This window comes from Taurulus bubalis (assembly GCF_910589615.1).
Source record: "Taurulus bubalis genome assembly, chromosome: 5".
Classification (NCBI taxonomy): Eukaryota; Metazoa; Chordata; class Actinopteri; order Perciformes; family Cottidae; genus Taurulus; species Taurulus bubalis.
In genome coordinates, this window is record NC_136593.1 from 5,412,427 (window position 1) to 5,534,322 (window position 121,896).

Sequence of the window (121,896 nt, forward strand, 5' to 3'; positions counted from 1 at the left end):
GTGCTCCGGGTGTCGTCCTCCTGTCAGCGACAAATATTAATATAGTATAAAATATTCAACCACAGCTGTGTGCTGGTCTTTCAGAGTCTGACTCACCAGGTGTGAACCAGGTCCTCATGTTTCTGCAGCGCTCTGAATCTGCGTGTTTACGACTCAAGTGTTTGCAACGTCTAACCTCAGCTGACATGACGTAGCCTCAAAGTGCTCAGAAAGATAGGAACAGATTTTAAATGAGGCGCTCAGTGTTGAATTGGCCAGTTTAAAGCTTGGGTTGTTCATCTTGTTAAGCAGGAGTAGTCTAGATATTAAAAGAATCCATCAGTGTTGCCGACTGCTCATCAGTGAAAGTAGCTCGCAGCGTTAGCTCCAAATCCGTCCCTTCAGGCTCCAAAGCCACTCCTCCAAAGTTGTCATGATAAACGTGAAAAACAAACATGGCGATTGTTGCTCACAGCTCTTGACAAGCAGCTTGTGGAAAACTCCATACATGTTGTGAGTGACTGTGTGAAGTGAACTCAGTGTCCCAGTTCATTTTCAATTGCAGTGCGTGTGAGTGACATCAGCGGACAGGAAGTAAACATGGACCCAAGCTGTTGCCACACAGACAATGGGAGAAAATAAAAGACTATTTTGCACTTTAAAGCATGCAAACATGTTTTAGAAGAAACAATAAATTCAAGTATGAGCTGGAAAATGAGCCCGATATGTCTCCTCTGAGAGGTGAGTTGGGCTCAAACAGGTGAGCGTACCTCGCCCACATGGCCGTAGGATATGTGTCTGGTCTCGGCTCAGCGTTCTAACACACATCTCGTTTTATCTCAAACGTGAGTGTGAGCTGGTTTAGTCTGTATTTAAAGCACTGGATCAATACGCTCGAGGATATCGTGGCGTTGAATCACCCCGAAGCTTAAACGGTCTCTTAAAACTCCCAGTGTTCCACACATTCAAGATGCCCTGAAGCGAAACACACACACACGCACACACACACACACACACACACACACGCAAACAGAGAGGCCACCAGAGCAGATGGCAGGTCTACACACAGGAAGTGGATTTAAAGCTGTAACACACACACCTCACTCAGGTGGAGATCAAAACTTAGGCATCACAGCAGCACAGGTGATAATCCTGAAAGTGAGGATAGTGTGGAAGAAAACATGTGTGTGTCGCTGTGTGTGCGTGTGTGTGTGTGTGTGTCTGTCTGTGTGTGTGTGTGTGTTGTTCTCAGTATGTGTGTGTTCTCATGGCGGGCCGTAGTTGAGTCAGACACTTGGCCTCTGATTTCATCACGTCGGTTATGAAAGAGACAGTCAAGTTTAACACACACACACACACACACACACACACACACACACACACACACACACACACACACACACACACACAGTGTTCATCATCCTCTGTTTCTTCAATATTTCATCATGTGGCGTAAAAACACACTACCATGTGGAGATAACCTGCTGTGTGTGTGTGTGTGTGTGCGCGTGCGTGCGTGCGCGTGTGTGTGTGTATGTGCGTGCAGTTGTGTGTGTGTGTGTAACCAGGTCAGTTAGGCTCTCCACCTGTCGTTTGGAATCTGTTCAATCAGAGCAGAGCTGACTACACACACACACACACACACACACACACACACACACACACACACACACAGTACATCTACATAACGAAGATGACCTCATTTCCTGTAGAGCAGCAGGCGTCTGTCTGTACTTCCTGCTGCAGATTAGTGTCTCACGTGTCTCATGTGAAGACTCATCCACTGACTGACAGTGGAAACACACACAGTACACACTCTGTGTACAAACTACTTGTGGAGGGTTACTTCATATAATCACATGTAGGTAAACAGTTTAATTATGTACCCAAGTACATTTACTCAAGTACTGCACAAGTACAATTATTGACACTTACTTTATCCAATCTATGCAACTTTGTACTTCTACTCCACATTTTAGAGGCAAGTGTTCTACTTTTTACAATCTGATAACATGAGTTACCTTACAGATTCAGATCAGTAATGAAGAATATAATTGAAAAATAAACTATGATGTATTATAAATAAAGATTCAATTAAAATTATAATCCTGCAATATAATATAAATAATTATGAAATGGATCATACGGCATCAGGCTTTTAGCACATTTTGATGATACTTTATGATATATATATATATATATATATATATATATATATAGATAGATAGATAGATATACAGATAGATAGATGATAGATGGATGCATACAAATATTAAGTCAATTTAAGAAAATTAAAAATGAAGTTAAGCAAAATAAATAATGAGGAAAATGCAAAAATTAAAAGTATTTATAAAAATACTACTTAAATATATGTCAACAGTTCACTGTAAGATGAGGATGTTCATTTAGAGCAATCTTGTATGAAATATTACATTTGTGTCCGTATTTTCATACGTTTATATGATTTACGATACCTCACATGAGCAATATTTTATATCATTCTGCATAATATAAAGGTATAATCTGAAAGAGCAGATTCCCCAAATGAGAAGTCAGGAGATCATGTAAGTGGACACGAGGTCACTCACCTGGGTGAGACAGGTGAGGGAAACACAGTTGAGAAAAAGGCACAACGTGTCACACGTGTCTGAATGCTGAACAAACTCTGGCGAACAGGTTAAGGTCAAAGGTCAGCAGCTGGCTGCAGCTCTGCAGGTCACCTGTTCAAGTTTTACAAACAAACACGGCCGTGATTGGTCTATTTCTGTCTGAGGAAGACCTCCCATCTACTGCATAGAATACTACTGTATTACTACTGCTGTATTATACCACTACTACTGTATTATAATACTATTTCTGTCTGAGGAAGACCTCCCATCTACTGCATAGAATACTACTGTATTACTACTGCTGTATTATACTACTACTACTGCATTATAATACTATTTCTGTCGGAGGAAGACCTCACATGTACTGCATATAATACTACTGTATTACTACTGCTGTATTATACTACTACTACTGTATTATAATATTATTTCTGTCGGAGGAAGACCTCACATCTACTGCATATAATACTACTGTATTATACTACTACTACTACTGTATTATAATACTACTACTGTCAGAGGAAAACCTCACATCTACTGCATAGAATACTACTACTGTATTATACTACTACTGTATTACTATTGCTGTATTAAACTACTACTACTACTACTACTACTACTACTACTACTACTACTGTATTATACTACTACTGTATTACTATTGCTGTATTAAACTACTACTACTACTACTACTACTACTACTGTATTATACTACTACTACTACTGTATTATACTACTATTACTGTCAGAGGGAAACCTCACATCTACTGCATAGAATACTACTACTGTATTATACTACTACTGTATTACTATTGCTGTATTAAACTACTACTACTACTACTACTACTACTACTACTACTACTGTATTATACTACTACTACTACTGTATTATACTACTATTACTGTCAGAGGGAAACCTCACATCTACTGCATATAATACTACTACTGTATTATAATACTACTACTGCATTACAATACTATTACTGTCAAGAGGGAAACAGCACATATAGTATATATAATACTACTACTGTATTATAATACTACTACTGTCAGAGGAAAACCTCATATCTACTGCATATAATACTACTACTGTATTATATTACTATTACTCTCAGAGGAAACCTTCACATCTACTGCATATACTACTACTACTGTATGATAATACTATTACTGTCAAAGGAAAACTTATTATAATACCTTAATTTCACGTATTACTGTTTTAGTCTCTTGCCTACTGTTGTGTTATGGTTGATCGTTTAATGAAGGATTCTGGGTAATACACAGGAAAGTCAAGGTAACTTTATTTGTACGTCACCTCTCGAACACAAAGGCATTTTGAAAGTGCAAAGCAAATGCACCAAAAGACTTATTTTTGAAGGCACTACATCAAAGTTTGTGATTTTGTGCTTTTAATCTTTACACCAGGAGCGTATAATGTAATAATATATGATGTAATCATCTTCCATACATATAAAACAGGGCAGCTGTTGTTTAAGATGAAATCTCTGACTGTTGCAGCTGCTGACATCATCACCGTGCTGCCTCTATGATATTTTAAATATATATCCTCCTCCCTTTTTCAGACCGTTGCCAACATAACTTCTTTAACAACTTGCTACTGGAATACTTGTTATTGGTACACATTCTCTCACAGAACATGTTTTGGTAGTAGCTGTCCTCCAAAATGTTGACTGTGACTCAGGTTGAATGAATGTGGACACTGATAATATTCCTCATTCTCCTAACAAGTAAATACATACGATGCGTTGCAAGCAGAAACTTCACCGTCTGTATCTTCACAACCAAACGGTGTTAACTTGTACTCATTGTGTAATGTAAGCTACCAGCAGTGGAAACAAGTATATCAAGTATGCAAGTACAATGTTTAGGTACTTCACTTTGTGTGTGTGCAACTTTACACTCCTATTCCACTAAAGAAGGATTGTACATGTTTACTCCCTTAAATATATTTGGTACATTGAGTTACTTTGGAGATTCAGATCAAAGTAAACTAATATAAATAACATATAAATTATGATGAAACTTCAACATTAAAGAGATGCACTAATGCTTAAAGCTGAATGCATAATGATATCATACACATTATGTATCATAGCACATTTACTGTTGGTACTTTAAGTATATTTATCTAAATAATAAGTTTACTTTTACCTGAGATCATTTTAAATTGTCCACACTTTATTTATTTATTTCTATTTATTGTTATATTGCTTCTTTTTTGGTATATATAGAAAAGTAAGAGGGCCCTTCCTCTGCATCGTCAACATAAAGACTCATAATGAAACCGCTCCGCTGAGTCTCGTGTCTGTTTTCTGACGACTGATCGGCTCAGGATTGCACCATCTAAGCTCCGCCCCCCGCGGGATGAAACAACGTAACCAGACCAACGAACCAAACGGACCCGGAGTCAGCCAGAGTCCTTCAGTCCGCCGGAAAGTTCTGGAGACGAGCGGGGTCGCAGCAGACCAGAGTCCGGAGGGTCCGACTGGATCTAAAACCACAGAGACACTCGGGATTGTATTTTATTTTGAACTCGGACGGACGGACGGAAGGACTCGGGTCGACTCGGCTTTGTTCGCTTCAGCTCCGGATATACATAAAAAAAAAAAAAAAATAGTTTCATTTTTAGTTTTTATGAGAAAAACAAAACAAAAACTGTTTGGTTTTTTTATTCTTCAGTTTTTCACGATCGGAGTTTCATCTCATTCAGACTGAAGAAGAAGAAACTGAAGTAACAGCTGACTGACGACACGTTGCGCAACCGAGACAATAATAATACGACGAGACAAAGACGTCATCCCCAGTGTTCCCAGTATCAGAGCTGCTGGTTCCAGTCGAGGGAAAACCTTTTGTGTTTTTTTTTTTTTTTTTAATGTCTTCGACAACTTCTGGTCCACAGACAGACGATCTGCTCCACGCCGACTGTACTGGGTTTCTGCTGAGTCTACTGGTTTCCTGTTGACCTGCAGTCCGAACCAGTCCGTCTGTCTGAAGCGCAAAAGGTAAGAAACCGACCTGAGATCAGAGGTGGGAGAAGTGCTCAGATCATTTAACTGTACAAGTAGCAGCAATGAATTATACACATATTTAATTATAAGCAAAGGCCGTTAATTTAAGTTGAATAAAACAACCTTTAAAGTATTTTTAAAAGTAGAACCAGCACTCAATATGCATAATGACCTCTTTCAGAGTGTTCCATTCATATTTATAGATTACTTTTACTGATGCATTAGCCAATACATCGCACCATTAAAAGGTGGAGCCCACTTTAACTATTTATTATAGTTATTTGGTAGTTTCATCTGGAGAAATGATCATATAAGTTAATCTTTTATTGTTAAATCTTTATCTAACGTGAACACAGCGGTCAGTTTAAATGAGGAGAAGCTGTTGGCTACATGAGTAGAACATGGGAGTACACGAGTAAAGTACAAATACCTGAGAATTGTATTTGAGTACAGTACTTAACACCACGGCCTGAGAGCCGATGGCAGTCCAGTAGAATCTTACTGGACTCTACTGGGACCAGTTAATGAAACTCAGAATGGTTTTCATCATTCTGAGAGGATGAGTGTGCTCAGCTGTCATGGAGATGGGTCTGTTGACACAAGAACTCAGGAGCCTTTTTTTTTTTTTTTTTTTACGGTTTTGACCTTTACAAAAAATAAAAAAAAACACTTTTTGTCCATGGTGGCAAACTGTAAGGATTCAGTTGAAAGTTCTGTCATGTCATGACAGATATTCAGATTCAAGGATTGAGAGCAATAAATATATAAATATAAGTGACTTATGATCGTTTGTGACGAGCCAGCTGGTCCAATCATGTTCATCAGGCACCAACAAAGACGACCAACAGCGGCAGGAAAAATACAGTTGACTTTATAATATTATAGTGTAAAATAAGTTAAAATGTGGAAGAAGAAAAGCTTTGTGTATGAAAGTGAGTTTTAGTGTTGAAAAAGTCAATTCATCAATAAAGTCAATCAACAGTAAAATTATCAGCAACAATGTTGATAATTGAATAGCAGCTTAAATTATTTCTGCAATTATTGTTTCAAATATTGAAAATGATGGCTTCTCAAATGTGAGAATTGGGGGTTCTTTGTCATTTTCGGGCTATTGCTCTGAGAGAACAAGACATTTGAAGGCATCACCTTGGATTTGACCGAACACTTTTCACTATTTTCTAACGTTGTACAGATCAAACGATTTAGTAATTAAACTGTGGAAATAATTAGCAGATTAATCAATACTGAGTTTGTAAAGATGTCAGAGGGCAGGTTTTCCTCGTCGAAACTACGAGAGTTCAGATTCGTCTCAGTTTTAAAGTTGAGCGACGGGACGGAGACGTGTGGAGAAATGTGACGTATTTGTTTCAGTAAAAACATTTTTTTCCACATCTCCTCTTCCGGACAGAGATGATGACAAGAGTGAAACTTCTTCCGTCAGTTGAGTCAGATACAAGAATAAGTAGACTAGTAGAGACCAGTGCATTCACATGAAGAGCCAAAGGGAAACTGGAATATGTTGGTGAATCATGTGGACGATTCAAGAGAAGAAGAGCCGCCCACTTGGTCTAAATGTTGTAGTTTTTTTTTTTTTTTGGTCACAAATTCCTTGTTCAACTTTATTTTTTTCCAACATCAAGTCGTGTAGAATATGGAAAGTAAACTCGTCTTTTCAGGAAGACGGGCGACAGAAACGTTCACAGAAAGTAGAGATCAAGTAGAATCTAGTGAGGTCTGTGTGCTTTTGGTCGTTTAATATAAACAGTCTGATCTGCGGTTGTGAAAGTGCAACCGATGAGATGACACATCAAACAGCACAGATTCAGGGTGTGTGTGTGTGTGTGTGTGTCAGGGGATGACGTTGCCGCGGTGATGCTATGACTCAGGGTGTCAGTGAAAGCAGCGTTGGCCAACAGCAGGTTGCCACACAGCGTCACCACGGCGACCACAGGCTCTGAAAAACTTTATAGAACAACACATACTCTCTCACAGTAAATGTGTGTGTGTGTGTGTGTGTGTGTGTGTGTGTGTGCGCGTGTGTGTGTGCGTGTGTTGACTGTATTTAAAGCCTGTTTAAACTATAAACTGTTGTGCTCTGATGCAACGATCTGAAAGCTGAAGCGTCTGTCAGCTTTCAGGAAGTTGCATCATGAAGCCTATAGACACGTTAGCATGTGAGCAGCAGAGACACGTTAGCATGTCAGCTGCAGAGACACGTTAGCATGTGAGCAGCAGAGACACGTTAGCATGTCAGCTGCAGAGACACGTTAGCATGTGAGCTGCAGAGACACGTTAGCATGTCAGCTGCAGAGACATGTTAGCATGTAAACAAGTCGTTTAAATTCACTCGTGGCGTATCTACTGATGTATTTTAAACTGTCGAACAAAATAGTATCAATAAAGCGGTAAACTGTAAGGAATCTGATGATGTCACTCCTCTCCTCCAATCACAGATGAGCATGGGCATGACCGCAGCTCGCTCTCAGCTGTGTCTGAAGAGGCTATTGGACGAGCCCCAGGACATCGTGAAATGTAAAGTAGCTCGTCTGGAGCCGAGCTCTCTCCCCACCGGCCTGTCGCACTGCCTCAGGCCCAGAAGCCCCGCCCCCAAGTCCAACGAGGGCCAATCCCCATCCAGAGTCGGATCGTACTTCCTGTTTGAACGATGCGAGGGGGAGAAGAGTTACAGAGCCGAGCACGCACAAACAAAGGAGCAATACACCTGCCAGGTAGAGTTACCCTTACTCATACTGCAACAACACCACCACTACTATTTATACTGCAAAAATACTGCTCATACCTTTAAAAATACCACATATACTGCCAACAATACAGCCGCAAATACTGCAAAATTCTTCTATATTGTGATGCTGAATTCAATTTCTATTTAAAGTGCAAAATACTACAAAAGTATCTTAAAATACTACAAAAGCTTCTTAAAATACTACCTAAGTATCTTAAAAAACTACAAAAGCCTCTTAAAATAATACATAAGTACCTTAAAATACTACAAAAGCTTCTGAAAATACATATATTGCTAGTAATATTACTAATACTGCTAAAAATACTACACTACTTGAAAATATTTATATTCTTGATCCTGAAAATAATACCGTGGTTGTTAGAAATACGACGTATACTTCCGATACTGGTAATATTGTTAATACTCGAGATATTGCTCAAATACATACCATAACCATGTTTCCACGGTTACAGGTGCTTCCTCTCCGCGGTTACCAAGAGCGGTTGGCGGCCTACGCCCGCATCGGTCACCACAACAACGTCTGCGGCCTGCTGGACGTGGTGATTGGCCGGGACAGCGTGTACGTCTTCCTTCCCGGTCACCACGGCGACATGCACGCCTACGTGCGCAGCAGGAAGCGCCTCGGCGAGGAGGAGGCGGGGCTTCTGTTCGCCCAGATGCTGAACGCCGTGATGCACTGCCATCGCCACGGCGTCGTGCTCCGAGACCTGAAGCTCCGCAGGTTCGTCTTCCTCGACAAGTACAGGTGAGACCTAGAAGTACTCTGATAGTACCACTTAGTACTACTTATACTGCTTATTATACACACAAGTGAGACCGACAGACAGGAAGTACCAATGATACTGCTAAAAACTACTCATACTTCTACAATTACGGATACTGACGACCCTAACCTTACTAATACTACCACTGAAAAAAATACTTCATAAAACTGCGAATACTACTGAACATAATACTACTACTAATATAAATCCTGATACTGCATAGCATACTTGAAATAATTCTGCCAATTATTCTTCCGATAATGCTAAAATACTACCACTAGTAATACTCCTAATTACTATGGATGCTACCAACACTGATAATACTACTGCTTACATCTGTAGTATTAGCAGTATTAGTGGTAGCGGCAGTATAATTAGAAGTATCAGCAAAGTACAGATGAAACCTTAAAGAAAGAAATACTACTAGTAATGCCTCCAACACTACTTTGAACACCAGTGCTACAGATACTGATGCATTGTGGGTCTTTCTCTCTGCAGGACGCGTCTCGCTCTGCTCGGCCTGGACGACTGCGTCCTCCTGCACGGTGACCACGACGACGACTCTCTGACGGACAGGCACGGCTGCCCCGCCTACGTGAGCCCCGAGCTGCTGACCAACGGGAGCCGGTCATACTCGGGCCGCGCCGCGGACGTCTGGAGCGCGGGCGTGTCCCTGTACACCATGCTGATTGGACGGTACCCGTTTCAGGACACGCAGCCCGCCGCGCTGTTCGCCAAGATCCGCCGCGGCGCCTTCAGCGTGCCGGATTGGCTGTCGCCGCGAGCCAAGTGTCTGATCGGCTGCATGCTGAGGAAGTCTCCCGCGGAGAGGCTGACGGCGGAGGAGCTGCTGATGCACCCGTGGCTGAGCGGGCGCCGCGCGCCGCATCACACCACGAACAAGACGCACCACGGCGCGCACAAAACACTACCGAGCCGACGGGAGGAGAACGAGCAGGTGGTGCCGACGTGGACCGAGAAACACTAACACGCGTCGGTGCCTCTATACTTGTGAGGACCCACATTGATGCATTTCATCCCTTTAGCCTCACTACACTTCACCTCAACCGGATTCTTTAACAGGAAGACAGTCTGAAAATGCCCCCAGTGTTAAGACGGTTACTTAAACCAGTGGTTCTCAACCTTTTTTCAGTGATGCACCCCCAGTAAAATAGTTTTTCAGCCAAGTACCTCCTAACCAGCGCCAAGCATTCTTCGTCGAAAAAAAAAGATGTAAAACACAGCGCTGTGCCATCAGTGTCTGATATAATATATACAATTCAGTTCATGACACTTACACTTATATTTTATTGAATATGTATTAATTAACTATTTTTAAAGGATTTTTGAATGGATGTTACTTTTACATATATATATTTTTTAACTCACGTACCCCCTGGAGTGCCTACAGTAACGTACCCCCATTTGAGAACCACTTATACGATGAGTACACATGTTCTTCCACGACGATGACGAGACGGCATTAAACGGCATTAAACTCTCACTGTGACTAGATACCAACATGCAATATTGTTGATATTTTCTTTTTCAATGCAGCAAAGTAAACAATGACAAAAACTGGCCATCGAAAAAAGAAATGAAACAAAAAAACGACACTAAAACACTAAAATGTCAACAGTTTTCTTACGACGAATTTAACAAAATGGTTAAAAGATACAATTAAAATGCTCAAACTTAGTCAACTAAAACCAACAGGATGAGGTTCACTAATAGCTGACAAAATGAACACTAGTCCTCACAACTTATCAACAACTCAAATTGGTCCTCGCAAAGATAGACACACACACACACACACACACACACACACACACACACTACGTAGACAGTCTGATCCTGGATTACTTGACCGGACATTCAGGTGCCTTCCTCTCGCTGCGTCTCAATTCAAGCTTCGCCAAATTCACAACAGAGTCACCAGTTCCACCAGAACCAAACGGTGGGTTCAGGTGCTGTTCGACGGCTCGTAAAGTGGAGAACTTCCCAGTTTCCCTTCAACACTGTTACATCCCAGTGTTAAACTACAGACTCATTGATAACATCCTGCAGGGGAGATTTGACTGAACCACTTCAACACCAGCAGACATGATCGTTGCTGAAGACTGAACACACCGTTGGTTTTAAAGTGGACTTTGAAGGAGGCTAAATGATGCAGAATAAATAAAAGATGTTTCACAAACTCTTCTGGTCCCGAACCGTTTTTGTTTTCAATATTTTTTTACTAGCGTTAATTCCCCACTGTATTTTGAGCCTCCATCACCAAACAGGACACACAGTCAGTATAAAGTATCTCACTGTGTGGAAACAGTGTCTGAAGCATTTACAGGTTTGGCAACGGTGTGAAACCGTCTCTCCTCCAATCAGACGACACTTAAGGTGCAAGATCTGAGATCGAGAGCATTTGAAGCCTCTCAACGGCTCTCGAAACGTCAACGGTGCCGACAGAGCCAACGGTTTTCACCCAAGGGTGGGTGCTACGATTCTGCAACTACGCAGTGCACACGGCTAACTAGCGTAGCATGCTGACATGCACTACCGGCCACGTAAACAAAGCAAGGAGAAGATAACGACACACGCAGGGGGAGAGCGACTTCATCGTCTGCTCAGGTAGACATCACTCCACTCGATCCGAGCTCCTTTAACCAACAACGTACTTTCTGATTGGAGAAATGAGAAGATTTCAGCAGCAGGTGAGACAGCGGGCAGGAGTTCATCTCACGGGTTTTGCAACATTACACTGTCAGGTGTGCAGAGATTTTTTTTAATAATAATAAAATCTCCATATTACTAAACTACGACTGCAATGCTACTAGGAATGATCGTCATAACGTCTGAATTAAATACAAAGTAAAGAAATAAATCATTACATGCTCCTCAAGTAGACGGCGATGCTCGTGGTCATTATGTGTATGGCCACTCCAGTAGAACAATCACAACATTAACTTCTAGAAATCAGTCAACTCCCGTGCAAATAAAACCTGACTAACTGCTTAGCGGCAAGAAGTAGTCGAACAAAACGTCTGCAGCGTGAAAAAAAAAAAAAGGAAAAGTTTTGACGTGGTAGTTTTTGTGCAGGTGAAACACAACATATACAAATTGTACAATTGTGAGCTTTCACGGTAGTGGTGGCAGATTGATAACATGTATGGGGTCCAGACCTAGCATCAGTATATTAAATAAAGGTGTGAACCAGAGAAGTTTTAGAAGCCGATGGACCAGAGCGCAGACGGAAAGAAACCACATGAACTTTTGCTCACCTTTACGTTTTATTGTTAGATCGCATCAGACAGCAGAATGAATCCTGTGACTTCGTCATTTCAGTCACACTTCTGACTTTTTCTCTCATCCTTCATTTCTCTCCAACATCCACTTCAGTCTTTGCGCCGTCCTCGTCTCGGCCTGAAATATCCAAATCAGTCAATAAACTGTCCATCGCCTCTGCTCGCTGTTGGAATCGGCCAATCAGGAGCCAGTATCCGTGTCCATGTCATCGGTGTCGTCGCCCTCCGAGCGGCAGATCTCCTCCAGCGCCAGCTCTGCCAGACAGGAAACAGGAAGCGGAAAACACATGAGTCTGTTTACATCTGGGTGGTCAGAAAGTATGAGGACATCTGAACATTTCCTGTTACGGGTGGACGTTATTTCTAAGTGTCGCACTGGTTTGTCTCCTGCTGTTTCATGTTCAGATCATGGCAACTACTTTTGTAAAGTCATGGAGCTCCAGAGATCCAGCAAGAGTTACCAAAATGAGAAAAACACACCCTAATAGATCCCAATACAAAAAGAAAGAAACCAGGATAACTTACAGCAGCAACACACCGATACTGACCCGATTAGGTGGATCAGCCACGACGTGACCGACACACACATTAAATACAGTTGTAATGTCATAATAAATTATGTGTTTCTGGATCAGTTACATCCGATCAGTCATGGCGGGCCAGAGCATCCTCTGGTTACGGCGCATATAAATCATTTCATGAGCTCTACGCATAAACGGATTATGAATTTGTCTCCGTTTGTCAGACAGATTGTCTAATCATGCAGAGTGGCAACTGTCAGCTTGTTCACTCTTCACTCCGTGTTCTACTGTAGATATATATCTATAGATATATGAATGAATGAATAAATATATATGAATGAATATATACTAAATTTGGTGTCGAGTAGCAGCAATTTAAAGACAGAACAGCCGGGATGAAAGATATATACAATAACAATACTAATAAAATAATAAATAAAATAGAAATATCTGGGATGAAAGAAAAGCACAGTATCAATTTAGTAATTCAATTAAACTTAAACAGTAGAAGTGCAAAAGTGCAAGTATGTATGCATGTGTATATTTAGTGTGTGAGGTGTAAATAAACAATCAATAACAAACAATAGGAGAGTGCAAAAATGCAAGTTATGTATGTAATATGTGAAGTGTGGATAAACATAAACATGTACAGTGATTAATCAGTCATAGGATCTATATGTCATGCATATATATATATATATTTATATATATATATATTTATATATATATATATATATATATATATATATATATATATATATGAGAAAGAAGTAGTTTAGAGTGGAAATAGTTTGATAACAAAAATCTTCAGAGGACACAACAAAGGTCATCTAGCAACTAAGATGACCACCAGGTGACACATTTCAGGATCGGCCTAATTTAGCTGAGGTGTTAATAATAGATTGATCACAACGTATAGTCGCTTCATGATAATCAGAGCCTTGTGTCAACTTGGGAGGAAGGGGATAAAGAAAGAGAAAATAAAAAGCTGCAAAAGGCTTTTGCAAGTTGAGAAAAATTCAATAGCTGAAAATATTCACTGAAGGGTTTTGAGTAGAAACTCATCGCGGAATCAGAACCGCACACGACACTAAGCTAAAGTTACTTTCATAATCACCAGCATCGTCTTTCCCAACATGAAAGTTGGATATAAGTGTTAACGTCCGTACAAAAGGTCCCTTTGAACGAGTCTCCTGTAAATTAGCAGAACAAATCACCGGTCAACCGGCCAAGAATTGCAGCTGTCACAGATTGTTACTACAGTTTAACAGCGTGAAAAAAGCTCAGTGCTGGTGATGATATCTGACTGCTGCAAGAGCCCGGCAGGAGAGACGTAACCAAATGAGACGAGCTACACAAATGTGGGATTTACATATTACTTTAACGAGAGAAAAGGCTGCAGGGTCACGATGGTTGAAATGAAAACCTGCAGACTGCTGGCTGTCCACAAGGCAGGACTGTTTGGGGAACATTTAAAAAACTTGTTTAACTTGTGTGAGGGTCTATATGCATGCAAGTGCGGGTTTGTGTCTGTACCCTCGCTCTCGCTCAGCTCGGGGATCTTCCTCAGCGTGTCCCGGACAGCAGGGATCAGCTGGTCGTACATGTGCAGCAGCGGCCGGCAGTTCTCCGAGAAGCTGCCGTGGTGCAGCAGCAGCCAGTGCAGCAGCAGCAGACACTCCCTGAGCAGAGACGCCGCCGGGCCGCGCCACCACGGCGCCGGGCGGGCGTGGCACTTCTGCGAGGGCGGGGCCAGGCCTGAAGGGGGAAAAACAAAACAAAAAGCACCTCTTACTGGTAATGCATGATTTTAGAGAGAGTGTGTTGGGTGTGATGAACGGTTCTAGGGCCTTGTGTTTTTAAATCTGATGAGACTGACCTGATGAGTCTGTCGGATCCTGAGAACCACGAAGATCCAACCACTGACGATGGAAAACAATCACCACGGTTTGAATCAACTGGGAGAGAACGAGGTCGGGTAAGAGGCTTGTGCAGAAAGGTGCAGTGCAAAGTTTAGTGTCACCAGATGAAGCTTTACCTCAGTGTAACACTGGCAGCTGCTGTGCTGGCTGGAGGTCCAGCTCTCTGCTCTCTGCGTCAGCAGTCTGCTGAGCAAACGGACCACCTGAGACACAAAGACAACAATGGGCCCAAAATAGAAGTACCGTAAAGTCTCATAAAAGCCGTGTCCAAACACAAGCTGTGGCCGGCACAAACAAACCAAGGCACAGGCTTTGTAAAGCTCGGAGGGGTGAAATCTATACGGTTTCCAAAGATACATTCAATATAATGTACAAACCTTTTCATTGTTTCTGTGTGTCATCTTCATTTACTCTTAACCAGTAACAGATAGACTGATATTTACACGTCTGAACACAATCTCACATGTGTACCTTTTATTATAACCACAATTATTCAAATAGCCCTAGTGGTTGCAGAGAAACACCCTTTTTAGTTTGCGTATGCAATTTTCGAGGAAAGGGCCTAAAAATACATCTATATCTCCTTCAGAAGGAAGTGTGTGTGTGTGTGTGTGTGTGTGTGTGTGTTTTGTTAATTCAGTGACTCCAGTGACGAAGGTTCATGTTTAAAGCTTTACTTCTGTCCAACAACAACAACTGGCTACATTACATCAGTTCCTCTAGAACAACACTGAACTTGCGCATGCGCACTAAAGTGAATACTTAACGTGTGTGTGTGTGTGTGTGTGTGTGTGTGTGTGTGTGTGTGTGTTTTACCTGCAGGTCCAGCAGAATCCAGTCTGTGTGTGTTGCCCGGTTGTCTGGTCTGGTTCTAATGAACTGGAACAACTTCAGGAAAATACACGGATCTAAAGAAAACATCAATACAAATAAAACAATCATGTGGGGCTGAAACCTAAACGATGGAGGGATGAACTTGAAGCAACATCACAGGAGAGGTTATGACTGTATTTCGGATAACTCACCGTGCTGAGAGCAGAGCTGCTGAGCCAGAGTCTGGTGGTCGGACATGGACGTGAGGACAGACACGCTCCCCGAAACCGTCCGCAACCTGCAGTCTGCTGACAAACACGCACACACCACCTGCAACACACACTGCAACCTGAGAGAAACGCAGGCGTGTCAACAGTGGAGACTAGTAAATCACTAGTGAACGTCGATTCATCATTTTCTTTTTTCCTGCAGTAAAAAAAATAAACGTCTAAAGTGGATTATTTTTGTTCCTTTACCGTTGGTCGGACTGAAGAATTCATAATTCAGCAGTTATTTATATTTCACGAACTTCACTTGTCGTCATTGGTTTTTGTTTTTATCCAACAGTTAATGAATCAAACCATCTGCCTCGCAGTCCACCATTGGACAGTCTGAAGAGACGCAATGCATTGTGGGTCGTTTGAGTACGAACTCACGTCTCGTACTCAGAAATTCTTGCTAAGCTAGTGGACATAAAATCCACATACTCTGCAGTCGGAACACACAACAGACTCAATTTGATGTCACGAATGGTTTGTTAGTGCGACATTTAAAACAGCCTCTTCGGCTTCTATTCATCGTACATTTTTGTGCACATGATTTATGACAAAATGAATGTATAACACAATTTGGTAACACTTTACTTTAAACCTCAGACAAACGTGCAATTTTCAAATTTGTTGCTTTCAGACAAAGCAACTGACTCTTGACTGCTGTTGCTGGATATAGCGCCCGTCTACAGCGTGTGCGTCTACCTTTCGGCATGTGTGTGTGTGTGTGTGTGTGTGTGTGTGTGTGTGTGCGTGTGCGTCTACCTGTCGGTGTGTGTGTGTGGCGTCCTCTCGATGAGGACACACAGAGTCTTCATGGCATCGAGGACCAGCTCCTCATTCTCCGAACCAACGCCGCCGCCACCAAGCCCCGCTTCACACAGCCGCAACACTGACTGCAGCAAGGCATTCTGGGAGCACAGACCTGCAGCAGAGTGTTCAGTCTGAGAGCAAAGGGAGGAGTTCATGAAATTATTTGAGGGGAATTTACAGTGACAAATGTTAATCAAAATAACAATCTTAAATCTCATGGACAAACAATATGTAGTTTCATATCACAAAGTTGATATTTCAAAGTCGCCTCTCACTAATTAAATAAAAATTAAGAAATATACAGCGAGTCCATCAGTGTGTTTGTTTTTGTACCTTAACGTCTGTAACTCTGCTCCGATTCTCCTTCGACAGCACAGCTTCCACCACCTGGGAGAGAAAATGAAGAAGTGATGTCAACTGTCAAATGAAATGTAAACAAGGAAAGACACACAAAGGCCGCGATCCGGCTTCACCAACCGTAGTTGGGAAGATGCCAATTAGTGCTGTAGGTCTACTTTAGGTTTCGGTTGAGTTGTTTTCATTCATTTAAACTGCAGTATTCAGTGTTAGGTAACGCATGGTTCATAGTCTGTGTTGAACTAACGTTTATAGTCATTAAGTGGGAAATAAGTGGAAGTAATGGAGTTGACGTGATGTCCCGCTGATTTAAAATGTCTTTACATCAGGATGAAACCTTGAGATGTGCCATCTGGTTTGTACGCTTTGTGCCATCACCTCGTCACTGTGTGCCACCAACAGGTAGAGGAGCCTCAGAGCAGCCAAACCAGTGTCCTCGACGCTGAAACCAGTCAAACCAGCCTCATCCAGTCTAGCGGCACCGCCTGCTGGGAGCGAGCCGCCGGCGGTAGAGTTTGAACCGCCGCTGCCAGCGGAGACGGAGCGCAGGGAGTCCAGAGCCTGACAGAGTCGAGACAGGTGAAGCTCCAAAAGCGGGAGGAAGAGGACAGCGCCGGGACACGAGCTACACACACAGGAAATAATTTAGATAGATGAACGTTAGTTAACCAAATCACACTAAACATCTGTGTCAGTGGTTCTTTAACTTTTATGAGGATTATTGCTAACTTTTCCAGTTTTAATGTGTATATAAAAATGCAGATTAACAAATCCTGTGGCATCATTGGTCTGTCCATAAAACACTATTGTTTTGCCACGTGGTCTTTTTCAGTGCCGCAGTTACATAACTTGGCCACAAGAGGGCTCTGCTGTCCACAGAACCGTGTTGTGTTCCGGATTATTCAGTGAGCAGCAAATATCAAAGTTAGTGAAGGTTCAACAGATCGTAGCGTCTCACTCTACCTTTTGTTTCGGCCGCTGGCTTCAGCTGCTGGTCGGTTCTGACTCAGCATGTTGAGTCCAGTCACAGCCAGACTCTGGAGAGGACTCAGCGTCGCTCTGGCAGCTGCACCTTCACCCCCACTGACACCGACAGCAGCGTCAGAGTGGAGCAGAAAACCTGCAGACTTGCTGAAACCACAACATTCAACACAACACACAAAACACCACGTTAGTTATATTATTCTTTTCAAACCGCTCAGCTCCTTCGTGGTTGGGCTGCAATGGGAACTAGTAGCACTACATCCACCACGGCTAATACTGTTGAGCTCACAGTCAGTCCTACTGTTCAAATCAATGTGTGTTACTCAGGTCCATCTGTTATCTAAAGAAATCATTTTTTCAAAATATTTACGTTTTGGTGGATTCGGCGCCCCCATGTGGTGACCGAGATGAAGTGGCTGCATTAAGTGACCAACATGGCGCTTCTAAGGTAGAGCAGGTGTTGACGTGATCGTAACACAATGACATTTGATTAAAAGTCTCAATGCAAGATTTACAAAGGAGCTCTGGTGTGTTGACCCCGATTGAGTGACTCTGACATCCATTTCTATTAAGTTACATCTGCAAACACCTTCCCTCAAACTGCGACAGCACCGCATTATACACATTATATTACTCTCCATCACCGCGTTGTCATGGTTACAGCGCCGGGTGTTTACCTGGACGTCAGGTGGATGTCACTCAGACTCATAGAGAGCAGGTGAGACAGGCCGAGGCTGCTGGGAGACAACGGCTGCTGCAGCACCAAGCCCAGCAGGACGCCACCTGGATGACAACAAAGAACGCACACGCACACACACGCACACACACACGCACACACACACACACAGTTGTCGATTAGAAAAGTAATGGACAAAATCCTTGCAGCAGAGGCCGAGATATTTCGAGTTTCAGCCCCTCGTATGGTCCAAGCGCCAAAAACTGGATCTTACATTTCCCATGATGCAGCTGGATACTGTCTCTCATTAGCCTCTCCTGTCTGGTAAATGCCCTCTTCTTTTAAAGTCTCAAACCCAACTCAAGACAACCCTGATGACACCGCTCAGACATCGTGGAGAAACCCGTAGGTACGCTTTAACCTCCTCTACGTTATCAGCAGAGGAAGTTATGTACAAACACTTTATTGAGATATTAGAATGGTTTCATATATTTCTGTGACAATTTAAACTCTTTCTGCAGATGAAAGAGAGACATTTTAATTCTACAGTTGTTCTCTGTTCAGCCTGATAAACTGATCCAGTGTCAGTCCCTGATTCAGAGGGTTGTGATACCAATATTTAGCTAAATTAACTGATTGACGGTGGGTTGTGATTGATAGGTTTGTCAAATAAATAACAATTAACTCACAGGTGGGCTTCTATGGAGCAGCAACAGTTTACTCATGTGTTTAATATTGGCAAACATTGAAATCCTGTACACTTAATGTAATGTACTTAAATGATAAATAAACAAACTATTTAAAATGTGTGTGTTGTTAAAGTACACCTGACAGAAAGATATTTGAATTGTATTCATTTCCATTCATTCTTATGAAGCAGCTCTGCAGACTGACCTCGGTGCTGCAGGTGTGCGGGTCTGACGGACAGGAAGGGGTCCGGTCGAGACACTTCCTGTTTGTCACCGGATCTGCTGACGGACCCGCCTCTCTCTGCTGCAACACACACACACAAAAAACACACCCATCACTCAACATTTGGTCCTCAACGCGCCGGTTTCACCGCCACCTGCGTCACGTGACCCACCGTCTCTCCGCATCGTCGCTCTGGAGGGAACGTGAGCTCCAAACGTCTCCTTGGTGATGAAGCCATTTCCTGTCGGAGAGGACGAGCCGCTCCCATGATGCAGTTGGGCGAGACAACCGAGCACTTTAGGACTGTGAGAAGACAGAAAGATTAGAGACGAGCGGATGACAATCAATCTGACTCGGTGCGATAAATTCATTTTAAACACAAACTGGTCGAACTGGTCGGTTGTGGAGTGACAGCTGCAACTGTTGCTCTTCAATTTGACCTTTGACACCATACTGAATATTTACTTTTGGTCGTCTCTATATATAGTGGATGGACAATATGTATTTTTTTAACCAATATGATTTCCGATACTTTCACAATTTTGTATTTTAAAAAGAATAAAACGCAATAAAAACGTAATAATAATAATATAATTTACCAGACTGATGTACATTGTGCATCCCTAATTATCTTGGATTTATCTACTATGGATTATCTACTATGTAACTGAACGTGACATTAATACATGTTGTTTTGGCCAACACAGAGATACCCAAACAATGATATAAAACAGAGAAAAACTAAACATTTCATTGATTATCAAAACTGCTGTTGGTAATATTGACGACCACTGACCTGCTTCTAGGCAGCGGAGAGGCCGTCTTGGTTTTGTCTGAACTGTGAAGTTTGGTCTTCATCTCATTGATCTCTGCTTCTTTAAACTGCAGCTCTGACAGCAAAGACTGAACCTGAACATAAAGAACATGTCATTGTTGTGTTATTCTGAGTATTATATGTACTCCACGTGTTTGTGTGTGTGTGTGTGTTTCAGCTCCTCACCTTTTTGTTGAGCTCCTTCTCCTTGTCGCTCTGCTCTCTCTGTTTCTGGGTCTCCAGCAGGATCTGGTTCTGCCTCTGGGTCTCCTTCTCCTGGTGAGCTCCTTTCAGAGAGTCCCTCAGGACCCGGATCTCCCCGCTCTTCAACACGATCTCCTCCTCCACCTCCTTCAGCTAATAACGCACACATTCACCAGGACATGTGTATATTTATAGAGTCTGTTCTCAGCTGGTACGAGGCACTGACTACATTAGATATTGAACCACATTGATATCTAAATAGCATCTGTTTGGATGGGTTCACACGACAAGTGCACATTCATTGATGTAAATATGTCATGAGTTAGCTAAAAAGCTACTTTTCATTTATAGCCCGTGGGACAATTATAGGGTTTTAAAGATATATGAACAAAATTAGGATAGAATATAACACCCGGCTTTAGTATATTGTACATCTCCTGTTTCTTTTATTATTCATGACAAAGTGTAGTGTTAGTTTTGTGGCACTCGGTGATTTAAAAACCGCACCAAGTCATTGTTATTTTCAAGTTTTTCTAATTTCTAATCTTCTCACTTTGCGTTGCAACTGCTTCACAGCAAGTTCCCTTGATATAAATAAAGTTTCATCTTATCTCAACAAAAAAATCAAGTAACGGAAAACTAAGAAATGACAATTCATTCATATAATATAATCTATAATCTTGCGTGCAAATGCCTTGTTATTGCGCTCTTCTGTGATGTGTAGATTTGTTCACCGCCCTGATCTTGTTCCTGTTGGATGTTTGATAAAAAGTTGTATAAAGTGAGAAGCGAGTGATTCTCACCTTCCTCTTGAGCTCCGCATGCTGAGCCTCCAGCAGACCGTGTGAGTCTTCTCTGTCCGACCCAAACCGCTGCTGCCTGTTACCTGAACACACAACACAGCTGAGCTTTGTCAACACGTTCAACACAAAAAAGCAGAAATGTGTACAAGTTCCCCAGTTGTGTCGTTTACTGTAACGGCACACAGCGACTGATCCCTCAATATGTTTCTCTTATTTCTTATTCTGCAAGCTTTTCTTTTAGATCCTGTCGTATTTTCTTTACATTTATGGATTCAGACACATCTTGACTGTGCTTGTGTTGCATTTACACATCACTTCACATTGATGCAACAGAGTTGTTACTCCAACCAAGTTCTGACATTATTTTGTCTTTATGAGGGCGCTCTTGTCGTGTCTTTTCTTATTCTGTATTCCTTCTCATTAGAAACTGTTAAAATGTGCATGTTTCAAACCCAAATGTTATCTTGGTCACATACAGAAGAAGAGGCCCAACATTGTTATTTTCTTAATGTAATGAAGAAGATATTTAATAGGATCAGATTAGATAGATTTCACAGTTTAATTATTTTTGAACAACTGCGTGTGTTTTCACATGATTGTTTAAACCACATTTGATGCAAAAAAAAAAATTAAACTATAGTGGAAGAATAAATAATAATAAGTAATCTTATACTCTCATGGCTTATTTTCACTTCTTCTTCTACAACATCAACAATCTTTTCTTTAACAACAAATAATCAGCAGGAATTTAAAAGACAAAAAATAATGCAGTTAAAGTCTCAGCGATCAGTTCTCTGAACTCACCGAGAGGCTCTCTGCTCGGCGTCCCAGCATTCCCTCTGTTGCTGCTGAACCCGACCGCGTTCTCGCTGCTCTGATTGGTTGAGGCTCTGCTCACAGATTTGCTCTGCCCTGCTGACTGCGGCCAGTTGGACCCGTGGGCCGACTCCATCGGTTTGGGTCCTGGTTTCGTCCCAAACCCAGGTGCAGGTGCCGCAACCGCGGTGATGGCCTGCGAGGCAATGGTGTCAATCTCATCCAAGTCGTCCTGGGTGAAGTCGTCGTCGTCTCCAAACGGGTCGTTGAAGGCCACCGCCGTCACTACATCCTGGTTCAGGCCTCGAAGGCGCTTGGTGGGGGGGAAGTTCATGCTGTGGGTGACGAAGAGGAAAGAGACAAGCAAGTCAATTATAAACAAGCTATAAACACGTGTTGGTTTAGCATCAGTCAGTATGGATCATATCATATTGGACGAGACAGAGTAGGAAATCAGTTAAAGTTGTGGCTAAAAATTGGGTCAGTATCCACAGAGCCACTCAAGAGTATAATTTTGATATGGAGTCAAAGTTATAAGAACACTAATGTATGATAAGAGGACAAAAACATTCGTCTGTCACAATACACACACATTAACGTGACAATTATATACGATGTTGACACGAAACACATCTATTTAAAAAATGTGTATATTGTGCGTGGATGCACAATACAATAATTCAGCTTTTTTTGAAAGACCAACACTGGTAAAGAAAACAGAAAGATTAAGATGCTTCCAAATGTATAATCTTGTCAGTCCAGTTTTAAGGAAATGTCTCATTTGGAGTGATTCACATAAAAACACACCATGGCTCCTCCACAGATTGTCACTCATTCATAATGTTAAACTTTGTTCACCACAATTAGGAAAGCTACTCTCAACAAAACTCCTTAGTTCTACTTTCTGCTTACACGTTTGACTAAATAAATGAACTGAATCCGGTGGATACTGCCTTGAAGGAAGGAACTCACTCTGAAGAGGAGTTTAGTAAATAAATATAAAGAAAGGTAGACAACTTGTCGTTTACAGGGGTTGGTGTAGTGTTACAACAGCGTTGTGGTACACAAAACCAAGTGACTGGACTTAGACTTCTAAACTAGCCAGTAACTAGTTCACTAACTAGCTGTCAGGTGTCTGGTGTCTGTGGACTCGCTGTGTTACCTTGTCTCCCGGTGTTGTCTCCTGTTAGCCGTTAGCTAAAAAGATAACTACCTGTATTTCCAATTACAAGTTGGCCGACTAAGATAATACAGCTCACTACGTCAGAACAATAATTAACTGTCAGGTTACACGTCATGAATAAAGCGTGAGAGGTGTTGCTGCCTCAGCACCAAATAAAACGGTGAGAAAGGTTAAACAGTGTTGAGCTGCGAACAGCATGAAGTTCAGGATAAAAATTCCCCCTCCTCCCGCTACGTTGCCACCGGCAATCTGACCAATCACAGCACTGCTCTGGCAGGCGGACCAATCACAGCACTGCTGTGACCGACGGACCAATCACAGGCATGATGGCGACCATGCCCTGGCCTGGTTGCTGTACATGGTCCTGTTAGAGACAAACTGTACTAAACGCGCATGGGAAAATAAATCCTGTCTGTTTATCTGTGTGTGTTTATGTAAATGTCTACATACATATAATTATATATATATGTGCATATATGTATATATATATATATATATATATATATATATATTTAATACACATACATAAGTATACATACATGTATATATATATACATAAATACATAAATACACATACATACATTATATATATATATACACACAGACACATACATAATGCGCCGTGCCAGCGGCTGCCTGTCGCAGTAGCTGCCTGCATGTTTTTAATTTTATTATCTTTTTTCCACTTTTTCTCTCTTCTTCTTTTTCTTTTATTTCACGTTTGGTTTAAATTATGCTTATTTTATTTTATTTTGTATATATCTTTCATCCCTGTTGCTTCTTTATATATTTTGTCTTTTATCTTGTGTGTTTGTATGTATCTTCAAGTTGTAAGGCGCTACTACGACTATACATTTCCCCCTGGGGATTAATAAGGTATATATCTATGTATCTATCTATCTATATGCATACATACATATATACTTATACACACATACACACATACATATACACACATAAATATATAGACATATACATACATATACACATACATATATAGACATATACACATACATATATAGACATATACACACATATAAACACACACACACACACTCAAACACACACACACACACACACATATATATATATATATATATATATATATATATATATATATTCATATAGACATATATTCATTACGTACATACATTTATTAACATACCAGTTTGTTGCCAAGAATTCAACTTGGTATTTTGATGAATAACAATAAACGTAAGAGAAAATAAAAGATTAAGAAAAGCAAGCTGTCAAGAAACATACATACAATTGAAAATATTTAACAAAATATGCACACTATATTTGTTTTATAATGAAAGAGCTGTGCAGTTTTGTGCAGGTATGTGCACACATATTGACCAAAGAATGTGCAATAGTTCACAGTAGGAAGTGTGTATGTGCAACGTACAGATCCAAGCCAGCTAACAAAACCCACCTGATAACATCTCTAAAGCCCACTACACTTTATATGTTTGTAATAATCAAGTGTAAAACACAAGGCTGTGGTTTTACGGTTATATGCGGGACTATTCCTTGGCCAGATGCAGTACCTTCTTGGGGTCTCAGCTGGTTGCCTGGCAATGTCACATGGATGATAAAACTCCATGTGACCGCATTATTTCTAGCCCACTATGTGTTTTTACTCCATAGCAACATGGTCACACACTACAGCCACAAAGCACCCTTAATGGCTGGGTTTTGTGAATTAATTGTTCCCTCATAGCGGCCACACTTTTCCTCCACGCGTTATTCTGCAGGCGGATGTGATCATGAATCACTGTGCGCATGCTATCCACATATAGAAGCTTCTTGTGGCTTCTCAGCAACAGCAAGTGTGCCTTTCCATTTTTAGACACAGACAGGTCTGTGTGTCGCAGCTGAGGCTCTACAGTGTGTGTGTGTGTGTAACACTGACACATGCCCACTCTCACTCTCTCTCTCTCTCTCTCTTTCCGCCTCCGTACTTCAGTACAGAAATGGCAAAGCTCAGCGACAGGCATCCAGATGCACCCATCATCATCATCATCTTCATCATCAGCAGCAGCAAGACACACACACGATCATCCCGAACATCTGCAGCATCACCGGTATCACCAGCATCACGTAGGTCTCCTCTGCACAGATTCAGCACTTCATGTCTTCAAAAGATAATTCATTTAATAAGCAAAGTGACACTCACACACACACACACACACACACACAGACATAGACGCACGCACACACACACATTTGGCAGGCGAGCAGGTTGCCATAACAACCAAACAGTCAAAGCAGGTTCACTGAGTGAATCAGAAGAAAGGAAGCCTACATACGTGTGTGTGTGTGTGTGTGTGTGTGTGTGTGTGTGTGTGTGTTCCTGCAGAGCTCTCATATTGCTGATTCTGTCCATTATGGCTTTGAGGCTTTCCTCTCCTGCAGAGTCCTCTCATGGGTCGCTGTAGTTGTCCAATCAGAGTGCGAGCTGTGTTCAAATTAGGATGGACAGAATGTCCCTTATGATGTGATATTCATAGATAGATATAAACCGTTCTCAATTGGGAGTCACCAAGTTCATAAACGACAAGTTTAACTCGAGTCTAAACTTCCTAGAATAGCGTGCTTCAGGAATGAGTTCGAATGAGGAACATTTTTGCCTTTCTGGCTCCCTCATCTCAAAGTCAATGTTTTTTTTTGAGAATAGGCTTTTGGTTAAATGCCTGAAATACGGTCTGGGGTTAACGCAAGCTTAAGGGATTTTAATAGTTTCTTCTAAAATATGAAAGTAGAAAAAAGTAAAAAAAAAACCTTCTTGTGAATTGTATTAAAGTGTATTAAAAAAGGCGGGTCCTAACAAATGACTAAATGAGACGACAAAACGTCACCACACCGACTAGTTCGCCTTCACAGTCTCGTTGTGTGCTCTCATGCCAATGTAGTTTCCTTAGAGTCTAACGTTAGCTTTTCACTTCTACCAATTGTAATCACAAATCATCATTTGTGAAGATTATCATGCTGGACAAAACATGTAAGGGTCAAAACGTGTGTTTTCCACAGCGAGCGTCCATACACTCAGTCTCTAACTGACTTATTCATGCAGCAGATTCATTTAGAATGAGGCCCATGCATTAAGGTTTTAAGTATTTAAATGCGTCACATAAATGTCGACCATGAAGGGAAAATGCTTGAGCGTCCTGCATCACACCATCATGGAGCATAAGGGTGTCCTGTATGAAAAAAAAGAAGGTATGTCGGCTTTGAACGTTCCAGCATATTGCACAATAAAACATGCATTTTACTGCAGCATTTATGAACAACAACATTACAGATGATATTGAGCTAGTTAGTATTATTAGACATTCATTGCTCATGGGACTCAACCTTTAAAAATCAGTGATGTGTTAAGTGCTTTGGACGCAGTTATTAACAGCTGCTAGAATCCCTATATGAACCACCATATGCTCAATGCTCGCTGAGCTCAAGGCCCAGAATTTTAAACCTTTTTTCCCAAGTGAAATGGAAAGAAAGTCAGAAAACTTCAGACTTTGTTTGTTTTATTACTATTCTAATAGGTGGCTTTAGTTTCTGTGCAGGCTACTTCAACTCTAGTTTCTTGGTCCACACGGGGTCTCGCGGTCCTCTGGTCCCTTCCAGTTTGGGTCCCTCTCTTTATTCGGTTAATCAGTTTGTGCAGACTCAAATCCTCTACAATGTGTGACCCAATCTTAAGCAGAGCGCCTCCAGTACACGCGGCGGACTACATATCCCAGAACACCTTGAGCAGCACCTGCTGGAGAATCCTGGATGAATAGCTCGAAGATGGATGGTTGGATGGTGTGTTTCCTCTGTTACTGTGTGTATCGCTGCAGTACAGGCTCCCTCCTGTACATGTTGAGGCTTCGTGAGGCGTTTCAGCCAGAAAGGAAGACACCCAGAGGGAGACCGCTGCCTCTGATTGGCTAATGACCCCGAACAGGCCGCCAATCAGACACCTTCCTCGCCGTGTGACTGCGTGTGTTTCCCCTCTCCGTCCCTGAACACACTGTGTCAGCCTGCGCATATTTTTCTATGTTTGCAGAGCTGCATGCATGCATAATTGTGCGTGCGTGTGTGCAGGATGCTAAAAGCAGCGGGAGCTGTGAAGGAGGGGGAGGGGCGAGGACAGAGGCGCTGAAGAAGCAGATGAAAAAAGGAAGAAAGACGGATACGTAGAAGAGGAGAGGAGAGGAGGAGGATAGTGAGGAGGGGTCAGATGCTGAGGAGAGAGTGATAGTGAGAGATAGACGGAGAGAGTGAGGAAGAGGAGGAGGAGGAGGAGGAGGAGACGATCTGCTGGAGGAAGCAGCAGCATCGTCGATTTTAACAGGAACCAAGGCGGCTGTCCTCTGTTGCCGTGACGATGGGCTGCTGGCTCTCTGGACCGTGGATGAGTGACCAAACGGTGAGCGTCCAAAGATCGGCCTCGATGTCACAAACGATGCCGTGTGTGTTTTATCACGTCTCATTTGAAGAAGATGGAACTGAGCTCTGCGAGGCGCTTTGAGGGGTGTGTGTCCGAGAGGGAGAGTGTGTGTGTGTGTGTGTGTGTGTGTTTGGATACAAAATGGCATAATTTCATGATTTCTGCTGGACTCTGCATTCGTGGATAATGAACCTAATTTATGTGCCTTTCAATCTAAGACAGTTTTTAGTGAATATGTAGAATTGTCATGTTGTGTGCAAGACTGTGGTTCACATTCGTCATCTCCATCTGCTGAAAGCTCACCGTCGTTCTGCTGCCGTCCTCTGTATCCACACACAGGTGCCATTTTGTGCTCCTCAGCTCATGCTATGTGTGTGTGTGTGTGTGTACGCGTGTGCGCCTGGTTGAATGTAGCGGAAGGTGACTCATGGTTGTGATGTGCTGGATTTAACAATGCTGTTCATGCATCTAATTCGATGGTCGCTGAGATGCATGTGTGTGCGCGTGTGTGTGTGTTTGTGTGTGTGTGTGTGTGTGTGTGCGTGTGTGCGTGAGCAAGGCAGGATGAGGCTCATACTGGCTCGTAGGTGTTAACCCATTAATGGAAACATGGACACCATGTTCACACTCGTCATAATTTATTTTAAATGGCAAAAAAAAAGTGACTGTTTGTCATATTGGACTAAATCCACCATCTGTCTGCAGGCAGAACTGTGTCTTGTGACCCAGTTGCATAATTTGAGCTAATTCAGAGTTTTCAGTCCATGGTGTGTTGTGTACACTGTAAAAAAAAAAGAAAAAAGGAGAGACGAGAAGTGCAGTTAAAATGGTAGCGTGCAGACTAAAATGTGATTGTGGTATCGTTGATGACGTTTTCCCACAAGGCATGACAGCATTCCAACTTCCATACAGTTGCTGGATTTAAGAGAAACAGATTGAAGAAGAGAGAGAGGTGCAGCTGAGGCAGAGAAATGGTGACTTTAAGCCCTTAGAATGGATCAAACTCCCCCAACACTTGAACCTACATTTCCCATAATGCAACCAGATAGTCCCTTCCTGCCTGGTAAACAGACACGTCTTTAAAACTCTCCTTGCATCTGTAGCCTTCCAGCCCGAGCGGAGGTAACTCTGATGACATCACTATGACATCATCAGGGTTACCCCCCCAGAACCAAAGAAGGCTTTGTGCTTTTACAGGGTGAGGAGGACCAGTTGCTCTGCTAACCGTGACCAGTACACTGATTTACTCGTGTAGAGTAGTTGGAGTGCAGGTATTAAGGAGCGGCGATATAGCAAATCACAATCATTTTAACAAACTGGTTTGCCAATTAAGTTAAGTTACTCTTCAAAATCCACATAGGTTAGATCCGCTGCACAGCACTTTTATTTAGAAAGGAAATATGTTACTTTTAAAGCTGGTTCGTCAGTTACTTGCGTTACTTCCTTCTTCCAAAGCAGTAGAGAAAAGCATCAGAAGCAAATGTCAGGAGTTGAGTTTTCATTCAAACCAAGTTATGCCTGGTGTCTTAACTGCACCTGCACTTCCTAAGTTACCATATGACTGGTTGCTGACCAGCAATGTAACATTTAATAGGCTCTTTTTTTAAAGTCCAGCACAGTGCTCAGTCAACAACAAGGGCAAAACAGCATCGCCTTTCTATTTTAATTAAATATATATGACCGAAAAAACCTGCAAAAACTCCTAAATCCGTCTCTCATTCACTGCGTGTTTTGAGAGCGTAAACGGCCGTAATGTGTTGGGTTGTTGGATTTATAATGCTCGCCAGATTCTTCGGTTGGCGGAGATGTTTCAGCGGCTATCCGCTAAACAGCTGCCTTAACGCTGTAGCACGATACTCACCATCAATCTGTGACGGTAGAACGTGGAAACATTGTAGTATTGTCACATTTATAGCTAACACCAGTGCTAGTGATGCCAGTTCAGAGCCAGTTCTTCGACAGAGCCAATAGTTGGGGACCATTTGGGAAATTGTTTGCTATCAGATGATTAACATGAAATAGATCAATAGATTTTCCTGTTTGAGATTGATTTTTTTCCTTAAATCCATTCAAATCAGATGCTTTGACATTATAAGCACATAGAATGACGCTCTACTGATCAATATGTTCATATAAACATGTAATTAACAGAGTAATATGTGATGCTAGTGTGTATTTGTTAATCTACAGAGAATATCAACTCTGAGGAGCTTTTTAGCTGCTTTAAGCTCCTAGTTTGGGTTTCATGGCACATTCGTTTCACACCAAACGCCAGACAGACAAAGTCGACGTCCATCTGGTGAAGATGGTGAAATATCGTGCTAAAAGTGAGAGGGAACGAACCTTCATGAAGTGGACTCAAACGTGACTAATGGTGATCTCGCTCCGTGTTTACGACCGTCACATGACTTCTCGTCCTCTCTGTGCTCGTCTCAGGTGAGCGGGCGGAGTCTTGCCAACCTGAGCCAGCGGGATGCTCTGCGAATCCTGGCGGCCAGCCAGCGTCCAATCACCATGCAGATCAAGGGTCAGAGGGGGTGTGTTGCCGAGGCCGACCGGGGCATCTGGGAGCCGCTTCCCCTCAACCTGCAGCATCTCAACCTGCCGCTCCCACTGATGACGGGGCTCAGCGCCTCAAGCCCCTCCTACCAGGACAGGTAAACACATACACACACACACACACACACACACACACACACACACACACACACACACACACACACACACACACACACACACACACACACACACACACACACACACACAAACCAGCTTTAAAAGTAACATATTTTCTTTTTAAATAAGTGCTGTGCACCGGATCTAGTTCATACCTATGTGGATTTTGAAATAATTTATAAATATTTAAAGAAACCAGTTTGATAAAATTATTGTGATTTGATCGGGATCCTCCCTGAAATAAATTGTGACTTTTTTTTTCTTCTATATCGCCCGCAATGATACCTGCAATCATGGTTTGATTACTGTGAGGTGCTATAAAATGCTGTTTGAACATTGTCTTGAGAATCAGAAATAAACTTCTTTATATTTCTATTTGGTTTGCAGACTCACATTGGATACATTTAATTTAATGATACCTGATGAATGTCTATTAATCGATTATCTGACAGTGTATTTCTTTTAATCGGGTCAAAGCAATGAAGCGAGTGAGCATAAAGTCATCATGATCAATATGAATGATGGACAAAGGCAGTATATTAGACAAAGGGAGTATATTAGGGTCTTTAGTTCTGCACGACTTTGTCTTGAAGATGTTTTAATTCTGTGTTCTTGTCCGTTTCAGACATTATTACAGCCATATGTCTCTGCCACAAGATCACTGTGAAGCGGGACGGTACAGCTACCTGTCCAGCTCTCCACGGGATACTGTGGACATCGGCCACCAGGTGACACTAAACTACACACACACAGAAAATGTTGCAATTTAAATGCTACAATCTTGGATAAAATGATTGGATATCTTATTATAAGATAAGATTTAAAATGCAATTTAAAATGCTTTAAATTGACCGTTTAGTCCGGACTTGACAAAGGATTCCTGCAATAAAATAATGAATGAACAACACATAAACATAAAAACGCTTCGTCATTGTTCCCCATCATGAATCCCTCAGGATCCAGAACTGACTGGTCGTGGACCAAAGGGACAGAACTGCCTGATGGGATGTTGCAATGCGAACCTGGAAGAACCCAATGGCTGCCACAGTCAGGTATCCAACACTGTGTATCTTACAGCTGCATATCATCATGTTTAAATAACTGTGTCAGTTAAGAAAACAGACTTTCAGTACTGAGTAGAAAACAACAGGAATAATTTGTATCGCTCTATAAATATCATTAATAATATCTTTTGGTAGTGAACCATGCATAGTGTGCATTCTGCCCATAGCTTTGTGTCACAGCCAGAGAGTATAAGGAATAAGGGTTGGATTTGATGGAATATTTATCTGTCGAATGACATGCGTTCAGCTGTTAAAGATGTCCATGTTCAGTAGGAACCAAAAGGTTTGTGTCTGAGTGTTACAGACAGAGTAGGAAACTCACAAAGTAGAGTAGAGAGAGGTGGACAAACACATTTGGGGTTTTGGTCTTTTCATAAGACTTGTTGAAAAGAGAAATACAGAATATGGGCACCCTTATTTTTTAACTGAAGAAGCCAATCTTACTAAAATATGTGAGTTAGTATACTTGTGTTTCAGTATGGAAATGGCTGATAAAAGAATAATTAAATAGACAAAGATTCAGAGCGAGAATTCACTACTAACCTTCTATATTTGACAGTTTCTCACTGCTACAGACACAGTTAGTCATCGCTCAGAAGGTGCCGCAGTCCCACGCAGATAAAACATTTTTAAAAAGCAGTTATTTATAGTGTTTTGGTTATTTGTGTTGTTGCAGACGGACGACGAGGACTTCATGCTGGAGAAGCCGCTAAACTTCCTGCCGCTGCACCATGAGCTCGACAGCGGCCTCGGCTGGACCGATGGTTCCCTGCACCAGGGGGACCTGTCGGGGCTGGAGACCGAGGAGGGAGGCCTGGAGGACTGTCATCCCCACGGGGCCCTGGCCCCGGGGGGTTGCGGAGGCTTCGGAGGAGGCGGCTCTCCTTCCTCCGAGTCCTTTATTTCCTCAGAGCTCAGCGACTCGGGCTTCTACAGCGTGAGCACCGGGGAGTTCAGGCACTTCCAGAGGCTGCTGGAGAAGCGAATGCGGATGTACAACGCCCGGCTGCAACATCAGGGCGAGCCCTGCGAGAGGCGGGAGCGGCGTGACAGCTGCCCCAAGAGCCACCGCGAGCTTCTCGAGGCCATCCCTGAGGCGCTGACCATGCAGCCTCAGTGTCCACGCCTGCAGCTCGAGATGGACCTCGAGATGGACGAGGATGCCGGGCCCCTCATGGACATCCCACCCCGCGGACTTTTCAGGTAGAAGCTGGTAGAACAGCTGCTCCTGCAAAAGGGCAGACTGGGTGTGTTAGAAGATCGAATCACATAGCGACAACATCTGAGTTGGTGGTTTGTACGGTCACCGTTTTGCTGTTAAACTTGTCAAATATACCAAAAAAAGACCATATTTCCATGATAACAATCAACGACACCTGTGGACATTGAGAGACAGAAGAAAATATGACTCAGTCAGTGATATAAGTCACTTATACAGTCATACCTCTAACTCTTAAAGTTTTCTCAACCAGTATCTCTATGTTTGAACCATAGAGAAAGTTAACACAGATGTGCAAATGTTTGAAGCACTTTTTATTTTGTTAATTTACCAAGAATGCCAAACCAATTATTCAAGAATTGCATAGCTTTGTGTCATAGATGAACTTAAATATCAATCTAGGGTTCATGTGTTTGCTAGAGTGACTTCTTGTGACTCCTGAATATCGATGTTGGTATTTGTTTGCTGACCTCACTGTCTGTCTGTATTTCCAGGGTTTCATCGGTCCAGTTCCATAAAGCTGACCGGCCCTGTCTGAACCGTCACAGCTCCAGCAGTGGCGCCCTCTTCAACCCGTCCCACGCCCATGCTGGAGCCTCACGAATGACTGCCCCGGTCCTCTCCACCTGCAGCACCCCCTCCAGCCACCGGAGATCACTCGTACCCATGCAGCAGCACCACCAGAGCTCCAGTTCAGTGGGGATGCTGAGGAGAAGCCGAACTCTGCACCACCGCCCTCCTCCACAGGAGTACCGCCGTCGAGCCAGCCACCCGGCCTCCCCCTCCTACTGCGCCGCAACCCTGCACCACTGCGGAGGGGCCCAGCCCCATACCGTCCTCCCACCGGGCCTGCCGGAGGAAGGTGAGCTGGTGGCTGGTGTGTTGGCGTCTCACCCAGCAGGCCTGGCCCTCCCTCCACAGCAGCACCCCAGCGCTATGGGGCACATGAGGGGCACCAACACCCACGAGTGCTGCTACGACAACAACGCTAATGCCCAGATCGCTCACCAGGAATGGTGGCACTCGCAAGACAGAAGCTTGATGTCTGAGCAATTGGTGACGGAAAGGGACAGAGAGATGGAGAGGGAACTGGAACAAAAGAGGCAAATGCAAGAGAAAGAGCTGGAAAGGGAGAGGGAGCGGGAGAGGGAGGCGCAGATTCAAGAGGAGATGGAAAGAGAGAGGCAGCAGGAGCTGGGGAGGTGCCGAGCGCGAGAGCAGCAGCACCTCCAGGGTTTGATCCACCCTCCTCAGGCCGGAGACGTCAACGACACCTGGCCGAAACCGGCCAACCGTCAGTCCCAGGGTGGCGGGGGAGGCAGAGGTCTCTACAGCACCCTGGAGGGCCACACAGGGGCCGGCTATGCTGCTGGATGGGATGCCAAGATGGGACACATGAATGCATGTTCAAGCCCTAATCCCAGCTGTGGTTTGCAGCCAAAAGTCAATCCAAGCTCCAAACCCAACGCAACCTCGCGGGTCTCCAGGAACCAGCTCCTGAGAGACCGGGCGTCTCAACTGGCGGATGAACGCAGTGGGATGAGCACAGATGAGGAGACCAATACCGACATGCTGATGGGTCGGTACTGGAGTCGAATGGAGAGAAGGGAACACTTCCTGTTGGCCCGCGAGCAGAGGCAGCAGCAGCAGCAGATGCAGGCCAGAGGAGGGACTTTACGCGACGTCATCATCAGGGGAGGAGCTATCGCCGGGGGCGGAGGGGTCTCTGTTGGAGACGGAAGTGTGCTGGACGGCCGAGGGGGCGGGGCTTTTGCAGAAGGGAGGTGCAACACGGTCCTGGAGCTAAGTCAGAGGAAGCTGAGTCGCCTGAGGAACAGGAAGCTGTTGGATGACTGGACGACAGTAGAGGAGCTGCTGACTCACGGGACCAGGCTGCACAACCAGGACGGCATGCTGTGCACCAGCTCCCTGCTGACGGTCACCACCGTATAACTGCATGGGCACCACGTCTAACTGTAACTCCGTGTGAGTGTGTGTGTGTGTGTGTGTGTGTGTGTGTGTGTGTGTGTGTGTGTGTGATGTTACGCTAACACAACGACATTTGAGTAAATCCTCGTGTTCGGTCTTCTCCGAAGTCAGGTGGATATCAGTTTCATCTTTGTGTGTCCGGTACAGAGAAAAGTCCAGGACGTGTTCAGCCTGGCTTAATCTGAAAAAAATAAAAAACAAACACTTTCCAACCACTCCAAAGCTGACTGATTTAGAGCTGCAACGATTCATTGATTAGTTGTAAACTATTAAATGAATCACCAACAATTTAGGAAATCGATTAATCGGTTTGGGTAGTGTAATTCTGGTTTCATTGCTCCTATGTGACAGTAAACTGAAAACCTTTGAGTTGTGGACAAATAGGATTTTTGAGAACACGAGTCATCCGAGAACGACACAATTTTCTGACAATTTGAAGACAAAACAAACAATCGATTAATCGTTAAAATACAATGAATGTTACTTGCAGCCCAAATTGGACTTTATTTACTGTGTAGCTTGCTGGGTCTTCAATGTTCTGCTCAGATCCATGCAGAGCCCTGTACACACACACACACACACACACACGTACAGAACCGTGTGCACTGTTTGCCACCCTGCTGTCTCTGTTCTTTTTTGGGGAGCATTTTTGAGACTTCAGCTGTCTACCAACGAAGAACGAGGTCCTCTTCATCTGTGTCCCGAAAGCACTAAAATGAAACCGATATCCATCCTGTCACATGACTCTGGGAAAGATGGCATACAAGAGGATTTACGTAAATGTCAGACTGTTCCTTTAATGAATGTGCGCGCGAGAGGGAACCTCACTGTCATCGCTGTGCATCACCTCAACTGATAGCTTTATGTGTGGCCGTGTCACCACTGTACAGCACTCCGGACACCACGTGTGTGTCAGTGCATGGCGCTTGTAAAGACAAACAGCGGAACAAGGTCAGATGTGCGCGTATGTTTGCATCACGTGCTTCATGCTACATTTTATGCTACATGTATTTCACAGAATCTTTGACAAAAATTACAACAAAAAAAAAGTGGGTTAAGACTCAAATCCTCAAACAGACCATGAGATTTCGGGGAGCAATACTGTTCTGCGTGATGTACCTGGCTGAGCACTAACGATAGACCACACACCACTACTTTTCCATCAGGGCCACAGAACACATCAACTGTAGCAATGCAGACAATGACATGAGATTTGATACCAAATCCTGAATGGTTTTTATAGAGACTCTGTTTACATTTAAAAGATCAATCGGTGGGAGCTTTTGTAACTGAAATGAAGAAGAAGAAAAACAAACGCAACCTGATTTTTTTGGTTGTTAAACACTAGTGAAACCGTGTTGATCAGGGATGGGGAACAATGTGTCATGGAGGTTTGATGAGCATTTTGACTGCAGCTTTAATCCATAAAATATTGTGTTTCAGTTGGTGTTCATCCCGCATTCACGTCGTATAAAGACTGCACTTGTAATTTGGAGTCGGAGGTAGCAGAAATTCCAGATTTATCAATAAAAACAGTGGCGAAATGGTTGAAAAGTCACCACCACTGGCAGTTACATCTAAATAAACAATTAACTTAGATAATTAAATAGGAGATATTCACTAAAAATGAATAACAAATAGGTCAAATGTATTGTCATTTGACCTATTTGTTATAAATTTTTAGTGTAATAGCTAACGTAGACTTAATGTCTATTTATCTGGTGTGGTTACAATCAGACAACAGACTTGTTTCAAACAGTGCATGGTTATCACGCCTCCATTGTTTCCAGTGTAAACATGACTGGATCGGTGTCGGAGGGGTAGGCGGCAGCAGGCCTACGCTCTTGTGAATGCGCACAGAGTCATTTGTGAGGATGACTGAACTGTTTCTTCTTCTTTTTTTAATGTGCTGCGGAGCTCACCGTGTGAAACATTGCCACGACAGAAACCACACCAATTAACACTAAGTTTACGAGCACGAGCACCATGAGTTGTCGGCTTTTCTTTGCTTCTCTGGCAAAAATAATCATGAAAAAACACAAAACATATTCGGAAAAAGGAGTTCTCCCCCCCATTCTTACTGTTCTGCTGCTGACACGGCGTGAATACAGCATAAGATGTGTTTTCCCTCCATGGCACATGGTTCTCTGTTCCTGCTGGTGTCTTTACTGTTGGCAGGATGTTTACAGATCTACCTACCCAGGTAACAGCTTATGCATGTTTACTGAAATCTACAGTTGACTGTGTGGAGACAATTTCAAAGAAAAGAGGATACACCTCAAGTCAACTTTACCTTGTCCAGACTGCTGCAGCGGCTGAACTTTGAGCTCAAGTCAGTGCTGACATTCCACTAAAAGCAGGCACATTGTGAGAACATCTGAAATCTTCTGATTCCAGGTCTGCAGTTCGGGAAAAAGTGCAATAATACCTCAAGCTAGTTTTAATATGACAATGACAGTGTTGCGTGCGCTGCCTGTCAGGCGTCCATCGAATGCAGTAACTCGTTTTAAATCAAACAGATGCACAAACGTGACGAGTCACCGCAAGTGCACAGTAATCCTAGAATCTAAAATGGCAAGAGCAAAAGGTTATGTAGATATTTACATTATTTCTTTACATTGTTTTCCATGAGAGGGACCTAAGAAAACAACTTTTTGCACATCATTTTTTATACGAAAAAGTTTCCCCTACCTTTCTGTACCAGGGACGGAGGCCAGTGGAACGACTGTAGATAGAACAACAGTGTGTTTCGATGTTTTATTTATAGACTATCATAGTGATTTGGGGAGGAAAAAAATAAGTTTATTGTTATTGTGTTGGACATATTTCAGTATTTTTCTTGTGGTGGTTATGAAACCAATGTGAACAGTTTGTATGATCTTTTAAAATCTACTTTATTTACTTAAAATCTGGTGAAACTTTGATTTATCATTTTCAACGAGTGAACACAAAATGTGAATATTACTGTCTCTTTAAACGGCTAAATTGAATTTTACTGTTGTTTTGTGTCATTATGACATGTACATATTGATTTTGTTCGGAAGGTGCAGACGAGGTTGGAGTTAGCCTCCAGTGGTTTATCATGTGGTTCTGTAGGTTTATAGCTGTGTTATGGAGGCTGTATATACAGCACAGAGATTAACATTGTAGTATTAGTACGTTTAACACTCACAATATTGTTAAAATTCATGGAAAGTGGTTCAGTTTGTTCTGAATGTTAAACGTGGCATCCATGAAATATAAATAGGATCACTGACACTCTTAAAGGAACACGACAACAATTCCAGATAAATCTCCTTGTTCCCTGCCTCCAGAGTCACATGTTTCAGTTCCTCCTCTGTGTGTCCATACAGAGATGTGTCCGGCACGTGTTTAGCACAAATACAGGAAGCAAAAGAAAAAACCTTCCAACGTTAAATGTTTAATCTTATGAATTTAACATGTGTAGAAATAGAAATATATAAAAGGACAAGTTGTGGTTTTACCAGATGTGTTTAGCTTGGTTGGCACAACGATTGGGATCAGAGGGAAACTACGAGCCTATTGCCATTAAAAGTTTACTTTTAGTTTAGTTTACTTGTAGCATGCTAACATTTGTCTAAAAGCTCTGCACATTGAGCGCAGTTGAGGCTGATGGGAACCAATTAAGCATTGGTTAAATGTTTACCTAATGACTAAAGATAAAAACTAAAATGTATCTTACAAGTGATTACAGTGAATCCCGAGGGTGCCATAAATGATGAAACCAAATTTTATGGAAATCCATCCAAATAGTTTTATATTTCAGTCTGGATCGGTGGTGGTGGATGGAGAAAAAGAAAAGTCTAAATGACTCCAAAGCTGTCTGATTCATGTGTCGTGTCCTCTTCGCTCACAAACATAGGCATCAATCCAACAATTTGCAAACTGCCAAAAGAAAGAGTCCAAAGTCCAAAAAGAAAGAAGGTGATTGATACCCATCATCTTTCGCGGAACAAAAATTGCAACACGAAAGGCCTTTTTTCTTACGTTGACCGAGAACAACCTGTACATTTGCAAATAGCTCATCCTCGCCTCGCTTGCCTTTTCATTTTCCTTACGTTCCCATTTGTAAAGCCACCCCCTCAACCAAACTGTGATAGGCTCGGTTGTTAAATCCAACCAGGGAAACAGCCATCACTCGCCACGACACCGAGCTGAACCACTGATCAGTCGGAGGCCAAACTGGGCATCTCAGAAGCTCCGTTAATCATCGTCAGGTTGCCATTCCAAAGCAACTGGTTCATTTCAAAATCAGACAGCCCTCGGAGTTGCCGGAAGCTTGAGCTAGGCTAGCAGTTCCCCTCCGGTCACAGTCTTTGTGCTAAGCTGAGCGTGTTCCTCGGCCTCTCTCTGTACCGGACACACAGGGAGTAAACCGACAACCATCCTCTCATCAGACTTGAGAGAACGCAGAGAACAAGGAGGACTAACAGATATTTCAAACTGTTGGTTTAAAACACTCAAACTCGGAAAGAGAGAGAGAAGAAAAAAATCTGGAATCTGTTTGCTTCCATGCTTTCCCTTTCTCTTTCTCTCAGCTGTGACTCAAAAAGCCTGAATAATGGATGACGAAGAAAGAATTTTTCATTCCCACCCGCCCCCACCCCCTTCACTCTCTTTGCTTACGTTACACAAGGACGCCGAGAGCTGAAAATAGAGCTGCTGTCCTCATGTGATGTGAAATTAAAAGCACACTGGAGCGGAGACACTTGCTGCTGGGGAACGCAACATTCGTTTTACTTCATCTGACAATCCCTCCATCCAGCCTGCAACCCCACCTCCATCTGTCTGTGCAAGGGTAGTTTTCACAACAGCAAGCTTTTTGGAATTTGATGATGTACATGTGATTGTAATAAAGAGATTTTAATTAGCTATGACATGGTGGTTTTGTGTTTTCACTGATCATGTATACGTTCACAACACATGGCATTGCTGGGCGTAGCTATTTTAGTCACGACAGGTTTGAGTAGGTGAATGAATGCGCTACTGTGATAGATTATTAATTGAGGCCACATGTTTTATGAACAGCACGGATGAGTGAACAGTTCCTTCCTCAGTTATTGGTCTGGACCCCACATGAGTTCATCATCAATTCTGCACTGACCTGCATCATACACATTCATTCATTCTATTACCATTAAATAAATAACATTGTAAAAATCGAGAACCCATTTTAATCCCAAAATGTCCCTGTTAGTTTAAAAAAAAACACATATCCAGAACTTTGAACTTTAAATAAGTGGGACGGATGGAATTAATAAAAAAAAAAAAACTACATTCACCAGATATACACATCTTCTCTTCTAGCGCTCAGAAAAATTAAATAGGCTTCTAATAATCAATGGAAATGAGCAAACTCACATTTCAATTTGTTGTTAGGATGAAATTATGTTAAAACGAGATGAGATTATCCATTATTAGTCCGACAACAGGGCAATGTACAATGTTATTATTGATGTGTATTTTTGTATTTTTTGTAAAGTTTTTTTTTTACTTTGGTGCAGTTATCTATGGAAGCCAATTTCCACCACTGTGGTGAAACAATTACGATCTGTAAGTCATAATTGTGAGATAGTAAGTCATCAAGTCATAATTATGAGATAGTACCGGAAAAGTCGGCTTACAAGCCGCTACTGCCTTCTGTGGGTGTCCCCGCTGTAGCAAGCTAGCGCTGCTGCTAGCTCCCCGCTGCTGCTAGCTCCCCGCTGCTGCTACTAGCTCCCCGCTGCTGCTGCTAGCTCCCCGTTGCTGCTGCTAGCTCCCCGCTGCTGCTGCTAGCTCCCCGCTGCTGCTGCTACTGCCCGCGTCCCCTGTGCCCGAGTCGGGCGTTGAGCCGGGACTGGTCTCGCTACCTTTGGTGGTTGTCTGGGAACTAGCTGGAGCTAGCGGAGAGCTAAGGGAAGCTAGTGGGGAACTAGCAGCAGCGCTAGCTGGCTACAACGGGGAACTAGCGGGGACACCCACCGAAGGTTGTAGCGGCTTGTAACCCGACTTATACGGTAAGTCATAATTATGAGATAGTAAGTCATAATTATGACTTACTATCTCATAATTATGACATACAGGATATACATTTTCCTCATCACAGTAAATGGGCATCCAAAGTTATCAGGTGCTAGAGAAAAAAAACAACGTTTACTTTAAACTCTTCTCTATAGCAGAAGCCACACACTAGGCCTCATACAATGAGACACACTTGTATTGATCCTTCAGAAAAAGCAGTGAAAAGAGGAGTGTGGGAAACCAGGAACAAGCGACTCACAAAGCCGGCCAAGTGGACAAAAGACTAAAAGACCTCGGCCCCGAAGAGACGGCGGTTAAAAAGGAGTGTGGCGGTATTGAAATGAAACGCTGCTTCAGTATGAATATTGCGTAATAGAGGAACCTGAAATATGAAAGATAAAAAAATCTCAATATATTAAGTTACACTTCTATGACTTTGAAATTAGTATTGCATTGTAAACTCTAGGGATATACTGCTGATAAATCAATTTTACACTGATATTTTTATTTAGTTGCATATGAGTCATCACAGGATGAAAGTGAATCTTACACTTTGACTATTTAAAAAGTCGATGGTTCGCTGCACGTGTGCAATTCATTAAAGTCATTGATCCAGTCCTCCATCTGTTCCTCTGAGATCTGACTATTGTCCCATTCTATATGACCACTAAGCATGTGGCAGCTCAGCACTGCTTATTCTTTTTGACCAGCACTGGGATTGGTTAGAGACTGTGGGAAACTCCAACTAGACCAAGACCCACACATTCATATGGAGATGAGGGAGTATAAATAGGAGGGATGAAGCCAGCAGAGATCAGATTCTCTCTACAGAGACCTCTACAGCACAGAGATCCAGACATGGCACCTACAACCACTGCAGCAATGACCAATTCTCAGGAGCATCTGACTCTGACCCACAAGGTAAATTGAAGATTCAAGAAGATTTAAATGTTGTTGATGAGAAGTTGTCTTTCTTCATGCTAACTCTATCCTCCAGAATCAGTTTATTAATGACTTTGTTCCTCTTTCTGCAGATCAGAAAGCCTCTGGTGGAGAAGTTGCGCAGAGAGAGAATCAACAGCAGCATTGAGCAGCTCAAGTCTCTCCTGGATCCAGAGTTCCTCAAACAGCAGCCAGACTCCAAGCTGGAGAAAGCAGACATCCTGGAGATGACAGTTTGTGTCCTGAGACGACTGCAGCAGCAGAATCAAGCTGTGGACTCTGCAGCTGTTGGTCAGGGCTACTCCAGATGTGTCCAAGAGGTGACACACTTCCTGTCCAAGGAGCAGGTGAAGACACCGTCCAAGAGAAGACTGATACACCACTTCAACAAGCTGCAGTCTTCCTCTGATAAGAACCTGAGAGAGGCTGACTTCTCTCCTCTGAGCTCCACAGTCCAGACCAGCATCAGCAAAGAGAAGAGTCCAGTCAACAGCGCCCCCTGGAGGCCGTGGTAGATGCCTACAGACTGGAGCTACTAGCAGACAAACTGAGATGACCACATTGGTCAAAGATTACTGGAAGTGAATTCTTCTGAATTCTGAGATGTTATGAACTTGTTCTTCTGTTTGTACAGAAGGTTGTTTTTAGTTTCTGCTTTCTTTGTGGAAGATGACATTTCCTGAGGAAATAACATCAACTTTATCTTTCAAGTTAAGAAAGAGAACATCTTGTCATGCATGTTGCATGAAACAAATCTGATTGCATCAGCAATTATTATTATGCATCACTGTACTACATTTATTTGTGGATGGTAAAAGCTATGGATACATTAGTATCTTTTCATTCTTATTGATCATTTTGATCAGAAACTTTAACTCTTCTTTTTGACATGTGTTAAAGGACTTTAATGTCTCTGATTACTCCAAATTGATCTGTTGTTAGATCCAAATGTGGATCCCTTTTCTCTTAATGAGGTATTAATGACACAATTTTCCTGTGATACTTTTATTCCTGACATCATGTCATGTGTTGGTACAATATTATACATTGGTCATTTTTGTTGCCTCTTGATTAATATTGATCATTTTGATTTAATTTTCCTTTTATGGATGATCTGTCATAATGGATTTTTCCTCACATTATGTGATCAATGAAAAAATATCTGTTTTAAGATCAATGTGTTTATCCTTTTATTGTAAAAGGTTTGTTTTACGTCACACTGTCACAGTTTTACAGTGACAATGAGAATTTTACATTTTGGGATCCAATTGAATTCATTGTTTACTAAGAAGAATGTGACCTGTTCTCAGGTCAGTTTTTACTATTTGTTTTGTTCACCAAGTGAAAATGTTTAAATCCATTTGTAAAAGTATTGTTTAAAGACAGTGAGTACTGTGTCCTCTAATATTGTAAATGGTTTGTCTTTTATAAAGACAGTTGTTCCTTTACTCTCTCTGAGTACAGTGTGTCTTGTAGAAATCTACAAGTTGTTGTTGTGATGAATCATCACCTCTAGTTGCAGCTTTCATACTTTATGAGGCTCATTGTGACTTGTTGAATAAACAAAACACTTCTAACTGAAAATGTTGACTTCATGTCATTGTTTATTAATGTCATCATAACTGATAGAGGTCTTCATGATCAATCATATCTTTGAATGACAAATCAAGATAATCGTCAGAACATAAAGTAATTAATTAACAGCAACATTCCTGTTTATGGTTAAACTATGAATGAAATTATTATTATTGATTAAAAGGCAACATCAATTATACATTACTCTATATGAACTAAGTCAATGCATCAAACCAAATGAGGAAAAGTACATTTCCAAAACTATTTGGTTGTCTTTGAAATGTACTCTGTTTTGGTATGTTTCAAGGATGAGGATTGTGTTGAGCTGGTTTCAAGTATCAGGAATGGGAATCAAACTTTTTTGGAGAAGCATGAATCAAGATTGAATCGTCAAGTAAAATAAAAATCTGAATACATTCAATCAAAATAATGGTTCCGCCTGATATAGTTTAAGTTTTCATTCAATAAAATCACAAGACGACAAATATACAATTATTTTAATATTTCTTTCACACATAAATTAAACCATATTTTATTGATGAAATGTGATTTCCTTTTTTCACTGTGATGGGATGATGAGTATAATATACTCATTCCTGATACTCAATTAAAGTCATTGATCCCAGCATCAGATAGATAGATAGATAGATAGATAGATAGATCGATCATACATAACAACAATATGTCTATGTTTAAATCTTTGGTGAAGGTTTCTACAATAAACTAGAAACATAAAGACCAACAGTTCAGACATCAGCCCACTGTTTATCTGCCTGGGCTCTCCTCTGCAGATGACCTCGCTTCATGACGTCATCCATATTTAACGACTTGCAACACGCGCACAAAAATACTGTGAAGAGTGCAGCGCGGCGTGCAGCGTGACTTCAGCCACCTCTCAGTTCTTCCTCCTCCAAAGCACAAAGGAGAGGAGCTGTTGTTTCTGAAGCTCTTTGATGACGCACAGGTGGAGCAGTTTGAGTCTGCGGTGGTCCAGTCGCTCTCGTGAGAAGTTAAAATATATATTTGTATAAAACTAAAATAAAAACACATGCTCCGTGTTCTCTGTGAGGGTTCCGTCCGGCCTCACATCACTCTCCTCGACTAATAATCAAAACATGAAAGATAAATATATACATGTACATATACATTGTATCCTAGCATGGTGGGTGAGTGGATAGTGCACTCGTTTGTGAGTCGAGAGCCCGGGGTTCGAAAACATGGATAAGACAAAGACGGTACTGATAGGAGAAGGATTTGTCGAAGCCTCCACATAATGTCAGGACTCTGATAGTAATTCTCTGAATAACGACATAGACGGGAATTACGTTCAACCCTGGTGGGCTGGTACGAAACAAGGCTTGAGATGTGTTGTCGTGTGGACTAATCAAACACCGTGTGTATTTTTACTTTAACCCTTCACTAACGTTGGGTGATTCTCACCCGAGCAATTGTGTTTACGTTATTGTCATTGTGTTGCTTTTGTCTCAGTTGTGTAGCTTCAGGCTGCTCAATGACGTTAATGAAGGTGGGCGTCAGTGTTCCATCTAAGCTGCGCGCGTGCGCGGCCGCGCAGGCCAGTCGAAGTGGCCGCGCAATAGATTTTTCAGACCGCACTTTGAATGTCAAATCAAGATAAAGGGTCAGAACATAAAGTAATTAATTAACAGCAACATTCCTGTCATGGTTAAACTATGTATAGGAATGTGTATCAATTAAGATTATTGATTAAGAGGGATTATCAATGATACATCACTCTATATGGATTAAGTAAATTCATCAAAATGAGGAAAAGTACATTTCAAAGACAATTTAGTTGTCTTTGAAATGTACTTTATTTTGGTAGGTTTTAAGTGTTGAAATGTAAAAACTTTAAAGTTAACATCTCCCTCTTTAAAGGGTCAGACATTGTATCTGATGTGATGCATAATGAGACACACTTCTATTGTTCCTCAGTCAAAGGACAGAGTGTGGGAAACCAGAGGAGGCTCACTCACAGAGCCCTGTGGGACACCAGATCCAGACCTATACAAAAATGTATAGCTCAGAATGTATTGAAATGCATTTAATTACTGGACTTTCTTTGAATAAAAAAGAATAAAGATGTGCAAGTTGAAAGCCTGCATTGTTTGACTGCATTGGTGTCCCCGGTCCCCAACCACCGGGCCGCGGCTCGGTACTGGCCCGTGGGTCCCTTGCTACCGGGCTGCAGAGAAAGAATTAATGAAAAAAAAAAAAAAAAGTTGTGGGGAGTTTTCCTCAAAACTGATGAAACAAATATTACAATAGACAAATTGGAAAGAACAATAGAGTAAACATAGCCTATTATATACTGTACGTGTAAACAATAAAGTAAAAATAGGTATTAAGTGGTTATGTAGTGACATTTATGCCAGTGCAAAAAAAGAATAGCAATAAGAGTGAGGTCAATATAGTAAAACATAATTATAACTTAAATACAATTTTACATTTGAATAATATAAGATTACAAACAAACATACAAATATAAAGTGTTTAAGCAGTAGTAATAACAACAGTGTATAATATTAACTCAAATAGAAAAGTCATATTGTGCTTGATATTGGGGGTAATATTGGCAACGATATTACAAGTAATAAAAAGTTATATTGCACATGATATTGGAATGTAAAATGGCAAAAAATTGACAAAATAAACATAAAAAAAACCTTTAATTTCCGTGGGAACAGTGCTGTTGGTCACCCTTTTTCCCAGTGCATCAAAGTTTGGTGTCAGTTTGGTTGTGGCAATTCTCAGGACAGATCTGAGGTGTTCATCAGTTAACTGGGATGTGTGGTGTGATGTGATGTGTTGATGTTCATCAGTTAACTGGGATGTGTCACAGTTCTTCCTCGGAGCCTCCATTCATTCTCTATGGCAGTGCTGAAAACTGCCGATGTAATATATATTTGGCCGCTAGTGGCGCAGTGGAGCCGTTTTGAGTTTCAGCGGCTCCTCCCCCTCCCTTCCTGCTTCACGCACAACCCGGAAACGAGTGTAAACAACACGTATTTTCTGCAGCTCTTCGTTGTGTGGCCGTTACGTGAAACAGTTAATCATTTAAATGAATATCAATGACCTGAAATGTGATGAGAATTAGTGCTGACATGTTCTTATTCACTTGAAAGCTGTAAATTTAGTCGTGTTTCTTCAGTGTTGTTTAAGCTTCATTTGAATCACGTGAACGTGCATACACGTGCACGTGCTGAGTAACGTTACTTTAAGGTTCATGTAGTAGTAGTAGTAGTAGTACTAGTAGTAGTAGTAGTAGTAGTTTATAGTAGTAGTAGTAGTAGTAGTAGTAGTAGTAGTAGTAGTTTATAGTAGTAGTAGTAGTTTTTAACTACACATGTACGTGACAGAAAGAGTTACTAATGAGGTACTAGTTATTTAGCAGATTACGGTTATAATACACATATACTTAACTAATATATAGGACTTATACTTGTAAAATAGTATTCACATTATTTACACCATGTCATATAACTTTTTTTACTGATGTACAAGATCTGTAAAAAATCAGAGAACACCAGAATGTGATAGTTGTTTATTACATAATAATCATATGCCACATGTCTGTGTTCTATACAGCATATATGATGTTGTTTGGTGTGTGTTTAACAGGTGATTTGCGTCATCGTCTGCCAGACAACGACAGGGGTTGGGGACAGAAAGAGGTTTTTAACCTAAAACGTGCTGCCGTCGACGGACACAACTGGACCATGAGCTCTTCTCCCACATGAAGCACGACTTCATCACCCGTCTCATGTTGACGTGTTCTGGTCATGTGTGTGTTCTGGTGTTCTACTTCTCGTCCTCGCGACTATGACTTGACCCCAGCCGTGATGAGGTTACGTATCAGTCTTTACCTTATGCTCCTTTTCCTTTATGTAATAACAATTATACATGTGATACTTTCTGCCTTCACTAACAGTAGTTTATGTATTCAGAATCAGAATCAGTCAGAATCAGAACCATTTATTTACCAGGTGTGTTTTACACATATGAAGAATTTGTCTTGGAGGGTGGTGCATACATTAGACCAGGAGTGGCCAACTGCGGTTTTAGAAATATAATGAAGTGAAAGTCAAGCAAATGGCAGCTAGCCTGCAAGCTCAACAATCGTATTTTTGCCGTCCAAACAAAACATGCCGCACGAGCGAAGAGATCAACGAACTCTCTGTTAGTGTGGCGTGTGCGCTATATGCAACCACCGTGTGTTTTTTATTTAAAAAAAATTAAAAAAGATATTCGGTTGATATTATAATTCACTAGTTCAAAAATAAAGTTGAACAATACTTACTCCTACTCAATAATAGTCATAACAATTGCAACTTAATTATTTTTACTTAAAAAAAAGCAGAAAGCTGCAGCCACTGAGCCAAATAAAGCCTAACTGTGGCAACGAGGACGAACCAGCTGCATCAAATGTACAGAAAGCATATTTTATGGTTAACTGAATTAATAAAATATGAATCATCTAAATGTAGAGACCTTCGGTTTCTGTTAAAAACGTACGGATTGTGATTACGTTTGAAGTGAAATAGGTATCACATGAATGTAGCGACTGGCTCCAGTAAAGGAAAGGCTTGAAAGCGTTTGTCAAACTCTGACAGACACTTGTCAAGCTGCTCCGTGTAGCGCGCACTGCCAAGCTGCGCACGCGCCTTCCGTTGCGTCTCCAGCTCTGACGCGAGGTTTTGCAGCTTTGAGGACAGATGTTGCATTTTTTGTTTGAAAGCATTAACTAAGCTGATCAACCACGGTTTTGTCTTTTCCTTGCAGCTCTAAATTAAGGTCATTCAACATGTTGGTCAGATCGGTTCAAAATGCCAAGTCTAGCAGCCACTGGTCGTCATTGAGTTGGTTGTATTCTGCATGTTTAACAACATGGAGATACTCCTTTATCTCCGGACAGAGCTAAATATCAATGACAATAAATCCATTCACATTTTGTATCATCCAAACACCTTCACCAATGATTTAAACATAGAGCAATATTGTTGTTATGTATGCTCTATCTATCTATCTATCTATCTATCTATCTATCTATCTATCTATCTATCTATCTATCTATATATCTGATGCTGAGATCAATGACTTTAACTGAGCACACACTCATCATCCCAACACAGTGAAAAAAGGAAATCGCATTCCATCCATAAAATATGGTTTCATTTATGTGTAAAAGACATATTAAAACTAATGTTATATTTGTTGTCTTGTGATTTTATGAATGGCAATTTAAACTATATCAGGTGGAATCAATATGTTGATTGAATCTATTGAGATTTTTAATTTGATATTTATACTTGACCATTCAATCTTGATCCATGCTTCACCAGTCACCAGTTTGATTCCCATTCCTGATGCTAGAAACCAACTCAACACAATCCTCATCCTGCTGTCCAGATGCAGCAGAGTCTTTTGACACGTGCCTTGCAGTCGGTGTGAGTAACAAGTTGAGCTCAGTTTCCCACACTGACTCCCTGTATGGTCCGGTCAATGAACCACAAAGGCACTTCTGTGACAGATGCTGGCTGTGTGTTGTCGTAGAAACAGAGTCTGACATCACCAACCATCTGGAGGGAAAGAAGCCCATTGGCTGTTTCTGAATCTTTGTAAAGTTGGACATTTTGATGAAAATATTTATCACATAGTTTCACCAAAAAACTGAATCATATCATACTTTCAGTGTCCAATCATATTCATACATTCTGAACCTTTATTAATAATCATGCCTCATTATTGACCGTTAACTGGATCAAACCTCCAGCTCTACACATGAAGGTGGGAGGTTTCAGGAGCAGCTGTTTCCTGAAGTGTGCCAAATCTCTTTGGAGAATTCCTCGGCTGCTGGTGGGATGAATGTCATTCACACTCAACTCTTTCCTCCAGAGCTTTCCCACACTCCGTCTATTAGCAGTAAGGAGGCATGTGTTTCTCTCATAATGGATCCTCTGCACGCAGTGTGTGATGTTAAGAAATGAGGGTGGGGCCTCCTCAAAAATAATTTATCATTAAAGTGAAAGTGGTTCTCTGGTGCATAACATTACGTTCAACTGCAGAAAGCAGTTTATGAAGAATTTGTAGTGTGAATGTTAAAGATTGAAAAACATGAAAAGTGATTTGCTTTAATTGTGTGAAAGATATGAGAAAGTTGATTTAATGTAAGGACTTCCCATGTGTTGTGAAATTATTTTTTTATTTTTATTTTTTTATTTTTTTAATATTTTTATTAAGGAATTAGTATGAAAGATACAAACACGTAAAATAATAGCAGACTTTAAATAACACGGTTGAAAATTGTTTTATTGGTTATGTTCCAATAGAAGTGGTGGTAGAATATTCGTAAGGAGTGAGAAAGAATATACGTGTTGAAAGCTTCCAACATTCAAACTTATCAACCAAATGATTAGGTTCATAACTTAACTGAGAGAAACCTTTTTAAACGTCATGCTGAAAATATTGGCTCTTATTTGATGAAATGTCAACATTCCATAAAGGTTTTTATTCTGATTCATACAAGAAAAGAACATTTAGAAGCAAAGACATTTTTTAAAACAAGTTCCAGTTTGAAGGTCCAGAGTCTCTTTTAGTCTCCGTTCCTTCAGGTCAAAGGTCTGGATCTGGTGTCCCACACGGCTCTGTGAGTGAGCTTCCTCTGGTTTCCCACACTCTGTCCTTTGACTGAGGAACAATAGAAGTGTGTCTCATTATGCATCACATCAGATACAATGTCTGACCCTTTAAAGAGGGAGATGCTTAACTTTAAAGTTTTTACATTTCAACACTTGAAACATACAAAAATAAAGTACATTTCAAAGACAATCAAATTGTTTTAGAAATGTACTTTTCCTCATTTGGTTGATGCATTGACTTAATTCATATAGAGTCATGTATAATTGATATTCCCTCTTAATCAATAATCTTAATTTAAACACATTCATATACATAGTTTAAATGAACAGGAATGTTGCTGTTAATTAATTACTTTATGCTCTGACCCTTTTATCTTGATTTGACATTCAAAGATATGATCGATGATAGACCTTGATCAGTTATGATGACATTAATAAACAATGACATAAGAAGTCAACATTTTCAGTTAGAAGTGTTTTGTTTATTCAACAAGTCACAATGAGCCTCATAAAGTATGAAAGCTGCAACTAGAGGTGATGATTCATCACAACAACAACTTGTAGATTTCTACAAGACACACTGTACTCAGAGAGAGTAAAGGAACAACTGTCTTTATAAAAGACAAACCATTTACAATATTAGAGGACACAGTACTCACTGTCTTTAAACAATACTTTTACAAATGGATTTAAACATTTTCACTTGGTGAACAAAACAAATAGTGAAAACTGACCTGAGAACAGGTCACATTCTTCTTAGTAAACAATGAATTCAATTGAATCCCAAAATGTAAAATTCTCATTGTCACTGTAAAACTGTGACAGTGTGACGCTAAACAAACCTTTTACAAAAAAAGGATAAACATATTGATCTTAAAAAAGATCATTTTCAATAATCACATAATGTGAGTAAAAATCAATGATGACAAAATGTCACTAAAAAGTACAATTTACATTTTTTATCAAAATGATCAATATTAATCAAGAGGTAACAACAATCACCAATGCATAATATTGTACCAACACATGACATGATGTCAGGAATACAAGTATCACATGAAAATTGTGACATTAATAAATCCTTTAGAGAAAAAGGATAAACATTTGGATCTAACAACAGATCAGTTTGGAGTAATCAGAGATTAAAGTCCTTTAACGTGTCAAAAAGAAGAATCAAAGTTTCTGATCAAAATGATCAATAATAATGAAAAGATACTAATGTATCCATAGCTTTTACCATCCATCAATACATGTAGTACAGTGATGTAAAATAATAATTGCTGATGCAATCAGATTTGTTTCATGCAACATGCATGACAAGATGTTCTCTTTCTTAACTTGAAAGATAAAGTTGCTGTTTTTTCATCTTCCACAAAGAAAGCAGAAACTAAAAACAACCTTCTGTACAAACAGAAGAACAAGTTCATAACATCTCAGAATTCAGAAGAATTCACTTCCAGTAATCTTTGACCAATGTGGTCATCTCAGTTTGTCTGCTAGTAGCTCCAGTCTGTAGGCGTCTACCACGGCCTCCAGGGGGCGCTGTTGACTGGACTCTTCTCTTTGCTGATGCTGGTCTGGACTGTGGAGCTCAGAGGAGAGAAGTCAGCCTCTCTCAGGTTCTTATCAGAGGAAGACTGCAGCTTGTTGAAGTGGTGCATCAGTCTTCTCTTGGACGGTGTCTTCACCTGCTCCTTGGACAGGAAGTGTGTCACCTCTTGGACACATCTGGAGTAGCCCTGACCAACAGCTGCAGAGTCCACAGCTTGATTCTGCTGCTGCAGTCGTCTCAGGACACAAACTGTCATCTCCAGGATGTCTGCTTTCTCCAGCTTGGAGTCTGGCTGCTGTTTGAGGAACTCTGGATCCAGGAGAGACTTGAGCTGCTCAATGCTGCTGTTGATTCTCTCTCTGCGTAACTTCTCCACCAGAGGCTTTCTGATCTGCAGAAAGAGGAACAAAGTCATTAATAAACTGATTCTGGAGGATAGAGTTAGCATGAAGAAAGACAACTTCTCATCAATAACATTTAAATCTTCTTGAATCTTCAATTTACCTTGTGGGTCAGAGTCAGATGCTCCTGAGAATTGGTCATTGCTGCAGTGGTTGTAGGTGCCATGTCTGGATCTCTGTGCTGTAGAGGTCTCTGTAGAGAGAATCTGATCTCTGCTGGCTTCATCCCTCCTATTTATACTCCCTCATCTCCATATGAATGTGTGGGTCTTGGTCTAGTTGGAGTTTCTCACAGTCTCAGCCAATCAGAGAGCTTCATGAGACAACGAGGGATGCAGCATGCTAAATGGTTTAATTGCCAGTGGGACAATGGTTAGGTCTCAGGGGAACAGGTGGAGGACTGGGGGGGTGATGGAGGGAGACTCTCAGAGCTCTGTGTGAATCTGGGAAAGTGGTGACCCTGTAGAGAGCAGATCTGCTGCCTGATGCTGGGATCAATGACTCTGACTGAGCACACGCTCATCATCACATCACAGTGAAAAGGAAATGGCATCTTAAAATTCACTGCCTTTCCTCAGGTTCTGTATTACTGAAGACAATTTCTTCAGTGATTTTAAAACAGTTTAATTCCCATATGGATATTTTTAAAATCGTAAGAACAACAATCAGTTTTCAGTCCAGATGTTTCAGTCTTCTGACTTGTGTCTTGTAGTAATTGTGGGTAGGAAGTTGGTCTCAGTTTCCCACACTGACTCTTTGAATGCTGTGGTCAATGAACAACAAAAGGACGTTGAATGGAGCCTTTGTGACTGATGCTGGACGTGTGTTGTAGTACAAACAGAGCATGATGTCACCAACCATCTGGAGGGAAAGAACCCCATTGGCTGACTCTGACAACCTGAAAAGTTTGAAATTATCAGGACATTTTTATAAAAACAGATCTGCCAAATTGTGTTTGGCAAATTATGTCGTTAATGTTAAGAGCTTTTGATCATCCAGTCAATATTCAGCATGTTTTCTATCATCATGTTTTATAGATGTCATCTCTGTAGATGAGGCTGGGAGGTTGAGGCAGCTGTTTCCTGAAGTGTGCCAAATCCCTTTGGAGAATAATCTGGTGCTGGTGGGGCTGAGGACAATAATCATGCTAAACTCTGATCTCCACAGTTTTTACACTCTGTGCATTAACATAAATTAGGCTCTTTGCTTAAATCCAAATAAGTCTTTTGATTATCCTTTGTTAAATTGAACACATGGTAGCAATGGGCTTGTTCCTTTAGTCTGCCTTTCTTTTTAATATTCTACAACTCATCATTTAATCTCAAAATATAAGTAAAAAATAGCTGTGCTGGGACTCTTTTCTGGATTCACATGTATTTTAAATATTCACAAATCCTGTGATGTTAATGTACCAATATACTCTGAGGTCATCATGTGAAAGGTGTGGTTCTATTCTGTCAGTAAAACACTGACCTGTGTGCTATTTATACTGAACCATGTTCTCTTTGCTAGTGTCAAAATATCATGAGACTGTAGCCCTGAGACAAACCAAATATTTCTATTTTTATTTCCAAACAACATTAGAGTTTTACAATTTACCTCACTGACAGAAACGTAAAGAATAACATTGTCTAATTAGTTTTTGTCATCATAGTTAGAAATGTTAGAATAATGTAAATCTATGATTTGAAACAGATTAGGAATTTTGCATTTTTAAGATCCCAAATCTCTTTTAGTCTCCGTCCCTTCAGGTCAAAGGTCTGGATCTGGTGTCCCACAGGGCTCTGTGAGTGAGCTTCCTCTGGTTTCCCACACTCTGTCCTTTGACTGAGGAACAATAGAAGTGTGTCTCATTATGCATCACATCAGATACAATGTCTGACCCTTTAAAGAGGGAGATGCTTCACTTTAAAGTTTTTACATTTCAACACCTGAAACATACAAAAATAAAGTACATTTCCAAGACAATTTAGTTGTCTTGGAAATGTACTTTTTCTCATTTTGATGAATTGACTTATTCCATATGAAGTGATGTATAATTGATAATCCCTTTTAATCAATAATGTTAATTGAACCACATTCCTATACATAGTTTAATCATAAACAGGAATGTTGCTTTTGATCAATTACTGTATGCTCTGACCCTTTATCTTGATTTGTGTTTCAAAGATATCATCGATGGTGGAGACCTCTATCAGTTATGATGAAATCAATAAACAATGACATGAGAAGACAACATTTTCAGTTAGAAGTATTTTGTTTATTCAACAAGTCACAATGAGCCTCATAAAGTATGAAAGCTGCAACTAGAGGTGATGATTCATCACAACAACAACTTGTAGATTTCTACAAGACACACTGTACTCAGAGAGAGTAAAGGAACAACTGTCTTTATAAAAGACAAACCATTTACAATATTAGAGGACACAGTACTCACTGTCTTTAAACAATACTTTTACAAATGGATTTAAACATTTTCACTTGGTGAACAAAACAAATAGTAAAAACTGACCTGAGAACAGGTCACATTCTTCTTAGTAAACAATGAATTCAATTGAATCCCAAAATGTACAATTCTCATTGTCACTGTAAAACTGTGACAGTGTGATGTTAAACAAACGTTTTACAATAAAAGGATAAACATATTGATCTTGAAACAGATCATTTTTCAATTATCACATAATGTGAGTAAAAATCCCTTATGACATCCATAAAAAGGACAATTAACAATTTTATCAAAGTGATAAATATTAATCAAGAGGTAACAACAATTATCAATGCATAATATTGTACCAACACATGACATGTCAGGAATAAAAGTATCACATGAAAACAGTGACATTAATAATTGTTTTATAGAAAAAGGATAAACATTTGGATCTAACAACAGATCAGTTTGGAGTAATCAGAGATTAAAGTCCTTTAACACATGTCAAAAAGAAGAGTTAAAGTTTCTGATCAAAATGATCAATAAGAATGAAAAGATACTAATGTATCCATAGCTTTTACCATCCATCAATACATGTAGTACAGTGATGTAAAATATAAATTGCTGATGCAATCAGATTTGTTTCATGCAACATGCATGACAAGATGTTCTCTTTCTTAACTTGAAAGATAAAGTTGCTGTTATTTCCTCAGGAAATGTCATCTTTCACAAAGAAAGCAGAAACTAAAAACAACCTTCTGTACAAACAGAAGAACAAGTTCATAACATCTCAGAATTCAGAAGAATTCACTTCCAGTAATCTTTGACCAATGTGGTCATCTCAGTTTGTCTGCTAGCAGCTCCAGTCTGTAGGCGTCTACCACGGCCTCCAGGGGGCGCTGTTGACTGGACTCTTCTCTTTGCTGATGCTGGTCTGGACTGTGGAGCTCAGAGGAGAGAAGTCAGCCTCTCTCAGGTTCTTATCAGAGGAAGACTGCAGCTTGTTGAAGTGGTGCATCAGTCTTCTCTTGGACGGTGTCTTCACCTGCTCCTTGGACAGGAAGTGTGTCACCTCTTGGACACATCTGGAGTAGCCCTGACCAACAGCTGCAGAGTCCACAGCTTGATTCTGCTGCTGCAGTCGTCTCAGGACACAAACTGTCATCTCCAGGATGTCTGCTTTCTCCAGCTTGGAGTCTGGCTGCTGTTTGAGGAACTCTGGATCCAGGAGAGACTTGAGCTGCTCAATGCTGCTGTTGATTCTCTCTCTGCGTAACTTCTCCACAAGAGGCTTTCTGATCTGCAGAACGAGGAACAAAGTCATTAATAAACTGATTCTGGAGGATAGAGTTAGCATGAAGAAAGACAGCTTCTCATCAATAACATTTAAATCTTCTTGAATCTTCAATTTACCTTGTGGGTCAGAGCCAGATGCTCCTGAGAATTGGTCATTGCTGCAGTGGTTGTAGGTGCCATGTCTGGATCTCTGTGCTGTAGAGGTCTCTGTAGAGAGAATCTGATCTCTGCTGGCTTCATCCCTCCTATTTATACTCCCTCATCTCCATATGAATGTGTGGGTCTTGGTCTAGATGGAGTTTCCCACAGTCTCATCCAATCAGAGAGCTTGGTGAGACAATGAGGGATTCAGCACACTTACTGCTCCTAATTCCTGTGGGACAATGGTTAGATCTCAGGGGAACAGGTGGAGGACTGGGGGGGTGATGGAGGGAGACTCTCAGAGCTCTGTGTGAATCTGGGAAAGTGGTGACCCTGTAGAGAGAGCAGATCTGCTGCCTGATGCTGGGATCAATGACTCTGACTGAGCACACGCTCATCATCACATCACAGTGAAAAGGAAATGGCATTCCATCAAACAAATACGGTTTAGATTCGTTTGTACAAGAAATATGAAAACTAATTTGATATTTGTTGTCTTGTGACTTTATTGAATACAAACTTTAAATAAATCAGGTGTAATCAATATTTTGATTGAATTCATTCTGATTTCTATATCATATTTATAATTCTTGATTCATGCTTCTCTAAAAATGCACCATTTTTAAAATCTTGTTTCTTATGTTGGTAATTTTTTCAGAGCCGATAGAACTCTTCCCACAAGGCTTTACTGTATTTCATCAATTTAAATTTAAGTTAAATTGAAGTTAATCAACGTTGTGGTTCCGGTGATCCTTTAGGGAACTTCACTTGACTTATTCGTCTCTTTTCTAGTCTGATGATGGATTTGGGGCTAGAAAGGTTGTTAAGGAAGTAACATAAAATATACAAACACGTAAAATAATAGCAGACTTTAATAAACAAATGTTTTTAAACAAGTCACAACACATGGGAATTGCTAACATTAAACCAGTTCTCATATCTTTCACACAATTACAGCAAATTGCTTGTCATGTTTTTCAATATTTAACATTCACACCGCAAATTCTTCAGAAATTGCTTTTTAGAGTTAAACTTATGTATCAGCTATTCCTCTTTTTGAGGAGACCCCACCCTCATTCCTTAACATCACACACTGCATTCAGAGGATCCATTATTAGAGGAACACATGCCTCCTTACTGCTAATAGACGGAGTGTGGGAAAGCTCTGGAGGAAAGAGTTGAGTGTGAATGACATTCATCCCACCAGCAGCCGAGGAATTCTCCAAAGAGATTTGGCACACTTCAGGAAACAGCTGCTCCTGAAACCTCCCACCTTCATGTGTAGAGCTGGAGGTTTGATCCAGTTAACGGTCAATAATGAGGCATGATTATTAATAAAGGTTCAGAATGTATGAATGTGATTGGACACTGAAAGTATGATATGATTCAGTTTTTTGGTGAAACTATATGATAAATATTTTCATCAAAATGTCCAACTTCACAAACAGTCAGAAACAGCCAATGGGCTTCTTTCCCTCCAGATGGTTGGTGATGTCAGACTCTGTTTCTACGACAACACACAGCCAGCATCTGTCACAGAAGTGCCTTTGTGGTTATTGACCGGACCATACAGGGAGTCAGTGTGGGAAACTGAGCTCAACTTGTTACTCACACCGACTGCAAGGCACGTGTCAAAAGACTCTGCTGCATCTGGACAGCAGGATGAGGATTGTGTTGAGTTGGTTTCTAGCATCAGGAATGGGAATCAAACTGGTGACCAACACAAGAAACAAGATTTAAAAAATGGTGCATTTTTCATGAAGTACAATTTAAGAAAAATGTATGAAGAATAAATACAAAATAAAACGTCTCACTCAATTCATTCAGAAATATTTGGTCATATTTTGGTCCCAATGCAGGGCTACTCCAGATGTGTCCAAGAGGTGACACACTTCCTGTCCACGGAGCAGGTGAAGACACCGTCCAAGAGAAGACTGATGCACCACTTCAACAAGCTGCAGTCTTCCTCTGATAAGAACCTGAGAGAGGCTGACTTCTCTCCTCTGAGCTCCACAGTCCAGACCAGCATCAGCAAAGAGAAGAGTCCAGTCAACAGCGCCCTCTGGAGGCCGTGGTAGACGCCTACAGACTGGAGCTACTAGCAGACAAACTGAGATGACCACATTGGTCAAAGATTACTGGAAGTGAATTCTTCTGAATTCTGAAATGTTATGAACTTGTTCTTCTGTTTGTACAGAAGGTTGTTTTTAGTTTCTGCTTTCTTTGTGGAAGATGACATTTCCTGAGGAAATAACAGCAACTTTATCTTTCAAGTTAAGAAAGAGAACATCTTGTCATGCATGTTGCATGAAACAAATCTGATTGCATCAGCAATTTATATTTTACATCACTGTACTTCATGTATTGGTGGATGGTAAAAGCTATGGATACATTAGTATCTTTTCATTCTTATTGATCATTTTGATCAGAAACTTTAACTCTTCTTTTTGACACATGTTAAATGACTTTAATATCTGATTACTCCAAACTGATCTGTTGTTAGATCCAAATGTTTATCCTTTTTCTCTCAAAGATTTATTAATGACAATTTGTCTGTGATATTTTTTATTCCTGACAACATGTCATGTGTTGGTACAATATTATGCATTGGTGATTTTTGTTGCCTCTTGATTAACATTTATCATTTTGATAAAATTGTAAATTGTCCTTTTTATGGACGATCCATCAAAATGGATCTTTCCTCATTATTAGGTGATTATTGAAAAAATATCTGTTTTAAAATCAATATGTTTATCCTTTTATTGTAAAAGGTTTGTTTAACATCACACTGTCACAGTTTTACAGTGACAATGAGAATTTTACATTTTGGGATTCAATTGAATTCATTGTTTACTAAGAAGAATGTGACCTGTTCTCAGGTCAGTTTTTACTATTTGTTTTGTTCACCAAGTGAAAATGTTTAAATGCATTTGTAAAAGTATTGTTTAAAGACAGTGAGTACTATGTCCTCTAATATTGTAAATGGTTTGTCTTTTATAAAGACAGTTGTTCCTTTACTCTCTCTGAGTACAGTGTGTCTTGTAGAAATCTACAAGTTGTTGTTGTGATGAATCATCACCTCTAGTTGCAGCTTTCATACTTTATGAGGCTCATTGTGACTTGTTGAATAAACAAAACACTTCTCACTGAAAATGTTGTCTTCTCATGTCATTGTTTATTAATGTCATCATAACTGATAGAGGTCTTCATCATCAATCATATCTTTGAATGACAAATCAAGATAATCGTCAGAACATAAAGTAATTAATTAACAGCAACATTCCTGTTTATGGTTAAACTATGAATGAAATTATTATTATTGATTAAAAGGCAACATCAATTATACATTACTCTATATGAACTAAGTCAATGCATCAAACCAAATGAGGAAAAGTACATTTCCAAAACTATTTGGTTGTCTTTGAAATGTACTTTGTTTTGGTCTGTTTCAAGGATGAGGATTGTGTTGAGTTGGTTTCAAGTATCAGGAATGGGAATCAAACTTTTTTGGAGAAGCATGAATCAAGATTGAATCGTCAAGTATAAATATAAAAATAAAAATCTGAATACATTCAATCAAAATAATGGTTCCGCCTGATATAGTTTAAGTTTTCATTCAATAAAATCACAAGACGACAAATATACAATTATTTTTAATATTTCTTTTACACATAAATTAAACCATATTTTATTGATGAAATGTGATTTCCTTTTTTCACTGTGATGGGATGATGAGTATAATATACTCATTCCTGATACTCAATTAAAGTCATTGATCCCAGCATCAGATAGATAGATAGATAGATAGATAGATAGATAGATAGATAGATAGATAGATAGATAGATAGATATATAGATAGATAGATAGATAGATAGATAGATAGATAGATAGATAGATAGAAAGATCATACATAACAACAATATTTCTCTATGTTTAAATCATTGGTGAAGGTTTCTACAATAAACTAGAAACATAAAGACCAACAGTTCAGACATCAGCCCACTGTTTATCTGCCTGGGCTCTCCTCTGCAGATGACCTCGCTTCATGACGTCATCCATATTTAACGACTTGCAACACGCGCACAAAAATACTGTGAAGAGTGCAGCGCGGCGTGCAGCGTGACTTCAGCCACCTCTCAGTTCTTCCTCCTCCAAAGCACAAAGGAGAGGAGCTGTTGTTTCTGAAGCTCTTTGATGACGCACAGGTGGAGCAGTTTGAGTCTGCGGTGGTCCAGTCGCTCTCGTGAGAAGTTAAAATATATATATTTGTATAAAACTAAAATAAAAACACATGCTCCGTGTTCTCTGTGAGTGTTCCGTCCGGCCTCACATCACTGTCCTCGACTAATAATAAAAACATGAAAGATAAATATATACATGTACATATACATTGTATCCTAGCATGGTGGGTGAGTGGATAGTGCACTCGTTTGTGAGTCGAGAGCCCGGGGTTCGAAAACATGGATAAGACAAAGACGGTACTGATAGGAGAAGGATTTGTCGAAGCCTCCAAAAATGTCGTGGTTGAAAATAATTCTCTGAATAACGACATTGACGGGAATTACGTTCGCTTTCGGCGGCTGGTACGAAACAAGGCTTGAGATGTGTTGTCGTGTGGACTAATCAAACACCGTGTGTATTTTTACTTTAACCCTTCACTAACGTTGGGTGATTCTCACCCGAGCAATTGTGTTTACGTTATTGTCATTGTGTTGCTTTTGTCTCAGTTGTGTAGCTTCAGGCTGCTCAATGACGTTAATGAAGGTGGGCGTGTCTCTGCTCCGATCGCTGTTTTTTTTTTAGGGTTCTGCTTCTGGGTGGATTTCACTCGGAAGTGTTAGTGTAACTTATTATTTTCACATTTAATGCACAGCTATCGTCCTGTAACAGGCTTGGTGACTCTAAGTCATCGGTCATAGAGAAAAACAATCCGTACAAGACGTCCTACTGTCTTCTACACACGTCCTACTGTCTTCTACACACGTCCTACTGTCTTCTACACACGTTCTACTGTCTTCTACACACGTCCTACTGTCTTCTACACACGTCCTGCTGTCTTCTACACACGTCCTACTGTCTTCTACACACATCCTACTGTCTTCTACACACATCCTGCTGTCTTCTACACACGTCCTACTGTCTTCTACACACGTCCTACTGTCTTCTACACACGTCCTGCTGTCTTCTACACACGTCCTACTGTCTTCTACACACGTCCTGCTGTCTTCTACACACGTCCTACTGTCTTCTACACACGTCCTGCTGTCTTCTACACACGTCCTACTGTCTTCTACACACGTCCTACTGTCTTCTACACACGTCCTGCTGTCTTCTACACACGTCCTACTGTCTTCTACACACGTCCTGCTGTCTTCTACACACGTCCTACTGTCTTCTACACGCATCCTACTGTCTTCTACACACATCCTGCTGTCTTCTACACACGTCCTACTGTCTTCTACACACGTCCTGCTGTCTTCTACACACGTCCTACTGTCTTCTACACACATCCTGCTGTCTTCTACACACGTCCTACTGTCTTCTACACATGTCCTACAGTCTTCTACACATGTCCTGCTGTCTTCTACACACGTCCTACTGTCTTCTACACACGTCCTACTGTCTTCTACACATGTCCTGCTGTCTTCTACACACGTCCTACTGTCTTCTACACACGTCCTACTGTCTTCTACACATGTCCTGCTGTCTTCTACACACGTCCTACTGTCTTCTACACACGTCCTACTGTCTTCTACACACGTCCTACAGTCTTCTACACACGTCCTGCTGTCTTCTACACACGTCCTGCTGTCTTCTACACACGTCCTACTGTCTTCTACACACGTCCTACTGTCTTCTACACGTCCTGCTGTCTTCTACACACGTCCTGCTGTCTTCTACACGTCCTGCTGTCTTCTACACACGTCCTACTGTCTTCTACACGTCCTACTGTCTTCTACACGTCCTGCTGTCTTCTACACACGTCCTACTGTCTTCTACACGTCCTGCTGTCTTCTACACGTCCTGCTGTCTTCTACACACGTCCTACTGTCTTCTACACGTCCTACTGTCTTCTACACGTCCTGCTGTCTTCTACACACGTCCTACTGTCTTCTACACGTCCTGCTGTCTTCTACACACGTCCTACTGTCTTCTACACGTCCTGCTGTCTTCTACACACGTCCTACTGTCTTCTACACGTCCTACTGTCTTCTACACGTCCTGCTGTCTTCTACACACGTCCTGCTGTCTTCTACACACATCCTACTGTCTTCTACACACGTCCTTCTGTCTTCTTCACACGTCCTATTTTCCTCTACACACGTCCTGCTGTCTTCTACACACGTCCTACTGTCTTCTACACACGTCCTACTGTCTTCTACACACGTCCTGCTGTCTTCTACACATGTCCTACTGTCTTCTACACACGTCCTTCTGTCTTCTTCACACGTCCTATTTTCCTCTACACACGTCCTGCTGTCTTCTACACATGTCCTACTGTCTTCTACACACGTCCTTCTGTCTTCTTCACACGTCCTATTTTCCTCTACACACGTCCTACTGTCTTCTACACACGTCCTGCTGTCTTCTACACACGTCCTACTGTCTTCTACACACATCCTACTGTCTTCTACACACGTCCTACTGTCTTCTACACACATCCTACTGTCTTCTACACGTCCTACTGTCTTCTACACACGTCCTGCTGTCTTCTACACACGTCCTGCTGTCTTCTACACACATCCTACTGTCTTCTACACACGTCCTGCTGTCTTCTACACACGTCCTGCTGTCTTCTACACACATCCTACTGTCTTCTACACACGTCCTACTGTCTTCTACACACGTCCTACTGTCTTTTACACATGTCCTACTGTCTTCTACACACGTCCTTCTGTCTTCTTCACACGTTCTATTTTCCTCTACACACGTCCTGCTGTCTTCTACACACGTCCTACTGTCTTCTACACACGTCCTGCTGTCTTCTACACATGTCCTACTGTCTTCTACACACATCCTACTGTCTTCTACACACGTCCTGCTGTCTTCTACACACATCCTACTGTCTTCTACACACGTCCTACTGTCTTCTACACACATCCTACTGTCTTCTACACATGTCCTACTGTCTTCTACACGTCCTACTGTCTTCTACACACGTCCTGCTGTCTTCTACACACGTCCTACTGTCTTCTACACATGTCCTACTGTCTTCTACACGTCCTACTGTCTTCTACACACGTCCTGCTGTCTTCTACACACATCCTACTGTCTTCTACACATGTCCTACTGTCTTCTACACGTCCTACTGTCTTCTACACACGTCCTACTGTCTTCTACACATGTCCTACTGTCCCTGACACACGTCCTGCTGTTAAATTTGCATTTAATCCTTATTTAGTTTAATGGTTATGAATAAATATAACTTACTGGTAATTTCCAAGGGAATTCATATGGTACTTTTTTTGTTGTTGCCATTTTCCCCCTCTCAAAAAAGCAATTTTTTGATTTATCTCCCTCACAGTTGTCAGTGATGCAGGGAGACTGTTCCTTCACCAGACAAGACTCACAAGTCCCCGGAACGGCTGGGCCAAAGAATAAGTTCCTAGCTCTATTATTTATTATTTTAATCATTTTTTAATTCATTAACGATTACCTCATTTTTCACAAAATGTTGGGCCTTTTTTTAGGGTCCCTCCATGATACCTGTTTTTCACTTTTTTTGAGAAGTTATAAAGGATAAAAAGAAAGAAGAGTACTTCAATTTGCTTTGTATTGTTGTATTTTAATAATTTTTTTATCAGGTACATTATATCGGGTGAAAATCACCTGACGTTAGTGAGTGATAGTGTGACTTTTTATAACGTTAGTGTTCTAGGGTTAAAAATAAAATAAAAAATGATATTCGGTTCATGAGAGAAAGTTGATGTTATTTTTCTTTAGTGTTGTAAATGTTCCCCTGACATCCTCTCTCCACAGGCAACTTCAGCTCCTTCATGCAGGAGGAGATTTTTGAGCAGCCAGAGTCTGTGTTCAATACAATGAGGGGGAGAATGAACTTCGACAACAACACAGGTTAGTTTTCTCAGTGGCCATTGATGTAATAAAACATTTATAAATGCACTATTTTCAAATATGCATGCATGAACACATTGATCATTTTGGTTCCCTGCATATCACTATGTCATAATAAGAAATAGTCCCTCTAGGTAGCGAAATATAGCCAGCATGAGAAAGCAGAAAAGATCTGAGTATATGGACTCAAAGAACTCGAGTTGACTGATAAAGACATTGAGATGCACTGACATGCCATCAGGTTTAATACTTATGTTCACCACTTCTCCCGAAGAGGAGCAGACATGTTGTCTGCCCTTCAATGCTGGTCAACATTACAATATCTTTATTTTATTTTTGGAAAAATGCAAAGCTCCAGGGCGGCCAGATCACTTAGAGGCCAGATTTAGAGTCCACGCAGCATGTCTGTTTTGCTTTGGTAGACCTTATGTATGAATGTTGTATTAACTCATCCAAACACTGTGTTAGATAGACATTGTTTCCCTTAAAAAGAATAAAAAACAATATCTGGATGGCTGCTCAGTTGAGGAGAACAAAAATGACTGGAAAAAGTCAGAACATTTTTAGATAAGGTGGTTACTATGATTCAAGAATAAAGTTGAACAATATTTTTATTTAGATAAATAATTTGTCTCTCTCTCTCTCTCTCTCTCCCAGTCCCTCTCGTGAGAAGAGCACACCTGCCACCATTAGCCTGAGGAATGCGTTCAGTCTCAGCATGGTTGAAAGGTAAAAAGCTAGCTGTAGAGCTTGTCTTTAAGATCATTTAAGAAATAATAAAGCTTCAAACAAAGTGCAGATTGCAAGACTTTTATTGAGATAGAAAACAAACATAAAATCAATGATGGCAAATAGGAAGGAAGGCCAGCAGAGAACGGGCCGGGCTGTTCCCCATCTGGAGGAGGATGAGGGTCCTGACTGCTCATCGGGGAACTCGAAGTGGAACCCTTGTCCCACCTGAACAGAGGACAGCCCTTTGGCTGGAGGGAGAGGGACGGCAACAGCTGCTGCAGGGACGACGCCAGCCTTCTGCCGCCGAGAGAACCTGGAGACAAACAGAGTGTTCTTAGACTCTTCACCAAACAATACATCACAATACAGATTATAAAACACCAGAACAGCTTCATGTTGAACCCTTACCACTGGGTCAGGGTCCTCTGCAGTGTTCCCTCTAAGCTTTTCTTTCAATGAAGTTCCACTTAAATGTTGTACCTGCTGAGAAATGACTAAACACCTTTGATACTTTTATTTTTTTATATATATCATTATCAGTCATAACCAGTGAACCAGTCATAACCTCCCTTTATTGAAGTTCAACAAAGATCCTTTAAGTTCAACTAAACTGACTGAATAAACGGTTTCTGATTCTGATTCAACAAAAGATTATTGAAGTTGTCATGATAACACAAAATTACTAGTTAGCAACATCTCAACGACAATTTAATTCACATTCAACTGAATTAGTATTGTAAGTGCTTATATATAAGTGCTTATAGCCTATATAAGTTGATATAATGTGTGAAGTTAAATTATGTTACAATCAGCCAGTTGCCAAACCTCGAAAAAGTAAAACAATAATTTAATTTAAATAATTTTCCGGACTTTGCTTCGCGAGCGATATTACTACGTCTGCTCCACTCGCTGAGAGACTTCAGTCTTCTGCTAACGTTAGCTAACGTGTGCTAAAGTAGTGCTAACGTACTTGCTAACATACTCTAATCGTGTGCTAACGTACTCTAGCTAACAAACGTGGGTTAGCACTAGCTAACGTTACTTGACGGTGCGTCTCGGAACAGCCGAGGCGCACGGCGGGACAGTATTCAACTAAACTAGCTTGTTTGACTGAGAAAAATGTGGCTAACGAACGTACGCTAGCTAACGTTACTTGGCGGTGCATATCGGACCAGCCGAGGAGCACGGCGGGACAGTATTCAACCAAACTAGCTTGTTTGACTGAGAATTTTTTTTCCTGATCCGATGTGAGGTCCCGGGATAGGGATGTCTTGTGTACAGATTGTAAAGCCCTCCGAGGCAAACTTGTATTTGTGATGTTGGGCTATATAAAATAAACTGTATTGAATTGCATTGAATTGCATTGAAAATGGCAGCTAACGAACGTACGCCAGCTAACGTAACTTAACGGTGCATTTCAGACTTGAAACCGCAGAAATTGCAGAAAATATCCACAGATCTGATTAAATACAGACTCCATGCTCCAAGCACAAGGAGTGTTGTGGGTAGTCTTGCATCTAGAGAAAGCATCTGCAGCATTTCATGCAGCATTCTCTGCTGCAGTAGAGTCATTCACCAGTATTTACAAACTCGTCACAGCTGCTTCATGGCGTGTGATCACCTACACCTGCGCTTTTCATCCTAGACAAGCTCAAATGTCAGCTATGAAAACAGCCTATGGGAGGACTAAATATGTTGTTTTTCTTCCTCCTTTTTTTTAGGATTTGGTCTCCATTGGACCTAGGACAACAAAAGCTGTAGGCCTGTGACATCACCAGCCTAATTAATGCAACTAATATCCTATATATATATATATATATATATATAACTATAGTGGGTCAGAATAGTCAGAGAACCGTGCCGGCTTGAATTCTGAAAAATGTGACCGGCTGGAGGAGGACATCCAGGTATCTCTGACCTCCTGCTGCATTTGATCACACTTTGGGGCATTCTACATAGTGTTCTGTCATGCTGAATAGTATGGTAGTATGGGTATTGTAATACACTCTTTGCCTGCTCTTAATGATGGTTTAAAGTTGAACTGAAAGCTTGCAACTGCAGTAATGCCTCTCTTTTTTTTGTCCTTTTATCTTATATGTTTGTGAGTGTGATGCCAGTTAGAAGTGAAACCCAGTGTTTTTTAAGGCATGTTTGATTAGTAAAAGTCCCTGATGATCAGCAGCATTTGGTGCATAATATTTTGAAATAGATATATCTCTGAGTTTAATGTTTTATACTGGGGAGGAGGAGAGAGAGATCAGTTTAATTCACAACAACAACAAAAAAACACGAGACACAGTCTCCTCGTCGAATGTCCATTCAGCTCCACACAGTGTGTAGCCCGGCTCTCCTCTCCTGAACTCCTGCAGCATCCTCCCTCCTCCGTCAGTCTCTCGGTCCACCAGGATGCTCCCGCTCCGCCAAATGGACTCCAGCTCTCCATCCTGGCCCTGTTCCCTTCCGGATTCCTTTTCTTTTTCTTTCACTCTCATCATACAGCTCATCAACGATCCTCCGCACCAGCTTCTTGACCCTGTAGTACTCCAGATCAGTGAAGCCTCCTCTGCCTTTGCTGCGCATGAGAGACAGAGAAAATCCCAATAACCCATCTAATTTCCCTCGCGTTCTTAGTTTACTTGAGAAACCTTTGAATTCTTTCCACACTGTAGTTTTCTGCCACTACGACTTCTAGACCCAGATGATTCACTACCAGTAGAGTCCTCCTCCTCACTGGACTCAGACTCTGCTGTCCATTTTGTGGACCCTGAGGTCGCAAATGTAGTAGGTTGGAAATACTACAGGTTAGTTATAGTAAAACAGACCCTTTATGTCTTTAGTTTGGGTTTCCATCTAAGGTGAATGCAGTAGTAAATGTTATGTAATGTTTTAACATGACTTGGAGATGTGTGTTAAATGTGTTTTGCCTCAGTTTGTAGCTAACGGTTCTGACGAACGTCCTAATGCTACCTAGCTAGCTCAGTCCGTGACCTTCAGTGTTACACCATAGCTTGTAAGAGGAGAATGTGTTTTAAAGGAGTGTTAGCCAGTATTTGTTTGTATATTATGTAAATTGATAAAGGTTTTGATCTGTAATTGAGTTCATAATAAATCCAGCTCTGAGCCTGAGCATAAAGTTGGTCCTCTCTCTGTCAATTCACAGTTACACCTACCGGCTACACAGTGCTACCTAGCCTGTGCAGCCGTTGCTGCTGGTCCAGAATTCCCCTCGGTCTGGTGCCGGTACCACAAACATGACATATCCAAGGTCCTCCACCCTGACCTTAACCACGAGGTCGAGGTCTTTGCTGCGGTCGATTAACACCCTGAGAAGCTGCCTCCTCCACGTGTCTCAGCAGCGGACAGTTACAAAAAGAGGAAATAATACAATTATTAGAGAAATGTTTAAATGAAATTAAAAAGGAATGCAGTAATGCATCTATCAGGAAACAAATGGGTCAAATTATAAAGGGGTTAATGAAGAAAAGATATATATTATACAAAAACTGATGAATTAATACCTAAACAAAAATGCAGTGTTAGCAGATGAATGCAGTGTTAGCAGATGAATAAATAAGTGAATTCACGATGTCAATTAAGAGCACAGGTTTTAAATCCGTTAGGTCACATTGACTTTCCTTTCGCTTCTTCCCATGTCTCTTGTCATGCCGCTTCTACACTGACATGACACTTGGGGCTCCGCGCTGGTAAAACAATGCTGATCAACGACCAGCGAAAAGGCCTCCCACCTGTGTGCATGGCTCGTTAACACAAAAAAAGCTCTGTCTATCTCGAATGTACAGTTTTACAAGTTACGCCCGTAATACAATAGTTTGCGGTTGTAACTCTAGGTTAATTTAAGCGACTATGCAGTTATGTTCTACATCTAATTTATAGCAAACTTTACTTGTGGGACACGTGTTTCTGTGAAAAGCACAAGATGATTTAAATTTTGTTTCAGATTTATTGTCATTATAATATACCCAAGATCTTCCTCGTTGCCAGTGTTTTGGTACATTATTCGTAATTGTACATGCATTAGTAAAAATAATTAAATTAAATCTTAAGTAAAGAGGTAAAAATGAAACACCAGAGTGTAGTTTACATGTTGTACTTCCTTCCCGTCATTTGTCAAGAGCCTTCATCATCTCAAGTGTCGATTGTAATAACAAATGTTACCTGCATTGTTTTACCAGCTCAAGACCCAAAATGTGACATAAATGGTGAGTGAGGAGCAAACTGCCAATAAAAAGGAAAATCTGTGTTTCATGTTAATTGAAATCACAAATTGAATTAAGTAAAATATTCTAATGTATTAAATGTAAAACATGTATGAACAACATGTATGTATGTACAAAAATAATGTAATAACCAATAGTTAACCATTTTTGAATCTTTTTTTTATTAATTTACTGATAGGTCAATTCAATTTGTATTTTTTCTAAATTTCCCATTTAAAATGTCAATCAATTTAATACAATATAATTAATTGTAATTAAATGATGAATAAAAATGTATGTCATGTACATTTATTTAGGACACCATATGTGTCATACCTATGGTCTCCCGTCTATCATGAAGGCCGAACTGGTCTCTTCAGAAATGAACATGCAAATCCAGAGTCAATGGTTTCTTGGTACTCTGTAGCAGAAACCTGTGGCGTACCTGGTAGTTTTGAGAGGTGACCGCTGGCGGTGGTGGAGGGACTTCCGGCTGGCGCTGAGGGTAGCCGTAGTCTGTTGCAGCGTGCGTTGGCTGGTACCCCCCATAAGCCGCTGCAGTAGCGGGCGCTACGGAGACGGGCGCCGGCCTAGCTACAGCAGCCGGGCCTGCAGTGGGCGCATTGGCCGCCGCCATGGTGTGTGCCGCACAGGTGCTTGATGAACCGTGTAGCTGGCCACCGTGGTAGTTGGCTGCAGACTGGTAGAGCAACACACAGACACGTCACAGGTTAGCTGGCCAGTCAAAACTTTGTTGGCGTCGCTCACATAGCAGTGCATTTAAAGTGATAGTTCAGGGTCAAATGTCACAAATTAGCAGCATCGCCTCTTTACTAATGGGAGGGAAATGGACAGGTACTGGTCCAGTCCGCTTAAGAGTAAGCTTCCCACCAAGGGCTACTCAAAGCTGGAAGTCGAGGGGATGGGAGAGCTGGGTCTGGCTGGACCCCGAGAAGTGGAGCCATCGTGGCTCATCACTGCCATTCTCTCTCAGCTTCCTCAAACATCTCTCTGCCTAGTAACACGGAGGGCCTCGCCTGATTGTCCCTTACTTCATACATTAAACATGTTTTATCGAACATTAAAAAATAAATTGACAGTAGTACAAAATTAAGTTTTTTCAACGACATAATATCTATGGTTTTATTTTTTTAGAAATTATTGTGTGTGTGTTGCTGAAGGTGTTTCAGGTGCCCAGCCCTTTCGATGAAAATGAGTGAAAAACTCCCCATGAACTTCAGGACATGGGGAGAAAACTCTGGAAAGGCCGAAGAGAGATCACCTCTCCTCGGGTGGCTGGGCGCGTCTGGTGGTTGGAAGGTTGTGCAAGTGGTTGTATTATATTGTTTTATGAGGAGTAGTTTCAATTGTACACCTGAAAAGTGAAATCACTTCACTTCCAAGTGTAGAATTGAGTCTGAACCCTCAAACAGATGTTTGACAGCGCTGCTTAGTGGTTAAGACGGACTACCGGTAATCCTCATACATATACAATGCAACCCCTCGCACAACCCATCAGATACCTAATTCCTCTCCTTTGTGGTTTGGATGAGGAAAAACTGTGAGGTGTCTGAGTGGACTGGGCCTGGTCTGGATGGACTGGACCGTGTCTGGGTGGACTGGACCTGGTCTGGACTGGACCTGGTCTGGATGGACTGGACCGTGTCTGGGTGGACTGGACCGTGTCCGGATGGACTGGACCGTGTCTGGGTGGACTGGACCGTGTCCGGATGGACTGGACCTGGTCTGGATGGACTGGACCGGGTCTGGATGGACTGGACCGTGTCTGGGTGGACTGGATCTGGTCCGGATGGACTGGACCGGGTCAGAATGGACTGGACCCGTGCTGTCATTGGTGCTACAGACCCCAATGACAAGCGTTGTGACAAAATTCAGGGAGAAACTAAAAGCCGCAAATGGAGGACATTTCACAGTATTTTCCACCGCTGATGCTTTTTAGTCAGACTAAAAGGCATCAGCTAAATGAAAGGTAATCAGCCCTTTCCATGGCATGAGTGAAAAACTCCCCATGAACTTCAGAACATGGGGAGAAAACTCTGGAAAGGCCGAAGAGAGATCACCTCTCCTCGGGTGGCTGAGCGTGTCTGATGGTTGGACGGTTGTGCAAGTGGTTGTATCATATTGTTTTATGAGAAGTAGTTTCAATTGTACAAATGAAAAGTGAAATCACTTCACTTCCAAGTGTATAATTGACTCTGAACCCTAAAACAGCTGCTGCTTAGGAGTTAAGATGGACTATATCTCATAAATATACAATGCAACTCCTCGCTCAACCCATCAGATACCAGATACCTGGATACCTTTTATTTAGCTGATGCTTTTTAGTCAGCGAGATGATCAATGCTCTGATCATCTCGCTGACTAAAAAGCATCAGCTACATGAAAGGTAATCTATGTGAGGGGGAGGAGAAGCTTGAGTTTGTTTTTCTTAAAGGGGGTTGCCTGATATGTCACTGGTTTTGCGGAGGCTGGAGGTGCTGTAAAATGGAGGGAGATCACCTTACGATTTCCTTCCGGATGCCGTCTCACTGGCAGGAATTTAAGAATGTAATTGTGTGGGAACAGAGGTGGCGTGAACCTGCCTATGGTCAGGTCCACCATCAGCCGGATGTTATCCTCCTCTGCATGACTGACAGTCATCCCACTAACCATACGATCTGGAGATACTCCGAGTAGCAGTGTCCCCCCCTGCTTACTCATGTATTTACAGCCGTAGGTTAGAATGTCGTTACGGTAGTGCGTATTGACATATTCAACTCCACTGTTAAATCGAAGGTTTTCTTTATCAATGCTATCAAGGTATGCTCCATAGAGCATAGTTTGATAGTTGCCGATGTTCTGGCTATCGATCGTTGTTCGCTGAGGACTGCGGTGAAATGGGGAGCGGCTTCTCCTCGGTGCAGCCTCTTCAGCTTCACTTTCCTCCCTCCTGTGTCCTGGGCTCTCAGTCGGCCTGGTGGATGTTCTGCGATTGCTGAACCTGCCTTCTGGGCCCTGCCTCCTGCTTCCTGCCTCCTGGTCGATGTTATTTTCGGCAAGAAGAGCATCCTTCTGTCGCTGTAATTCAATAACATCAGACTCGGATAAGGGACCCCACACACTAGCGTCCCTCTTTAAGTACACTGAACCTTTGACCTGATAGAGCTGAGTTGAGGCTTGAGGGGCTCTGAACTGCAGGGAGATGACCTTAAGATCAGGTTTATCAGTTACTGGCAGGAAGCGCAGGGTATAATCATTGGCGGTGAGAGGAGGATTAAAAAGATTTGCCGAGTTGTCCATCAAGTCCCGGATCTCCTTCTCATGGAATTGGTCCAAACCTCTTCCAAGTACCTCTCCCTCATCGTTCACTCCAACAAGCAGTGTGCCTCCCTCGGTATTTAGAAAGGCACAGCCATACTTAAGAATATATCCTGGTAAAGTATCGGTCACAAATTCATCACGTTGACCGCTCTTAAATTCAAGATGTCTTGTTTCAGTTGAAACATATGATCTGAAATCAAGAGACATGCAGGTGGTGATGTTAAAAGTACTCTGCATTTTAGTTTTGTAGTAGTAGTTCAAAGTAGTTTAAAAAACCAGAAGAAAACGGTAACTTGTCAAAACTAATACAGAACGTGACCTGGATTTGGTCTTATTTACGAGTGAGCAGTTAGATGACTTCAAGGTCACTCTGTGACGCGCTCGGCTTGGCTCGATTGCGCATGCGCAGTTGACCACTGACGACGTCATGTTGAAGGTAGTTGAAGGTAGGTTTCAGCTTCATAATAACGTGTGACCGTTCATCTATTTAGCGAACTTAGTCTTAGTCATATTCTTCATCTGTTAGTTAGTGGAAAGAGGTTCACTTTAACGTTTAAGCTAAACGTTTAACGTTTTTAACGTTTCCGTACTACGGAAGCGCATTGCATTCACTGGATAAAGAAAATATAGACCCCTTTTCTCGTAATTACGACATCCTGATCTCGTAATTACGAGATCGTTTCTCGTAATTACGACATCCTGACCTGATACGAAAGGTGCCATACTGGCCGCACTGTATGTCATGTATGTGTACAGGCGTCTGTATGCATGTATGTGTACAGGCGTCTTCTTAGACGGTTCCGTTGCCTTAGCTAGTCCTTGGGGATCTAGGATTTTTAACAGGTGCCGCACAGTTCTTTGAGTCACTGTAGCATCCCCGGCAGAATTATAGTCTGGAGTCTTTAAGTGATGGTTCGTAAAGGTTTATTGAACTCACCGTAAGAACTATGAAGAAAAACGGAAATAGCAGTTAGTTAGCTTAAGCTCTGACACAGACAAAAAACGTAGCAATCTAAAACAATATTTTCTCAAAAAATGAACTTGAACAGGTACAAACCTTGTGCCCATATCAGCCAGGTGCTAAACTAATACACCCATAACCTTTTTATAACTGTTTTCTGTTGTTATGGCAACTTTTCCTTTCTGCCCGTTTCTTACTAACAACTTCCGTTTTTTGTACCTTCAAAATAAGAGCGCAACCGGAAATGCACCGACTGCAGTAACAAAACGGACTAAAATAAAGGACAAAAAAAAAAAGGAACTAACTGTACGAGCCATTTTGCTTTGCTTGATGTATGTTGAACCTCCCACCACTGGGTGGCGTAAGGCCGACTTTAACTGAGTCGGCCCTATATAATCAGGAGTGGCATTAGAGTCAGGTGGTTGCTCATTTGATAAGCACACAGTTTTTTGACCGCTGGGGACCGCATGGAATGTTTTGTGTGAACACTTTGTATGACAATACTGGAATATTGGAGAGTACAGAGTAAGACAAATGTTATGGTTTATTTTATGATTTCAATACATGCAGTTAAGATCTTCCAATAAGAATATGATGTATGTTCTGCAAAGAATAAACATGTTGGACGACACAACTGGACATCCTAATTAATGAAGCGCGTCAGGAATATTAATCAATGAGCAGCCAAGTAGTGCCTCTAGGGTGAATAGGTCACATGGGCACTACACTTAAGTAAAAAAACTCAGCTTAATTGGGAGGCAGTGGAGACTTAAGCAAGCAAGTAAGCTTCGATGGCAAGCACATGGAGCTTCGGAACAGCTGATTGACATCGCTGATTGGAACAACTGATCGCTGAATTGGACAGCTGATCGGTTACGCCCGGGGTCAACAGCTGATCGACGTCACATGCTCAGGGCCAGGGTCGGCTTTGCTGGAGGCAACCGCAGGGCGATTGGACATCGCGAGCGACAGGAGCGGCGCTGAAGCTACGTTGAGTGCGGCAGCGGCGGCGTTGGAGCGGCATCGAAGCTACGCTGAAAAAAAAAAGGTGCCAGAGCATCAGTTGGAACGCACTGATGGGAAGGTGTGGTATCTCCCTCACCATGGTGTTTACCATCCACAAAAAAAAAGCTTACGTGTCGTGTTTGATTGTGGAGCAGAATTTAAAGGAGTCTCGCTGAACAGCCAGCTTCTACAAGGACCCAACCTGACGAGCTCGTTGTTAGGAGTTCTGACACGATTTAGACAGGAGCCCGTGGCAATCATGGCTGAAGTTCAAGCAATGTACCATCAAGTAAAGGTAGCAGAGGAACATTCCGACTTCTTGAGGTTTCTATGGTGGCCAGAAGGAAACTTGGAACAAGAGCTTGTACAGTATCGTATGACTGTCCATCTATTTGGAGCAGTATCTTCTCCTAGTTGTGCATGTTATGCCCTTAGAAAAGTTGCTGATGACAATCAACACAGATTTCCAGCAGAGGTAATTGACGCAGTCACAAGAAGTTTTTATGTGGATGATCTGTTGAAAAGCTTGACTTCTAAAGAAGATGCTATTCTAATGGTCAAGAACATCACAGCTATCTGCAGGTTAGGGGGTTTCAATCTCACAAAATGGATCAGCAACAGTCGTGAGGTGTTATTGAAAATCCCAGAAGAACATAGATCCAAGAACTTCAAGGAGTTGGATCTAGACAGAGACAAGTTGCCAGTTGAACGGGCTCTTGGGCTACAATGGTGCATCGAGACGGACACCTTCAAGTTCAAATTTAACATCCAAGAAAAACCACACACAAGACGTGGGATGTTATCTATGATCAGTTCCGTCTACGATCCCTTGGGTTTCTTAGCCCCATTCACAATCCCAGCAAAGATGATTCTGCAGGACCTGTGTCAGTTGAAGTGTGGTTGGGATGATCCAATACCTCAACCCTTTCAACATAGATGGAACAAATGGTTGGAAGATCTGGAAAGAGTGGAAAGTTTTAGGATCAGCAGATGCTTCAAACCTAAATGTTATGGACACACAACCTCTGCTCAGTTGCATCACTTCTCGGATGCCAGCGAAAGTGCATATGGAACTGTCACATACATTAGGTTACAAAATAACAAGAACAGAGTCCATATTGCTTTTGTACTTGGCAAAGCCAGGGTGTCTCCACTCAAGCCGGTGACCATCCCTCGCTTGGAACTGACAGCTGCTGCGCTTGCTGTTAAAGTGGACAAGATGCTGAAAGCAGAACTACAGCTGCCTCTAGAGACGTCACAGTTCTGGACTGACAGTACATCAGTGTTAAAGTACATAAAAAATGAGGACAAAAGGTTCCAGACATTTGTTGCAAACAGAATATCAACCATTAGAGAAGCATCGCACGTCTCACAGTGGAGGTACATTCCTACCGCGCAGAACCCAGCAGACGATGCCTCAAGGGGACTGAAAATTGAACACTTGGTTCAAAAGAGATGGCTTGAAAGTCCAAGATTTCTCTGCAAAGCAAAAGCTGAGTGGCCAGCGCACTCCTTGGATTTAGACGTTACTGGTGACCTGGAAGTTAAAAGGAACGTTGCAGTAAACACAGTCATTATTGGGGATAGTTCCAATCCCACCCAGGAACTGATCCCTCACTTTTCCAGCTGGAAAAGGTTGAGAACTACAGTGGGGTGGATTCTTGTTTTGAAGAGGATTTTGCTATCGTTAAGCAGAAAAAGGAAGCAGTTGATTACTGCAAGTACCACCGGCGATGGTCGTCGACTAGTGGACGTCAATGTGGCAATGCAAGAGTTCAAAGCCACGTTAGGAGGACAACGGTTATCGGTGGATGACCTCTCTGAAGCGGAGACATCTATCGTTCGCTTCAGCCAATGGGAACGGTTTCACAACGAGATTGTTGCATTGACATCTGGGAAATTGAAAGTGAAAAAAGAAAGCACCATCTACAAACTGAACCCTTTTCACGAAGGACGTCTGTTGAGAGTAGGAGGAAGACTCAATAAATCGTCAATGCCTGAAGACAGAAAGCACCCACTCATTTTAGCAAAGGACCAACACATCTCAACTCTTATACTCCGGCATATTCATGAACAACTGGGCCATGGTGGCAGAAATCACATACTCTCCAAACTAAGGAAAAGGTATTGGGTAACAAGTGCCAATTCAGCGGCGAGAAAAGTAATTACAGGATGCTACTTCTGTAAGCGTCAAAGAGGGAAGGTTGGAGAACAAAAAATGGCGGATTTACCCACCGAACGAGTTGTCCCTGACCTCCCACCATTCACAAATGTTGGTGTTGATTATTTTGGCCCAATCGACGTAAAGAGAGGTCGAAGCGTCATAAAGCGCTATGGAGTGCTTTTCACTTGCATGGCAAGTAGAGCAGTCCATCTGGAAGTCGCTTATTCGCTCGACACAGACTCGTGTGTCAATGCACTAAGAAGATTCACCTGCAGAAGAGGGCAAGTTGCGACGATGCGATCGGATAACGGAACTAACTTTGTGGGAGCTGAAAGAGAACTCAGAAGCTCTAGCTTCATTGGATCACAACAAAATACAAAGGGTCATGGCACAGAAAGGAATTAAATGGAGTTTCAACCCTCCTGCTGGATCTCATCATGGTGGCATTTGGGAACGTGTCATACGTATGGTCAGAAGGATTCTGAACACTGTTCTTCGTCAGCAATGCTTGGAGGACGAAGGATTTCACACTGTGTTATGCGAAGTGGAAGCCATATTGAATGATAGGCCCATTACACAGTTGTCTGATGATTTTTTTTTTCTATTTTTTTTTTATCCAGTGAATGCAATGCGCCTCCGTACGAAAACATGCAAATACAGGTTTGATGCATTGACTTAGTTCATATAGAGTAATGTATAATTGATGTTGCCTTTTAATCAATAATCTTAATTTAACCGCATTCATAGTTTAACCATAAACAGGAATGTTGCTGTTAATCAATTACTTTATGTTCTGACGATTATCTTGATTTGTCATTCAAAGATATGATTGATGATGAAGACCTCTATCAGTTATGATGACATTAATAAACAATGACATAAAGTCAACATTTTCAGTGAGAAGTATTTTGTTTATTCAACAAGTCACAATGAGCCTCATAAAGTATGAAAGCTGCAACTAGAGGTGATGATTCATCACAACAACAACTTGTAGATTTCTACAAGACACACTGTACTCAGAGAGAGTAAAGGAACAACTGTCTTTATAAAAGACAAACCATTTACAATATTAGAGGACACAGTACTCACTGTCTTTAAACAATACTTTTACAAATGGATTTAAACATTTTCACTTGGTGAACAAAACAAATAGTAAAAATTGACCTGAGAACAGGTCACATTCTTCTTAGTAAACAATGAATTCAATTGGATCCCAAAATGTAAAATTCTCATTGTCACTGTAAAACTGTGACAGTGTGACGTAAAACAAACCTTTTACAATAAAAGGATGAACACATTGATCTTAAAACAGATCATTTTTCAATAATCACATAAGAATGAGGAAAGATCCATTTTGATGGATTGTCCATAAAAAAGGACAATTAACAATTTTATCAAAATGATAAATGTTAATCAAGAGGCAACAAAAATCACCAATGCATAATATTGTACCAACACATGACATGTTGTCAGGAATAAAAAAAGTATCACAGACAAATTGTCATTAATAAATCTTTGAGAGAAAAAGGATAAACATTTGGATCTAACAACAGATCAGTTTGGAGTAATCAGAGATTAAAGTCATTTAACATGTGTCAAAAAGAAGAGTTGAAGTTTCTGATCAAAATGATCAATAAGAATGAAAAGATACTAATGTATCCATAGCTTTTACCATCCACCAATACATGAAGTACAGTGATGTATAGTAATAATTGCTGATGCAATCAGATTTGTTTCATGCAACATGCATGACAAGATGTTCTCTTTCTTAACTTGAAAGATAAAGTTGCTGTTATTTCCTCAGGAAATGTCATCTTCCACAAAGAAAGCAGAAACTAAAAACAACCTTCTGTACAAACAGAAGAACAAGTTCATAACATTTCAGAATTCAGAAGAATTCACTTCCAGTAATCTTTGACCAATGTGGTCATCTCAGTTTGTCTGCTAGTAGCTCCAGTCTGTAGGCGTCTACCACGGCCTCCAGAGGGCGCTGTTGACTGGACTCTTCTCTTTGCTGATGCTGGTCTGGACTGTGGAGCTCAGAGGAGAGAAGTCAGCCTCTCTCAGGTTCTTATCAGAGGAAGACTGCAGCTTGTTGAAGTGGTGCATCAGTCTTCTCTTGGACGGTGTCTTCACCTGCTCCTTGGACAGGAAGTGTGTCACCTCTTGGACACATCTGGAGTAGCCCTGACCAACAGCTGCAGAGTCCACAGCTTGATTCTGCTGCTGCAGTCGTCTCAGGACACAAACTGTCATCTCCAGGATGTCTGCTTTCTCCAACTTGGAGTCTGGCTGCTGTTTGAGGAACTCTGGATCCAGGAGAGACTTGAGCTGCTCAATGCTGCTGTTGATTCTCTCTCTGCGCAACTTCTCCACCAGAGGCTTTCTGATCTGCAGAAAGAGGAACAAAGTCATTAATAAACTGATTCTGGAGGATAGAGTTAGCATGAAGAAAGACAACTTCTCATCAACAACATTTAAATCTTCTTGAATCTTCAATTTACCTTGTGGGTCAGAGTCAGATGCTCCTGAGAGTTGGTCATTGCTGCAGTGGTTGTAGGTGCCATGTCTGGATCTCTGTGCTGTAGAGGTCTCTGTAGAGAGAATCTGATCTCTGCTGGCTTCATCCCTCCTATTTATACTCCCTCATCTCCATATGAATGTGTGGGTCTTGGTCTAGATGGAGTTTCCCACAGTCTCATCCAATCAGAGAGCTTGGTGAGACAATGAGGGATTCAGCACACTTAACCCCCTAATTCCTGTGGGACAATGGTTAGATCTCAGGGGAACAGGTGGAGGACTGGGGGGGTGATGGAGGGAGACTCTCAGAGCTCTGTGTGAATCTGGGAAAGTGGTGACCCTGTAGAGAGAGCAGATCTGCTGCCTGATGCTGGGATCAATGACTTTGACTGAGCACACGCTCATCATCCCATCACACACGTGGGAGATTATATTCATAGTGATATTAATTCGCTAACCGTATAAAAGCTTATTTATATTTTTTATAGGTATGTTTATTAATTTCAAACCTAAAATATCAGGTTAAATCATTGTCTTGTTTAGGGCTGTCCTTCAGAGAAATTCTTAGTCGACTAACACTGATACAATTTGGTCGACTAATTGATTAGTTGATTTAAGGAACAGATCTTTTTTACTGAGGTTTTCCACAAAGAATTACATCAAACACCCCTTTGAACTGTGTTTATCATAGATGTGCTCAAACATTCTCAACATGAAAGTTGCATTAAAAATAACAAAACGACTAAAGAATCTTAGTCGATTGAGACCAAAACATAACTAAATATTTCTGAATGAATTGAGTGAGACGTTTTATTTTGTATTTAACCTTCATACATTTTTCTTAAAAATTGTACTTCATGAAAAATGCACCATTTTTTAAATCTTGTTTCTTGTGTTGGTCACCAGTTTGATTCCCATTCCTGATGCTAGAAACCAACTCAACACAATCCTCATCCTGCTGTCTAGATGCAGCAGAGTCTTTTGACACGTGCCTTGCAGTCGGTGTGAGTAACAAGTTGAGCTCAGTTTCCCACACTGACTCCCTGTATGGTCCGGTCAATGAACCACAAAGGCACTTCTGTGACAGATGCTGGCTGTGTGTTGTCGTAGAAACAGAGTCTGACATCACCAACCATCTGGAGGGAAAGAAGCCCATTGGCTGTTTCTGACTGTTTGTGAAGTTGGACATTTTGATGAAAATATTGATCATATAGTTTCACCCAAAAAACTGAATCACAACAAACTGTATCATAATTTCAGTGTCCAATCACATTCATACATTCTGAACCTTTATTAATAATCATGCCTCATTATTGACCGTTAACTGGATCAAACCTCCAGCTCTACACATGAAGGTGGGAGGTTTCGGGAGCAGCTGTTTCCTGAAGTGTGCCAAATCTCTTTGGAGAATTCCTCGGCTGCTGGTGGGATGAATGTCATTCACACTCAACTCTTTCCTCCAGAGCTTTCCCACACTCCGTCTATTAGCAGTAAGGAGGCATGTGTTCCTCTAATAATGGATCCTCTGCACGCAGTGTGTGATGTTAAGGAATGAGGGTGGGGTCTCCTCAAAAAGAGGAATAGCTGATACATAAGTTTAATTGCAAAAAGCAATTTCTGAAGAATTTGCGGTGTGAATGTTAAATATTGAAAAACATGAAAAGCAATTTGCTGTAATTGTGTGAAAGATATGAGAACTTTGATTTAATGTTAGCAATTCCCATGTGTTGTGACTTGTTTAAAAACATTTGTTTTATTAAAGTCTGCTATTATTTTACGTGTTTGTATATTTCATACTACTTTCTTATTTCATACTACAACCTTTCTAGCCCCAAGTCGCCCATTATCAGACTAGAAAAGAGACGAATGTGCTCAGTCAGAGTCATTGATCCCAGCATCAGGCAGCAGATCTGCTCTCTCTACAGGGTCACCACTAGGGCTGAACGATTTGGGAAAATAATCTAATTGCGATTTTTTTCCTCCAATATTGCAATTGCGATTTAATATACGATTTTTAATTTTATCCTCTCTTTTCCCCAACAAAACATAATGAATGATTTAAATATGACCAACACAATATTAGATACATTTAGTGTAAAATGTTCTTTCCCATTGGCTGGGCCTATTTGTTAGAATTAAATAAAAAGAGGAGTGGGAGGAAATATGAATTTATTTAATCCCATCCACTTTCCAAAACTCAACATAATTTATATATTTTTACACACGATAATTTACCAATGACAAGATGTAATCTGTGCCCAAAACACTGGAGCCTCGTCCCTTCATTTTGGCGACTTTCTCTTTGCACTTTTTGTACAGCTCCGGTATGGCAGTCTGACTGAAATATGTACGGGGGGTATCCTGTACCGTTTATCAAGCGTTTTTATCAATGCCATGGACCCAGGCTTGGTCACCGGGCTGAGAGGCATCATATCTTTGGCTATGAACTCGGTTATTGCCCGAGTGATTTCCCCGTGTCGTTGTGAATTACGTCATATGGATTGACGCTTTCAAACATTTCGGTCAGTGATCCCTGTCTTGAGGTATTTGGCTTGTCTGGCGCACTGGTGCTCGGCATCTTGGCCATACAACTGTCATACGTTGATTTGTGGTGTTTTTTTAAGTGCTGGAACAAGTTTGTAGTGTTACCCCGTGAAGTAGCAACAGGAGCGCGGCATGCTCTGCACGTCACCTGTCGGTGGTTCCACACCACCGACGTGCTGTTCCTCTTCCAGACTAAAGTCTCAGCTGTGTCAGTTTCTGACTGTTCCGTGGAGCCAGAGGCCATTGCGCAACAGGTTAACGGGCCGCATGAAAAGTTGATGCAGCCGAGTTCTCGTTGTAATCGCGCACGTTGCGGTTAGAAAATCTCGTTTTATCATATCGCGATATTATCGCAAATGCAATTAATCGTTCAGCCCTAGTCACCACTTTCCCAGATTCACACAGAGCTCTGAGAGTCTCCCTCCATCACCCCCCCAGTCCTCCACCTGTTCCCCTGAGATCTAACCATTGTCCCACAGGAATTAGGAGCAGTAAGTGTGCTGCATCCCTCATTGTCTCACCAAGCTCTCTGATTGGATGAGACTGTGGGAAACTCCAACTAGACCAAGACCCACACATTCATATGGAGATGAGGGAGTATAAATAGGAGGGATGAAGCCAGCAGAGATCAGATTCTCTCTACAGCACAGAGATCCAGACATGGCACCTACAACCACTGCAGCAATGACCAATTCTCAGGAGCATCTGACTCTGACCCACAAGGTAAATTGAAGATTCAAGAAGATTTAAACGTTGTCAATGAGAAGTTGTCTTTCTTCATGCTAACTCTATCCTCCAGAATCAGTTTATTAATGACTTTGTTCCTCTTTCTGCAGATCAGAAAGCCTCTGGTGGAGAAGTTACGCAGAGAGAGAATCAACAGCAGCATTGAGCAGCTCAAGTCTCTCCTGGATCCAGAGTTCCTCAAACAGCAGCCAGACTCCAAGCTGGAGAAAGCAGACATCCTGGAGATGACAGTTTGTGTCCTGAGACGACTGCAGCAGCAGAATCAACAGCAGAGAAGACTGATGCACCACTTCAACAAGCTGCAGTCTTCCTCTGATAAGAACCTGAGAGAGGCTGACTTCTCTCCTCTGAGCTCCACAGTCCAGACCAGCATCAGCAAAGAGAAAAGTCCAGTCAACAGCGCCCCCTGGAGGCCGTGGTAGACGCCTACAGACTGGAGCTACTAGCAGACAAACTGAGATGACCACATTGGTCAAAGATTACTGGAAGTGAATTCTTCTGAATTCTGAAACGTTATGAACTTGTTCTTCTGTTTGTACAGAAGGTTGTTTTTAGTTTCTGCTTTCTTTGTTGAAGATGACATTTCCTGAGGAAATAACAGCAACTTTATCTTTCAAGTTAAGAAAGAGAACATCTTGTCATGCATGTTGCATGAAACAAATCTGATTGCATCAGCAATTATTATTTTACATCACTGTACTTCATGTATTGGTGGATGGTAAAAGCTATGGATACATTAGTATCTTTTCATTTTTATTGATCATTTTGATCAGAAACTTTGATTCTTCTTTTTGACACATGTTAAAGGACTTTAATGTCTCTGATTACTTCAAACTGATCTGTTGTTAGATCCAAATGTTTATCCTTTTTCTCTAAAGGATTTATTAATGTCACAATTTTCATGTGATACTTGTATTCCTGACATCATGTCATGTGTTGGTACAATATTATGCATTGGTGATTGTTGTTACCTCTTGATTAATATTGATCATTTTGATAAAAAATGTAAATTGTACTTTTTAGTGACATTTTGTCATCATTGATTTTTACTCACATTATGTGATTATTGAAAGTGATCTTTTTTAAGATCAATATGTTTATCCTTTTTTTGTAAAAGGTTTGTTTAGCGTCACACTGTCACAGTTTTACAGTGACAATGAGAATTTTACATTTTGGGATTCAATTGAATTCATTGTTTACTAAGAAGAATGTGACCTGTTCTCAGGTCAGTTTTTACTATTTGTTTTGTTCACCAAGTGAAAATGTTTAAATCCATTTGTAAAAGTATTGTTTAAAGACAGTGAGTTCTGTGTCCTCTAATATTGTAAATGGTTTGTCTTTTATAAAGACAGTTGTTCCTTTACTCTCTCTGAGTACAGTGTGTCTTGTAGAAATCTACAAGTTGTTGTTGTGATGAATCATCACCTCTAGTTGCAGCTTTCATACTTTATGAGGCTCATTGTGACTTGTTGAATAAACAAAACACTTCTAACTGAAAATGTTGTCTTCTCATGTCATCGATCTCCACCATCGATCATATCTTTGAAAGACAAATCAAGATCGACATCTATTAGTACCTTTGAGTCATCAGTTAACTTAACCTGCCATCAGACTGCGGGAGAGAGTCAGAGAAAACCCAAAGAGGCACAAGCAGAACAAGAAACCTCCAAACATAAAGACCCCGGCCATGTTCAGACACAAGACCCTCTTGCTGTGACGTCAGTACTAACCAGTGTACCACCGTACCGCCACTTAACATACCAGTTTACTGTAAATCAATGTGCAACAAGTTTATTTTTGATTTTCCATGATATTACGTCACTTATTCACTACAAGTCCAGTTATTAAATCAAATTAGAGAATGTACATACGAAATATATGTTTGAGTACACATGATTTTGGTAAAACTGTCACTTTCAGGTTCATGAATATCAACAATTTTAAAAGGGAAAATGCTACACTTCAAGGGTCAGACATTGTATCTGATGTGATGCATAATGAGACACACTTCTATTGTTCCTCAGTCAAAGGACAGAGTGTGGGAAACCAGAGGAGGCTCACTCACAGAGCCCTGTGGGACACCAGAACCAGACCTTTGACCTGAAGGAACGGAGACTAAAAGAGATTCGAGATCTTAAAAATACAAAATTCCTAATCCGTTTTAAATTATATAATCAACTTATGAAATATGTTTTCCGATTATGATATAGAATTAACTCGCAAAGCTGTTCTATGAGTTTCTGTCAGTTAAAAGAATTGTAAAACTAGATTTTCATTGGCAAGTTAAAGTATTCGGTTTATTTCATTTCACAAATATTTTGGGTAAACAAATTGAAGATATTTTTGCAAATGAAAAGCGGACACTGGGGGAAAGAAAACATTGTCCAGGATCTAAAAGGATACAGGTCAATGTTTTGATGACATAATATAACCACAGCTATCAATGACAATCTCAACATAAATGTATATATTAATAATATAATTAGGTTTTTCAAAACCTTTAAATGACATGTGAATTCAGTGCTGCTTTCAAACACAGCCAATTTTGACTTGAAATAGATTGGAATTAAATGTATAATTTAGCTGTATAATCGATTCTAAATGAAGACAAATAAAACAAACAATTTATTGGCCACCATGTGTTTAAAAAAGGAAAACTTAAACGGTCTTTGTGGATTTCAATAACCGGCTTAATATATGTTAATGCAGAGTGTAAAAACTGTGGAGATCAGAGTTTAGCATGATTATTGTCCTCAGCCCCTCCAGCACCAGATTATTCTCCAAAGGGATTTGGCACACTTCAGGAAACAGCTGCCTCAACCTCCCAGCCTCATCTACAGAGATGACATCTATAAAACATGTTGATAAAAAAATATACCAAATATTGGCTGGATGATAAAAAGCTCTTAACATTAACTACATAATTTGCCAAACACAATTTGGCAGATCTGTTTTTATAAAAATGTCCTGATAATTTCAAACTTTTCAGGTTGTCAGAGTCAGCCAATGGGGTTCTTTCCCTCCAGATGGTTGGTGACATCATGCTCTGTTTGTACTACAACACACGTCCAGCATCAGTCACAAAGGCTCCATTCAACGTCCTTTTGTTGTTCATTGACCACAGCATTCAAAGAGTCAGTGTGGGAAACTGAGACCAACTTCCTACCCACAATTACTACAAGACACAAGTCAGAAGACTGAAACATCTGGACTGAAAACTGATTGTTGTTCTTACGATTTTGAAAATATTATTATGGGAATTTAACTATATTTATTAACTAAAGACATTGTCTTCAGTAATACAGAACCTGAGGAAAGGCATTGGATTTTAGGATGTGAAAAGTTCCAAAATGATGAAGAGAAAATGGAGATTAAATGACATGAATGGCAACTTGCGAGATTGTTCTGTTGTGGATAAATAAAATCATTCAGAAAAATACAAACAAAATTCCACTTATTGATAATTATTTATATGCAAGAAGTGATTGAGTACTTTTTGACTAAGAGGCAATTACTTGCCAGCCCCCACGTGTGTGATGTGATGATGAGCGTGTGCTCAGTCAAAGTCATTGATCCCAGCATCAGGCAGCAGATCTGCTCTCTCTACAGGGTCACCACTTTCCCAGATTCACACAGAGCTCTGAGAGTCTCCCTCCATCACCCCCCCAGTCCTCCACCTGTTCCCCTGAGACCGAACCATTGTCCCCCAGGAATTAGGAGCAGTAAGTGTGCTGCATCCCTCATTGTCTCATGAAGCTCTCTGATTGGTTGAGACTGTGGGAAACTCCATCTAGACCAAGACCCACACATTCATATGGAGATGAGGGAGTATAAATAGGAGGGATGAAGCCAGCAGAGATCAGATTCTCTCTACAGCACAGAGATCCAGACATGGCACCTACAACCACTGCAGCAATGACCAATTCTCAGGAGCATCTGACTCTGACCCACAAGGTAAATTGAAGATTCAAGAAGATTTAAATGTTATTGATGAGAAGCTGTCTTTCTTCATGCTAACTCTATCCTCCAGAATCAGTTTATTAATGACTTTGTTCCTCTTTCTGCAGATCAGAAAGCCTCTGGTGGAGAAGTTACGCAGAGAGAGAATCAACAGCAGCATTGAGCAGCTCAAGTCTCTCCTGGATCCAGAGTTCCTCAAACAGCAGCCAGACTCCAAGCTGGAGAAAGCAGACATCCTGGAGATGACAGTTTGTGTCCTGAGACGACTGCAGCAGCAGAATCAAGCTGTGGACTCTGCAGCTGTTGGTCAGGGCTACTCCAGATGTGTCCAAGAGGTGACACACTTCCTGTCCAAGGAGCAGGTGAAGACACCGTCCAAGAGAAGACTGATGCACCACTTCAACAAGCTGCAGTCTTCCTCTGATAAGAACCTGAGAGAGGCTGACTTCTCTCCTCTGAGCTCCACAGTCCAGACCAGCATCAGCAAAGAGAAGAGTCCAGTCAACAGCGCCCTCTGGAGGCCGTGGTAGACGCCTACAGACTGGAGCTACTAGCAGACAAACTGAGATGACCACATTGGTCAAAGATTACTGGAAGTGAATTCTTCTGAATTCTGAGATGTTATGAACTTGTTCTTCTGTTTGTACAGAAGGTTGTTTTTAGTTTCTGCTTTCTTTGTGGAAGATGACATTTCCTGAGGAAATAACAGCAACTTTATCTTTCAAGTTAAGAAAGAGAACATCTTGTCATGCATGTTGCATGAAACAAATCTGATTGCATAGGCAATTATTACTATACATCACTGTACTACATGTATTGATGGATGGTAAAAGCTATGGATACATTAGTATGTTTTCATTCTTATTGATCATTTTGATCAGAAACTTTAACTCTTCTTTTTGATATGTGTTAAAGGACTTTAATGTCTCTGATTACTCCAAACTGATCTGTTGTTAGATCCAAATGTTTATCCTTTTTCTGTACAACAATTATTAATGTCACTGTTTTCATGTGATACTTTTATTCCTGACATGTCATGTGTTGGTACAATATTATACATTGATAATTGTTGTTACGTCTTGATTAATATTTATCACTTTGATAAAATTGTTAATTGTCCTTTTTATGGATGTCATAAGGGATTTTTACTCACATTATGTGATAATTGAAAAATGATCTGTTTCAAGATCAATATGTTTATCCTTTTATTGTAAAAGGTTTGTTTAACATCACACTGTCACAGTTTTACAGTGACAATGAGAATTGTACATTTTGGGATTCAATTGAATTCATTGTTTACTAAGAAGAATGTGACCTGTTCTCAGGTCAGTTTTTACTATTTGTTTTGTTCACCAAGTGAAAATGTTTAAATCCATTTGTAAAAGTATTGTTTAAAGACAGTGAGTACTGTGTCCTCTAATATTGTAAATGGTTTGTCTTTTATAAAGACAGTTGTTCCTTTACTCTCTCTGAGTACAGTGTGTCTTGTAGAAATTTACAAGTTGTTGTTGTGATGAATCATCACCTCTAGTTGCAGCTTTCATACTTTATGAGGCTCATTGTGACTTGTTGAATAAACAAAATACTTCTCACTGAAAATGTTGTCTTCTCATGTCATTGTTTATTGATTTCATCATAACTGATAGAGGTCTCCACCATCGATGATATCTTTGAAACACAAATCAAGATAAAGGGTCAGAGCATACAGTAATTGATCAAAAGCAACATTCCTGTTTATGATTAAACTATGAATAGGAATGTGGTTCAATTAACATTATTGATTAAAAGGGATTATCAATTATACATCACTTCATATGGAATAAGTCAATTCATCAAAATGAGAAAAAGTACATTTCCAAGACAACTAAATTGTCTTGGAAATGTACTTTATTTTTGTATGTTTCAGGTGTTGAAATGTAAAAACTTTAAAGTGAAGCATCTCCCTCTTTAAAGGGTCAGACATTGTATCTGATGTGATGCATAATGACACACTTCTATTGTTCCTCAGTCAAAGGACAGAGTGTGGGAAACCAGAGGAAGCTCACTCACAGAGCCCTGTGGGACACCAGATCCAGACCTTTGACCTGAAGGAACGGAGACTAAAAGAGATTTGGGATCTTAAAAATGCAAAATTCCTAATCTGTTTCAAATCATAGATTTACATTATTCTAACATTTCTAACTATGATGACAAAAACTAATTAGACAATGTTATTCTTTACGTTTCTGTCAGTGAGGTAAATTGTAAAACTCTAATGTTGTTTGGAAATAAAAATAGAAATATTTGGTTTGTCTCAGGGCTACAGTCTCATGATATTTTGACACTAGCAAAGAGAACATGGTTCAGTATAAATAGCACACAGGTCAGTGTTTTACTGACAGAATAGAACCACACCTTTCACATGATGACCTCAGAGTATATTGGTACATTAACATCACAGGATTTGTGAATATTTAAAATACATGTGATTCCAGAAAAGAGTCCCAGCACAGCTATTTTTTACTTATATTTTGAGATTAAATGATGAGTTGTAGAATATTAAAAAGAAAGGCAGACTAAAGGAACAAGCCCATTGCTACCATGTGTTTAATTTAACAAAGGATAATCAAAAGACTTATTTGGATTTAAGCAAAGAGCCTAATTTATGTTAATGCACAGAATGGGAAAACTGTGGAGATCAGAGTTTAGCATGATTATTGTCCTCAGCCCCTCCAGCACCAGATTATTCTCCAAAGGGATTTGGCACACTTCAGGAAACAGCTGCCTCAACCTCCCAGCCTCATCTACAGAGATGACATCTATAAAACATGTTGATAGAAAAATATACCAAATATTGGCTGGATGATCAAAAGCTCTTAACATTAACTACATAATTTGCCAAATACAATTTGGCAGATCTGTTTTTATAAAAATGTCCTGATAATTTCAAACTTTTCAGGTTGTCAGTCAACCAATGGGGTTCTTTCCCTCCAGATGGTTGGTGACATCATGCTCTGTTTGTACTACAACACACGTCCAGCATCAGTCACAAAGGCTCCATTCAACGTCCTTTTGTTGTTCATTGACCACAGCATTCAAAGAGTCAGTGTGGGAAACTGAGACCAACTTCCTACCCACAATTACTACAAGACACAAGTCAGAAGACTGAAACATCTGGACTGAAAACTGATTGTTGTTCTTATGATTTTAAAAATATCCATATGGGAATTAAACTGTTTTAAAATCACTGAAGAAATTGTCTTCAGTAATACAGAACCTGAGGAAAGGCAGTGAATTTTAAGATGTGAACCATTTTAAAATGATCAAGAAAAAAGGAGACTACATGACATGAATGGCAACTTGCTATATTTTTTGTTATGGATAAATCAAAGCATTTAGACAAATCAAAACAACTTCACTGATTATTTAATTTATTTATATTAGAAGTTATTCAGTACTTTTTAACTAAGAGGCAATTACTTGCCAGCCCCCACGTGTGTGATGTGATGATGAGCGTGTGCTCAGTCAAAGTCATTGATCCCAGCATCAGGCAGCAGATCTGCTCTCTCTACAGGGTCACCACTTTCCCAGATTCACACAGAGCTCTGAGAGTCTCCCTCCATCACCCCCCCAGTCCTCCACCTGTTCCCCTGAGACCTAACCATTGTCCCACTGGCAATGAAACCATTTAGCATGCTGCATCCCTCATTGTCTCACGAAGCTCTCTGATTGGCTGAGACTGTGGGAAACTCCAACTAGACCAAGACCCACACATTTATATGGAGATGAGTCAGTATAAATAGGAGGGATGAAGCCAGCAGAGATCAGATTCTCTCTACAGAGACCTCTACAGCACAGAGATCCAGACATGGCACCTACAACCACTGCAGCAATGACCAATTCTCAGGAGCATCTGACTCTGACCCACAAGGTAAATTGAAGATTCAAGAAGATTTAAACGTTGTCAATGAGAAGTTGTCTTTCTTCATGCTAACTCTATCCTCCAGAATCAGTTTATTAATGACTTTGTTCCTCTTTCTGCAGATCAGAAAGCCTCTTGTGGAGAAGTTACGCAGAGAGAGAATCAACAGCAGCATTGAGCAGCTCAAGTCTCTCCTGGATCCAGAGTTCCTCAAACAGCAGCCAGACTCCAAGCTGGAGAAAGCAGACATCCTGGAGATGACAGTTTGTGTCCTGAGACGACTGCAGCAGCAGAATCAACAGCAGAGAAGACTGATGCACCACTTCAACAAGCTGCAGTCTTCCTCTGATAAGAACCTGAGAGAGGCTGACTTCTCTCCTCTGAGCTCCACAGTCCAGACCAGCATCAGCAAAGAGAAGAGTCCAGTCAACAGCGCCACCTGGAGGCCGTGGTAGACGCCTACAGACTGGAGCTACTAGCAGACAAACTGAGATGACCACATTGGTCAAAGATTACTGGAAGTGAATTCTTCTGAATTCTGAAATGTTATGAACTTGTTCTTCTGTTTGTACAGAAGGTTGTTTTTAGTTTCTGCTTTCTTTGTGGAAGATGACATTTCCTGAGGAAATAACAGCAACTTCATCTTTTAAATTAAGAAAGAAAACATCTTGTCATGCATGTTGCATGAACCAAATCTGATTGACTCAGCAATTATTATTTTGCATCACTGTACTTCATATATATTGGTGGATGGTCAAAGCTATGGATACATTAGTATCTTTTCATTTTTATTGATCATTTTGATCAGAAACTTTAACTCTTCTTTTTGACAAATGTTAAAAGACTTTAATCTCTGATTACTCCAAACTGATCTGTTGTTAGATCCAAATGTGTATCCATTTTCTCGAAAAGAATTATTAATGTCACTGTTTTCCTGTGATAGTTTTATTCCTGACAACATGTCATGTGTTGGTACAATATTATGCATTGCTAATTTCTGTTACCACCTGATTAATAGTGATCATTTTGATAAAAATGTTAATTGTCCTTTTTATGGATGATCTGTCGTAATGGATTTTTACTCACATTATGTGATGATTTAAAAATGATCTGTTTTAAGATCAATATGTTTATCCTTTTATTGTAAAAGGTTTGTTTAAAATCACAGTTTTACAGTGAGAATTTTACATTTTGGGATTCAATTGAATTCATCGTTTACTAAGAAGAATGTGACCTATTCTCAGGTCAGTTTTTACTATTTGTTTTGTTCACCAAGTGAAAATGTTTAAATCCATTTGTAAAAGTATTGTTTAAAAGACAGTGAGTACTATGTCCTCTAATATTGTAAATGGTTTGTCTTTTATAAAGACAGTTGTTCCTTTACTCTCTCTGAGTACAGTGTGTCTTGTAGAAATCTACAAGTTGTTGTTGTGATGAATCATCACCTCTAGTTGCAGCTTTCATACTTTATGAGGCTCATTGTGACTTGTTGAATAAACAAACACTTCTAACTGAAAATGATGTCTACTCATTTCATTGTGCATTATGATTACATGAGTGACCTTCCACAATTCATTTAATTTTAACTCACTTGATGGAGGTCTCCATTATTGTTTTTCGTGAGAAGTCAAGATAAAAGTCCCCAAACACACTTATTATTTATCCATAATGTATGTTGACTGCTAAACTAAGTCAATAAAGATGTTTGACAAAGAGGGATTATCTATGTTAAATCCCACCGTTAATGTAGAATTAGTCAAGTTATCAAACCAAATGAACATACATATGTCAAAGAAACTTTTGCTGCATCATTCTTTTGTTTTACATTTTAGCCTGAGGTGCTTTAAAGTGCCTCCGGTGCTTTAATGAAAGTGTCAGGTTAACCATGTCGATCTTTAAAGACGTCAGGCATTGTATCTGATGTGATGCATAATGAGACACACTTCTATTGTTCCTCAGTCAAAGGACAGAGTGTGGGAAACCAAAGGAAGCTCACTCACAGAGCCCTGTGGGACACCAGATCCAGACCTTTGCCCTGAAGGCACGGAGATTAAAAGAGACTCTGGATCTCGAAACTGGGGCTTTGTTGGGAATTACGCCATTGTTTGAAACGGTTCCTCTAATTTGAATTGCCATTACCACTCTTTATCAAATACATAAATCTAATCAGCTAGAGCCGATACTTTTAGATACAGGAGAACATTCCTGCCCACTGCTATTAGACTTTATAATAAATCACCTCTGGCCAGATCCTCCGTTTATTGATGCAACATCAACATGCACCGCTTTTGCTGTTTGTTAGTCACTGTACATAGTTACATACACTTCATATACACTGCATATACTTTGCATTTCCTTTATTGTTTAATTTCCTAAATGAATACGCTCTGCTAATTTGTTGTATATATTGAGTTCTGTTGTATATATTGAGTATTTTCGTTCCGATCTTTGTTCCATGTAACCTTGCTACTGTGACAAACAAATGTCCCCTTGGGGATGAATAAATACATCTATATATCTATTAGTATGAGAACACATTTCTGTCGGTTACACTATGGAGCCCTCAAGTTAATTTAAGAATGTGGTTTATTTCACGTAACGCCATATTACACAGAATCACAACCTCCTGATACTCAAGCTTTGAACTGATACGTTACACAGAAACAGAAAACTAATGTGCTGCACACAGCTGCATGCCAACAAGACCAGTAGACCATTAGCTAGCTAGCTAGCTAATTGCGCACCAGAACTAACGTTAGCTACCTAGCTAACGTTACTTCTGGATAACGTAACACTGGACAACTACATTAAGCACCAACATACTTCAGGAAACAAATCAGTTACTCACCACTAAAACATGAAGGGACAAGTGTCGGTGGTAAACCGTCTCAGGGTAGTAACCTTCCAGCCACTCTGTGGTCCTCAGTTTGGTTCATCAACATCCAGTGAAAAAGTCTGTTAAATCCACAAATGGTTGAAACGCTTTTGAGATTTAACCAATTTGAGTTCTTCTGCTTTTTTGGTATAAACTGAAAGGATAAAGTTTTAGACAGACTTCCGAAAATTGTTTTGAAGTCTGTCAGAGAGAAAAACAAACATCAGTATGGTGATAGGAGTCCCAACAGAAAGCAGCGGATCCATTCTTTTGCTGAACAACATTAGCGTTAGCTAACTAGCTAACCTAGCTGTTAGCCTTTGCGGCGTTAGATAAGGTAGAGGTCAGATTTCTTCACAGCTACCAGCTCATTAGACGTTCACTTGCATCCTAAACATAACATTTAAGTTATAACACGACATTTCCCTCAGTCCGTTACAACTTTTTCACATATGCATCGACCTCAAATGTTTCCTCGTCACACAAGTTTAAAAGACCATCTTTTGGTGTTGCTTTTTTAATTATTTTTTTACTCCATTTCATCTTAGCATCTTCATTGTTTTTCTTAAGCCATTAGCTTTAACCTACAGTCGATGGTTGGACAAGTTTTGAAATGTGAAATCTCTCTGTTCTTCCGCCTTTTGTGTAACATTAACAAAATGGATAGGGTAACGTTACAGTACTTACTTAGATTTGTGTTAGTCCACAAATCACCAGTATTGGTTGGTAGGAGTCCCAATGGAGAGCACAGGACCCAGTCTTTTAGAGAAGGAGGAGGCTTCCCGCTAGACGCTACACCTGAGCAATGTCAGCCGTTAGCCGTTGAAGTGACAGCCGTTGAAGTGACAGCCGTTGGCCGTTGTGGACGAATTTCTTCGCTTGCTACAGTTGCCTTGTCCTTTAAATATTTCATCAGGTGCTCAACAATCGAGCCTCCCTAATACCATTAGTCAGAAAAAAATTTTTGAAGACCGTCTTCTGGCATTTGCTAGCTTAAATTTGGGGGGTAGGTTCTCGCATCATCCATCCAGTATCCACTTCCTGTGACACTAATTATGACCCGAGTGAACTAGATCACATGAAACGTTCCGTCTGATGTTCCGACCATATAGTTCCGACCTCGACCCAGTACACACATATAATATTGTAGCATTTTATAATATTTATTAATTATTTATATGTGCAAAAGACAATTAATTTAATTTGGTTTAATTTAATTTATTACTTAACCCATTGTTCATGCTAATGGTTCATCTTTTTTTTGAGGAGGCCAGACCCTCTATGCTTGACGGCGCACAGTGCTTATGCACAAGAACCTCGAGGTCCATTTGGAAAGGGGCACATGCCAATTTCTTTCAAGTGTGGGAAAACTGTGTGGGGTTGAGTTGAGTGTGAATGACATCCCTCCCACCAGCAGCCAAGTAATTCTCCAAAGGGATTTGGCACACTTCAGGAAACAGCTGCCCCATCCAAAACCTCCCACATTCACGAGTATTGAGTTGCAGTTTGAATTCAGTTAATGGCCAGTAATGCGGCATAATAATGACCTGAGGTTCACAATGTATGGCAATTATTAAAAACTGAAAATATGACATGATTACGTTTTTTAATGATACTTTAGGACAGTTTCATCAACAAAATTGTGCACAGTCAGAAACAGCCAATGGGCTTTTTTCCCTCCAGATGGTTGGTGATGTCAGACTCTGTTTCTACGACAACACACAGCCAGCATCTGTCACAGAAGTGCCTTTGTGGTTCATTGACCGGACCATACAGGGAGTCAGTGTGGGAAACTGAGCTCAACTTGTTACTCACACCGACTGCAAGGCACGTGTCAAAAGACTCTGCTGGACAGCAGGATGAGGATTGTGTTGCGTTTGGTCAAATGCCATGAATGGGCTGCAGACTGGTTTCTAAGATCATATTTTACAAATTGGTGCATTTTTGGTTACAACATTCTAATATTTAACTAAATTGTGAAATGGAGATACAATTTAGGTTTGTGCTCAAATTAATATTAGAAAAATAATCAACTTGCTTGCTGCATACAACTATGAAAGCTAAAGCTTATTTTCAAATAGTCTGCAATAAAAATGTAATTGATGCTCCGCAAGTTTGGCTACTTTTATGCATCAGAAAGTGTTTTAAATGTGCTTTATATAAAATATAAATATATGCACGTTCGTTTTAAGAATAATTGGAATGTAATGTCTTCATTATCGATCCCCGATGTGTGTGATGGGATGATTAGCGTGTGCTCAGTTAAAGTCTTTGATCCCAGCATCAATCAGCAGATCTGCTCTCTCTACAGGGTCACCACTTTCCCAGATTCACACAGAGCTCTGAGAGTCTCCCTCCATCACCCCCCCAGTCCTCCACCTGTTCCCCGGAGATTTAACCATTGTCCCCCGGGCATTAACAGCGAACATGCTGCTGCTCCACATCCCTCATTGTCTCACGAAGCTCTCTGATTGGCTGAGACTGTGGGAAACTCCAACTAGACCAAGACCCACACATTCATATGGAGATGAGGGAGTATAAATAGGAGGGATGAAGCCAGCAGAGATCACAGAGACCTCTACAGCACAGAGATCCAGACATGGCACCTACAACCATTGCAGCAATGACCAATTCTCAGGAGCATCTGACTCTGACCCACAAGGTAAATTGAAGATTCAAGAAGATTTAAATGTTATTGATGAGAAGTTGTCTTTCTTCATGCTAACTCTATCCTCCAGAATCAGTTTATTAATGACTTTGTTCCTCGTTCTGCAGATCAGAAAGCCTCTGGTGGAGAAGTTACGCAGAGAGAGAATCAACAGCAGCATTGAGCAGCTCAAGTCTCTCCTGGATCCAGAGTTCCTCAAACAGCAGCCAGACTCCAAGCTGGAGAAAGCAGACATCCTGGAGATGACAGTTTGTGTCCTGAGACGACTGCAGCAGCAGAATCAACAGCAGAGAAGACTGATGCACCACTTCAACAAGCTGCAGTCTTCCTCTGATAAGAACCTGAGAGAGGCTGACTTCTCTCCTCTGAGCTCCACAGTCCAGACCAGCATCAGCAAAGAGAAGAGTCCAGTCAACAGCGCCCCCTGGAGGCCGTGGTAGACGCCTACAGACTGGAGCTACTAGCAGACAAACTGAGATGACCACATTGGTCAAAGATTACTGGAAGTGAATTCTTCTGAATTCTGAAATGTTATGAACTTGTTCTTCTGTTTGTACAGACGGTTGTTTTTAGTTTCTGCTTTCTTTGTTGAAGATGACATTTCCTGAGGAAATAACAGCAACTTTATCTTTCAAGTTAAGAAAGAGAACATCTTGTCATGCATGTTGCATGAAACAAATCTGATTGCATCAGCAATTATTACTATACATCACTGTACTACATTTATTTGTGGATGGTAAAAGCTATGGATACATTAGTATCTTTGAATTGTTATTGATAATTTTGATCGGAAACTTCAACTTTTTGACACATGTTAAAGGACTTTAATGTCTCTGATTACTTCAAACTGATCTGTTGTTAGATCCAAATGTTTATCCTTTTTCTCTCAAAGATTTATTAATGTCACTGTTTTCATGTGATACTTGTATTCCTGACATCATGTCATGTGTTGGTACAATATTATGCAATGGTGATTTGTGTTGCCTCTTAATTAATATTTATCACTTTGATAAAATTGTTAATTTTCCTTTTTATGGATGATCTGTCATAATGGATCTTTCCTCATTATTATGTGATTAATGATCTGTTTTAAGATCAATATGTTTATCCTTTTATTGTAAAAGGTTTGTTTAACATCACACTGTCACAGTTTTACAGTGACAATGAGAATTTTACATTTTGGGATCCAATTGAATTCATTGTTTACTAAGAAGAATGTGACCTGTTCTCAGGTCAGTTTTTACTATTTGTTTTGTTCACCAAGTGAAAATGTTTAAATCCATTTGTAAAAGTATTGTTTAAAGACAGTGAGTACTGTGTCCTCTAATATTGTAAATGGTTTGTCTTTTATAAAGACAGTTGTTCCTTTACTCTCTCTGAGTACAGTGTGTCTTGTAGAAATCTACAAGTTGTTGTTGTGATGAATCATCACCTCTAGTTGCAGCTTTCATACTTTATGAGGCTCATTGTGACTTGTTGAATAAACAAAACACTTCTAACTGAAAATGTTGTCTTCTCATGTCATCGTTTATTAATTTCATCATAACTGATAGAGGTCTTCATCATCAATCATATCTTTGAATGACAAATCAAGATAATCGTCAGAACATAAAGTAATTAATTAACAGCAACATTCCTGTTTATGGTTAAATTATGAATGTGATTAAATTAAGATTATTGATTAAAAGGCAACATCAATTATACATTACTCTATATGAACTAAGTCAATGCATCAAACCAAATGAGGAAAAGTACAATTTCCAAAACTATTTGTTTGTCTTTGAAATGTACTTTGTTTTGGTATGTTTCAAGGATGAGGATTGTGTTGAGTTGGTTTCAAGTATCAGGAATGGGAATCAAACTTTTTTGGAGAAGCATGAATCAAGATTGAATCGTCAATTATAAATATAAAAATAAAAATCTGAATACGTTCAATCAAAATAATGGTTCCGCCCTGATATAGTTTAAGTTTTCATTCAATAAAATCACAAGACGACAAATATACAATTATTTTTAATATTTCTTTTACACATAAATTAAACCATATTTTATTGATGAAATGTGATTTCCTTTTTTCACTGTGATGGGATGATGAGTATAATATACTCATTCCTGATACTCAATTAAAGTCATTGATCCCAGCATCAGATAGATAGATAGATAGATAGATAGATAGATAGATAGATAGATAGATAGATAGATAGATAGATAGATAGATAGATAGATAGATAGATCATACATAACAACAATATTTCTCTATGTTTAAATCATTGGTGAAGGTTTCTACAATAAACTAGAAACATAAAGACCAACAGTTCAGACATCAGCCCACTGTTTATCTGCCTGGGCTCTCCTCTGCAGATGACCTCGCTTCATGACGTCATCCATTTTTAACGACTTGCAACACGCGCACAAAAATACTGTGAAGAGTGCAGCGCGGCGTGCAGCGTGACTTCAGCCACCTCTCAGTTCTTCCTCCTCCAAAGCACAAAGGAGAGGAGCTGTTGTTTCTGAAGCTCTTTGATGACGCACAGGTGGAGCAGTTTGAGTCTGCGGTGGTCCAGTCGCTCTCGTGAGAAGTTAAAATATATATATTTGTATAAAACTAAAATAAAAACACATGCTCCGCGTTCTCTGTGAGTGTTCCGTCCGGCCTCACATCACTCTCCTCGACTAATAATAAAAACATGAAAGATAAATATATACATGTACATATACATTGTATCCTAGCATGGTGGGTGAGTGGATAGTGCACTCGTTTGTGAGTCGAGAGCCCGGGGTTCGAAAACATGGATAAGGCAAAGACGGTACTGATAGGAGAAGGATTTGTCGAAGCCTCCACATAATGTCAGGACTCTGATAGTGATTCTCTGAATAACGACATAGACGGGAATTACGTTCAACCCTGGTGGGCTGGTACGAAACAAGGCTTGAGATGTGTTTGTCGTGTGGACTAATCAAACACCGTGTGTATTTTTACTTTAACCCTTCACTAATAAAAAACACTGCACACTGAAAATCTTGAGTCCTTATGGTGTTTTTCTGCTTATAATTCTTAATAATATTGAATAACTTTCAATACATTTTCTTCGCTCTGTTCCCTTAAACGTTGCTGTATCAATACATTCCTGATTCCCCCCCCACCTGATTCTGATAATTGGACTTATATATACATATATAAACTTATATATCCGTGCGTAGCTTGCAGACTTCCTACAAACGTTCCCAACTGAAGGGTGTATCTTTACGTTGGTTCAGCTTAGAGTTAAGGTGGTAGAGGTCAACTCATGAAGCCAGAGTTTAACTACCAGGAAAGTGAATTTTGATTGGCTGACAGAATCATGAAATACAAGAGGAAAAAAAGGATTTTAATTTATATCTTTGTAATTCCTAGAATTTATAAATTCATTCATTTTTAGATCCTGTTAAATTGTTATCGATTAGATCGTTGTTTTTCTAAGCAGAAGCAGGAGCATTCTTACAATATCATCACTGACATGGCATGTCATGTGACTGACGTTTTTTTTAACCTTTTCCGAATATATTTGATTTGATTTCCTGTTTATAACTAATGTCTTGCTGTTGTTTGTCTGTGAGCACACTGAGACAACTGCAAGCTGTAATCAAGTTGAGGTGGGTTTACCTTTACCCTGTTTATCTCCTCTCCATCTGTCTATGTGTGTGTGTGTGTGTGTGTGTGTGTGTGTGTGTGTGTGTGTCGGCTGCTGTCTGTGTAATCGGGGGCTCAGGTTTCCCAGTTGCCCTCCTCTGAGCTCCCACAGCTCCCAGCGCGGGGCTGAACGTGCCCCGGTCACACGCCCTCCTCTCTCTCTGGAGCTTGGAGCCGCGGCGACACACGGCTTCCCACACTTCTGAATGCAGGCTGCTCAGCTGCAGGCACAATAGAAGTGTGTCTGCTCCCACAAAGCCCCGGGACGGTTCTCAGGCAGAAAGCCACTTCACACACAAACCATCTGCTTTCGCTGTAACTCTCTGCTGGGACACAACCAGCCAGAAAATATCACTTTCAAACATTACTACAGCTTTTGGGTCTTGTTTTAAAGATGGTTTTTAGTTATGTTGCATTGGGGTGTAATGCATTTTCTATTATTTCAGTTTTATAAATTCATTAAAACATTTTTGTCAAGTAAAATAAACACAAAAGTTCCCATTTTAATACTTTTCATTACGGCATTTGTCCTTCTTATGTTGCAGATTTTAGTTTTTTTTTGTTGCTTTATTTTCATTTCACTTCCCTACATGAGACTCATTAAAGAATCTTTGCTATGTCATCTTTGCGTCCAGGCCTACGCGTCACAAAAACTAAATTTCCCCGTGTCTACCTCAGGAAAATCATTTTCCCACTGACCTCCCTGATGCATGGCCTAAAGATAAAGCATCCCACCTGTTCTGTGTGACAGGCATTAAATCCACTCTATTGTCCGGAGCGAGGAGCCCCCTGATTGGCTGGGAAAGCAGTATTGAACGGCATAAATGCTGAGCAGCAGACCCCGATGTCAACAGACACTTCCTCCGACCCTCCTCAAGCAACACCAGAACTTCCCTCCGCCACAAGCGACCCTGGACATGGCCCTCTACGCAGACCTCGCTCTTCAAGACAGCGTGAAGGAGCAGCTCTTTAGGTAAGACAAAGAACTCACAACTTAAAATAAATATGTGCCTAGTTTTTTATTTTAATTGTATTTCATGAAGTTCCCAGTACTAAACTAGATGACTTTGCTTCGCTCAGGTGTAAACTCCACATGCTGGAGAGGAAATGCAGCAGCGGAGTGGAGAAGCTGAAGGATCTGATCGGAGAACACCTGCAGAACGGGATCCCCGTTGCAGACATCCTGGAGAAGATAAAGTCCCTGCTCACGCTGAAGAAAGCCCTGCTGTCACACAACGGCTACTCCAAATACTCACGGGACATCTTGCGTCTGTTTCCTGACGAAGAGGAGGACTTGGCTCCACTTTGCTTTTGAAGACAATGAGGAATGAACTTAAAAACTGCAGTGAAAGAGCTGCAGCTCGTTGGCTTGTGAACTCCAGACTTTAGTGATGCCAGCTGCATCTGTGTGTGTGTGTGTGTGTGTGTGTGTGTGTGTGTGTGTGTGTGTGTGTTGATCTGGAGGCTGCAGAGAAATGCATTGTTTGCATTGGGATGAGCAGATCCACAGAACCTTTGTGGTTTAATTTGAGCTTCAACAGAAGCCGGAGGAAGAAAGATGGAAACTCGGATTCAGAGGCGAAGACGAAGAAGAAGAGAAGAAGAAGAGTCCAGAGCTGACTTGTTAAAACATGTTGTGCTGCTATTTATGGGATTTATTATTCTTGTGGTTGTGGTTTTTTGTTGGAACAAGACCACAGAAGATAAATCGGGTCTTTTAACTATGCAGGTATTAGTTAGGACCAAGATGTTTTTAAAGGATTTAATGTAATCTTTAAAGTCTATATTGATAAACTGCAGTGAATTTGAAGCCAAACAGCAATATGAATTCTTCCTGAGAAAATACTGTTTAGGCTTGTGTTGCATACAGTGCCTTACTGCCTTGTTTCAAGGTATATTGAACCTCATCCTTAAACATCATCCTTTCTTCTGAAAAGGGATTTGTTATTGTTTTGTGTATGCCATGTATGCATATTTTTGGTTTTTATATTCACCTGTTTTATTTGTATTCATCCAAAGTGGATTGAAATTTGTTTTGTTGCTTTTGCAGACTTCAAGAAAATAAATATGTACGGAATTTAAGTCTTTTCATGTCACCTCATTGAAATCAACTACAGATGAATACTTCATAAAAACTCTGATATTCATAGTCATATTCTGTAGATAATTGCATTTTTAAGGTTGTTTGTTTCTCATTCTTAAGTGGAACAAATGTGTTTTAAACACCATGAACAGCAGCATGTTTTTGCTCCATGACAAAACAAGTACATTTACTCAAGTATTGGACTTCAGTACAATTTTGAGGTACTTGTACTAAACTAAACTTATATCTCAGAGGCAAATCGCGTACTTTTCTCTCGCAAACATTTATTGAACAGCTTTATTTACTTTGCAGGTTTTTATTATAAACACAAAATAATATCAACTCATACATTATGTATTATTATTACTGGTTAAGTCACTCAGCAGTATATGAGGTATTTAAGATGAGCTCCACATTTACCAGCTGCATTATTAACATTAATGCATCACTAATTAGAATCCAGTAATAATATATTGTTATGAAAAGGCCCATCTGCACGATGAGGACTTCATGTATACTTTCATGCTAGTACTTTTGTACTTTTACTAAAGTACCATTTTGAATGCAGGACTTTTGACTTACATGTTATTTATTTGTAGTATTTTTACGCTGTGCTACTTTTACTGAATGAAAACATTAAAGGAAAAACCTAAAAAAAAAATGGTGGATAAACATAATTAAGCCCAATGCTTGCAGAAAGGACAAAGACGGTTCAGTAAATGATGATAATGATGATGATGATGATGATGATGATGATATTGTACTCTGGCCTCTGCATTCACTAGATCTCAGCCCAGTTTATCTCCTATAGGAGGCTGACATGTCCCATATAAACTGTTTCTAGCATCGTTTAGAGCACTGGTTCTCCAATGTGGGTGCGTGTACCCCTGAGGGTTTGTGAAGGCACTCCAGGAGGGACGTGAGATTAAAAAAATATATGTCAAAGTAAGATCCATTCAAAAATCCTTCAAAAATTGTTATTCAATAAACATTCAATCAAATAAAAGTGTAAGTTCATAAACTGAATTGTATATATTCTATATTAAATCAGACACTGGTGGCACATCACAGTATTATATATATATATTTTCAACCAAGAATGCTTTGCTTTTGCATTGGTTAAGAGGTACTTGGCTGAAAAACTACTTTACAGGGGGTACATCACTGGAAAAAGCGTGAGAACCGCTGGTTTAGAGGAACGGCGTTCCAGAAAAGAGTTCATTCTGTGTCACTGCTCACTGCTGACGGGATCTTTTCTGGCTCATTGTCCATCATACGGGTGTGACATCTATTCAAGATGTTGAATCACTGAGTAACAAAGACCAAACCCCTCGGATCACTGACCAGAACCATGGAACTGCTCTCCATGTTATCTTCTGTTTGAAAACACATTTGAAGATATGCAGCAGATTAAGGTCTGGTACATTAAATTCAGTAATTGACATCAATTTGTGATAAAAAAAAAGAGAAGACAACATTTTTTTACTTTGTTTTCGTGATTGTTTTATTGCGGATCGCTTGTCTTGAAGAGATACATTCACGTGGATACATTTTACAAACAACAAGTCCTTCAATGAAGGCATGAGTGCTGTCACTCACAGAGTTATAATAACAGCACATTTGTCTTTATGAAAATGCTAAATGCGTCTGCGAGGAATGCAGACAATTGAGATGTTTAGAGGTATATCAGAAAGGACATTTCAATAAACAGAATATGTGAACACCACATATAAATCTGAAACATGTTCAACATGATTAACTGTGTCTCCTAAAGAGAGTAAAAGTACATACATCATTGTCAGTGTTGCTGACAACATAAAGGTATTCCCTTGGGGAACAAAACAGTTTACTTCACAGAGTAAAAGCTGAAATAAGTGATTACCTTTGACAAACAAAGTAGGAGCCACACTGCAAATATCACAGAAACACAGAATGTGACCTTTACAAAAGGTAACACAAGTTCAACATTGCAGTAGCAACAACTCTTCCATGTGAGACGACCACACGCATGAGGACGAGATAAAGTCCAACAGACTTTTTCACAAGTCTTTGGGCGTCTACCACGGCCTCCAGGGGGCGCTGTTGACTGGACTCTTCTCTTTGCTGATGCTGGTCTGGACTGTGGAGCTCAGAGGAGAGAAGTCAGCCTCTCTCAGGTTCTTATCAGAGGAAGACTGCAGCTTGTTGAAGTGGTGCATCAGTCTTCTCTTGGACGGTGTCTTCACCTGCTCCTTGGACAGGAAGTGTGTCACCTCTTGGACACATCTGGAGTAGCCCTGACCAACAGCTGCAGAGTCCACAGCTTGATTCTGCTGCTGCAGTCGTCTCAGGACACAAACTGTCATCTCCAGGATGTCTGCTTTCTCCAGCTTGGAGTCTGGCTGCTGTTTGAGGAACTCTGGATCCAGGAGAGACTTGAGCTGCTCAATGCTGCTGTTGATTCTCTCTCTGCGCAACTTCTCCACCAGAGGCTTTCTGATCTGCAGAAAGAGGAACAAAGTCATTAATAAACTGATTCTGGAGGATAGAGTTAGCATGAAGAAAGACAACTTCTCATCAATAACATTTAAATCTTCTTGAATCTTCAATTTACCTTGTGGGTCAGAGTCAGATGCTCCTGAGAATTGGTCATTGCTGCAGTGGTTGTAGGTGCCATGTCTGGATCTCTGTGCTGTAGAGGTCTCTGTAGAGAGAATCTGATCTCTGCTGGCTTCATCCCTCCTATTTATACTCCCTCATCTCCATATGAATGTGTGGGTCTTGGTCTAGATGGATTTTCTCACAGTCTCAGCCAATCAGAGAGCTTGGTGAGACAATGAGCGATGCAGCATGCTGAATGGTTTTATTGCCCGGGGGACAAAGGTTAGGTCTCAGGGGAACAGGTGGAGGACTGGGGGGGTGATGGAGGGAGACTCTCAGAGCTCTGTGTGAATCTGGGAAAGTGGTGACCCTGTAGAGAGAGCAGATCTGCTGCCTGATGCTGGGATCAATGACTTTGACTGAGCACACGCTCATCATCACATCACACACGTGGGAGACTGGCAATGAAATTATATGACATTCAGTCTGAAATGTACAGCTGACCGTGCATTTATTTCTGTTTTATATAAAGAAAATGTATGAAACTTAACATTATCTGACACATACAAAATTGTCCTCTCACTTGATTTTCTTTCACGATCCTCAAAGACGAATAAAAACAAGCAGACAACAATTTCTGATAGAAAAAAGGATAATAATAAAATATGAAGATGGACGTCAAAGTAAACTTAAAGTAACACCCTCTTAGATGCAGTGAGGCTTTTTTAAATTTAGTTTTAATAATAATAATAATAATACATTACATTTGTGGTCCTCAAAGACACTTGACAAAACATTTTTTAAATCACTATATAAGCTATAAAAATAAAAACAATGAGAAAATGAACATTAAGAACCCAGTTTTCAAACTCTAATCTTCTTTACAACCGCTGGATGAAGCTGCTTTGATCACGTTTTAAATATATTTGGATTGCAGGCGATTATAAAATAAGCTCAAACTTCAACCTCACATCTCATTGCAGCATAACAAGCGCCTGATCGATTCAGGAGTTCAGACACCCATTTATCCATCCCGTCAACATAAACAGTCTGGAATGCAGAGGAACAACCTGATCGTAAAGGACGGCTTCTGAATGTTCATTAATCCTTTTAGCATGTCTGCATTCCTGATGGACATTTTACAAAAGCCTTGTAATGACGAGCCGCGATGACAGGAATTCCCATTCGGAGGCAGTGAGACAAAACTCGTAAACTGACTCCATAATTAATGTGATGTGCAACCAGACACACTTCTTTTGTTCTTGAGGGCGGTGAATGGACCGAGTGTGGGAAAGCAGAGAAACCTCACTCACAGAGCCGCAGAGGACAAAAGAGACGGACAAAGACGTCTGTGAGCGGGGGAGGACCTCTTTACTACCATGTTTTATATTTATTTATTGAGTTTACTCACTAGACTTCATAGTACATACATATATATATATAGATATATATATATATATATATATATATATATATATATATATATATATATATCTATATATATATACTTTGATTATATGTTTAAATATTCATAGTAAAATAACCCACATTGTGTTGATGTTGTTTGTTGAAATAAATTCAATTTGTATTTGGGTTCAAATCTAATGTTGCTGAACGATCAAATCAGTTTTAATCTAATCATAGTATAGTTCATATAGGTTCTTTAAAAGGTATCATTATTACAATGTGAAACGTGTTTGAAACCATAAATACACAGCCTCAATCTTTTGAATAAAGAAGATCCAGAAACACTTTAGCGTTGTTTAGCATGTCTACACATTATATATAATTATTATTGAGTGACTTATTATTATTATTATTATTGTATATTATTATACACATAAGTGACACGATACAGCAGATATAAGTGTTTACCATAATATATTTATAGATTTCTCACCAACTATAAGCCTTCCTCACGCATAGATTGGGAATTGTGTATAAAAAGTAATGGTTGATGCTGTAAATAATAAATATATAAATAATGCACATTAATAAACACTTCAAAATGTCCTTTTAGCTTCTCAAAACTACATCACAAGTTGTTTTAAACCATTGATTAAAAGTGTTTATACTTCTTGCAGTTTTAAGCTCTACGTAATTATGAAATCTGCACCCTAAATACATCTCTAGTGGACTGGTTTACATGACATTGCACACACTGGCCACATTCCCAGTCAAAATATTTGTGTTTATTGGTCCTTCTCCCGTCTCCTAATTGAGGAGTGTCTAAACAACAAACGTGGCCCTCGGGAGAGAGCTGGGAGCTGCTTGTGTGGGGACGAATTAGCATTTAACAAGGCACAAGCCCATTGTGCGGCGGGAGCCTGTCAATGGACCGAGTGTGGGAAAGCCGCGAGAGCGGAGTCACAGTTCGCCGTGATTAGCATCCTCAACCCCAGCAGCACCTGACGGGCCTCCGAGGGGAGTTGGCACACTTCCTCCTCTCCTTCTTCACGGTCCGTCTCTCTCTTTGGTCCCAACTCTTTAACTTTTGCCAACTTCATTCCCACTCAGTTTATAAGGTAGTTATTTCAATGTAGGCCTTTTTATGTTCGTTCTATTGATGGATGCCAAAGTCGCCCTCACGCCGAGGGTTATAAAGACTCGCTTTCACCTTTGTCCTTTGGGGAACCTTTTTATAAATTGACTAACAGAAAAGAGAGAGGGACGACGTCTTGGTTTTAGACATATATAAAAAGTATATTTAGTATTTCTTTATTACATTACATTTCATTTAAACGGCGCTCTTATCCAAAGCGACTTACAATAAGTGCATTCAATCATGAGTACAAACTCAAAACAACTAGAATCAAGAAAGTACAATTTCTTCAAGAAAGCAAAACTACAAAGTGCTATAACGTCACCTTCCTTTTGACAAAAATGATTTTCTTGCCTAAATCATCTCCTCATGATAATGGCCACCTCTGGTAAAATCTACTACATCCTCAGCTGAACAGATCATGTGATTCTACCCCTGTAGTATAACATTTTATTTTGTCAAAAGACAATGTGATTTTACAAGCTTTTCAAGATGGCATTTTGAAGCTAGCATTTAAGCTAGCAATTTAGTTAGCATTTTTGCGAGCATTTTTATCAATGAAAATCTCACTTGAACATAATATTAGTAATCATAACATAATGACATTAAAACTTTGTCACACGCTGTCATCGTTTTCTTCCAGACGGTTCGTGGCGCTAAGTCGTGGTCTTTTTCCCAGCAGTGGGCCGCCAGCCGCCATGTGAGCCATTCAAACTGGGAACTGACCACAGCTCCCAGTGGGAGAAACAAACCCAGTCTTCACTCACTGGAACGGGACAGACAGTTTGTTTCACCTGGAGAACGCTCAGCTGAATGAACTGGACTTTACTGTATTAATAACTGGTCACAATATGTTAGATAATCACATTATTACTTGTGCGATTGTTGTGTTTGCTTAAACATCTTGAGGTGCCTGTTCATAACAACGCAATATGTCCGCTTTGAGGGGAAACCCATGCAGGCAAAAACTATCAAATTTGGGCTATTTTTGGGCTATGTTGCAAGTTTTTTTCAGACTAGTGGAAAGAAAACATAACACAATAATAACACAATAATAATTTTCTTAATGTAAGTAATCAACTGGGGAAGTTGTATGGTGATATTTAATAGTTCCTTTTTCTTTACCCTATTTATCTGTGGTGTCTTTGACATGTAAGTTGTTTAGAAAACATATCTTGAAAATTGGTTTTCTCTGAGTGAATTTTCTTTCTCAGACTCTGACGCAGAAATCTCCACTTCAGTAAAACTTACACCAAACTTTCCAGTTCCAGTCCTATCTATATTACTTTTTACAGAAGGGGTTTGTTCATTCATCATCCATAGTGGGATTTATAGAATATCTTATTCCAAAAAATATGGTCAAATCCAAAATTCCATCTATAGAAGACATTGAGTCCAACACATGAATTTGTAAATTTGTAATAAAAAAAAGTTGAGTTATAAGTTATAATCAACTGGCAAAGTTTAATGGTCCATGATTTACATAATATGGATTTAATATCCCAAAATGCAACAATAATTAAAGGTATAAAGGTGTTTTTAGGACAATCTCCCAGTCGGTCTCCCTGGGGATGATGAGCGTGTGCTCAGTCAGAGTCATTGATCCCAGCATCAGGCAGCAGATCTGCTCTCTCTACAGGGTCACCACTTTCCCAGATTCACACAGAGCTCTGAGAGTCTCCCTCCATCACCCCCCCAGTCCTCCACCTGTTCCCCTGAGACCTAACCATTGTCCCCCAGGAATTAAAAGCAACAAGTGTGCTGAATCCCTCATTGTCTCATGAAGCTCTCTGATTGGATGAGACTGTGAGAAAGTTTGACTAGACCAAGACCCACACATTCATATGGAGATGAGGGAGTATAAATAGGAGGGATGAAGCCAGCAGAGATCAGATTCTCTCTACAGAGACCTCTACAGCACAGAGATCCAGACATGGCACCTACAACCACTGCAGCAATGACCAATTCTCAGGAGCATCTGACTCTGACCCACAAGGTAAATTGAAGATTCAAGAAGATTTAAATGTTGTCAATGAGAAGTTGTCTTTCTTCATGCTAACTCTATCCTCCAGAATCAGTTTATTAATGACTTTGTTCCTCTTTCTGCAGATCAGAAAGCCTCTGGTGGAGAAGTTACGCAGAGAGAGAATCAACAGCAGCATTGAGCAGCTCAAGTCTCTCCTGGATCCAGAGTTCCTCAAACAGCAGCCAGACTCCAAGCTGGAGAAAGCAGACATCCTGGAGATGACAGTTTGTGTCCTGAGACGACTGCAGCAGCAGAATCAACAGCAGAGAAGACTGATGCACCACTTCAACAAGCTGCAGTCTTCCTCTGATAAGAACCTGAGAGAGGCTGACTTCTCTCCTCTGAGCTGCACAGTCCAGACCAGCATCAGCAAAGAGAAGAGTCCAGTCAACAGCGCCCCCTGGAGGCCGTAGTAGACGCCTACAGACTGGAGCTACTAGCAGACAAACTGAGATGACCACATTGGTCAAAAGTTATCATCAGACACATTATTATGAAATGTAAAAGAGTTGTGTCTGTGCAAAGTGTTTTAATTAACCTGGAGGTTATATTGAACGGAACAATTTCCATTTATTTTTGGACATATTTTTTAAAGAAAGTTAAATCTTCTTTATATATATATATATATATATATATATATATATATATATATATATATATATATATATATATATATATATATTGAGGAGCATAAAACTGTATTCTATGAATACCAAATATCCTTGTATTGATTTATGAATATAATCAAATGTTTAGCCAATATTGGCCAGAATTATCACAACTGCCTTAAAGTCCTATGAGTCTTCTATGTCGAGGTTGATTCAGCTACTTACTGGGAGCACTTTCTCCTTTTAGATGTGCTTGCTTGACTTTTTACTTTGTAAAATATTATTGACCCATGTTGAGTCTTGAAGTTTTCTGTTATGTCACCAACATGTTCTGTTGTGTGTTAATGAACATCTGAAAGTTATTTTCTCTCAGTGTAAGAGAGTTGGTTCAGTCTGTTTAGCTTGCACTAAATGATTAACAAATACTGAAGCTGTTCACTGGTACTCTATCTGAGTACGCCTTGAACTACACGTGTTTTTACAGTGATGCATCATCACCACCAGTGCCTCTATGATGTGATCCATTCAAGATCTTTGAATAAAAAACATCAACCGAATCTTAAGTCGTGTCATTTTGAAATTCATCAACAACATTTTTTTTTTCTCCCTCAGTGTATTTCTCAATGGACACTTTATATTTCTATTTTGGCTGAGCAGTACCCTCTAGTGGTTAGTTTGTGTATGTGCACTTAAAATGCATAGTTGTAAAATACAAAATCTGATTTAGGATTGGTAAAAACATCTTATTCCACAGTGTCATATATTGTCTGTATCAGCTTGTTTCATTCACTGCTCCATTGCATCATCAAATGAGAATATTAGACACGTCTGCTGCATCATTGATACATATTTTTAGATACCTTGGGATCTTGAAAATGATGTCTTGTGGGTTTTTAAATAAATGAGTTCTGAATGAGCTGCCAGCTGCTGCATGTCAGAGGGTTAACGTTCAACAGGCAAAACAATGAGCTGAGAGACGTGGCAGGCTACAGTAGTTTTTACTCCACCTGTAATGCTTGTTTCAGAAGTCTAATTATATATAAGTGGTTTAGTAAAATTATAGAAATTGTTTACTCATTGTTTTAGTCTATATGTGCCACACATCTACTTTTTATTATTTAATAATTCGTGACAGTTGAGAGTAGACGTGAAAATAATAAATAAATACAATACGTAATTTACTAATGTACTCTTCTCTCCAGATGTTAATCAAGTTAATGAAAAGAGTTAAAAACATGTTTTTCCACAAGTGTTTTCTGGGTTACACGCCCCACAGTGCACGCGGATGCTGATTGGACGACTGCGGGGGCGCGTACGTACGTACGTGGTCACGGCGCGGCGCGCACGCAGCGTCAGAACCGTTGCCGTGACCATGACGGACTGTGGCGGACTCCACAGCAGCACAAGTAGACACACCATGGACAAAAGCATCACTCTCCCGCCCGACGAGATATTCCGCAACTTGGAGAACGCGAAGCGGTTCGCGATAGACATAGGTACCGGGGAATACACACCTTTTATTTATTAATTCAGCCACTTCCGCGTTCACGTAGCTATGCCGCAGCCTGACACTTGACAACACGTGACTGTTAAGAGAAAGTAAACAAGGCGAAGCTAGCGTTAGCGCTTTCAATTCGTGTCTAATTCGGAGTTTTGTTTGACAACAGAGTCTGGTGAGGTTTCTGGAGGATCAAAACAAACCAGGCTAACTTTGACAAGTGTAGCACGGTTGGTGTTAGCCGCTAGCTAGCTAGTGTTAGTTTGTCTCAGTCTCTGTTTAGCTAGCTTACGCTGCAGTCTCACAGTTTAGGAGTCTTGATTCTCAACCTTCTGCTGGCTAACGGGTTTCTAATTTGACACGGTCCGTGCTGTCTTGCTTGCACAGGGGGATCTCTCACAAAGCTCGCCTACTACTCGACAGTCCAGCACAAGGTGGCCAAAGTACGATCCTTCGACCACACTACAAAGGTAATGCACCGTATCTGTGTTATGTCACTTTCTGCAAAAGCTGTGGCGTCCTGGGTCACATGTTGGCACAAACAACCTGCCATATGCGACTTTGCTATCTTTGTTCCACTCCAGCAGAGGTTATGTCTCCATACATAAAGCCTCCAGAGACGTTAAGTAGTTTATAATGATGCCATGAGAATATTACTTAAGAGCAAGAGATGGTGTAGTGCCAGTGCCATGTTTGTGGCTGGCAAACTGTTTTAAGAAATCTTATGTAGGAATTTATTTGCCGGCTTAATGACACACTGAAACCATCTTGGTTTTATCAACACTGGTAGGTCTATTGATATTTAATGTTCTGTCTTATCTGGACGCTGAGTCTGAAATATAGTTTGATTGATCGGTATATAATGAAGTGTACACCCTTTTCTCCTCTTGCGTGTCCGTCTCATGCGTGTGTCCCCCAGGAGGCCACCAGTGACGAGCTCTATGAAATATCTGTGCAGGAAGAGGTCACTGCACGGCTGCACTTCATCAAGTTTGAAAATGCCTACATTGAAACGTGCTTGGACTTCGTCAAGGACCACCTGGTCAACACGGACACCAAAGTTATCAAAGCCACGGGCGGAGGGGCGCACAAGTTCAAAGAACTCATTGAGAGGAAACTCGGGCTCAGGTGAGTCTCCGGATCGTTGTTTCTGTGCTTGTAGAGACTGCAAACATAAACAGGAAAGGGAGGATCTGACATGTTCAGGATGACTGTATTGGAATAAACAATGGCCCACTTCCTATGAAACAGAGGACACACTAGGTTGTTTACTATGCTTTGCTCACCCACAACAACAGGGGATTCCCGTTGTTTGTTCAGCTAACAATCAGTTGAATAGTTGAACTTTTATTCCTTCAGACACATGAGTCCATACAATAACAACAACAAAATACAATACGAGGACACCAAAACACATTGCAGTTCAAAAGTCACTCATGGTTAAAAAACATTGAGAAATTTGTCCCAATGTTTCCAAAAACAAGAAGAATACCTCGTATCACTTTGTGTTGGCTCAGTTAAGCCTTTATGATTACATGTTGTGACTCAGTCAATCAACATTTAAATTTGTACATAACATTCTTCAACACAGCATGAAAGGTGGGAACATTACTCGTCACAAACATATATGACTTTCCCTTGTCCATCTTGGGAGCTTGAGTCTGAGTCTAGTAATTCAACTCGCAGAGAGAGGAGGTTAATACATGAAATCAGCGTTATTTTTTTCTGCTCGCATGCTCGAGAAATCTGCAAATGTGTAGTAATATTATCCAAACAAAGGAGATTGCACGAGGTCATACTTAAGGATTTACCAGATTGAGGACAAACCAGTTGGTCGTCTTTTCTGGATATATTTCACATTTGGCTGGTCGATGATTCAATCGAATGTTTTTATTTTTCCCGTGGCAGAGTGGACAAAGAGGATGAGATGACCTGTCTCATCAAGGGCTGTAACTTTGTGCTGAGGAACATCCCCCACGAGGCCTTCGTGTACGCCAAGCACGCCGACTCAGAGTTCCGCTTTCAGACGACCCAACCGGACATCTTCCCGTACCTGCTGGTGAACATCGGCTCCGGCGTGTCCATCGTCAAGGTAATAACCGCCAAGGCGACATGTTGTCAGAGGTTGAGACAAGTAGACCCTGTTGAATAATATAAAGCAGAGCAGTCAGGATTTCCAGCGGCATCAAATGATTCAGTAGTTATTTTGATAATTTAAACAGCAAATCACTGGTGATGTGCATGTTTTTTATTAGTAAACACAAGAAAAGGCAACGTCCCGTTCTTCTCCCTCTTCAACAGGTCGAATCCGAGGACAAATTTGAGCGAATAGGAGGAAGCTCAATAGGCGGAGGGACGTTCTGGGGCCTTGGAGCGTTGCTCACCAAAACAACGGTATCCTAAATAACTTTTCTCTAGTTTTACTGCCAGGTTGTGATGGCTGTTTGAACTTCTCAGTGCAATAGTTTGTCCCCTTAAATCTGGTGAACTTTTCTCTTTCGCCTGTAGAGATTTGACGAGTTGCTGCAGTTGGCCTCAAAAGGGCAGCACACGAGCGTTGATATGCTCGTCAAAGACATCTACGGAGGATCTTACGGGTCTTTGGGCTTGACTGGAGATCTCATTGCGAGCAGTTTTGGAAAATCTGCTACTGCTGAAAAAGGTAACGCACAGGATCATTGATTTCAAGACTGTCCAGTAGCCTTATAAATATATATATATATATATATATATATATATATATATATATATATATATATATATATATATATATATATATATATATATATATATATATATATATATATATATATACACAGTCAATATATATATATATATATATATATATATATATATATATATATACACAGTCAATATATGTCCAGGTTGGTGTAATAACAGACTGAAGAAACACACTTTATACATTGTTATGTGCATCTTGAAGGGCAGAAACTGCAGTCAGCTTTGATTTGTTCGTTTGTAAAATGTATTTCACCGGTGACGCGGTTTCAAAGTGAAGAAAAAGGGACAACGTTTCCATTGACACTTAAACCGCTGCTTACAAACCACATCCATATGCTCAGGATATTGCAAACAGAAAATAGTTAATGACTAAATCATATGATTAGTTGTATTCTGTATACTTCGGTTGAACAGAAGGAAGTTGGTAAGAAGCTTCCCAATTTGAATACTGAGGAAGAGCTCCGCTGTTGTTCATGTATCAGTGGCACATCTTAAATATTCAGTGTGGATGTTTTGCCCGTTGCATGTTTTATATGACTCTGCTCTGAACTGTAGGGTTCTCTAAAGAAGACATGGCCAAGAGCCTCCTGCATATGATCAGCAACGACATCGGGCAGCTGGCCTGTCTGTACGCCAAACTCCACAACCTGTCCCGAGTGTACTTCGGAGGCTTCTTCATCCGAGGACACCCGGTCACTATGCACACGATCACCTACAGCATCAACTTCTTCACCAAGGCAAGGCCTCTCTAGAGCAGACTGAGCACATTGCATCGTGAGGGCAGCGTGTCTCGCTGCTCTATCAGCTGAACTTCACCTACAACCCAGTTTTTCTTTTTCTTTTGTAGGGTGAAGTTCAGGCCCTGTTCCTCAGACACGAAGGCTATCTCGGAGCCATCGGAGCATTTCTTAAAGGAGCAGAGGAGGACAGTAAGGAAAAATGCACAAAAGCACAATATTGTTCTCAATTTGGTGTCAACTAGGTTTATGCTATATGTTGATAGATATTAGGCTGAAACGTGCTAATATCATATAACAGTGTGGGAAGAAAGCAAAGTATGCAATGTTGCTGACAAGCAGATACTTTATGATCAGTGCAGGGTTCACAAGCGTCATGCATGTGATCTCTTCGACACACATGACTGAAAACTCATGCTTGAGGGAGATACTTTCAGATACTATCAGGTCTGAATAAAATGCCTTAACTTCACTCGTGAAACTACTGAACCGCCAGTTTGTCTTTTACATAAACACATTTAAATAACTGACAAGGCAGAATGATTTATATGATGAATAAAATAAAACGCACTATAATTCAAATGTTAACCATGAGTGTTCCCATCTAGATCCAAACCAGTACAGCTGGGGGGAGAATTACGCGGGGAGCTCGGGCCTGATGAGCGTTTCTCCGGACATGAATCCGATGCAACGTGCACGAAGCGGAACGGTGAGTCTGACCAGACCATCGTGAACCTCCAGGAGCTTAAACCTCATGACCTACTTTCACCCAGCTGCCGGTTCATTGTTTTTTATTTATTTAATGTTTCACCCACCTTCTACCCTTCATCATATTTCTGATATTTTTTGTAATCTTTAATTGAATTTTTGTATCTCCTTCATCACTGTTCTCACTGAATCCACGATCATCACAGAAAGACATTTATTAATCTTTCTTTTCATTTCCTCTCCACACACTCCTCTGTCTACCTAACCCTCTCCTTCAGTTCCCAGTAAGTATCTCCGTCTGCTGCACTGGTGTGCTCTGGTTTGATAACTGGCTCCTGCTCAACTCTAGAATTTCGATACGTCACTTTGTTCACTGCAAGTTCATGTTTTAATAGTTTAGCTTTGATTTTACTCAAAGTCTTGCCACTGATTTCTCCGTAACTAACTCGTTTTCTTTTGGCCAAATAATACGCTGAAAAATAACAGTTTGATGTTCTCGACAGCCGCTTTGCTTTCTGGTTCCTGGGTGTGACACTTTGAGCGCCGCCCTCCGTTTAACATGAGCTTCCACGGAATCCACTCTCGCCACCGAAGTCCCTGCTTTTCTCAAGCTTACTTCTCATGAGTGCAAAGTGCAATGCCGGACTGCAAATGAAGCATTAGCTCATCTTTTGGTGACTCGACACAAGAGCGACCTATCGACGTCGTCCTTTAATGGAGTATCGATTGTGTCCCACAATTAATTAATCTGCCGGCTTCCACTTGCTTTTCAAAATCTTTCTAAAAACCTTCCCTCCTTTTTCTTGCATACTGCATCCTCCTCTTTGCTGTTTTTCTTCTCTTAATAATTAAAAAAAAGGAAAGTACTAACATGAAATATTGTGAAATAGGTCCTAGCATATAAGAGTGCTGGCGTTTGAGGAGCGGCAGCTGAGTTCACGTTGTGTCTCCTCCGTCTCTTTGTTGTGTAGTTCGACATGCTGGAGATGGACCGTCTGGAGAGGAAGCTGGTGAATCTTCCTCTGCTGCAGGACGCCTCGTCTTACATCCCCGACACCGTGGACCTCACGGAGGACGCTCTGGCCCGCGAATACTGGCTGTTCTGCTTCGAGGAGGCCCTCGATGGGGTAGGATGGAAATAGCAGAGTCTGAAATTAGAACGTTGCCTTACAGACACTTCAGGGTTCTTACGGTCATGGAAAACCTGGAAAAGTCATGGAATTTTAAAATGTTTTTTTCCAGGCCTGGAAAAGTCAGTGAAAAAGAAAAATCCCAAAAGTTTTGGAAAAGTCATGGAAATATGTTATATTCATGTGTTCATGACGTTCATTTACGCTGAGTTTGAAATAATTAATATGCTTTTAAAAGAAAGACGCTCAAAAAATAAGCAGGCATCCATACAGGCATCTATATAAATGTTTATTATTTTAATCAATCTATTGTCTCATTCATTTGTGTCATTTAAGGAAATTTTATAATTTTTTCATATTTACACCCAGATTCCACAAAATGTTTGGTCATGGAAATTTGGTTTAAAGTCATGGAAAAGTCATGGAAATCCATTGGTCAGAAGGTGTACGAACCCGGACACTTGTTCTTGAAGGAAAAACTCCATGATGAAAGAATTATGAATTTCATAAGTGGATGAGCAGGTTTTTAATGGATAATGTGCAATATTTAAAAATCACTCAATTGTGAATTCAAGAAGAAGCTCCATTTCTGAGTTACCATTGATATTTTAGACCACTGACAGTTTGTATTAATATAAAGCTTCTTTGTATTTGCCTTGGAGAAAGAAAGACAAATCCCAGTTTGATATCATGTTCTATCGTGAAGATATTAAAACAAAATAAGATCAGAAATGGACGTTACATTTGTCAGCTTTTTTTTTTTTTTCTTTCCCTGAGGTTGTAGACATGGCTGATTCATACGTGGTTCTTGTTTTGTTTTTTTCCTTTCCGCCGCAGGTGGTTAAGAGAGCTTTGGCGAGTCAGCCCGACGTGCCGGGGGCGGCCGACCGAGCCGAGAAGTTCCGGCAGAAATACAGACACAAGCTTCAGACCCTCCGCCACCAGCCGTTGTAAGAACTGCTTTGTTTTTATTTATTTTTGTTTTTGCATGCAAGGCTTATCTGTTTGACCCAGAGGTTGCTTCTAGTAGACTAAACCTCAAGTCTGTCCTTCGACGTCTGCTTTAGTTTCACGTCTGTACATCCTGCTGTAATGTCAATGAGAAAGGGAAGTCTGTTAACTGTGTCAGGCGTATAAATTCTGTCAATGATTTATTAGAATAAACAGCGATAACACGATGTGAACATAGAAGCTATTGTTGAAATTGTTTCGAAAAAAAATGCCATATTTTAATACAGAGGGTTTAAGGTCAGTTTGGCAACGTTTAAAACATTTCTTACAACGCTGTCAATGCAAGTAACGACGTAAGAAAAATACCAGTGAAAAGTGTTCTGCATCAACCGCCCACGCCCCTGTTGTGTGAATGTGTTTCTGTGTGGCTAACGTAGAGTGCTTCTCTTCTCACCCAGTGCTTATGGATCGCTCACTGTCAGAAGTCTGTTAGACACGAGGGAACACTGTTTAAACGAGTTCAACTTCCCTGATCCCTACTCTAAGGTCTGAGCCAAATCCATCCACCTTTTTTGTTGTCGTCTTCTCTCTGCTTCCTCTTTGTGTGTGTGCTACACCGCTGCTCCGGCTCTCATTCCGATTTCATGTTTCCACACATTCTCGCGGTGACGATCTGAGTTCTCCGCCTCGTGAATTTTAGCCCGAGCAAAAGCGAACGTATCCTCAAAAATGACGCTTTTCCCCTCCGCTCTGTTGCAGATCAAACAGAGGGAGAACGACATGGCGCTCAAGTACTACCAGAAGGCGGTGAAGAGCCTGGAGGAGTTGAGCTGGGAGGACAGGCAGTTCGCTCTGGTCAGGGGCGTCCTGGCTGGGAACGTCTTCGACTGGGGAGCCAAGGCCGTGTCGGAGTGAGCGGGGTTAATGGGTTCTGCGTCCCGGCACTGGGTGGCGGCAGGCAGAGGCTCTGCCGTCTGTATCTTGGCCGTGTCATGCTGCCACAGGGAGTCTGGCAACGCTACGTTTGTGTTGAGGAGTTTAGCCAGACTGCAGCGTGGGTTGAAAGTAAACAGAATTTAAAATGTTTTAAAGATACCGCAGGGCTGCTTACTATCCATCCCAATAAAGGATGTTTCTGTTGCCCTTTGAAGTCGCAGTAATAACCAGAACCGCCCGTCTCTTTAAGAAATACAGACATGTATAAGAAACTGCTGTTTTCAGCCTTTCAAGTGTGGAGATTTCCTTCCTTTCTCTGTTTTGAATGATTTTTAAACTGAATATCTTTTGGTTAAGAGTGGCAGAACAAGACATTTAAAGACACTGTAATCCAAACACCTGTCTTATTTTTGCACATTTTGTTTTTGATGTTGTGCAGCGTACTGGAGTCGGATCCTGAGTTTGGCTTTGAGCAAGCTAAACGGCAGTTGGAAGGTATCCAAGTGTTTCTCTTCTTTATTTTTTGCCCTTGAATCCTTTGACTCAAGAGAAAATAGCGCAAAGAGTCATTAAAAAAAAAATCCCACTGACTGATTTTTGTTTGTTTTCCTCCTCAGAGCGGCCATGGCTTGTTGATTCCTACGACCAGTGGTTTGAGAGACTAAAGGTCAGACTCTTTCTCCTCTTTCTCCTTTCAGAGCCAAGTTATTTATCATCACATTATTAGTGGGAGGTTTTATTAAAAGTGTGATCGTACCACACAGCGACAAACACACACATAACATGCTGTCAGCACAGACACACACATCTTATGATGAAGCACAAAGAGAAAACAACTAGCCGCCTTTTAGCGCTCAGTATTATTTCCAACCTTTGCGACAGTGTTTCTGTGTAGTGTGCTTTGGATGATGAGTGCTTGAATACAATCCATCCTGGTTTTCTCTTGCAGGGTCCTCCTCATAAGTGTGCCTTGTTTTTCGTAGATAATAGTGGACTAGACATCATTCTAGGGGTGATGCCTTTTGTCAGAGAGCTTCTCTCTCGAGGAACGGAGGTAAGAAAATCTTCACATTTAAAAAAAAATACATAAAAACTTGAAGATGCCCATGTCATTTAATCATATTTCCCTGATAGGAATAACAGATAAATGCTTAAACTAAGATTAAATGAGGTGACTAGAGTTCCAGCATGAATTAACGGCGATGCTGTGATCATGTGATCTCACTGATCAGGACATCTTTTAACTTTTTATTTATTTGCTAATCCAACTCTTCTATCCGTGACTCCTCAGGTTGTGTTGGCCAGCAACTCTGCTCCGGCTTTAAACGACGTAACCAACGGTGAACTGCAGATATTGACCGAAAGCATCGCTGCCATGGATGCAGTGATTCAGTGAGTGTTTAAAAGTGTAGTATATCTAAAAATCTATTAGCTTTTAATAAAGCATCGTCATATCCTGAGTAGTTTTTGTCTGATTTCACACCTAAAAAGCTTTGTGACCGTTGACCTGTGGTGACCTGTGGTGTGTTTGTTGCGCAGCGCCGCCCTGACGGAGGACCGGTTGACGTTGGTCCAAAGTGGTTCCAGTTCACCCTGCCTGGATCTGAGGTGGGTTGTTTCCTAATTTTATATTGGACATTTCTTAAGTAGTCTTATTCAGCCTGATTTACCAAGAATGCATCTGACTTTAGTGCGAGGGTGAAGTTCGGGCTGCAAATTTACACTTTTAAAAGCCGGACCTCTGAGCTCCTGGGGAAGAGTTCGCTATACGTTCTGTGTTTTATTTTTTTATCCTCCGTCTCTTTCCTCACGCAGCCGTCTGGACAAAGTGCTGGCGATGGTGGTGCGAGAGCGGAAAACCGACCTGGTGATCATCGAGGGAATGGGCCGAGCCATTCACACCAACTACTACGCCATGCTGAGCTGCGAGAGCCTCAAGATGGCCGTCATCAAGAACTCGTGGCTGGCCGACCGCCTGGGAGGAAAGCTGTTCAGCGTGGTCTTCAAGTACGAGGTGCCGGCGGCCGGACACGACTCTGCGGCGCTGACGCCCGAGTGAGCGCGGCGGCGGCGGCGGCGGCGGCGGCGGCGGCGGCGGCGGCGGCGGCGGAGGCGTTAGCTCTGAATGTAAGGACGGTGGTTCATGTGCTGCCACGCAGGGAATGAATGGAGAGTTTTAAAAGGTGATCATTGGCAGGGAGTTGTTTTAAAAACATTGTTGATTTCAGTTTCTTTCTTGCCGGTCTAATATCCCCCACAATCGCTTAAGTCTGCTACCATCATTACTGCCTATTGATCTCAATCAACATCCGCAGTTTGTTTTCCTGCTCGGTCATCACCGGCTGCGTCCGGTAAACTTCAACAGTTATTCGACTGTTATGACAGATGAGATCATCAGCTTGTGTGTGTGTGTGGGGGGGGGGGGGGGGGGGAGAAACAAAATCAATTTTTCATCAGTCATCGACATGCTGCCAACAACACAACGCTGTGTGTGCACCCGTAGCGGCAAGTGTGTGTGTGTGAGTGTGAGAGAGAGAGAGCAAGAGACTACAGCCTTCACTGGTAACTTTTTACATGAAGTGTATTTAATGTGCCTTGAGGCGTTATTCACTCGCATTGCTTTTAATTCCTGTCGACGGTGAAACACCGCACAAATATCTACTTTTGCTTCACAGCAATCTCACGCCATAGACGAGGAGGAAGCTCATGTTTTTTTTATGTTTTATTATTGGTATTATTACCACCAGTGTCATTGAGATTAAGAAATGAATCGCTGTAACTGGTGTAGCTGTTCAGGTGTCGTCGAGGAAAATGTTTGTTCAGTGGAAGGAGCGGCGCTTTGTCACAGTGAGCTGGTCGTGTTGCTCCACAAGGTGGCAGTGTTCTACTGTGAGGTTTTTTTGTGTGTGGAAGTCTTGATTTCTCAAATCTTTACCAGGGTGCTTGGTGTGAAAATGAACACGTGACATTTCAGGTTGAATATCTCTAACCGTCTCCATGGATCGACTGTATTTAACCGGCATGTACAAGTACACGCTGTCATCCATCCCGAAATCCAAACGACTCCAATGCAATTGTTTGAAGGCAATAATAGTGCAGCGGCTAGTTGTAACAAACCTCAGACAAACTGTGTGATCGTGTGAAGTGGCTGAATGTTTCGGTGACTTCATCGTAGAGATCAGATTTTGAGGCAGGATGTGATTTAAAAGAAGAAGAAGAAGAAGCAGAAAAAAAAGCCATGTCTTTGTGTGAAGATGTTTCTCAAACTTACAGTTGCTTGTCGTATGTTCATACAGTATGTGATATACAAGTGTGTGTGTGTATATACATATACATATACAAAATGTATTTGCATCACTTCAGTTCAGCACAACAGTGTGTATAATTCTCCTGACAATCGATTTTAATTAAACGGTGAAAACCCTTTTTATTTCATTCTTTTTCATGTGCGAGTGTGTTCATTTCTCTCTTCATGTATCGGGGGAGGTTGCAGCAGGATAGTTGTCCCATATTAAATACAGAAAAAAAAAAAAAGAAGCCCAACCTGCCCCTGGCGGTATAAAAGCTCGGCACCCCGGTATGCAGCTGTGGGCTGATAATGCATGAGGAGGCCTGGCAGGGGGTCCTCCTGCTTCTCCTCTCGCTCATCACTCTGACTGCCAAAACACACACACACACACACCAGTTCTGCAAGACGCCCTCATGTGACTTCTATGTTTCACGTATGTAAGCTCTGCTCTGGTTCTGGCTTTTTTTTCCTTCCAGCATCCGTACACTTATGGGACGAAGGACGCCGAACAACGAGCCGCTTCCCCGCCGTCTTTGCAGATGAAACCCAAACTCTCAGGCGCTGCACAAGAACCTCAGGATTTCGGGGTATTTGCTCGCCGGCGTCTAACTTTCCAATCACAGGCGAGTCTCGGTAAAACCCCGATCCCAGCAGGCCCTGAGAAAACAGTGCAGCATTGACTGCGACTGTTTGCATAACACTAATTACTGTAGTTACAGTAAACAATGATTTCAAAAGACGTGTTTTTTTTTTCCCTGCAGCTTCGAATTCA

At 40.9% G+C, this 121,896-nt stretch overlaps 12 protein-coding genes across 12 annotated transcripts; 7 read left to right on the plus strand and 5 right to left on the minus strand.

Annotated features, from left to right (window-relative positions):
- Positions 1-5,517: 5,517 nt before the first annotated feature.
- Positions 5,518-11,312, plus strand: LOC306737307 (tribbles homolog 2-like). The gene is made up of 4 exons (XM_079219026.1): positions 5,518-5,611; positions 8,071-8,346; positions 8,834-9,126; positions 9,644-11,312. Exons 2-4 carry the CDS (start codon positions 8,071-8,073, stop codon positions 10,131-10,133), a joined length of 1,059 nt encoding a protein of 352 aa, XP_079075152.1. The 5' UTR covers positions 5,518-5,611; the 3' UTR covers positions 10,134-11,312.
- Positions 11,313-12,514: 1,202 nt separating this feature from the next.
- On the minus strand, positions 12,515-22,682 carry atrip (ATR interacting protein; the record flags this gene model as incomplete). Its single annotated transcript, XM_079217889.1, has 17 exons — positions 12,515-12,699; positions 14,502-14,723; positions 14,845-14,923; positions 15,004-15,090; positions 15,704-15,795; positions 15,913-16,049; positions 16,735-16,913; positions 17,116-17,169; positions 17,518-17,764; positions 18,103-18,270; positions 18,801-18,906; positions 19,694-19,792; positions 19,884-20,014; positions 20,508-20,620; positions 20,712-20,882; positions 21,533-21,615; positions 22,337-22,682. 17 exons carry the CDS (start codon positions 22,680-22,682, stop codon positions 12,626-12,628), a joined length of 2,388 nt encoding a protein of 795 aa, XP_079074015.1. The 3' UTR covers positions 12,515-12,625.
- A 19,057-nt stretch (positions 22,683-41,739) lies between these two features.
- On the plus strand, positions 41,740-42,398 carry LOC306736110 (transcription factor HES-5-like; the record flags this gene model as incomplete). Its single annotated transcript, XM_079217707.1, has 2 exons — positions 41,740-41,862; positions 41,976-42,398. 2 exons carry the CDS (start codon positions 41,740-41,742, stop codon positions 42,396-42,398), a joined length of 546 nt encoding a protein of 181 aa, XP_079073833.1.
- A 9,236-nt stretch (positions 42,399-51,634) lies between these two features.
- LOC306736458 (transcription factor HES-5-like) lies at positions 51,635-52,293 on the minus strand (the record flags this gene model as incomplete). Its single annotated transcript, XM_079218099.1, has 2 exons — positions 51,635-52,057; positions 52,171-52,293. 2 exons carry the CDS (start codon positions 52,291-52,293, stop codon positions 51,635-51,637), a joined length of 546 nt encoding a protein of 181 aa, XP_079074225.1.
- A 3,079-nt stretch (positions 52,294-55,372) lies between these two features.
- On the minus strand, positions 55,373-56,031 carry LOC306736109 (transcription factor HES-5-like; the record flags this gene model as incomplete). Its single annotated transcript, XM_079217706.1, has 2 exons — positions 55,373-55,795; positions 55,909-56,031. 2 exons carry the CDS (start codon positions 56,029-56,031, stop codon positions 55,373-55,375), a joined length of 546 nt encoding a protein of 181 aa, XP_079073832.1.
- A 22,346-nt stretch (positions 56,032-78,377) lies between these two features.
- On the minus strand, positions 78,378-79,073 carry LOC306736819 (transcription factor HES-5-like; the record flags this gene model as incomplete). Its single annotated transcript, XM_079218496.1, has 2 exons — positions 78,914-79,073; positions 78,378-78,800 (listed from the first exon to the last, which is right to left on the minus strand). Exons 1-2 carry the CDS (start codon positions 79,034-79,036, stop codon positions 78,378-78,380), a joined length of 546 nt encoding a protein of 181 aa, XP_079074622.1. The 5' UTR covers positions 79,037-79,073.
- A 3,012-nt stretch (positions 79,074-82,085) lies between these two features.
- LOC306736199 (transcription factor HES-4-like) lies at positions 82,086-82,642 on the plus strand (the record flags this gene model as incomplete). The annotated part of the gene is made up of 2 exons (XM_079217808.1): positions 82,086-82,196; positions 82,310-82,642. The coding sequence occupies 2 exons, from the start codon at positions 82,086-82,088 to the stop codon at positions 82,640-82,642; spliced, it is 444 nt and encodes a 147-aa protein (XP_079073934.1).
- Positions 82,643-86,026: 3,384 nt separating this feature from the next.
- LOC306737179 (transcription factor HES-5-like) lies at positions 86,027-86,710 on the plus strand (the record flags this gene model as incomplete). The annotated part of the gene is made up of 2 exons (XM_079218883.1): positions 86,027-86,174; positions 86,288-86,710. The coding sequence occupies exons 1-2, from the start codon at positions 86,064-86,066 to the stop codon at positions 86,708-86,710; spliced, it is 534 nt and encodes a 177-aa protein (XP_079075009.1). The 5' UTR covers positions 86,027-86,063.
- A 3,257-nt stretch (positions 86,711-89,967) lies between these two features.
- Positions 89,968-96,064, plus strand: LOC306736605 (uncharacterized protein; the record flags this gene model as incomplete). The annotated part of the gene is made up of 4 exons (XM_079218257.1): positions 89,968-90,090; positions 90,204-90,532; positions 95,513-95,618; positions 95,732-96,064. The coding sequence occupies 4 exons, from the start codon at positions 89,968-89,970 to the stop codon at positions 96,062-96,064; spliced, it is 891 nt and encodes a 296-aa protein (XP_079074383.1).
- Positions 96,065-103,434: 7,370 nt separating this feature from the next.
- On the minus strand, positions 103,435-104,093 carry LOC306736996 (transcription factor HES-5-like; the record flags this gene model as incomplete). The annotated part of the gene is made up of 2 exons (XM_079218701.1): positions 103,435-103,857; positions 103,971-104,093. The coding sequence occupies 2 exons, from the start codon at positions 104,091-104,093 to the stop codon at positions 103,435-103,437; spliced, it is 546 nt and encodes a 181-aa protein (XP_079074827.1).
- A 4,279-nt stretch (positions 104,094-108,372) lies between these two features.
- Positions 108,373-108,938, plus strand: LOC306737189 (transcription factor HES-4-like; the record flags this gene model as incomplete). The annotated part of the gene is made up of 2 exons (XM_079218893.1): positions 108,373-108,495; positions 108,609-108,938. The coding sequence occupies 2 exons, from the start codon at positions 108,373-108,375 to the stop codon at positions 108,936-108,938; spliced, it is 453 nt and encodes a 150-aa protein (XP_079075019.1).
- A 1,566-nt stretch (positions 108,939-110,504) lies between these two features.
- On the plus strand, positions 110,505-119,894 carry pank4 (pantothenate kinase 4 (inactive); the record flags this gene model as incomplete). The annotated part of the gene is made up of 19 exons (XM_079218258.1): positions 110,505-110,629; positions 111,019-111,101; positions 111,551-111,759; positions 112,540-112,723; positions 112,933-113,025; positions 113,140-113,293; positions 113,929-114,110; positions 114,221-114,302; positions 114,719-114,819; positions 115,790-115,945; positions 116,786-116,898; positions 117,358-117,445; positions 117,659-117,810; positions 118,275-118,330; positions 118,453-118,502; positions 118,785-118,889; positions 119,127-119,227; positions 119,375-119,443; positions 119,651-119,894. The coding sequence occupies exons 1-19, from the start codon at positions 110,506-110,508 to the stop codon at positions 119,892-119,894; spliced, it is 2,346 nt and encodes a 781-aa protein (XP_079074384.1). The 5' UTR covers position 110,505.
- Positions 119,895-121,896: the final 2,002 nt, after the last annotated feature.

Excerpts from the sequence above, each read along its gene's own strand:
- LOC306737307 (XM_079219026.1), top strand. The coding sequence starts at position 8,071 with ATGAGCATGGGCATGACCGCAGCTCGCTCTCAGCTGTGTCTGAAGAGG. Across the intron at positions 8,347-8,833 it reads AGGAGCAATACACCTGCCAG|GTGCTTCCTCTCCGCGGTTA; the intron begins GTAGAGTTACCC and ends CCACGGTTACAG. Across the intron at positions 9,127-9,643 it reads GTCTTCCTCGACAAGTACAG|GACGCGTCTCGCTCTGCTCG; the intron begins GTGAGACCTAGA and ends TTCTCTCTGCAG.